Consider the following 117,959-nt stretch of genomic DNA (forward strand, 5'->3'; position numbering starts at 1 on the left):
CACACACACACACTGCAAATGTGAACAAAATTAGCAAATCCCTCCAAACAGTCTCTGAACAGACTATGACCTTGGCAGATATTTGCTAATAAATTAGTATGGCTTATGAAAATATTTCTGTACTGCTGCTGGCGCATGTTGATAATCCTAGCACTTATAGGCAGCAGAGGCAGAAGAAAGAGAAGTCCAAGGTCACCCTTGGCCATCAGCCTGAGCTATGTGAAACCCTATCTCAAACAAAACAAAATGAAAGCGCCAACCAAAGATTTTTTCATACAGGTCTTTTTGGGCTGAGAATTTAGTTCAGTGATCCGGTGAGTGCCTACCATGCTCAAGAATGTGGGTTTGATCCCCAACACTAGACAACAAAAATCCCGGGTTTCTCATCATGTCGTCAGTATTTCCATAGGCTGACTTTAGAAGCTTACATGTCTTGCTCATAACTAAATGTTTTCATCGATCCCATCACTTAATAATAAAAGTTTATAAGTGCCCAGAGCATAGATTCCCAACCACATATCAGTGAATAAAATACACAGACAAAACCTTACCCTCATAAAGTTTACATTTTTGAGCAGCAGGAGACATGGACAAAAACCAAACACTAAATAATATATCAGGTGACAATTGGTGACATACACACACACACACACACACACACACACACACACACACACACACTCAAATACCATAAGAAGGGCACCATGGGGTGCTGGCAGTATGGGGGTGCTGTGATTTAAGTTGGCATTTGAGCCTAGACTTTCCGACAAGAGACATTGATCATGAAGATGTATGTTCTGGGCCATTTTAACCTTGTGATCATGCACAGTTTTAAAAAACAAGTCCTCCCAAAGAACTGCTGTGCACTGGGCTGTTTCGAAGATGGATATATGGTGGAAAGTAAACATTTTCTGAAGTCTGGGGACATTTTTGCATACCCGTGCTGGACCACAATGGAGCAATGTCTTCAGGAGTTGAGATGGGGGTAGCTCAGAGGACTGTGGCCTCTTCACTCAATGTTCTCCTGGAAGCATTTTGGTTTGCTTGTTTGTTTGTTTGTTTGCTTGCTTGTTTGTTTGTTTTTGCTTTGGTTCGGCCTCCTGTGGCCTCTGGTGGTTGCCCTGCTCATGACTCCATACTTCCTATGGCTCTTTGTGATGTATAACTGGTTTCTGAGAAAGTGGGTTCAAAAGAAAAATGCCTGAGCAAAACCCCGAAGGCTTTTCTCCTGCAGGGTTTCTTGGTGCTCTGGGACACAAGCCGGGACTGGGACAGGAGTTGCTTTCTCCAGAGTTCAAGTGGCCATACTTGTGTTCAAAGAGGAGCTCAGAGTTTGAGTGTCTCTCAGAACAGCATTTCTGAGGGACAGGATGTGGTGTACAGTAGCGTTTCAGGGCTGGAGGACAGGTCCACTCCCTCCCTCAGGTCCTGTCCGTCAGAGTGACAATTCAAGGCTGGCACGGGCTTAAACGACCTCTAACCAGGAGGCCTGCCATAGTACAGCTTACAGCGGGCACTGGGTCTTTCATCTCAGGCCAAAGCCAGTCAAAGTGCCAGCTTGGAGCAGTTGCCTCAGTTTCCCAGCCTCTCTGTACTCCCAGAAGCCTGACTGGGGGACAGAGATCAAAGGAGCCAAACCCAAGGAGGTCAAGTTCCCCGTGGCCTCTCAGGAATGTTGTTCTCAACAAGGGTGAAGAGCTGTGAAATAGGAGCCGTTGTCCTGGAAGGCCACTGACTGGACTGACTCCATGGTTTGACACACGAGGAAACTGAGGCCTAAGAAGGGTCACGGCTAAGCTCACATTATGAGCTACATCTCTGTGGATCTCACAGTGGTTTGCATTGCTAGTCTTTTTTTTTCCCCTCTAATGATTTTATTTTTATTATTTTATGTGTTTTGTGTGCAAGTGTGTCTGTGTGAGGGTGTCAGAGGTTGCTGAAAGTTATCCTGTGTCCCTGTCTGGCCCACAATCAGGATGAATATTCTCACCCACCAGTCCCACGGCTGCTTGGACCCAGGTAAACACACAGAGGTTTATATTAATTAAAACTGTTCAGCCATTAGCTCAGGCCTACCACTGACTAGCTCTTACATTTAAACTCAGCCCATTTTTGTTAATCTATATGTCGTCCTGTATTCTGTGGCTTTACCTGTGTGCCATTACATGCTGCTCCCTGGATGGCAAGCTGGCGACTCCTGACTCAGCCTTCCTTTTCCCAGAATTCTCCTTGTTTGCTTATCCTGCCTATGCTTCCTGCCTGGCTACTGGCCAATCAGCGTTTTAGTAAACCAGTGTATAAAAGCATTATTCCACAGTGGTCAGATCCCCTGGAACTGGAGTTACAGACCGTTGTGAGCCACCATGTGGATGCTGAGAATTGAACCCGGGTCTTCCAGAAGAGCAGCCACCTCTGAACCACTGAGCCATCTCTCCAGCCCTGCTTTGCTATTCTTACCGTTAATGTTTTACCTCTTTTATCTCTGTGCTTCTGACTTCCCGCCTGAGACTCACAATGATTGTTCTTGTTCAAGGCCAATTAACACATTTTCTGGTGAGATGGTTCAGTGGAGAAGAGCACTTGCCAAATCTAATGACCTGAGTTCAATCTCCAGGTCCCACATGGCTGAAGGAGAGAACTGACTCCTCCAAGTTGTCACGTGACCTCTTCATGTGCACTGTGGCATGCATCACGCCTCCTCCCCCAGTCTACACATGCATACTATGTCTTAGTTAGGGTTTCTATTGCTGTGATAAACGCCATGACCTAAAGCAACTTGGGGAGGAAAGGGTGTGTTTCAGCTTACAACTCTCAGGTCACACTCTCTCACCCAGGGAAGTCAGGGCAGGAGCTCAAGGGAGGAACCTGGGGGGCTGCTTGCTGGCTTGCTCCCCATGACTTGCTCAGTATGCCTTCTTATAAACCTCATGACCTTGCGGGGCAGTGGTGGCGCACGCCTTTAATCCCAGCACTCGGGAGGCAGAGGCAGGCAGATCTCTGTGAGTTCGAGGTCAACCTGGGCTACCAAGTGAGTTCCAGGAAAGGCGCAAAGCTACACAGAGAAACCCTGTCTCGAAAAACAAAAAAAAAAAAAAAAAAAAAAACCAACCAACCAAACAAACAAACAAAAAAACCTCATAACCACCTGACCAGAAATGGCACTAACGTGTAGGTTAGGGCCAACCATATCACTCAGCCATCCAAAAAGTGCACTACTGCCAGGCGGGGTGGCTCATGCCTTTGATCCTAGTACTTGAGAGGCAGAGGCAGGGGATCTCTCTGAGTTCGAGGCCAGCCTGGTCTACAGAGCGAGATCCAGGACAGGCACCAAAACTACACAGAGAAACCCTGTCTTGAAAAACCAAACAAAAAAATGCACTACAGACTTGCTGACAATCTGGCAGAAGGGTGTTTTCTCCTTCTTTCTCTCTCTCTCTTTCTTTCTTTCTTTCTTTCTTTCTTTCTTTCTTTCTTTCTTTCTTTCTTTCTTTCTTTCTTTCTTTCTTCATCCTTTTTTTTGAGACAGAATCTCACTATGTAGCTATGTAGCCCTGGCTGTCCTGGAACTCACTATGTAGACCAGGCTGGCCTCAAACTCACAAATATCCACCTATCTCTGCCCCTCAAGTACTAAGATTAAAGGCATGTGCCACCATGCCAGGCATGGAAGCATTTTCTCAATTGCGGTTCTTCCTCACAGATAACTCTAGCTTGTGTCAAATTGGGGGAAAAAAAATCCAGAACACTAAAAATGAAATAACAACTAAATTTTTTCGGACTTATATTTTTGCAATAATTTAAAACGCGACTCTCCTTTTATTTTCTTCCCTTTGACATTGCTGCAAATGAACAGACTTCACGAGGCTAAGAGAATAGTGATAGGAACAAGTACTTTGCCAAGATTCAGATAGTGCCCAAAATACTCCTTACCAAATGGCTGCCTCGCCCAGTAAATCTTTGCCTGTTCCTAATCGGAGAAGAGAAACTGGCAAAGAACAAAATCACGCATCGAGAAGGCAGCTGCCATGGGGATGTGAAAAGTGAGCCCCATGCATGTCAATGGGGGAGCAGAGGAAACAGAGCCCTCCTGCTCCTCTGGGAGCCCCCTGCTCCTCTGGGAGACCCTGCTCCTCTGGGAGCCCCCTGCTCCTCTGGGAGCCCCCTGCTCCTCTGGGAGCCCCCTGCTCCTCTGGGAGCCCCCTGCTCCTCTGCCTTCTGGGCCTTGAAGGAGGCGGGCTCTTCCCTCTGTGGCATTGGGTTCATCTGCCTGATGGTTAAGATCCTTCAGATGTGTCTTCTTCCTAGAATCCCACCTGCTTCCCTTCCGGGCAACTTTGGCTCCAGCCACATTTCTTCCTGCTCACCAGTTTCCTGTCTTCTTCTCTCTGGTCTTGCTCCTTCCAAATGGCTTCTACTGGCCCAGTTTTTGGTCTATTCTGTATGACACCTTCCCAGTTATCCTCAGCCTCTCTGATTGGAATTGTCACATGGTTCTCTTGAATGCTTAGTGTTATCTCCATACGTCCTTGGTGGGTGGCCCTTACAGGTGATTAGTACCAGTTTCCTAGGCAACAAAGAGAAGCCCAGAACAGGAAGCAAATTTTCTCAAGGTCAAGAGAGACACAGAATGGGGAAATAACTTCCCCATGGCCACGGTGGCTTATACTTGTAATCCCAGCACTGGGAAGGTTGAGGTAGGAAATTAAGAATTCAAGGCCTTGAGCTGAGTGTGGTGCATGTCTTTAATCCCAGCACTCGGGAAGCAGAGGCAGGCGGATCTCTGTGAGTTCGAGGCCAGCCTGGTCTCCAGAGTGAGTTCTAGGAGAGCCAGGGCTACACAGAGAAACCCGATCTCAAAAAACAAAACAAAATAAAGCAGGAATTCAAAGCCAGCCCGGGCTGTATACCGAGTTCCAGCAAGCCTTACCTACACAAGGACCCTGTCTGAACAAAACAAGCAAGCGGCAAAGATGTCAGGTGGTGCTATTATTTCCGTTTCCTCACAGTCCAGGAACTGACATCTGTGAGCTGGGTTCCAAGAGAGGGTAGAATCGACTGACAGGGTGGAAGTGACTTCCATGGTGGCCTATCCAGTGACATGGATGAGATTAAAGGGAGGGAGGGAGTGTGGAGACCCTCGGATGTCAGAGACAACCACAAGTCTGTTCGGGAGGGAGGATGCAGGGCGTGACCCAGGGAGAAAGGAGTGAGCCGGTGGGGAGGGCAGACTCGCTGTAGAAGACAGACCAGAGTGGAGAGGGCAAAACGTGCCCCTCAGCTCCTTCCCCAGGAATCCCCTCAGCGGGCCCAACCAGAAGACAGGTCACTGGGAGCTCAGGAAGACAGGCCATGGAAGCCATCCTGGTCACAGAACAGGTGAACAGCTGCCGTCGAAGCAAATAGAACACCGGGCAACGTTCCCAGCTAGAAAGCAGGGGGGCTGGGATGCCCGCTCTACCCTGCAGATCCCTATCCAGGGCCTTTCTAGTGTACCGTGGGGCTTGGATGGGTTCGAGTCCTTATGCTCACTGCCTAGTCAGCCCTTTTTCAGGAAACAGATAGTCTCAGCTTGCACTCACTCCCCGCCACATCTGTGTATCTCACTGCCCATCCCAAATCACAAAGCCTTGACTTTCTTATCTTTAAGGTTCCTCTAATGCCGGGCATGATCTTCTATGCTCAGAAGCACTGGATCCATCTTGGCAATTAATCAGTAGCTCCATGGAGGACCACAATGACCTGTGCTAAAACGGGGCTGCTGCCGCGGTCACCCCCAGGAAGGAGGCCAGGAGGGAGTGCTGGTGGGCTCACCACTGAACCACTTTCATGTCATCTTTGCGTGTACGTGCGTGGGGTCATCAGGAGGGCTGGGGTTGCTGAAAGTCACGGGTTTGGCATCATGTCCAGGGGCGTAATGGCCCTCAACCGGTGTCTCTGGCTGGCCGCTCTCAGCTCTGGCCTGCCAGGTCCCCCTGCTGCCTTGAGCTCTGTGTGTCAAAGCTGATGAAAACAATGAACTCTCTCCTTCATACGCACGTCTCTCCCCTGCCATGCAGGGAGAGAAGCGCTGAGATGTGAAGCGTCTTTCCTAGCAGGGTCTGCTGGCGACGGTAAGCGACAATGAGGGTCTCACGGCTGTGTGGCCCACAGCAGTCTAACTCTGCAGTGGGAGTCCTGGCAAGAAATCTGGGTGTTCAGAGGCCATGGCCACTGGCTCTCGGCTTTGGAGTAGTTGCCACAATGTACGTAAAGAAAGGGGCAAGAGAGTGACCAGGGACCACTTTACTTCATCAATAAGTAAAGGTTGCTCTCCTTCACTGCCGGAGACTGGGGAAGTCTCAGGCCATCCTGATGTCTTTCTCCTCTCCCTGCCAGGTTCGGGACACGACCAGAACTGAAACCAGACAGAACTGTCACGGGCTGTGAGAAGACAGACTTGCTATTCTGTGTGTGTGCGCGTGCGTGTGTGTCTTTTCTCTGTGTGTGCATCTCTCTCTCTCCTGTGTGTCTGTGGGTCTTTCTCTCTGTGTGTCTATGTCTCTGTGCATGTGACACACACACACACACACACACACACACACACACACACATGCACACAACATGACACTTGGATATTTTGCACGGCCCCTTCTCCTGTCTTTGCTGATTGGAATTCTAACATTACTGCTGCGGACCAGGAAGCAAAGCTCAACAAGGTGACGGGATCCGACCAAGGTTGCTCGGCTGAGAGGTCATCAGCAATGAATACCTGTCTCTCTCTTGGATCCAGAGCCTAACAAAGACCCAGAGAGAATTTGCTCAGTTGCCATCACTACACAATCAGCCTCCGGGTCCAAGTGAAAGGGTGAATGTCATATGAACTTTCTCCTGTGTGTCCTCCATGAACATCCTGGGGGTGGGGTGGGGGAAAGAGAGAGAGAGAAAGAGAGAGAGAGAGAGAGAGAGAGAGAGAGAGAGAGAGAGAGAGAGAGAGAGAGAGAGAGATCACAGAAGTGGGTTAGTTGATACAGGCAGCAAGGGCCCCAGCGGAGTCTGAAAGGAAGTTTCTGTGATTCTCCCAAAAGGACCTTCACCCCTACTGCTAGAGAAGTGGCCCTGGCCATGCCCTCACCAGCAGGGCTGGGTTACCAGCAGCCTGGCTTCTTCTATGCTCACTCCTCAGAGGCCAGAGCAGTCGATGGACTATCACAAGGGCAGCCTCGGCCATCCAAGTGTCGCTCTGAAGATCAGAAGTATGAAGTGGCTCCTTGTTGCCTAACAGGACAGGCGTTCCTGGCATCTGAGTACATCCCTGTGTAGTCAGTCAGGAGCCTCCGCTTCACCTACGGGGGTGGGGGGAGGCTTCCCCCCTTTGCATGCTTTGAAGGCTTTTAATTGATCACGCTCCAAACCACTTCATTGTGAACGGTAGTCTGTGTACTAGTAAACTCTTTGTTAACTGACTCCTTCCGCCTTGCCCTGATGCCCTACTTCTGAGGATCCATTCCCACGTTGTATATCCACTCATGTCCAGGACTCTTCCTGCATACAGTGGCAGGGTTCAGTGGGAAGTGTAGCCGGAGAGACCTGCATAGCGTCAGTAGGTCTTCTCTGACCCCAAGACAGCTCCAAGATGTTTTTAGTCTCCTTTCTGTTTACCCTCTAACCAACAGCAAACTGCTCTCACTAGTCATTACCTTTATTTTATATATATATATAGGTTTTCGAGACAGGGTTTCTCTGTGTAGCTTTGCGCCTTTCCTGGAACTCACTCTGTAGCCCAGGCTGGCCTCGAACCCACAGAGATCCGCCTGCCTCTGCCTCCTGAGTGCTGGGATTAAAGGCGTGCGCCACCACCGTCCAGCTGATTTTTTTTTTTTAAATAAAAGTTATGTTTCCTTTTATTCACTTCCTACTTTCCCATCTCTGTCCTGAAGCCTGGGAAGGATCTGGCTGGAGAGGGGACCCAGGAAGAACAGCATCAGCAAAGCCGCAAACTGGTGAGACAAGAGAACGGGGTAGAAGGTCAGGTCAAAGTGAGCACACGAAGGCTGGAGCAATGGGTTCCACAGGTAAGAGCACGCACACACGGGCTGCCCTTCTAGAGAACCAGGGTTCCATTCCCATCCCCTACATGGTGGCTCACAACTGTCTGTGGCACCAGGTTCAGGGGCCTCTAAGAGCACTGCACACACGCAGCACACAGATGTACACTTAGGCAAACCACTCAGACACACAGAAATAATGCTTTTTTTTAATTAGTATACGAAAGACCCAGTTTGAAGAGATAACGGTTAGAGCACACCCCAAGTCTCCCCCTCATACCCTGATCTCCTCCCCACGACCGTCATATAACAACACAAGCAGAAAACATACATGCTGTACAAGTGACCTGAGTGTCCCATGCCCCCGGGCCTGCACAGGTGTCATTGATCATCTTTCCCCTTGGCAGTGCACTCCTTAAGAAACTGTCCCTGAAGCCAGGCAGTGGTGGCGCACACCTTTAATCCCGGCATTCTTGGGAGGCAGAGACAGGTGGGTCTCTGTGAGTTCGAGGCCAGCCTGGTCCACAGAGGTAGTTCCAGGACAGCCAAGGCTACACAGAGAAACTCTGTCTCAAAAAACTAAAACCAAACCAAACAAACAAAAAACGTCCCTGCTTCTTTTACTATTCAGGTTTCCCAGTCTAATTTCTTGTTCTGGGGCACAAGACCCTGGAAATCCCGGTAGATCCCCAGGAAACTCTGGCATCTGCTTAGAAGAAAGGGCACTCCGTGGTCTCACTCGTGAGCCCGAGCACCTGCTTGAGTATCCTCTTAAAAGCTACAGGGGGATGAGAACTTGAGGACCCAGTAAAGCCAAGGCCTTCATCTGAAGAGCAGGAGGTGCTAGTGGAGGAGGAGCAGGGGCCCGGTGGGGACGGGGGTGGGGGGTGGGGGGTGGGGGGGGAGTTTGGCGTGTGTGGGGAGGGGCTAAGGGCTTGACAGGTGAAGCGAGAACGGAAGGAGCTGCCCTCTGTTGTCTATGGGAATCAGCTTCACCAGAGAAGGAAGAAGCAAATCTGTTCCATTTTGAGGAAAAACTAAGGAGACTAGGGGAAATGTGAAAGGTCGTGACTCCTGGCAGGAAGCCCCAAGTCCAGGCTGAAGATTTCCTCCGTGATCCCGGCCAACCCAACATTAGGTTGGGGGGCAGTGAACTCACGCGAAACATCCTGGACCCCTGGCTATCTCACTAATGGGGACAAAGGGATTGTCAGCAATGACATCAAGATCTGCTACCAACAGGCAGGGCTGGACTCTTCCGCAAGCTGAGCCTCCCAGGACCCCAGCCACTCCTTGACACCATGATTAATTCTCAAACACTACAGGTCTGTGTTTTCAGAGTGACCTGCCATTTCCCTTGAAGGACAGATGTGAGCCCCGAGCAGACCCTTCTCCCCTGGGAGTGATTTCACAGTCCACTGGGGAAGAAGCTGTCTTGGATGAGCACTGTGTCTTTCATCTAGAGATCTTAAGGAGCCTTAATAACAGCCACGCTTCATTATCCCGGCTTCGTGGATGAGGACACTGACTCACACAGGGCTCTGGCGATTTTCTCATTCATGATGGGAGTTATTACCAGAACCATGAATGAGACTCAGGGTGAAACTCTGTTTCATAAACCTTTAAACCTGTACCCTTTATAGTAGTGGAGTTTACAAAAATAATGACCCCTTTGCACTGAGAGCTCACACCTTTGTTCTGTTATTAAGTCTGGCTTAGGTGGGGCATAAGCATCCCCACCTCAGTACAACCGTCCAGCTTGAAGCCTTCCGGATGAAGCAAGGTGGGAAAAGTTGTGTGTTTTATGGGCAATGCCTGGACTACTCATAGTTCATTGTTTTCATCTACCTACCCATCCATCCATCACTCGGTGGCTCATTCCAGTAACACACATCTCAGTCTCTATGACATCACCTGTAAAACAGGCAGAGTGATATTACCATTGGCAAAGGCTGTTTTGGAAATTAAGATAATTTCTATGAAGCACACTGTCTAACACATGGTAAACCCTTTAGGTAATTATTATCATTAAACAAGTAATTACAAGAGACATATCAACACACACGCACACAAATGAGTCCTTGAACAGCCCTTTGTAGGATGGACAGGGCAAAGTTGCAGTTGAAAGGGAGTTAATTTCTGGGGCATAGACAGATCTTTCAAATTAAAAAACAAGAAACGAGGACATGGCCCTTCAGTAAACAAGAGAAGGAGAGTCCTAGATGCTCACTTTAGAGCATAAAATGTCAGAAAGATTGGCAGGATAATTAAATTGGCACAGACCACTTAAAGTGGGCAGAAATGGGGGAGACAGAGGAGAGAATTGGGGTGGGGCTTTAATGTCCTGGAGGACTGAATTATAAAGCTCTAGCCACTCCAGGCCTGTCTTTATTTCCCCATTGTTCTTCCTGAGAACAAATATCTTTGTCAGGACACCTGAAACTCGGTCTTAAAAGGGGGTCAGGGTGGAACAGTCGGGGTACAACAGGAAGCAGAGTCCCCTAGAGAGGAGCAGGTGCAAAGGAGAGCATGTCGTAGTGGCAGGTAGCGTGTCCCCCCCCCCCCCCCCCCCCCCCCCGTCTGTCGTCCTCCACTGTCGTGTTACTGAACACAGTAAATCTAGTATAGTATCCTCATATCGTAGGCTAGAGTACAGCCGTTAGAAAATGAAGATTTCTCTGTCCATACGCGTGGGCATATTCCAGGACACAATAATGGGGGAGGGATTATAAAGTTGCAGAATTCTATGATATGGTACCAGTCTATGTATATGAAGGATATACATGCAGATAATTATCTATGAGAATGTCTGACAACCTTGAGTGATAAAATAGTGCATGTGAAAGAAGAGCCAGCACCAGACAATGGTGGTTCACATCTGTAAAACCAGCATTTGAGAGGCCGAGGCAGGAGGATTTATTCCTGGGAGAGAGACATCCTTCAGGTTAAAAACTAGAAACGAGAGGAAAGGAAAAACAGAATCAAAATATATTGTATCAATTTTTAAAATAAAAAATAAAACAACTGGAAATGAGGGCATGTTCTCCAATAGATTAAAAAAAGGGGACCCCTGGGCCCTTAATTTGTACCACAAAGTGTCAGAAGGTCTAGAAGGCACTCCTGGGTGGTAGATGTTAGGTAGGGAATGGCCATGAGTTAGAAGCTATCCTGGACTACATAGTAAGTTCCTCGACAGCCTGGATTTCTAAGTGACATCCTGTCTAAAAAAAATTAATAAATAAAATAAAAATGTAAAGGAATGTGAGGGTAAACACTAAAAGACAATTTCAGGTTTTATTCTATATACTTCTGGCTTGTTTGAACTTTCAACTAGAATTCATGTGTGCATCCCTTTTGTCAATAGGAATGATCCTGCTGACCAAAAATGAACTGGAAGAGAAACAGACAGAGGAGGGTGTTTTAATACTTAATCATGAGACAAGTGTTTTCTTCCAGGCAGGCAACGGTGTGGGTCTTGTGTAAATATCTTTAAATAAATTACTTATTATTGTGTGTGTGTGTGTGTGTGTGTGTGTGTGTGTGTGTTGGTATGTGTGGAGGTCAGAGATTGACATTGTGTGTCTTTCTTAATTGCTTTACACCTTATTTATTCATTTATTTGAGACAGGGTCTCTTACTTGGCTGGGCTGGCTGGCCAGCAAGCCTTAGGGATCTTGCTGTGTCTACCTTCCCGGAACTGAGACTACAGGTATGCAGCAGACTTCTTACATGGGTGCAGGGCTTGAACTCAGGTCCTCACGCTTGCAAGATCAGCCCTTTACTCATCCAGCCATTGCCTCAGCTTCCTATTTTAGGTCTATTTTGTTTTGTTTGAGATAGGATCTCCTGTACTCCTAGATGACCTCACACTTGATATGGAGCTAAAGATAGCCTTTACCTCCAGATCCTCTTGCCTTTACCTCCTGAGTGCTGGGATTACAGATGCGCACCACCACGCCTGGGTACTACCGTTCTCTTAAAACAAGGTTCCCAAGGCTGACGCGACCATGGCCACTCCACCCAAGTCCATAAAAACATACAGCCGGACATTTCAAAAATTAATTTGTAACCTAAAGATCACAGTGTTCCTTTGGGAAGCCTATGATACTATCACCAGGAAAAGGACCTATAAGATCTGTAATCATGAATATCTAATTATTTTGCTCCGGTGCATTAGTGGGAGGGAGTGGTCAGCCGACTCTACCCTCCCTGCTTTGGGTCTGTGGAGGTACAAAGGAGCAAATTCACCTACAGGCTTGAAGTTCTACTTTTTTTTTTTTTGACCAGAGGGCAGTTCTATTATCTGCAACAGAAAGGGCTCTCTTGAGTCATCCAGGGCCGCTTCCTGCCTTAGTCCAAGTCAGAGTGACTTTACAAAGAGTGGAGAGATGTTCCTAGAAGGCATGCTGGGTGAGGGGCGGTTTTGACAAGGCCAGGGCTGGAGCCTGTCTGCAAACAGAGCACTGCCACCCACTAGAGCCCGACAGTCTCACTATTTAGGGGTATTATTACACTTGGAGCTTCTCTTAGAGTGACCCATCAATAAGTATAGTTTTTCAAGTTCTGAAATTCAATAGGCTTCTTAACATCTTTTTGGTTTTTTTTTTTTTTTTTTTTTTTTTTTTTCCCCCGAGACAGGGTTTCTCTATGCAGCCCTGGCTGTCCTGGAACTTGTTCTGTAGACCAGGCTGGCCTCGAACTCAAGAGATCCACCTGCCTCTGCCTCCTGAGTGCTGGGATTAAAGGCGTGTGCCACCACCGCCCTCCTTAGCATCTTTAGAAGGGGGGAAAAAAAATCCCACTGAAGAACAAGTGCATTTTCATTTGCTTAGCTGCTCATTTCAGAGTATTCACGATCCCCTTTGCATTTTCCCGTCTTAACCGGCCTGCAATACCTTCCGGAGTCTTCCCTGAATGTGACAGAGCTTGTTTGGATTATTCAGTTGCAGGACGACTGAGTCCACTCCCGGGACTTTGGTCATGACGAACATTCTGAATAGCCCAGTTGTAAACATCTTCACACAAAGTCCTCCCCTCTTTGGATCATTTCCTTACACTTGGACTTCCTTAAATGGGCTTACTGGGTCAAAGGGGCTCGGTGAACAGTTTTATGGCTCTTGGCACATAGTTTTCACATTGCGCCCTGAGAGGATCTGACCAATGGCTCGGGGGCAGCGAGAAGGCAGGAATGCGGAGAAGCAGCCCCCTCTTTCACTCCCAAAGCAAGGCCCCCATGAATGCAGAAGCGCTTCCCCATGGCCCTCCCGTCCCCTCCGCCCGGCCAGTGTCTAAGGTCTAAGGCCAGGCGGACACCGCGGTCAGGGAAGGGCTCAAAGGTTTCGGAGAGCCCAGGATTAGTGCCCCGGAGGCGGGAGCAACTCCTCCAGGTCTCCCTGCCCGGGGGGGACTCAGACTCGAGCGAGACCCGGACACTAAACTCAGGCTAGGGGCGCGGCCTCCCCGCCCCCCTGAAGCCCCAGGCCACGGCCCCGGGGCGCTGGAGTTCGGCGCGGCTTGCATAGCTGCGCGCTGAGTCAGCGGGACCCGGCGGGCGGGCGGGCGAGCGGGCGGGGGGCGAGGACGTCAGCTAGGCCGCGGGGTCCGGCCGGAGGACGCGGGAGACGCAGCGGGGACTACGGGGAGGGAGGCGCTGCGACCCGTCCCGCCTCACTGCCCGGGGAAACGGGGCAGACGAGGAAGCGAGACCGGCCAGGGCGAGGGGGAGCGGAAAGGAAGCTCTGCACCGCAGCGCAGCGCAGCTCCGCTCGGGGGAGGGAAGGAGGGAGGGAGGGGCGGGGCCGGAGCCCAGGGTGGGCGGGGCGAGCCGCGGGGACGCGCCGGGGTGGGCGGGGCGGAGAGGGGTGGGCGGGTGGACGGACACACACACATGCGAGCGCGCGCGGGCGCGGGCGCGCGGCCGGCCGCGGGCGGAGGGGCTTGTGGGTAGCGGCGGCGCGCGGCCGAGCAGGGCCGCGGCGCGGACCGTGTGTGTGCGAGTGTGCGTGTGCGTGCGTGTGTGTGGAGGGGAGCGGGCTTGTGGGCGCGCGAGAGGCGGCCGGCGGCGACATGCGGGCGGCCGGGCGGCGGCCCTAGCGGCCCGAGCCCCGAGGGCGGGGCGGCGCGGCGCGGCGCTGGGCGCCCCTTCCCCGCTCCCGCCCGCCGGCTCCTGGCGAGCTCGCGACGGGCCGGGCGGCGCGCGTGCGGCGGAGGGGCGGGGACGCCGTGTGCCTCTGGCTGCTCCCCGCCGGCCGGGCCGGGGCGGCTCCTCCATACAGGCGGCAGGCGGCAGGCGGCGGCGGCGGCGGCGCGCGCGCGCGCGGCGGGCCCCCCGGGGCGGAAGGTTTCCGCGGGCGGCGCTAGGCCCGGCGAAGCGGCATGAGCCGGCCCCCGCCGACGGGGAAAATGCCCGGCGCCCCTGAGGCCGCGCCGGGGGACGGGGCGGGCGCGAGCCGCCAGAGGAAGCTGGAGGCGCTCATCCGAGACCCTCGCTCGCCCATCAACGTGGAGAGCTTGCTGGTAGGTGCCGGCTAAGGACGGGGCTCCCCGCCCTGCCTGCTCCCCCGTCGTCCTCCGTCCCCCGTCCCCGTCCCCCCCTCCCTTGGCCCACCCGCCCAGCTTCCGGCTGCTCGGGGGGCTGGAGAGTCAGGTTCCGGAGTGGAGACCCCCACCTGGGATGCCTCCGGTCCACCTCCCACGGGAGCGGGTGTCATCCCGGCCGCCCCCTTTCTTGGAGCGCGCCGGGAGGAAACACCCCTGGGCTCCTTCCCGCCTACCCAGTCGGCTTAGGGCGGAAAGGTGGAGGATTGGCTGTGCTTCCTACCCCCGGACTAGCCCATTGGGAAGTGTCACGCGGCGTGGGAGCTAGGGTGAAATCGAGGGAGAAAGAAACCCGATGCTCTCCCTGTTGGGAGTTGCCACCTGGGGTACATGACAAAGAGCTGCCCGCCCTCGGTCCTCCTCGGCAGGGATCTGGGAAGGCGCAGCTCAAGTTTGCTGGTTCCAGTTGCTCTTGGACATTCCATAGTAGCTATTTAGTGCATTTGAATTTATGTAAATTAAATTTCCGGAGATTGTTGCTCCGAAGCCAAGAAACGAGTCTGAATTGTAGAATGGAATAAATCTCTCCCCTTCATCTTGTCTTTCCCATAGCATTCCAAAATCTAAATTGGGAAGGCTGCTCGATTGATTTAAGACTGGAGCTTGATTAAGAAAAGAACATGTTTTACAATAAACGCCTCATAGAACGCTGGCATATTTCTGGTCTTGGGGGAAGCAATTATGTTTGGCAAACACATTTAGTTACTGTGCAGCGAGAGATGCATTTATGGGGAAAAAAAAAAGTGGTGTGGACATGTATCCTGAGGAGGAGAAGTCGAAGAAGATACTCTGGCTATTAGCTCTGGAGGGCTAGATTTAGGGTGGGTGATCAGGCATTCTCTGCCAAAAAGCATGCCAGTTCTGGGCCCTGCTAGGAGAAGCCTATTGAGTCTGTGATGAGAAAAACTGTCTCCTCCCTTTCCACTGACTAACTTTTCTTCTGCGGCCGTTGGTTGTCCTTTGAGGTTTCTGGAATCACTTGCAATGACTCAGTCCTGTTTGGCCACAGTGCAGAAACCTACTAGAGAGTGGATGGATATCTTTCTATCAGATATGTAGAATGCAGAGATTTTGGCTCTAGGGGGTATTTTTTTTTTTTCTTGGTAGTGGGTTCGTGTGTTCTTGTGGGACAGTTTTTGGAATTCCTTAGTTCAGAGTAGGATTGGGGTCATAGCCTTTCCGTAGATAAAGCAAAGCTTCTCGGGCATCACTGCCAGAATTTTCACTTGGGTATTTTGCTAGCAAAACTTTGATCCTAGGCCAGAAAATTCGATTAAAAATAGTATCTGTAAGTCTCAAGGATTCACCAGGTTCATCCTCAATCCCACATAGAAATGTTTTACATTTCACATTCGTTTCTTGTTAGTGATGTTACTCATTATTATTAGGGTTATTCTGAGCTTGGAACTAAGCTGTTTATACCTGTTGACATGACCATTTTGTTGTATTAAAATATTTCCTGAATTGTGGCACGTGGTCAGGAACAGTTTAGTTCCTTCCTTGAGTGTTTAATACAGTCAAGACCACATTTGTTAAGGTGACATATCACTGTTAGGAGGGTTGACACCAGGTGCTGATGTGACAGCAAGCTGCTTCTGGTTGATGACATGTCATTGAGAATCAGTACAGGTATGAGTCTGGAGTGCAGCAAATGTTACTAAGTCAAAATGTGCCCTTTATACCTTAGGAGTGAGGTTCCTGGTGCCTCTCTTGTACACTGATAGAAGTCAGAAACATCATTAAAGTTACAGTAATTGTATCTGTTACATATATTTTATCATGAAATACCAGAATGAGTATGTGCTGCCTAGTTTTATGTCAGCTTGGCACAAGCTAGTCATCTGAAAGGAGGGAACCTCAACTGAGAAAAATGTCACCATAAGATCCAGCTGTAGGGCATTTTCTTAGTTAGTGATTGATGGGGGAGGGCCCAGCCCATTGTAGGTGGGGCCATCCCTGGGCTGGTGGCCCTGGGTTCTATAAGAAAGCAGGCTGAGCAAGCCATGGGGAGCAAGCCAGTAAGCAGCGCCCCTCCATGGCCTCTGCATCAGCTCCTGCCCTGTGTGAGTTCCTGTCCTGACTTCCTTTGATGATGAATAGTGTATGGAAGTGTGAGCCACATAAACCCTTTCCTTCCCAAGTTGCTATCATCATGGTGTTTCATCACAGCAGTGGTAACTCTGACTAAGACAAAGTAACGTTTTAATTGTGGTAGTAGTATACATAAAATTTGCTATTTAAACCATGTTTAAGTACACAGTTGGGTGATGTTAAGTACATTCACATTGTGCCAACCATCACACTTTCATTCATCCTCACAGCCTTTTCATCTCTCCACATTGTAACTCTGTAAATTAGTCTTTAAGCCAATATTATAAAAAATGCTCATGAAATAATAGCTGTTATCGCTTTGGAGATTTGAAATAGTACTATGAGCTTTATTTCACAATTAATCATTGCTTTTCTTTTGGTTTTATTCTAGAAAATATCTCTCTCTCTCTGTGTGTGTGTGTGTGTGTGTGTGTGTGTGTGTGTGTTGAGACAGGCTTTTGTTGTGTAGCTTTGGTGTCCTGGAACTTGCTCAGTACACCAGGCTGGTTTTGAACTCACAGAGATAGGCCTGACTCTGCCTCCTATGTGCTGGGGTTAAAGGCAGGTGCCACTACTGCCCAGCCTGGAAAAAATATTTTTAATAGTCTGATACAAACACAGTATGGAATTTGGTTACTATATTCAGAACCCTAGAAAGTACCATTGAAAGCTTTATATTGCTAAAAATGGCAAGAGATGATAAAGTATACTAGAATTTTCTGTAATGTTCCAGTTGCCTGCCATTATCATTTTGAGTTTGACATCATGGAGTACTAATCACTGCTGTGCATCTATAGGGCTGGATTCCAGGACACTATCAGGGTACAGACTAAATTATCTTGTTTCTTTCAGAGGCTAGTTGCTTTATTTGGCTCTGAAATCAGCAGCTCTTTTGAAGCTGCAGATTGTGAGCTGCTTGGTATTATATAAAAATAGTTTTCAGAGAGATTTGCTTCTGTAATTTAAAAAACAAAACATTTATTTTGTGTGTGTGAGGGTGTGTGCCCTGCCATGGCACCGTGTGGAGGTCAGAGGACAGCTTGTTTGGAGTCAGTTCTCACCTCCTATCATGTGGGTTCTAGGGACCCAACTCAGGTCATGGGATTGGCAGGCTTAATGGGAAGTACCTTTATTCATGGAGCCTCTTTTAAAGGTCAGTGTTGCAATATTTTTAAGGGAGGACCTTAGGTAATAACTCTTGTAGTGTTTGAAACCTTTGGGAAAATCTGTGTGTTGTGCTGTTGGGGATCCTCACTTGCCAGCTGTGTTTTAGTTAACTAACAAATGTACTGGAGAACGGTCTTAAGGTTTGTGCTTTGGGATTTTATTTTGTTCTTCCAGAGAGTATGAAGTCATAGTAACCTGTGGTACCTAGGTTTTTGTGAATGGGTAAAGGTGATCAGATATTTACAATTTCAGTGGGTTGAAAAACAAAATACCCATCGAAACTGTTTAACTTTACATTTTATTTATTGATTGTGTTTTGGGGCGGGGTGTTGTGTGTCATGGCACAGGTGTGGAGGTCAGAGGACAGTTTGTAGGAGTCATTTCTCTCCTTCCACCATGGGGATTCCAGTGATCAAACTGAAGCTGTCCAGCTTGGCAGCAAGTGCCTGTAACTGCTGAGCCACCTGGCTGGCCCCCAAACACCTAATTAGCACTGGTACCTGCCAACGATATGAAAATATACTGTACCGAAATTTTATTTTTGGTAGTTCTGAGTATTGACCTCAAAGCCTTACACATGCTAGGTGAGTGTCTGCCTCTGGACTATGGCTCCAGCTCCATGAAAATACGTATCACAGTTCTTAGGATCATTCCATTTAGTGCTGGCCCTTCACACAATTAAAATACAATTACGTGTGTTCACCCCTCCCTACAAGTAATGACAAACTATTTTAAAGATGTGATTAAAAATTAAATAGAATAAAAGATGAAAAATTATTTTGTACATGTTCATTTATGAAGTAGAGGTGGACATTTAGAATATACAGATTAATTTAAAACTTACATTTTTGTTGTTTTTAACATTTAATTTTTGGTGAGCAGTGTGTGGAGAGCTGAGGGAAGCTCTTGAGGAGTTGATTCTCTCCTACTATTTGGGTGTTGAGGTCTAACTCAGGTTGTTCGTTCGGCTAGGCAGTGTGCTTTTTCCTGCTTACCCAGCCATTTCACTGTCCCTAAAACTTGCAAACCGTAGAGAAAATGAATTGGCTTTTAGTGGTATGTGAAATTTACTGTTTAGACCAAGTTGAACCTCTTTTTAGGTTTAGGTCCATAATCCTTTAACTATAATTTTGGTACATAAACAGCTCTGAAAATAAATTCTTACTAAAACTTATTTATTTAATGGCAGCTTCTGAACTGATCCTTTTTTAGAGTGTTTGCAGTCTGTGCACTGCTCTTTTTGTAAATAATGATGGATTTCACTGGAGAAATATTAGTACCTTGGTTTCAGGATGCTGTCATATCCCCAAGAAGGTTCTAGGGAATTTACAGCATGTGTACTGTATTACCATTTAAAGTTTAAAAAAAAAAAAAATCTGTAGTTTGAAGAATCTTGGCCCCAGAGTAAGGCTGGTAGTGCACACAAACTAAGGAAACGTAACTGCATGTGTATGCCCTTGAATAGTTCCAAAGAATAGTGCAAACCTGGATGAGATGGTGCATGCTTGAAATCCCAGCAGTCTGGTGGCTGAGGGCAGGAGGATTGTAGTGAGTTTGAGGCCAGCCTGGGTTATATAACAAGTGCCAGGTCAGCTAGGTATACATGTTATGACCCTGCCACAAACAAATACAAAAGAACAATCATTGTTAAAGCCTGAATATCTTATTTTTGCTGAATGTTACTTTCCCTATTGAATTTGTCAATATTAAAAGATATAGCATGAAAATGTGAATTTTGAAGCATCTTACATCATAGTCACTTCCAGCAGGGTTGTTGGTGGATTCAGCCCTTTTTTTTTCTTTTCCACAGTTCTTGAGCTTGATTGTTCCATGCTCCCCCTTTTTAGATTACTACTTTATGGCTATCTCTAAATAATACTGCTTAGTTTTGCTTGTCTTCTAAACTTATGTTATCATTTCTATATTTTCATTTTTGCTTTATGGTGAGTGTTGGGGGTTGAAGCTAGGACATCACACATGCTGGGCAGGTGTCTACACTGAGCTATCCTCAGCCTGTATGTTCTCATTCTGACTCTGGGTTTCAGTTGTGTGATTCTGAGAGCTGTCTCACCTGTGGTTTAATTCATTTTCATTGCCATAATAAGTTAAAGTGTAGCTCCACTCTGTAGATGGAGTTTTTCCTTTGGGACTGCAAGTCACTCCCAAATAACCACACAGATACTTAATATTAATTATAAATGCTCAGCCAATAGCTTAGTCTTGTTACTAACCAGATCTTATAACTTAAATTAATCCTTATTTTTAATCTGTGTTCTACCATATGGCCTGGTACCTTATCCTAGTACAGCATGTGCATCTCTTGCTTCCTCTGCCTCTTGCTCTAGACTCTGGAGACTCTGCCCTTCTTCCTAGCATCCACCTAGTCTGGCTTTCCTGCTTAATCTCTATCTGCCCAGCTATAGGCCAGTCAGCTCTTTTATTAACCAATGAGAGTAATACATATTTACAGTGTACAAAGATTGTTCCACAGCACCACCCTATTTGAAGAATATTTAGGTAGTTTTGTATGTTTCGCTGTTATGGGTTCCTGGAACTCATTCGAAGAGTTTCCACAAACTTGTATTGGGAATGGAGTTGTAAACATTGACATTGGACAGCCTTGTACCACTTTACGGAATCTTCTCAATTCCTCCTTTACCAAATCTTTTCAATTATCTCTTTACCAATTTACCACTACAGCTTTTGGTTTTGGTCCACTTTAAGTTAGAGGCTTAATGTAGGTCCTTATATTTCAGCATGTATTTCATTAGGTCAGAATTCAGCTGGTGCATGATTGTAACCCAGCTCCAGAGGATGAAGCAGGAGGACTGTTATGAGTTCAAGGCTGACAACAGCTACATGGTGAGAAGGGCCAGCCTGAGCTACCTACAAAACCAAAATAAGGAGGAAAAAAAAGATTAAATTTGCACAAAGTGAAATGCACAAGTCTTATATATACATATATGATTTTGAAAAAAATGTACTGTGATTCAAATCTTTAAAAATACAGAGCATTATTACCAACCCAAGTACCTTTTCAACCAACTTCACATCCATCCCCTCCCTCTGTTTGTGTGATATTTTTTGTTTTTGAACGTGATATATTTTGTTTTTGAACTAAATGTTACTTTTATCTTTTCTAGTACTTGATACAAATGAGATTGTATAGTACATGCTTTCCTGGCTTTGTCTGGCTTCTTTACCTTAGCAGATGTTTTGAGATTAATGCATGGTATTTTGTGTACTAGCACGATATCTCTTTATTGCAGATTAAAATTTGTTGTATATATAAATCACAATCATTCAGCTATTTTTTGTTAACTAACAGGGCTGTTAGTTTTGTTGAGAAAGAGTCTAGCTAATTAGCCTAGGCAGGGCTCAAATTTGTGATTCTCCTGCCTCGGCTACCTGAATGCTAGGGTTACAGGTATGGTCTACCACGTCTACTTCTGGTTTTGTTTTTAATAAATATTATAAATTTATATATATGACATAAACATAATATTATAAATTTATATTTATAAGATTTATATAACATTAAAATTTATTAATATAATAGTCAATATAAACATTAAAACACAGATTTTAAATTTAATAATATTGTGATATAAATATTATGAATTTATAATATACTCTAAAATAATTTAATAAACATTATAAGCTGGGGCATGGTGGTGCATGCCTTTAATCCCAGCACTCGGGAGGTGGAGGCTGGCAGAACGCTATGACTTTGAGGTCAGCCTGGTCTAAACATTGAATTCCAGGCCAACCACAGCTACATAGCGAGATCCTGCCTTTTAAAAAAAGTTGTGAGGCCGGGTGGTAGTGGCACACACCTTTAATCCCAGCACTTGGGGGAGGGGGGAGAAAGACAGGTGGATCTCTGTGAGTTCAAGGCCAGCCTGGTCTACAGAGTGAGTCACAGGACAGCCAGGACTGTTACACAGAGAAACCCTGTCTTGAAAAACAAAACAAAACAAAATAGTAATAATAAAATAAAATAAAAATTTCGATTAGTGCTAAGCCTTTGTAAGGTTTATTTTTTATTTCTCTTGTGTTGATATTGAGGTAGAATTGCTGTGTCACAGGGTATATGTATATTTGCTCTTTAGGAAATGGCCAGATCGTTTTTAAATGGTTACATTATTTTACACTTGTGCCAACAACACACGAGGGAGGATTCCAGTTGTTCTGCATGTTCCCTAACATTAAAAACAAAAAATCCTTTGGTGGGTAGTGGTAGCTCATTGTATCGTAATGTACATATCCCTGATGACTACCATACATACTGGGGTGTGTGTGTGTGTGTGTGTGTGTGAATCATCTGCCCTTTTGGAAAGTTGGGCTGTCATCATACACGTTTTTATGTGCTAGACATAGAAATGATTTTGTGTATAAAGGGAATGCTGTGAAATTTGTTTTGTGAATATTTTTTTCTCAGTCTGCAGTATGTATGTTTTTAACCAGTTCAAAAAAAAAAAAAAGTTACTGCTTTTTCTGTCCAAGTAATTGTTACCTCGCCTTATGGCATGGAAATACTCTTTTGCCTTTATTCTAGAAGCTGTATGATTGAACATTTATATATAGGTCTGTGGTACACTTCACCATGTTTAGTGTGTGGTGCACGTTAGGAATTGAAGCTGATTTTCTTTTCTTTCACATAACTATCTAGTTACCTCAGACTACTCAGCATTTTTTTTTTGAGAAAATTGTTTTTCCTTTTTTGCTGAGTTGCTTTAGCATCTTTGCTAAAAATTAGTTTACTAATAGACTTTTGTGTTTTCTTAATAATCATCTTCAAGTCCTTAGTCATGGTTATGTTGTCTAACCAAGCTTTGTTTAAAACCCATTTCTTTTTAGTTTTTCTCTGGAAATGGCTGGTAAGACAGGAAGCATCTTATACTTAAAATTATTCTGTACTTGCTGTTTGTGATGAGGTTTATTGGGGAAGATCAAATTGATGGCCCAGGATGACATGTCATGGAAAATCCAGAGGGTTGGTGGGGTGCCTCAGTTGGTCCTTGCTGCCAAGCCTGGTGACCTTGAGTTTGATCACTGGAACCCACATGGTAGACAAAAAGGAATTGACTCCCACAAGTTGTCTTCTGATCTCTATGTGTGCACTGTGGCACATACACAGTAAGTGTAAAAAAACAAAACTCACAATCCACAAAAGGACACTTAACCATTAGTGAGCTTGTTTATTACATGGAGCTTAATATGCAAGTTGGACTCGAGGCTTGGTGGCTGCCCATCTTTATCCTGTACCCTTGCTGGGAGCTGCTCTCCTTGCATCTGCTTTCCAGCTTCTTCAAGGTGTGATCACATTATGTAGATGATCTTGGGCAGGTCTGCAGTCGGCTTGTTATAAATGACCTTCATTTACCTCTTTGGAAAATGTTCTGTTCTCCCCATTCTCATGTTTATTCTCTCTTTCTTTCTCTGGGATGTTAGGATTACCTTTTGGTTCCTTGGTGTTAACTCTTGAAGAATATTTCTAAGTTCAAGGGGACTTTATGGCTTGTTTTCCAGGTACCAGAAGTGCTTTACAATTGATCATTTTATATTTAATACCTTAGTTTACTTCATTCTGCAAAAGATTTTTGAGCAATTTTAGTTACAATATAAGTGATAGAAAATTTAAGGGATTATAAATTGGGAACTAGTTTCTAATACTTCATTCATTATTGAGGTTAGTTACCTTCTTTTGTAGAAGCAAGCGTACTTGAATGCTTCGGTCATTTTGCTGAGGAATTCTTACAGTATTAAAGTATTTTTTTATGTACATCCTGGCCTTTGTGGTTACTTATTATTGTTGTTGTTGAACACAAGAGCTCACCATGTAGCTGACTCCCTTTCTAGCCCAGGCTGTCCCTGAACTCATGAACCTCCTGCCTCAGCCTCTTGAGTGCTTGAGGCTATGGGCATAGGGGACGACACTTTGCTTGTGAGTTTATTTTTATTTAATGCATAGAATGTAAACTATTAGGGTATATAGATGCTTTTGTCTTCCTGTTATGTTCTTTAGCTATTTGTTGAATTAAACAGTAATTCAGTTTTAAGTAATAGAAGCGATATCTTTAGAGGTGTATTCCCTCTAGAAGTGACCCCAAGTAAACATTTTGATATGTTCCTGTCATTTGGCTCTGGTCTATCCATAAGAAGGAAGGTAGGCAAACATCTGTATGCTGAGAGGATCCAGGTTTGGTCAGGTGGAACTGTTGGTCTTGTAGAAAAAGTATGTAGGCATTTTCTAGGTTGCTCTGAAACTGTGTCTAGAGAAATAAAAACTAATCCATTCTGTGTTCTACGTGAAGTAAAGACACCATGTGGTCTGAACAGCCTTTAATCATTTGTCATCTGTTCCCTGCACTAGCTTCTAGTTAATCACATCTAGTTCCCTGTGGAGTCAGGTGATTCCTGGGTTAAGTCAGCGTTCATGTTCAAGAACAGGTGAGATGCTGGTGGTGTCTTTCAGGTTAACCCTTTAAAGAGCATATTGGCTCTTAGTAATAAAGTGATATTTGCTTATTAACAAAATTGAAAAAAAAAAGTCTCAAAGGGCATGAAAGATTTTGATCAAGAAACCAGATGTCTCCCAGCACTCGGGAGGTAGAGACAGACAGATCTCTGTAGCTAGGGCTACACAGAGAGAACTTATCTTGGAAAAAAAATGGGGAAAAAAAATTCAGATGTCCTTACAATAAAAACTTTAAGACAGCAATCTGTTTACTATTATTTTAGAACAACTTTTATTACATGTTACATTTATTTGTGTGTATGTGTGTGTGTTTGTGGGTATGTACATGCCATTAGGAAGTCAGAGGACAATTTGTGGGAGTCTCTCTTAAGAGATTCAACTCAGGTTATCAGACATGGCAGCAGTACTTTCACATGCTGAACCACTTGGCCAACTCCATGATTACTAACGTTTTTATTTGGCTTTTAACTAATGTTTATAATATTTCTTTTTCTAATAAATGTAAATGCGTATGCTGTATTTACAGTAGTTACAGAAGTAAATTTTGAGTTAGAGTTATTATATATCTACTGGTGGTGTGCAGTTAGAGAAAGGGAGTAATATATAATACTGTATTTGCTTATAAATCCTTCCTAATAATTGGTTAGATATATAAATATAATTTGCAGGTATAGACAGTGTGCATGCTTCTATCTCTTATTGTTCTTAGACTAGGTCTGAAACCAAACTCTGGCTGATTGTTTACTAGCTTTTTATTTTCATCAAGCTTGTTTGTTTTGTTTGGGACAGGGTCTCTATTATGTAACTCTGGCTCTCCTGGCACTTGCTATATAGACCAGGCTGGCCTTGAACTCAACCCACCTGCCTGTGCCTCCTGAGTGCTGGGAATAAAAGTGTGTGTTACTACACCTGGCTCATCAGCTTCATTGAGGTATACTTTATATCCTATAAATTAATACATTTTAAGTTTGTAATTTAATTAAACTGTCACCACAGCATGTTCTCATTACAGTAAAATTGTATTGTGTAGGTTCTCAGTCACTCCTGACTCCAGTCCCATCTCCAGATCTGCTTCTATAAGTATCTTTTTTGTAAGTTCTACATAAATGGTATCATAGTCTAGTAGTTACTTTTCTGTTGCTGTGATAAAACACCATGGCCAAGGCACCTTGTAGAAGAAAGTTTCTGTTGGCTTACAGTCCCAGGGAATAAGAGCCCATCATGACGAGGTGGTGTAGCAGTAGGCGGCAGGCATGGAAGCAGAGACAGGAAGGCGAGAGCTGACCTCCCCAACCACAAGCAGGTAGTAACAGCAAACTGGAAGTGAGGGAGGCTTTTTACTCTGCAAGCCTACTCCAGTAACAGACTTCCTCCAGCAAGGCTGCACCTCCTCAAGGTTTGCAGCTTCCCCAGACAGCACCACCCCCTGGGGTTGTTCACATGCCCACACTTGTGCGGGACCCTTCTTTTTTAAACACTGCACACATATGCTGTCATTGCATCTGGCTTCTTTCCCCAGCATAATGTTTTGAGGTTCATTTGTATTGTAGCATGTGTTAGTATTTTGTTCTTTATTATTGCTGAATGTTATTGCATGAACTATATATTACATTTTGTTTATGGATTTATAATATGTGAGGACATGTTTTTATTTCTCTTGGATAGATTCCAAAGAGTGAGATTGTAGAGTCATGTGGTAGCTTATGCTTAATTTTGAGAAACTGCCAGTATTTTCTAGAATGGCTATGCAATTTTACATTCTTTCCATCAGTATATGATAGTTCTTGCAGTACACTTTACTAGTAACAAGTGAATTTCAGTTGTGTTCTTTAAAAAGGAAAAAGTTTCTTACTCTGTTGCCTATGAACTCCTGGGCTCAAGTTATCCTCTGCCTCAGCCCCGGTACAGCCAGGACAACAGGCATGCTCTACCATGTTTTGCTTGCTTTTTCTTCTGAATTTTACTAGTGTGCTGTGAATGTGGTCTAGTTTGAATCAATATATTTGAGTTGTTTTTATGGAAGGAGATGCTAGTCAAATAATGAAGAAAGTTTGTTTTGTTTTGTTTTTCTTTTTTTTATTGGGGTCCTCTAAAACTGAAGTTACAGACAAGTGTGAGCTGCCATGTGGGTGCTGGGAATTGAACTCGGGTCCTCTGGAAGACCAGTCAGTGCTCTTAACCCCTGAGCCACCTTTCCAGTCCGTTGTTTTGTTTTTAATCAACTTTTTGTTTTAGAACCTTTTACGTCTGAGTAATGAACAAGTCTTGTTGAACTGTGTAAATTTAAGTACTCAAAAGGTAGACCCAACTGGTTGGGCTCTTTCCCATTCTCTTCTCTCTTTCTCTCTCTCTTTTTTTGAGACAGGGTTTCATGTTGTAGGGGCCCAGGCTGGCCCCAAATTGTCTTTTCTTGTGCCTTAGCCTCCCCAGGGCTAGGATTACAGGCCCGTACCAACATAGTTTATTTAGTTATTTTTAAACAACACATGTTGAGGACTTGGGATAAGCATGACCTTTCCACTCATTTGATTGTTTTGGGTTCACTTTTTAATTTTATTTAAACTGTGTTAGGAATAAGACAATACACATTCTGTTGTCTTGACCCAGGTAGAGTGCTGTACCTTTGTTTTCTACGTAAAGATCAAAACACTTCTTCTGTTACTTTAGTAACTAGTCTCCTGTAGAATGGCACCTACCAGGATATAACTGTTCATTGTCTTTGTCTTTATCATTGAAGACTGTGCAAATTAGTCTACAGATTACACAGCTCTTCTTGTTTGCAGGTGGCATTGTATGCTGATTTGTGGGGTTATAGTAGCTGTACATTTTGGGGTCTTTTCAGGATAGAGGGTTTTTCTCAGATACTGCCTTATTTGAGGATTCTCTGTCTGCATAGGACATTAGTATTTTGCATTAGTATTAAGCATTTCTTATCTAGAAGCCACACTTATATTTATTGAAATTCCAGTTTACCCTTTTAGCTTTAGCTTATAGATGATTATAATTGTTTCAAGTTTTCATTAAATATAACCCTTGCCTTTATTAAGAACCAGAGGGAAATTTTAGCAAAGAATTCTTTATTTAGATTTTTCTTTCATGTTAAATTTATGTTAAAGATAAATTAAAATTATTTTTGATTGTAGTTTTTTCTTTTATTTGAGACTACTATCTGCCTCCCAAGTGCTGTATTTAAAGGACTGTGCCATTACACTACCTTGGTTAGTGTGTGTGCGTGTGGGAGGTATAATATCTTAAATATATAAAATACAGTAGCATATGTGGTGATATATTGTGTCCCCAATATATTATACATCCTAATAAAGTTATCTGAAGATCAGAGGAAAAAGCCAGCCACTATATTAATCATAGAAGTCAGGCAATGGTAGCACATGCCTTTAATCCTAGCATTCAGGAGGTAGAGATCCATCTAGATTTCTGTGAGTTCAAGGCCACACCAGGAACAGAGCCAGGCATGGTGAATCATTCCTTTAATCCCATCACTAACCATAGAGATCTGGAGGTCTGTACAGACAGACAGGAAGTGATATGCAGAACAGAAAGGTATATGGGCATGGATATACAGGAAGTAGCTTTCTTTGGCTGAGGATTTCCAAGTGAAAAGAACATGGCTGGCTTCTTTCTGCTTTTCTGATCTCTCAGTTTTTATCCCAATATTTGGCTCCAGGTTTTTTTTTTTTTTTTTTTTTTTTTTTTTTTTTAAATTAATAAGACCGTTTAGTGATTCATCTTATAAGCATAGTTGACTTGAACTAATTCTTTTTTTTGTTTGTTTTTTTCGAGACAGGGTTTCTCTGTGTAGCTTTGCGCCTTTCCTGGAGCTCACTCTGTAGCCCAGGCTGGCCTCAAACTCACAGAGATCCTCCTGCCTCTGCCTTCCAAGGGCTGGGATTAAAGGCGTGCGCCACCACCGCCCGGTGAACTAATTCTTTCAAGAGCTTCTGAAAATGAATTTTGGTATGTTGAAATTCTTACAAAAGCTCTTCAAGTATTAATTGAGGTGATACTCCTGTAGGAATCGTTGTGTGAATACCCCCTGTTGGGGATCCTTCTATGGCGATCCTCCTGTAGAGATCCCCTGTCAGGTCTCCTCAAGTAGGAGGACTGAGGTAGCCAGGGCTTTGCATTATCGGAGCATTTCTGGAATAGTGATGCAGGTAGTCTTCAGGAAGAAGATGAGAGGCCAGAAAAAATCAGACCCAGATGCTTAAGATCTTTTCAGAAAACAGAATTGTGTATATAGAAAAGGCTGACACATCTAAGGATGCCAGGACCATCACATTTTCTCTTTCGGACTCCATACAAATTGGATTAATTAAGGCTAGCCAGCTTCTCTGCCTTCTCTCTATGTCTCCTTCTCTCCCTTAATTTGCTGCACTCCTAAAGGGAGAATACATGTAAAAAGAAAAAGAAATATATTGTGATAAAGTGTACATGAAAAAAATTAACATTGCACCTTACCCTAGGTTAAAAATAGCATGTATAACAACTTATTTGTAGTAAGGTAGGAACTTACATTAGTGTGTGTGTGTGTGTGTGTGTGTGTGTGTGTACCCATGTAGGTACATACATGCCACAGTGCATTTGTGGAAGTCAGAGAACAACTTTTGGGAGTTGCTTGTCTTCTTTCCACTGTGTGAGTCCCAGGGAAGGAGCTCAGGTCTTCAGGTTGGTGACCAGTGCCTTCACTGGATAAACCAGTGCACTGGCCTCAAATGTATAATTTGGCTTTGTGATAGAGAATGGCCTTGAAGGTTTTTTTTTTTTAAACATTATATTTTTTCCTTTTGAGACAGAATTTCATGTATCCCAGGCTGGCCTAAACTTGCAGTGTAGCAAAGGGTGACCTTGAACTTTTGTTCTTCTCACCTCTCCCTTCCTCAGGCCTTGGGATTACAGAGCTGTGCCATCGTGCCCCATATGTGCAGTGCTAGAGGGTGAAGCTAGGGCTTTGTGTTTGTGAAGCGAGTGTTCTAGTGACTGGACCACACAGCCTCAGCCCCAGATACGTAGTTTTGACAGCTTACATCTAATGATAGGAAAGTGAAAAATAGCGGTAGTCACAGTTCTGGAGTCAGCTCAATTCATGAGGGAAAACTTAACTGGAAAATTAAAGTTGAATGTACGTTCCTTCAGATTATAGCTCCTGATGCAAGGTGTTCTGTGTCTATCCTGTGATCATGCCTGTGTTTAAAAAGCAGAAGCATTCATTCTTTTGTGGTGGCACAGAGGCAGGCAGATCTCTGAATTCAGGCCAGCCTGATCTACAGAGCATGTTCCAGGAGAGCCAGGACTACACAAAGAAAACCTGTCTCAAAAAAACCCCAAAAAACAAAAAACAACAACTAAAAGAAAAATAAAGTGTAACTACAATCCTTACTTTTAAAACAATTTTGAAATTTTACGTACAAAGCAGCTTTCAAGTTATTGGTTATGACAAGCAATAAATGAGAGTACTGTTTAGAATTTTAAATGTATGTTTGAAATTATTTTCTCAGCCAGGCATAGTGGCTCATGTCTTTAATACCAGCACTTGGGAGGCAGAGGCAAGCAGCTCTCTATGAATTGGAGGCTATCTCCATCTACAAAGCAAGTTCTAGGACAGCCAGGGCTGTACAGAGAAACCCTATCCCCCAAACCAAAACCCTAAATAAATAAATAAATAAATAAATAAATAAATAAATAAATAAATAAGATGATTTTCTCCATAGAAAATTAGAGAATAAAGAATTCATCAGTAGCTGAATTGAAGCCCATGTTTTCTATTCTTTCAAGTACTTTTTGTATGTGTGTAGTTTTTTGAGACAGAGGTTCTCTGTAACAGTCATGGCTATCCTGGAACTCACTCTATAGACCAAGCTGGCCTTGAACTCCCAGAGATCTGCTTGCCTCTGCTTCCCAAGTGCTGGGATTAAAAGCATGCACCACCACCTAGCTCTTCGAAGTGCTTTTAATATCAGGTTTTTTGCTGGGTGACTCTATAGTTTTTGGTTATTAAGGAATATGTATATATTGTCTTGTAGAAATTTGAAAAATTATAGAAATTTGTAAAATTGTGTTTATTGATTTTTTTCACATGTGTATGAGTGTTTTGTATGCAAATATGTCTGTGTATCATATGTGCCTGCTGCCCTTGGAGTTCAGTAGAGGATATTGCATCCCCTAGAACAAGAGTTATAGGTGGCTCTGAGCTACCATGTAGGTTCTGGACGTCAAACCTGGGTCCTATGAAAGAATAGATAGTACTCTTAATAGTTGAGCCATCTCCAGCCTGTGTTTATTGATTTTTGAGATACTAATTATATAACTTGTAGAATTGCAGCATGATTTTTTCTTTAATATTTGAGTGATCATGGCAAATAAAACTGCAAACACTCCTGGCCAGTGTGTAATTAGTATTTATGAAATGCTGAGGTGGCATAGTAAAAAAATCTTTAGAGTCCTAATGGTTGGTGCAGAGGATGCAGCTGACTTGGTAGAGTGTTTGTCTAGCATGCCCTGGGCTTAAACACCACATAAAATGAGCAGAGGGTGGTAAACCTCAGCAGAGGTAGGAAGATGAGAAGTTCAAAGTTATTCTTGGCTCTGTAGCAAGTTTGAGGTCAGATTGGATTGTATGAGATGCTGTCTCAAAAGACAAAACAGGTAATAAAGCCCTAAATATTTAACTATTTCTTTTATTTTTATAGCCTGGTCTATAGAGTTTTAGGTTAGCTAGGACTACGAAGTAAGACCTGTCTCAAAAGTAAATTAATAAAATAAAATAGAATAAAGAAAAATATGATTTTGAAAAAAAAAGACTAAAGCCATGAAGTTTGAAGACTTCTGGAAAACAAGTTGTTTTCCATATTTAAGACATTTCCATAATAGGAGAGTAGATAATAAAAATAATGCCAAATTTAGAGCTAAGAAAAACCAACTCAAAATTGATTTATGATAGTCTTTTTTCTGAGAAAAGTTATAGAATATTATAATTTTAAGAAATTACCCCTTTTTTGAGTGAGGGGGGCGAGGGGAGGAGTTGGAAGTTTTGTCTCTCAGGATGCTGAGATGCTGTGAATATGCCAGCCTCTTGGCACAGTGTTCTAATGTTCTTAGGGACAGACTTATTTAGTGTGATTCAGCAAAACCTCAAAAGCAATATAAATAAAAGTTTTAAAAAAATCACCAAAGTAATACATGCCAGTCTTAATTAGGGTTTCTGTTGCTGTGGAGACACACCACCATGACCATGGCAGCTCTTATGAAGGAAAACATTTAATTGAGGTGGAGGTTGACAGTTCAGAGATTTGACTATTGTCATCATGGCGGGAGCATGGTGGCATGGAGGCAGACATAGGACTGGTTACATCTTGATCAGAAGGCAACAGGAAGTGGCCTGTAACACCAGGCAGTATCTTGAGCATATATAAGACCTCAAAACCCGCCTCCACAGTGACACGCTTCCTCCAACAAGACCACACCTATTCCTCAGGGCCACACCTTCTAATAGTGCCACTACCTTTGGGATTATGGGGGCCAATTACTTTCAAACTCCCACAATGCGTATTTTAAAAATTATAAGAGATGTAATATATAAGCCCCAGCCTTTTCTCTTTGGCCTGTGTTAATGAGGCAACAACCTGTGATGCCAGCCCATCCCTCTTGCTGTTTGCATTTAATAGCATAAGGCATTATTTTCCTTTTCATCTCATGCATATAAAATGATGATTGCTTTCCCAGATAGTCTCAGCATGTAGGTTTTTTTTTTTAAAGAGCGTTTATTAACTTGGTGTGTTTGTGTGTGTGTGCACGTGTATGCTTGAAGGTTCACATGAGCTATAGCATGTGTTTGAAGTCCAGAGAACAACTTGTGAGAGTCAGTTTTTCTTTCCACCCTGTGGGTTGAACTAGGGTTGTCCGGCTTTGTGTGGCACAAGGACTGTTACTTTCTGAGCCATCCCACCAGCCTCAGAGCAGTCTTCTAAAATCTCCATTTACTGTGTACATTTATTAATATTTGAAACACTCTAATTTACAGTTAAAGTCTGGGGCCCTCTGGATAGGAAGGAATTGTGGGAATTGACTCTGAACTTGTTGGCCTCTGTTTATTTCTACCTTTATTTTATATGTGTAGATGTTTTGCTTTTATGTATGTCTGAATCTTGTGCCTGCCTGGTGCCCATGAAGGCCAGAAGAAAGCATTGGGTCCTTTGGTACTGGAGTTACAGGTGGTTGTGAGCCACTGTGTGGGTTCTGGGAATCTAATCCTGATCCTCTGGAAGAGCAACCATTGAGCCATCTCTCCATCCCCTCCAGCATATTCATTAGCCAACGGAATTCATCCAAATTTAATTTGGCTCTTTACAGAGAGGCCTGATTTTTTTTTTTCCTTTTCTTTTCACACTAGAAACAGACAGACTCTTTCCTAATTGCAATTGTTCCAGGCACTGGCTGATTGCTGAGATGCCTGGTGTCTTCTCTTCCAGAAAGCTCTTGGGACCTGTTGTCTGGCACCAGCCTCATCCCCTAGCTGCCTCTTTCTGTCTGACAGGAGGACACCTCTGTGGGCAGGCTTTTTTCCCCTTGCTGTTCTTCTTTCTACTTCCCTTCTTTTTCGCCTTTTCTCTGGGGTTGACATACTTGCTTGCATCTTCAAATTCTTTCCCAAATATTACCTTTCCCATTGCTGTAAGCACCTTTGTTTCTCTTAGGGGAGAGCCCTCTTGCAGAACTTGCAGCTTCTGTCCCCAGTGTGTGTATAGGGTCCTTCTTTCCATGTTTCATTGCAGTAGCCATGATACCTTTCTCTTAGAATTCCTACTTGATCTCATGTACCTGGGTCATACATGTGGTACATCTCCTCATGTTTATCACTTGTTGGTGACCTTCTTGTCTGTATTTTATTTGTGGAAGGTTTAGGCATCTGGCCCACAGGCTTTTCCACAAGAGTTTGGCACTGCTCTTTAGTGTTTATGTGGACAGAGTACTTAGTTTTGTCTCCTAATTTCCATCACCACTCACTGAATCCCATGGAACTTTCTGGATCTCACCATTACCTGAGATCCACTTTGCTCTTTAGATCACGCTCCTGGTCCTGCTCTAAGCTTCTTCTTTGACTTCTGAGATGTAAGGCGCTGAGCATCCCTAATGCTTCCTTCACTAGAAGGCAAGAGTGCAATGTCCATCAATTCAAATCTCTTGCTACAGCTCTTGTTTCCTTGCACCATTGAATCTCTACTAGATGCATCTGGCACAGTCTAGGCTCCAGCTTGGTTTGTCTCTCAGGTCTACATAAAAGGTATTTGTTGAGTAGTGATGGAGGACAGCGAGGCAACTAACTGGATTAGCAACACCGAGACAGACTCCTGGACTCCGGTCCCTGAGACTGTCAAGGCTGTAGGGTAAGTCTTTCCTTCTCCTTAGGGCTTTCATTTCTTTCAACTTAGAAACAAAGTCTCCTCCACAGGTAGTGTTCCTGTTTCCTGGAAAATAGAAGTCATGGAAAAGGAGAGCCCTTAAATCTCCTGTCACTTGACACACCGGTTTATCTTAGTGCTGTTTGTTCTTCCTTTCCTTCTGTTTTGCCCGATGCTCTGCTTATCAGAAAGATTCCTCAGCTCTGCTCTGGATTTCTCTTTCTGTCTAGCTGATAAACTCATTGACTTTAATTTCTCTTAATTCTTATTTCTGATTTCGCTAATGATGTCCAAATGTCTCACAAACAAAATAAGTAACCAAATGCCCTTAGAAAGAAACCTCAATTACTGCTATAGCTTGTCTCTCAGATCTGTGTATTTCCAGGAGCTTGATTGTCTATGTGTTGATGACTTCTGTTTTTTTTTTTTTTTTTTTTTGGGTTTTCGAGACAGGGTTTCTCTGCGTAGTTTTGCGCCTTTCCTGGAGCTCACTTGGTAGCCCAGGCTGGCCTCGAACTCATAGCGATCCGCCTGGCTCTGCCTCCCGAGTGCTGGGATTAAAGGCGTGCGCCACCACCGCCCGGCGATGACTTCTGTTTTATCCACCTGCACGTTTGTGTTGGTGCTTTAGACTGAGATGCATTTATCTGCCAGCATCTCTACTTGGTCCACTAGAGTCTCCCAGAGATGAAATCACAGAAGTATTCCTTCCCCTCCGCTTGCAAATCTGCTTAGCTTTAGTCTTAGACTCAGTGATGATCTCCTCTCTCATTTCACCTGGGCCAGTCCTGCCAGTGCACCTCCTAAGCCTAGTTCGTGTCTGTCTGTCTGTCTGTCTGTCTCTCTCCTGCTGCCCTGCTTGCTCCTCTCCTACTCAAATGACCATCCTCTTATTTCTGTGTCAGCACAGCATTTCCTTCTCCAGTGGTCTTTTCTCCAATGTTTATAGTCCTACAGTTTTCTATTCACCAGATAAAGTACTTGTTCTAAAATGCAAGTCTTAACCTCAAATACTTAAATGATGAGTTTCCTACCCACTCATTTAGGGAAAGTTAAGTGTGTTTTTTTGGCCAGAGCAGGCTGGCACTTCAAGTAGATCCAGGTTCTTGTATTTTGTTTGTTTGTTTGTTTGTGACAGGGTTAATCCTGGAGTGCTGGGATTAAAGGCAGGTGCCACCACTGCCCAGCGTGGTTCCTGTATCTTGCTTCTCTTTTCTTTTCTTTTTTTTTTTTTTTTGGTTTTTCGAGACAGGGTTTCTCTGTGTAGCTTTGCACCTTTCCTGGAACTCACTTGGTAGCCCAGGCTGGCCTTGAACTCACAGAGATCCGCCTGCCTCTGCCTCCCGAGTGCTGGGATTAAAGGCGTGCGCCACCACCGCCCGGCTATTGCTTCTCTTTTCTAATCATTTTCCTTCATACTTAGCTGTCAGCTCTTGGAGGGCTTACTATGCTTGATGTGAACATTACTTTTCTTGGAAAGGGTGTTCCCTTAGCTTGTTAGGTTCGCACAAGCATGCAAGTAATTTCTGGTTTTGCCATACCATTTTTCAGCATTCTTTTTTGAACAATGCCTATTCTTGGGTCTCCAGTGCGCCCCCCCCCCTTTTTGTAGATTTGTATGAGTGTACCAAAAGAAAATTACCTTTTCTAAAAGGTGTGGAGAACAAGCAGCAGATGCCACTCTTTTCCTTTGTGGTGATCAGATTGGCATATTCCTGAAAGATGGTGCTTCCGCTCTGTTTCATGGTGTTTGTTGCTCTGTGTCAGGTTCCCTTGTTGTCTTCTCCAGTCTCTAGTCTTCTATTAGTCACCTTTAGTGTACTGTGTGTCTCACACATGGTGTTTTTCTCTAAAATTTTCATCTGTGCCCTGTACCCTGTATTACATGTTTCTTTTTTTTTTTTTTTTGGTTTTTCGAGACAGGGTTTCTTTGTGTAGCTTTGCGCCTTTCCTGGAACTCACTTGGTAGACCAGGCGTATTACATGTTTCTATTGAACATTCTAAGTGTTTCTTGAACTTAAAAAAAAGTATTGTGGTCGATGCACATAACATAGAATTTTCCATTTCTGTCATTTTAAATGTGCAATTCAGTGGCACAACACACATTCATCGTATTGTGCAGCCGTCAGCATGATCTATTTTTAAAACTTCATTACCTAAAATAGAAATAGATACCTATTGAGCAACAACCCCTGTCTGCACTCTAACCTTTGCTACACTTCTCTGCAAATTGTTCCCATGGAATCATTCAGTGTTTGCCTTTGTGTCTAGTTTATTTCGAGTATTATATCCATTTATATTATTCCTTTTGTTTGTTTCTTGAGACAGGGTTTCTCTGTATAACAGCCCTGGCTGTCCTGGAACTCTCTGTAGAACAGACTGGCCTCGAACTCAGACTGTCGCCTGCTTCTGTCTCCCGAATGCTGGGTTAAGGGTGTGCACCACCACTTGGCTTCTCTTCTTGTTCCATATCCCCTGTGTGTAAGGAATATAGCTGTACCTTTACTGTCCTTAATCATTGTTTGTGCTATCTTATTTCCCACCACTTTCATTCCGTACCACTGTTCAGTGTGTGTTAATTTCCCACTCCTTGTCTCACAGTGATGTTTATCGGTTGACTGAATTCTGCTTATTTCAGCAGTGATTTGTTATTAGGAGCCTTGGAAGGAAAAATGAATGATATTTACAGCTTGAATTTTTTTCTAAACTTACTAAATTTGATGGTATGTAAAGCATGGCAGATATTAGACTTCACTTACACATTTAAGTATGGTATGTGGTATGTTAGAAATTATAATGTGTTGGTTCCCACAAGTGTACTTTCCAGTATATGAAAATTTAAACCATTCATGATGGTATTTTCAGTGCATTTAATAAGTGTTATGTTTGAGTGAATAATAAAAATGAGTGAATAATCCCAATGGGAAAGGTAGTACATGCCAAGTTGGAATCACCTTCTTTATAGGACTTGTAGACAGTGCACAGGTTATCCACAGTTACTGTAAAGAGGAGATATCAAATGAGAGACATTCACTGTTGTGAAATGCAAAGGCTTTTATGGCCATTTTTGTTGTGTATGTGTCATAATGCTTTATTCATTCAACAATCTACCATTTTTCTATTAGTTAATGTATCAGTTAACCATCACAACCACGATAAGCAATGCTTGTCTCACTCTGAAGTTTTCCTGGTTTTCCTTTACTATCAGTCCAGCCTCCCATGTCCTCTAACAGATTAGTCTTTTCTGTCGTAGTGAAGTGTTTTCTTCTAGAACTTCTTAGGATTAAAACCTGTACTACAAAAGCTAATATTTTTGTGTATCTTATTTTGCATATTTTTTTTTACAATTGATTCACATTGTTGAATTTGTTTGTCAGACTTGTGCAGGGGATAAGAAGTAAGTGAAGCATTTTATCAATTCTGCAGAAGACATGGCGTTATTAACCTTGGGGACAGTAGCAGCCAAAGCTGCCTGTCGTTGGTTCCCAGTGTGTTAAAAGAATAATGCAGATGAATGCATTGTGTTACAGAGCACTGAACTTGGGGTTGTGCTGTTTGTAAAAGTACATGGAATAGGTAAGAAAGTCAGCTCTTCACCACTGTTTTTGCTCCATTTTGCTTTTATAAGGAATCTCATGTGTCTAGTCCTTTAAAATTTGAAACTTATGGCTCTGTATATGATCATTTTCTGTACATGTTCTTTCTTTTAAAAAAAAGATCATCTCTATGTGTGTTTGTGTGTGTGTGTGTGTGTGTGTGTGTGTGTGTGTGTGTATACACATACGCATACCCTCTGAGACTAGAGGAGGATGTGGGATCCCTTGGAGCTGGAGTTACAGGAGGTTATGAAGCTGCCAGACATGGATGCTGAGAACCGAACTCAGGTCCTCTGCAAGAGCAGCAAGTTCTCTTAACCACTGAGCTATTTCTCCAGTCACTTTTGTACATGGTCTGTGAAATCTTAAAAAAAAAAAAAAAAAAAAATGCCTGGAAGGCTAGGTACGGTGGCTGTTGCTCAGTAATCTCAGTACTTTTACTCGCTGTACAGAGGTAGAGACAGGCAGATCTGAGGATAAGGCCAGTCTGGTCTACAGGCCAACTTCCAGGCCAGCCATGGCTAAATAGTGAGACTGTCTCAAAAAACAAAACAACAACGAAAACCAATACGGTTTGTCTGGAGAGATGGTTCAGTGGTTAAGAGCACTTTTCAGATCCTAGCACCAATGTCAGGCGGCTCACAACCACCGTAACCTGCTTCAGGGGCTCCCATGCTGCCCTCTGGCCTTCTTGTAGGCACCCCCACACAGGTGCCATGTACCCAACATACACTAGCATACACACTCGTAAATAAGAAAATAAAAATAAATCTTAAAATATGTCTAACAGTTTTTGAAGCACTGTGGTCTCAGTCAGATCAAGTCTCATCAGATTGTTGATGAATTTTTGTTTTGTTTTGTTTTTCCAGACGGTTTCTCTGTGTAGCTTTGCACCTTTCCTGGAACTTACTCTGTAGCCCAGGTGGGCCTCGAAATCACAGAGATCCGCCTGCCTCTGCCTCCTGAATGCTGGGATTAAAGGCGTGCGCCACCACCGCCTGGTCTTGTTGATGATTTTTACTTGTCTTTCTTTGCTCCTTTTGTCTGCTGTTTCTTTGGCCAGGAAAGGCTTGTTAGTTTTGTCTGTCATTCTTTAGGTGGGTTTTTTTTGTTTGTTTGTTTGTTTCTCTTTGCTTCTGTCAGTTCTGCTTGTGTGTATTAAGGAGATGTATTTAGCATCTTCAAATGTAGAGTCATTGTGTTGTGACATTTTCTTTTATTCATTTCCTTAAAGTTTGCTTTGTTTGATGTTTGCTCTTATTTTAATTGGTTACTTTTTCTATTCATAACAAATCTAATTATTGGGGTTTTAACTTAACATTTTAGAATTTACTTTTTAAAAGTTGGTTCTGTGTGGTGTGTGTGGTGTGTGTTGTGTGTGTGTGTGTGTGTGTGCATGTGTGAATTTCTTTTGTTATTGTGCTTGGGAGTATTTATTTATGATTTATTTATTTATTTATTTATTTATTTATTTATTATGTATACAGAGAACAGTGCCAGATCTCATTACAGATGGTTGTGAGCCACCATGTGGGTGCTGGGAATTGAACTCAGGACCTCTGGAAGAGCAGTGGGTGCTCTTAACCTCTGAGCCATCTCTCCAGCCCCCTATTTATGATTATTTTTATCCCCCTTTGGTTTTGCTTATTATGCATCTTTTTTATTTTACTGACTTCTCTAGACGTGTTATTTGGTTTTCAGATTCTTAGACTTGTAAAAGTGCAGAGCTTTTGTATTTTAAAAAGTTGTTTTGCTTTAGTGTTGTTATCCCTGCATCCCCATTTCATTGTGCTGCTGCCCAAGCTGGCCTTGAACTCATGTGCTAAATGGATTCTCCTGTCTCAGAGTTTTGGGTGACTAGGTCTACAGGTGTGCACCCCCTTGCCTGGCTTATATTTTTTTTTTCTATTGTGATTCTGACAGTTGTGCAAATGAAGGCACACATTATTACCTGGCAGATCATGAGAAATGAGCATTTGTGAAATGAAATGCTACTGATTTGAACACTTTGTGTTTAGAAGCCATAACATTTTCCCATTTTTGGACCCCCCCCCCCCGTTAAATGCAGATTATTATTTAGTTATAATACTAAAACTAATGGAAACCATTGTGGTTATTTAAATTAACCTTTGTAGTTTTTCCAGGTAATATGATAGTGAAATGTAAAAATCTTATTTATAAGTATTTCTTGGTTCATACCACTTTGATTTCATAGCAGATTTCATGTCATCCTGTTCTCTGTCGAGGAATTTCTACCTACATGTACTTGTATTTTCTAATCAAGTCTGATGTAATTAATTCTTGTTTATTTTATTTTTTTAGTGCTGGGAATTGAACCTGGGGATTCATACATGCCAGCCAAGCCATAGAGCTACATTCTCTGCGCTCCTCATTTGTGTTTGGACAGGCTTTCATGTAGCCCAGTCCAGCCTTGAAACTCCCTATGTAGCCTAGGCTGGCCTTGAGTACTCTCGCCTCTACTTCCAGTATTACAGGGTGTACTACCATACCCTGTTTCCTTCTTAAAACTTTGTTTGATTCAAGAGCTCATTAATATGTCTGTCTGTCTGTCTGACCGACCGACTGACCGAACTACCTACCTACCTACCTACCTACCTACCTATTCCAGTTTTACTCACCCCATGTAGGAGGCTCCTTTGGTGACTTTAAAACTTTAAACAGGTCAAGTGTGGCTGCAGCAGAATGAGTCAAAGTAATAGGAGATGAAGTTAATTCATAACTGGGAGTTTGTGTTTTACTGTCAGTGAAATAGGAAGCTATTGGATATTCTGAGTAGCAGAGTGACAGAAGCATCCTTGGCATTCTGTTAAGTAATCTGCAAGGAAGGGGAGGGTAAGACCACAAACAAGAAAACCTGGTAGTAGGCATTTACAAAAACTCAAGCTTGCAAAGTGATGGTGACTTGTAGGGGTGGGGAAACTCAAGGACTCTGGATTCACTTTGAAAGCCTTGCAAACAGTATTTGTGTGTGTTGAATTTGAGCTTAAGAGAGAGGTCCAGCTGGATACCCAAGTGATTGGTCTGAGTATTGGGAAGGGTAGGATTGCTATTAACTGAGATGTGGAAGACTGAAGTAGATGTGGTTGTAGTGAGAAGGGATAGGGCACAGCTTTGGATGTTGTTTGAGAGACTTGTCTTGGATTTGAGGCTTGTTTTTTGTTGTTGCTGTTGTTGGGAAAGACATAGTGAATATAGAACCCATCAGCACACAGATGGCATTTACAGACATGAAACAGAATGAATGCTATAGAGGAAGTGAGTTTAAAATGCAAGAGGCCAGCACAGGAAATAGTCAGTGAAGGAGACAGATGGGACACTCAGGAAGATACTGGAACACCATATATATTCACCAAAGCCAACTGAAGAAAGATTCTCAAGAAGTGCACAGAGACTGCCCACAGATGGGAGCTGTAGTTGGAGTTTTCTCCAGTCCCGCTCCGTTCCGCTGCCACTCTGACCCAAGTAAACACACAGAGACTTAATATTACTTATAAACTGTATGGCCGTGGCAGGCTTCTTGCTATCTAGTTTTTATATCTTAAATTAACCCATATTTATAAATCTATACCTTGCCAGGTGGCTCATGGCTTACCGGTATCGGTACATTTTGCTTCTCATGGCGGTGCCTGGCAGCGTCTCTTGACTCAGCCTTCCACTTCCCAGCATTCTTCTCTCTGATTATCCCGCCTATACTATACTTCCTGCCTGGCTACTGGCCAATCAGTGTTTTATCTATCAATCAATCAATCAATCAATCAGAGCAACACATTCACAGCATACAGAAAAACATCCCCAGTGGGAACATTTGGTCATTGGATGATGTGTAGGTCATTGATGAGCTTGAACTACTTTGTTATTGTAGTAGGTGGTGGTAGAACTCACTGGATTGAGGTCTAACATTAATGGGGGCACCAAAGCTATTAGACAGGTATTGTAAATATTTTTTCAAAGAATTTTCTTATAAAAGGGAATGATGACTGTGTGGAAAGTGGTTTCAAGAGCCTTTGTTTACCTACTGAACAGGAATAATATATTTTAATAATAGAGAGGGGCAAAAGAGAGAGAATAAGTCTATGAATGAATGGGAGTGGGAGTTGAGTAGAGAAAGAATAGGGCTGTCAAGGTTGTCAGTCAGAACAGTAGGATTGGGGACCAGCTGGACATAAGTGGAAGGGTGTGATTGTGGTGATTGACTGTGGAATTTAAGTTCTAGGTAGAGTATGGGAAGGAAGAGGATGAAGAAGAGTGGGAAAAGACAGAATCTGGATTGAAGGTTGCTGTTGGATCAAAGGAATATTGGAATTGTGACCTTGTTGAAGTTGATGCGGCCTTGCTGAAGGAAGTGTGTCACTGTGGGGACAGGCTTTGAGGTCTCTTTTGCTTAAGCTTCACTCAGTGTCACAGTCATTTTCTGTGGCCTGATCAAGATGTAGCCAGCACCATGTCTGCCTGCACACCGCCATGCTTCCCACCATTATGATAATGGACTGAACTTCTGAAACTGTAAGCGAGCCAGCCACCCCAGTGTTTTCCTTATAAGAGTTGCCGTGATCATGGTATCTCTTCACAACAATAGAAACCCTAACTAAGTCAGAGGCATTAGAGCAGTTGTTCTCAACCTAAGGCTGTGACCCTTTAATACGGTTCCTCATGTGTGGTGACCCCAAACTATAAATTTTTTTATTGCTGCTTCATAACTGTAATTTTACTACTGTTATGAATCATAATGTAAATATCTGATATGTGACCCCTGCGAAAGGGTCATTCAACCCTGAAAGGGGTTGTGACCCACTGTTGAGAACTATTGCATTAGAGTAAGCTGGAAAGATAAGATGGTGCTTAAAGTACAAAGTATTTAAAATTGAAATTGTGGAGGTGTTGCAGTTATTGGTGATGTTACCACAGGCATGAGTGTTTAATTCTGATGAGATTCGTCTTGGAGAGTGTAACAGTGTACAATGAGCCAAGGCATTATCGAGACTGAAATTAGTGAGCCTAGGGCGTAGCAGGTGACTTAAGAAGTGGTAGTGAGTCACAGGTGATCTGGTGCAAAGCTGAGTTCTCAGGAAGGGAGGAGGAAGAATGGTTAGTTATGGAGAGCTGGGGAACAAGGAGAAACACCTACCCATACATGATACAGAACAATTGTAGAAAAAGGTAAGTCATGGATGGCATCAAGGGAGAGCAGGGTTCCAGCTAGAGCATGGATGTGAAAGAAAGGTCATTTTAAAGGTTCAGGAGTAAATGAATTGTTGATTTGTATAAAAATGTTTAATATGCTAAATGTAACATTTAGTCTTTAACGATTGTGTTGCTGGTTCTCTTGTTAATATTTGAGGGAAAACTAAGATATTAGGACAGAAGCATTAGAGGAGATAAATTGAATTTGGAGGATTTTGTACTTGAAGAACTTATGGCTAATAGACTTGGAAAACTATGTGCAATAATAACTTGTAAACATAGAATGACATCCTCCTTGAAGAACATGTAATGTGTAGAAGCTTACAGTAAGACAGGTTTTAATGCCTGAGGGCTCATGAAAGAAGATGTCATGGAAATATTTCCTTTGAGCTCTGTTTGGAAGAAAGTAGGTAAGATGTGGGCCAGTAGAGCAGACCAAAGAACACTTTCTTACACTCATGGAAGGAACATGGCTTTCCTCAGAGAGGTGTTGGCTGTTGAAGCAGTCAGAGACTAGTTTGAGCAGTTACAGAGTACACAGATCACTGTGAAGGATCATTGTCTAGGCAGTCCTGTGCAGTAGGTAATATTGTGAGTCACATATATAGTTTACATTTTTCTAGTAGTCTCATTTTAAGAAGTAGAAACGGGGGCTCAGAAGTTAAGAGCAATTAAGGCTGTTCTTCCAGAGGACCCATGTTTGATTTTTGGCACCCACATGTTGGCTCACAACCATCTGTCTGTAACTCCAGTTCCAGGGGATCTGATGCACTCTTCTGGTCTCCATGACCACCAGGCACAGATATATATATATATATATGGCTCAAACTCGAATTGGTCATAATAACCTGGAGCCAGATATCTGGGTAAATGCTGAAAGATCAGAGAAGTAAAGCAGCTAGCCAAACTCACCTCTTTCCTCCATGACTTCTCAAACTGAAAAAGGGTTGAGCTCCTATCTATGCGCCGCCTTATCACTTCCTCTCTCTTGCCCAGCCATATCCCTTCCTGTTCGTTGTCTATACAGACCTCCAGATCTCTATGGTTAGCTAATGGCCAGCCCCACCCTCTGATCTTCAGGCAAGCTTTATTTGTTAGAGCACAAACAAAATAATCACCACAGATTTATGTAGAAAACATCTTTACACATATTTGAAGGTAGAAATAAATGAATAAATTTCAATAATAGTTTCATTTAACCTCATAATCAAAATGTGATCATTTCAACATATGATTGATATTTTAAAATATGAATGGTATGGTTTACACTTTTGTTTTTGTCCTAAATCTTTGAAGTCTGACATGTATTTTATATTTAGAAAGCTTCTCAATTCAGGCCATCCATGATTCAAGTGCTCAGTGGTTTCCCAAGCTTCTGACTTCTGTAATGGACAGTAGGAATCTACACCAAGTGTGAATGAAGGGCAGTAAAACCATAGGAAGTGACAGGTCAGAGGGCTCCTTGTCATCTTGGTGTTTGATTGTCTAGACATAGTCTAGACGGTATAGAATAATTTTGATGAGGGACCAAAATCAGAACTGATTATTCCTCAGCATTAGAACAGGAGTAGCCTGGAGCAGAAGGGGAGAGGACACATAGAGGTCATGAGAACTGAGAAACAATAGGGAATGGTACAGAGGGAATGACCTCAGGGGGCAGAGGGAAGGCATTTTCAATCTGATGGTGATGGAATGGCACTGCTGGGTCTAGATGGAGTAGTCGGCTCCATGCAGGGTGGTGACTCATGTACTGACATCAATGTATTGGGTAAGCACTTACTTACTCAATAGTTTGGCGTGTGTGTGTGTGTGTGTGTGTGTGTGTGTGTGTGTGTGTGTGTGTGTGTGTGTTGAGTATAGAAATAAAAGTGTAATGAGAGCCTCAATGGTGTGTATATATATCAATTTATTAAGGGTTTCTATGGGGAAAAAAGACTCCCTGATAGAAAATGAAGTGATGCTATTGCCTCCTTGTCTCCCAGGGAAAGATGGGGAAAGTTCCAGACCAGGTCTACAAACCATGCACCAGGAAGGAAGCCTTCCATGTCCAAGAGAGAGCTCGTGACCCCCTCCCCCTTCCCTTTTAAGAGATCACTTAGGTAGGCAAGAAGCACCACCTCTATCAGGCCAGATAGCCTAAGGTCATGAGCGGAGCTAATTCCCACTACACTTCCCCTTTTTGTCTGAATAAGAAGGTTCTAATCCTAATACAAAACTATATACAATAAGAACGATTACCAAGTATTGTCCAGGAGAAAGAAAGGGTAATAACATAAATAAAAGTGGAACTACAACCAACAAGAACACCGTCAAGTAAGAAACATACTAAGTGTCCAGATCATAGGTAAATGGCAAATTACAGAGATTACTCCAATAGTTGTCCTATCCTGAAGAATCTAGTACCTAATATGCTCTTGGCTAAGATATGAAATGGTTGTAACTATAACTATCTAGTCTGTAAGGAAGATAATGAAACATTTCTTGCCTTTAAGGAATTTGTGGTTGTTAAATTTCTAATCTTGTGACCCTGTTAGGAAGAAATTTTTGAAAATATTTGCAAATAGATGTTTGGTTATTTATATAATGTGTTATACTTAAAAATAGGAGCTTTAAAATGAAAGGTAAATCTACAAATAGACACTTAAAATAACACTTGATTTTACTAATGTATCAGTCTTTTTCACTAAATGAAATATGCTTTACTGTTTTTACATTTTGGCTTAATGTCAGTGCAGTGATTTTTGAAGATCAGGCTCTCAACTTGAATTTACTTTGTTCCTTCCTCTGAGGACTGTCATAGTTTTTGTTCTTTTGTTGTTTTGTTTTGTTTTGTTTTCCTTTTCTCTTTGCTCTTTTGGAGCCCGCTACCAAGCTCCCAAATAAATACACAGAGACTTATTCTTACTTATGAATGCCCAGCCTTAGCTTGACTTGTTTCTAGCCAGCTTTTCTAACTTAAATTACCCCATTTCTCTTTAACTAGGTTTTGCTTCTGGGCTTTTTACCTTTCTTTAGTCTGTATATCTTTCTTTCCTTCATACTCCATGGCTGGCTGGGTGGCCAGCCACTGTCACCACCCCTCCCCCCCAATTTCTCCTCGGTATTCATTTTCTTTGCCTGCCAGCCCTGCCTATTTCTCCTGCCTTGCTCTTGGCTCTTCAGCTCTTATTAGACCAATCAGGTATTTTAGACAGGCAGAGTAACACAGCTTCACAGATTTAAACAAGTGCAACATAAAAGACTATGACACATTTTTGCATCATTGAACAAATACTCCACAGCATAAACGAATATAACACATCTTAAACTAATATTCCACATTTCCCCCTTTTTGTCTAAATAAAAATGAAAGATTTTAACTTCAACATAGTAAAACTATATACAACAAAAACAGTTATCAAGTAAGAATTACATTTACAGTATTCAGTCCATTTGTATTTAGCAAATTCAGAGAGAACATTCCATTATCTATCTTAGTGATTCCAAAGTTTTATACCTAATTTACTTTCTGTCATAACTAAGGAAAACTATAACTCTGTTTAGTCTTTAACTCCATCAAAGACCCCAGAAGAATATAATATTACCTAACAACAGAGACATAAAGCCACTAAAGGAAACTTTATCTAAATCTCTATCCTTCTATAGAAGTCAGGATTCAAAGGTTGAGGTGAAATCCTGGTAGCTCAGAGAAGCTGAATAGCAAGTAGCTAACCATAACTTTTTTGTGGTTGTTGAGACTTAGTAAACTTCTGCTTTCTCTGGTGGTAGAGGGTAGATCTTAAAAATGATCTAGGTTAGCTGTATTTTTGTATTTTAATAATAAAATTTTGTGTCTTAATCCACTCAACTGCATGGGCTCTGTCACCACAGGGAGCTAGCTGGTACCCTTTGACCTCAAGGTGAGGTGTCTTTGTGTATATGTATGTTCTGTAAAAGACTAGAGGGGCTTTATTAACATTAGGCACAGTGCACAGTAGAACATTCCCATCAGAGATAAAGAGAGACATTACTACATAAAAGTGCCACTTAGAGCTCTGAAACGGTTTAACAGTAGTTCATGTGCATGGACCTAACAGTAAGCAGCAACAGTGATTTGGCAGAGTAGAGTAGAAATACGTGCAACTACTTTTAGTTTTAGCTGGCTTAGCATATAGTTTGAAGTTTTTTTTTTATTTTAATTTTTATTTCATATGCATTGGTGGTTTGCCTCCATGTATGTCTGTGTTAGATCATCAGATCCCCTGGAACAGGAGCTACAGACAGCTGTGTGCTGCTGTGTGGGAATCAAACCCAGGTCCTCTGGAAGATTAGCCAGTGCTTTCAGCTGCTGAGCCATCTCTCAGCCTCAGAATATAGTTCAAAGGTTTTAAGCATGCAAGTTAACATAGTTTATTCATCCCAAGATGCAAAGCATGTTACTCAGTAGTACTCACATATGCCTGGTGACATTCCCAGACATCTCTTTTCAAAATATTTCTTCTACAGCAATAATATCTTTCAAAACATTAAACATAGTTTTTTGTCATTTACTATTGTCCTTACTTAGGCTTTTCCCTAAAGTATTCACCAGGATACTGTTGTTAATAACTTGCTCTAGTGAGGCAAAAACAGTAAGTTTAGAACAATTTAGATTTTTATAGATGAATATATAATTCATCTGTAAGCTCAGCGACTTTTTGAAATGTATGTTGTGAAAAATTACCCAGAAAACTTTTGTATAAAACTAGAAGCTTTCATGGTAGTTTTTCATCTCACCACAAAGGACTGAAATTATTTTCTTAAACTTTCACACTCTTATTTTTACAAATTTTAATGTTGGTGAGATGATGTCTTACAGTGCTCTGTGCCCTTAGTTGTAAAAGCTTGCTCTTTGAATGTGTGTAACGCCGTCTGTAAGTTTCTGTGTTCTCTGATAGAGGACAGATCTTAAAAGTATGTGGAGTTCAAGAGTTTTGTGTTTCGGCCACAGTATCACCTCTGCCCCTGGTGACCGTCAGAAAAGCTTTCTTTAGCATTAGTGTTGAAGCAATTTAATCCTGAGGATACATTGGTCTTCTTAGGTTGTTTCTGTTACAGCAGTGTCCAGCATGTATTTAGCAGATGAATTAGAACATGGGAATACGTCTTTCCAGGGGTCCAGTAAGTCTCTCAAGGCACAATTTCCTTACACTTCTCTGATTTGTTTCTTATTCTTCAGTGCCTTCCAAGGCACATGCTGTCAAGAAAACTGCATTTTTCACCAATTGTTTCTGGTATATGTCAGTCAAAACAAAGCAAAATACAGGGAGAACTAATGTTTCCTGATAGTGTCAGGATTTTTAGAGTAGACCTTTTGATGTTAAAGAAATGGAACAAAAGACAGAGAGAGAGAGAGAGAGAGAGAGAGAGAGAGAGAGAGAGAGAGAAGAAAGAAAGGAAAGAAAGAAAGAAAGAAAGAAAGAAAGAAAGAAAGAAAGAAAGAAAGAGAGAGAAAACTGGAACAAAACAGAAAAACTAAAGAGATTTTCCAAATTATTATAATTATATTTAATTAGTTCAATGCTTGATTCAATTCAGGACAGTAATATCGTTGTCTAGGTCTTAAATGGCTTCTTGGAGGATGATTTGTTTTTAATGTGTGGGTATTTGTGTGTGTGCACAAGAGGAAAGAGGAAGTCAGAGAACAACTTGGAAATTCTCCTACCATGTGAGGCTTAGAGATTGAGCCAGGTTGTCAGGCTTGCTGGTAGATATCTTTACCCGTCTGGCTATCCTGCCCGCCCCCAAATATGTGTTCTTGAATATTGGAGAAATTAGAATAGGATCAGACTTTTAACCAAAAGAGTAAGAAAATTTGTAGTGATTAAAATAAAATTGTGATCATTGTAAGTCTCTTGGTAGTTGTGCCCGACTCACAGACTCGTCTGCACCTGTAGCCTTGGTTAAATCTCTAAGGCTTGAGTTTTTTTCTTGGAGACAGTGTGATGTCTTGAACCGGAACAGTAGTAGAGGGCCTAGGAGTCTCTGTGCTTTAGGAAGGTATTTCTGCCTGGCTTCTGGCTTTTTCCTTAATGCTCTGTATAATACCAATAAAACTTTCTCTTTGAGAAAACTTGCTCATCATCATTTAAAAACATCAACATACTAGAGGAAATTATGTTCACTTAATTGTTAGTTCCTTCCTTTATTGAAGGTTTCATCGTTAGAAATTGTGAACTCAGTCTGTTTCAGATAGGCCGTTGGTGATTTTGAGCGTTATTGAGGGTCAATGTTACTACAGCCTCATTCTTTTTTGCCTCTTATTTTTTGGTGTAAGAGCTGAATATGTGGAAGAGGTGAAGGGCCAACTGTACCATTTCCCTTTTTGCTGTTACTACTTGCATTTTGTTTTAATTTGCACCTGTGATGTGTACATCAATTTTTAAATAGTTTCAGTATAAAGGCCGCTATGCATATTTAAATTTTCTATTTTGCTACATTTTGACATGTCTGTTCTCTAAAATGACACAATTGTAATTTGAGGGTAGGTAAGGAGTTTAAAAATTAGTAGACAAAATGCAAGAATAAACATGATAAAAACATGTATATTGCATTATATCGCAGTTAGTTAAATGTTGCCAAGAATGAAACATTCCTGAAAACTATTGTGTTAAACTTTACCTTGTGTGGCTGGAGCTCTGTGACAGAGCACTTACCTGAGCTTGCGGTGGCCCTAGGCTTGATGGCTGGCAGCTACAGCAGTAACGCTGTAACAGCCAAACCTCTCATTCCTGTGGCTCAGCAGATCATTGTGTACATCCTATGGAGTGCACGTTTCCAATTTAGGAGATTGGCGGAGCTGTTGGCCATCTGGTGAATGCCTGGAAATAAATCTGGGCTGCAGTGTGACTTACAGAAATCATTTTTCAAGGCTAGAAGATAGTTCAGAGACAAAGTTCATTCACGCATGTATTTTGTTGAAAGATTTAAATGAAATGAAATGAATGGTTGTGAAATGAAAGAAAGATTGTGGCTATTTGTGGGTTAAGATTAAAGGAAAATTGAGGTTCAATGTCTTTTGAATATTTGTTTTTTATTTGTTTTTATTTTAGTCTTGGTTTTGGTTTTTTGAGACAGGATTTCTCTGTGGAGCTCTGGCTGTCCTGAAACTCACTCTGTAGAGAAGACTGGCCTGGAAGTCACAGAGATTGTTCTGCCTCTGCCTCCCAAATGCTGGGATTAAAGGTGTACTCCACCACTGCCTGGCCTCTGTGGTTGACTAGTGGCTGGCTCCGCCCTCTGATCTCCAGGCCAGCTTTATTTGTTATATCAAACAGAATATACAGCAGCAGTCAGTCTCTGAGGGCCAGAGCTGGGGTAGAGCCAGAGAGGCACTTGGCACTGGGCACAAAATTTAAGAAGGTATCCACACCCCACAGTAATTAAAGTATTTTTAATGTAATATTAAAAATGGATATAAAACTATACAGAATCCAGGCATGGTGGCTCATGCCTTTAGTCCCAGGACTCCAGAGGCAGGTGGAACTCTGAGTTCGAGGCCTGCCTTTTCTACAGAGCAAGTTCCAGAACAGCCAGAGCTACACAGAGAAACCCTATGTAGGGGAAAAAAATAATTTTTTTATGGCTACTGTGAGCTTAATATTTCAGTGCAAAATGAAAATACTTTTCTGGGGGTAGTTCAGAAAAGAGACTTTTAGTCCAAGAACTGAGAAAGGTCTCTAAAGCCTGTGTGGAAACTAAATAAGGTCCTGGCAGATGAGAGGAAGAGTGCCTCCTTCCAGAGAAGAGCAGATGAAGGGCACAACATTGAGACCAGCTGGATGTGTGTTCCTCACTCAGGAGCCTATACCTCCCCACAGTTCAGAGTGCATACGATCGATCACTCTTTCAGTGCCCTAAGTGTGGAAGATACCTACTATTTCCTCAGTGGACTCCCTGCATTCTAAGGCGTCAGGGAATCTCTCTCCCTTCTTCCCCCCACCCCCATACAGAGTCTCTATACAGCTCTAGTTTATCTGGAACTCACTATGTAGACTAGGGTGGCCTTGAACTCTTAAAGATCCACCTGCCTGTACGTCCTGAGTTCCGGGATTAAAGGCATCTTTGGGGGATCTCGAGATGGTTTTTCTGTAGTTGTAGGTAAGAGTTCATAAGAGGAAATAGGAAGGCTGTTTTTATGCTCTGTTGAGCCAGTGCCTCAGGCTTTTACAATCCCGTTAATCCACGTGGCAAAATATATGATTTGTTTTCACCTTAAAGTTGTTTATTTTATTTACCTATTATTATTAATAGGTTTAGATGATGTATATGTGTGAGTGCAGGCATGTGTACCATGGTGTTTGTGTAGAGGTCATACAACTTTCAGGAGTTGGTTCTCCCCTTCCACCTTGTTGAGGCAAGATCTCTTATTTCCTCTGTTTTAAGTACTCAGGCTAGGGATTCCAGGAAATTTCTTCTCTAACAGGCTTTTTACCCTGGGTAGGTTCTGGGGTCAAATTGAGGTCATGAGGCTGGGGAGTGCTTTACCTGCTGAACCATTCCAGCAGCCTCAGCTGGTAAACTTTTAATTCATTCTTATTTCTTATAGTCCTTGGTTAATCTTGTCTTCTTCAGGCAAACATCTCTTTTATTAGGTAATAAAACTCTTGTTGTTGAAGAGGGAATAAAGTTAGTCTGTCATATAATTGGGTTTAAAAATCTTCCAGTACCTACAAACCATACAGTATTATAAATCGCTTATGTTCGGCTCTTAGAAGGTCAGTTAACATGATTCGAATTTTCCCGGGTGAAATAGAAGACATTTTTTGTGAGGCAATATAAGCCTAGGCTGGCCTCTTAAATCATCTGTATTTGTTCCAGGATATGTGCTCACATCTGAAGATTTGGGGCTAACAGCTGCCAGTGAGAGAACATGTAGTGTTTGTCAGCCTGGGTCTGAGTTACCTTACTCAGTATGATTCTTTTTGGTTCTATCCCTTTACCTGGAGAAGAATGTCATGTAACTTACGTTTGGTACTTCCCTCCCTTCTTCAATATGCATAGACACAAAATTAATGATTTTTAAATGAGCGAAAACTTGTAAGCAGCATTTGTCTTTTTTTGTTTTCCTGGGTACCAGACTCTGGCCTTGTGTATACTCTCAGCTTCTCAGCTAACATTCTCAGGTTAGGAAACTTGTTCAAGCTCTTGGGCCTGGAGAGTCTCCACAATATATCAAATGTGGGTTCGCATTTACTCAGTGGGAACAGCATATATAATATTTAAAGATTTTTGAAGGCTTCAGAATTTTACAAACTTGTTTTTTATTCTTTATTTTTTTTTAACAGGATGGCTTAAATTCCTTGGTCCTTGACTTGGATTTTCCTGCTTTGAGGAAAAATAAAAATATAGATAATTTCTTAAATAGATGTAAGTATATTTATTTTTACTATTCATGTTTGGACACATAGCTGTGCTTTAAATGAGATGTGTTTGGTTAACTTTTTGGTACTTAAATCTGTTAGCTTTGTTAACCTATGACCTAGCCACTGTTCTACTGCTGTGAAGAGACACTATGACCAAGAGGACTCTTGATTACAGTTTCAGAGATTTTTTAGTCCATTGTCATCATGGCAGGAGGCAAGGTGACACACCTGATGCTGGAGTAGTGGCTGAGAGCTACATCCTGATCTGGGTCAAAAGAGGGATGCTGGGCTTGGCATGGGCTTTTGAAACCCAAAGCCCACTTCCCAAAGTGATGTACTTCCTCCAGCAAGGCCACACCTCCCAGCCCCTCTAATCCTTCCAAATAACGTCACCCCCTGGTGACTAAGCATTCAAATATATGAGCCTATGGGGCCGTTCTTACTTAGACCACCACGACCTGTTAACTTTATTAAACTTGCTTTTAGTGTGTGCTATTTGTTTCATTTAAAAATAGCTTGTATTTTCAAAATAACTTTGCTGAACTAAGTTAGACTATGTAAAGTAGATTAAAATGTATATGAGTTAAGACCATATAACTCTTGTTATGGCTGATCTAAGCAAAATTTTGAGTTAATATTGTAACTCTATGACTTTGCTTTTATTTACCCAGTAGACTTTAATAAGCTTTGTTTCAGTAATTTATGTACATTGTCTTGTTAAGGAAAAATGATCTGATGGCAGTTAGTACCGTGTATATGATTATCCTTAATGTTTGTCAGCATTATGTTGGAATAAGTGGATTCTGAATATATATTCTCAAAGTGAGTTGGGCATGGTGAATTGTGCTTGTGTGTAGCAATCCAGGAGGCTGAGACAGGAGGACTATCACAGGTTTAAGGCTAGCCTGGGCTACAAAGCAAGACAATGTCCAAAAATAGAAAAAGAAAAGTTAATCCCAGGGACCTAGAGGTGACTGAGCTGTTAAGAACACACACTGTTCTTGCAGAGGACCTGAGTTTAGTTCCCAGCACCCAAGTGAGGCAGCTCACAGTACCTGTTACTACCTCCTGGGAAATCTGATGCCCTCATCTGGTTTCTGAGGGCACCACACTCACACAAACCCACACTCTTAAACACATAATGCAGAAAACTTAAAATTCTAAAAATGACTTACAAAAGGGGGACAGGAAGTTTCAGAATGATTAATGCATCCCTCTTTATCCCCACAGCCAAATCCTTTATTTTGGAATTGTCAGTGCTAGGGTATTTTTCCTATAATAATTACTATAGTAGTTGATATATTTAAAACGTGATTGCTGCCTTTAAAGAAGTAGATTAAGCTTTGTTACTAAATTTGGAATTGCAAGTAATTTCATCTCTTCCTCTTCTCTTTTGATATAACATCAGCAATATGGCCTAATTATTTAATGCTGGCTTAAAATGTATAGTCCTTGTGTTTAGCCTACTGGTCCTGGTTACACACCTAGCTTTGTGACTGCTTTCTGCCATGATTGATAAAGCATCAAGGTTGCCTGGGTCATTGAGGTCACTTGCACAGAGAGGGGTGAGAATGCCCTGACACTGCTTTGGCAGTTAGTGATCCTTGGGGACCTGTGCCAACGAATGACAGCTTTGGTTCCTTGGTGCAAAGATAACCTGTATCTTAGAGTGTTTGTTTATTTCGGTGCTGGCGCTGGAATCTAGGACCTCACCTGTTAAGTAAACAGTCTGTCACTCTACTATATCCATTCCCACATTTTAAAGTTTAAAAATAAGATCCTTTAAAGATTAAGAGGAATTAAAAAATTTTTACAAATATGGTGACTATTTTTTAATATTTCTAATATATGATTGCTTTTAAAAGTATGGTAATCTTTTTATTATAGATGAGAAAATTGTGAAAAAAATTAGAGGTTTACAGATGAAAGCAGAAGACTACGATGTTGTAAAAGTTATTGGAAGAGGTGCTTTTGGTGAAGTTCAGTTGGTAAGAAAGGATTTGTTTGGTTCTTACTACCTTTTTTTTTCTTCATAGCAGATGAATAGTTCTAAATTCTGTTCTCAGCCATTCGACGAATTGGCTTTATGTCTTTGATGAAGTCATTCTATCTCTGAGAGCCTCAGTGTTCCCATCTTTAAAAAGGGGTAACCTGGCCGGGCGGTGATGGCGCACGCCTTTAATCCCAGGACTCGGGAGGCAGAGGCAGGCGGATCTCTGTGAGTTCGAGGCCAGCCTGGGCTACCAAGTGAGTTCCAGGAAAGGCGCAAAGCTACACAGAGAAACCCTGTCTCGAAAAACCAAAAAAAAAAAAAAAGGGGTAACCTGTTACTAACAGTATTCCAGCTTTAAAACAGTGATTTAGAATAATGCCATTTTGGTTTTACATGTGATCTGGCTAGAAGTTAATACAATACTATATTATACTCTGGCATTACACTGTATGAGAGCTGTATTTTCATTAAGAAAGATCAGACTGAAGCTGGACATGATGTCAAATGCCTTTAATTCCAGCATTCAGGATATTAAGGCAGGCCAGTCTCTGATTTGTGAGTATGGTGTGTGTGTGTGTGTGTGTGTGTGTGTGTGTGTGTGTGTGTGTGTGTAGATGTAACCAACCACCTTATTAAAATAAGAAACACAGAACCAATGTAAAAGAGAAAGCCGAGAGGTCAGAGCGCAGAGCTAAAATCTTACCCCTGCAGTGCTCCTAGCTTCCCCGAGAGAGAGCTACTTCCTGTGTGTCTGTCTTTAAATAGTCTTTCTGTTCTGCCTTCTCATTGGTTGTAAACTCAACCACATGACTGCCTTGTCACTGCCTGTAAGTACCGCCCTCCAAGTCTTAAAGGCGTATGTCTCCAATGCTGGCTGTATCCCTGAACACACAGAAATCTACCTAACTCTTCTAACCACCACGTTCTTGCTATGGCTCTAATAGCTCTGACCCCAGGGCAACTTTATTTATTAACATACAATTAAAATCACATTTCAGTACAAATAAAATACCACCATATGTGTGTCTTTGTGTATGGACACACACTTGTATATCATATATATATATATATATATATATATATATATATACACACACACACACACACACATATATCACAATGAAGAAACTTTATCTTTGCAGGTGAAAGTGTAAATATTATAACTGTTAACATTAAATTGTATATTTATATTTTAAATGAGGCATTATAATGGTTTTCCTGTTTTCAATATCTAAGCATGAGGCACCAATATTTGTTCTTAGGGTCCAGTTCTGTTCTTTGAGCCTACAGTGATTTATCCTCTTGATGACAGTGAGAAACAGTGATCACTTTAAGTGTAAATTCTTCTCAAGGTTCTGACCTGAAGACTAGAGACAGTAGTACCTGCTTTGTGAGGGTCACTGTGGAGGATGATTTGTAAGTGGATTAATAAGATAAGTCATGCTAGTTAAAGTACTCCCTAAGGGTTGTTAACTGGTTCATTATTTTTACTGCTTACTTGATATGTAGAGCCAAATCACATATTTCATACAAATATATTGTTCTCTGCATACTTATGATTTATTCTAATTATTGAAGAGATACTAGAATTTGGAGTTGGATTTTGAATAGATCTTGACTTATCTTTGTTTTTCTTTTAGTTATTTGCTTTTTGGTTTCTTTCTTTCTTTTTTTTTTTTTTTTTTTTAAGACAGGAACTCCTACATTCTAGGCTGGCCTGGAATTCAGTATGTAGTTGAGGATGACCTTGAATTTATGATCCTCTTGCTTCCACTTCCCAAGTGCTGGAATTACAGGCATGCATCCTCATGATCTGTTGGGGACCTAGCCCAGGGCTTCTTCACATATGCTAGGCGAGCACACTTAACCAGCTGAGCCACAGCCCAGTCAAACTGGTTGTGTTTTGTTTTGTTTTGCGACAGGGTGTCCCTGCGTAGACTAGGCTAGCCTCCCAACTCACAGAGATCTGCCTGCCTCTGACTCGTAAGTAATGGGATTAAAGGGTCCGTAGCACCATGCCTTAACCCAGCTTTCCAGGTTTTAATGTCAGAGTAGTTATTATTCCCTGCTAATGTGGTCATTATAGTAAAGTATGTCAGAGGAATGGAAGAAAGTATGTAGGTATAAAATTTTATTTTTGTTGTTGCTGTTAACCAAAATTATGTATTTTAAAAAATGAAAAACACCTTAACATTCTTTGAATCTGGTGCCTGACACAAGAGTGTATGTCTTACTTGTTTTGGCTTTTCCTCTATTACCTTAGACAGGGGTTCTTTAAAAGGAAAGAATTCTAAAGGAAACATCCATGTGTTTCTTCCATCTGTTTTGAAGATTGATTTGTAGATACTAAAGTAGTATGGTAGGTATGGGGGAGAATATTCCAATTTAACACATCTTTATGATATTTTGTTTTTCCAAGTTAATTGGAGGAAGTTTAATAATAGCACAATATTTTCTTTCCATCTGAAATCTTTTTCTCGTTAAGTTGAAAGTAGAGGTTAGGTTACCACAAAGGACAATGTTAACCAATTTCTACAAATAAAGTTTCATTCTAAGGGTAACTTTGGTATATCACTGATATGCCGTAGCATATAAGAGCATCGGTTCTGGAGTCAGCAGCAGTGTGGGGCTGGAGAGATGGCTCAGTAGTTAGGATCACTTGCTGCTCTTCCAGGGCTCTCAGGTTCAGTTTCCAGCATTGCATGGGGCGGGGTGGGGTGGGGTGTGTGTGCCAGGTAGGGGTGTGTGTGTGTGTGTGTGTGTGTGTGTGTCTCATGACTGTCTGTAACTTCAGTTCCAAGGGATCCAGTGCCCTCTTCTGCCCTCCACAGGCATTGCATATACATGGTTCACATTACATACATGCAGGCAAAACATTCATATATGTAAAATAGAGATAAGTCAATTTTAAAAAGCATTGGGGGAGGGGAGGGGAGGCTGGAGAAATAGCTAAGTGAATAAGAGCATTGGCTGCTCTTCCAGAGGACACAGGTTTGATTCCCAACATTTAAGGTGGCTCATGCTGTCCGTAACTCTAGTTTCTAGGGATCTGACACTCTTTTTCTGGCTTCTGTGGGCACTGAATGCGTGTGATACACAGACATACATGCAGGCAAAACACTCATACACATAAAAATTTAATCATTATAGTTAAAAAAGAATAAACAGCAAAAAGCAGTAGCTTCTGCACTAAGTCCTTTGACCTCAGTAATAAAACTTTAATAGACATTTTTTGTGTATAATTTCTGGTAGTGTAGAAGAAGAATCAGTGTTGACTGCTTCTGTGTCTAGCCTACAAAGCCATTGGTTTCCTGTCACCCAGGCTAAAGCTCACTTGTCGTGGAGTAGCATTAGTAACAACTTAACTTTAGAACATTTTTGTGAGTACTAACTTGGATGGCACATACCTGTCTCTTAGTGTGGTTCTGGGTCAGAGTAGTGGGATGATTGCCAGGTTTCTTGTCAGGTATTTAAGCGGGTTTTACTTTGGAATAATCAGGTCTTATCTGATTTTTAGATGTGTGTAGATGTAATTCTAAACAGTCTTATTAAATAAGAAACACAGAGCCAAATAAAGAGTTAAAAGCCCCAGAGGTCAGAGCACAAGCAACAAGCCTTTAGCTTACCAGCCACTGCCGTCTTTCCCCTGAGAAAGAGACCTACTTCCTGTGTGTCTGTATTTTAACTTCTTTGTCACTGCCTGTCTATACAGACCTCCAGGTCTCTATGATTGGTACTTGGATTAAAGGCGTGTGTCACCAAACTGGCTATGTCCTTGAACACACAGACTCTGCCTGCCACGTGATTGGATTAAGGGCGTGTGCTACCACCTCCGCCAGACTTCTACTAAATGGCTTGCTATTAGCTCTGATCCCCAGGCAACTCTACAAATAAAATCACATTTCAGCACAAAGAAAATATCACCGTGCATAGGTATATTACTTGTATGGGGCCACCGTGGCAATATCAGGCTTCATGAAAAAACAAAAAACAAAAAACAAAAAACAAAAAAAACAGAAATTTCTTGCCATACCAATCAGTTCTTGTGAAGTTTGGGAACCAGTTTATTGGTTTCCTTTTTATTTTGATGATTAAAAACATTTGAGACTATTGCAAAAGTGTCGGTTAAAAATCTTCCTGGCAGCCCGGTGGCAGTTGTGGTGCACACCTTTAATCTCATCTCTTGGGAGGCAGAGGCAGGCAGATCTCTTGAGTTCCAGGCCAGTCTTGTTCATAAAGTATGTCCAGGACAGTCAAGGCTACACAGAGAAACTCTCGAAAAAGCAGAACAGAACTCCCCTGGCTTGCAAGATGGCTCAGCAGGTAAGGCTGGTAGCCTGAATCCAGTCCTTTGCACTTGCAGAGAGGTGGAAGCAGAGAGGCTCTTCCATAAGGTTGTCGCCTTATCTCTCTGCGTGTGTACTCTGGCACACTCCCCATACACATCATGTGTGCGTGCACACACAGAGTAATAATACTTAAAATAGGGACTGGAGAGATGGCTCAGCGGTTAAAAGGGCACTTGTTTCCCTTCGTCCCAGGTTTCTCAAGACACAGAGTCATAATTAACGTCTCTTTTCGTTCATCCTTTATGTTTAATTTCTTGAGAAGTTCGTACAGTTTATGCCTTCATATCACTTTAGTCTACACTTTTCTTTTTCCAGTGTTCATTGCCTTTACTTTCATTGAACTTGCTTTTCCACGATTTAGTCATATATGAATAACTGCTGTCTATTCCACTTCTGCTCAGTGTTTCACTGAAGTAATGGTCTCAAGTTGTGAAGTACTCGTGGAGAGACTATCAAGACCATGCTCAGTAAACGGTCTGTTTATTCCTTCTGTGCATGCTCAACTGGATTGATGTTACTATTTGGCAGACATCCTCATACTTTTGTATCCTTATATTCTCAAGTACCACGTCTACTCCCACTCCTGATGTGGGCACATTGAGTAAGCTTAGGGGCTTTTATATCTTACAAGTTTGGTTTGCATTATTTCTGCCTCTCCCTGTGTTGAGGAAAGACAGTTTTAGATCTGATATAACTAATACAGATGCTTCTAAATGGGCCCCTCACTGCTTAGTTGACTAAATTAGTATGACTCCTTTATTGTGGCCTGCTGGGATCTCTTGAAATGTCGGCTTTCATGGGGCTGGAGGGATGGCTTAGAGGTAAGAGTGTGTCAAGTGTGAAGTTGAGGATGCCCGCTGACTCACAAGCACCTGTCACTCCAGCTCCAAGATGCTCTCTTCTGGCCTCTGGAGGCACTGCAGTCACATCCACCCCTCTTTATACACAGACATCCGGAAAAAGAAGCTCCTTTAAATGCCTCCTTTCTTAGCTGTTCATTCTAGGCCAGCTGCTCAGAGCATGCTCTATTTTCCTGTATGCCTTTTAGTCCTGCAGTTTGACTCTGCAGTTTGAGTGTCTCAGTGCTCACTTTTTTAAAAGAGAACTTAGGTAGTTACCATTTCTTTTGTTTTAACCTTCTATCAGGGTGAAATTTCTTCTCTGTCCCTTTAATTGATGTTGCTTTATTTATCATATTATATCTTAGGTTGTAGTTGGTATGCTGATATTTTGATTCCTTATACTATATCCTTTATTTATTTTTTAAAGAACTATTTTGACCTTCTAGCCAGTAATTGATAGCTCTTCATCTCAAAATACTCGTCCACACCTGGGGATATTGCTGTCTTTAGTAAAGTACACAGCCTAGGAAGACAGAAGAGAAGCAGAGAGAACAGAACAACCCTTACCATATAGCCATTGTCAGTTCATTCTTGCATTGTGTGTGGGTTTGTGTTCTTGGTTGTTTCACTCTTGGTTCTTTGAGGGCCCGCCACCCGGCTCCCAAATAAATGTTCGTGGAGGCTTATTCTTTCTTATGAGTGCCCAGCCTTAACTTGCCTAATTTCTAACCAGTTTAACTTATCCTGTCTCTCTTTTGCCTCTGGCCTTTTACCTTTCTCTACTTCTATATCTTTTCTTTGCTTCTTATTCATACCGTGTCTGGTTGTGTGGCTGGGTGGTTGGCCCCTTCTTTTCTTGCTCCTTGATCTTCTCTTGCTTCCCGATCCCTCTTTTTCTCCTTCTATTTATTCTCTCTGCCTACCAGCCCTGCCTATCCTTTCCCCTGCCTTGTTATGGGCCATTCAGTTCTTCAGATCATCAGGTGTTTTAGACAGGCAAAGTAACACAGCTTCACAGAGGTAAACTAATGCAACATAAAAGAATGCAACACATCTTTGCATCATTAAAGAAATGTTCCACAGCATAAAATGTAGCACACCTTAAAATATTCCACAAGTATGTGTGTGTGTCTGATTTTCTAATACTGTTTATGTAAACTCAGATTCTTAATTTTCTTTTAATGTAAATCAGATCTTTACTGTTTATAAGGTTATTTCTGAGCTGCAAAAATTATGTCTCTCCCTCTGATGTTTTCATAATTCTTGTCTGCTATTCAGTCTTGGCTGCCATAACAAAAAGCATGAGGACATTGTTTTACTTGGACCTTAGTGGAGGCTTCATTAATACCAGACATTACTCCAGATTAGTCTAATATATGATTTTATTTGTTAAAAAATAAATTTGAAATGAGGTTCCTCTTTGGATTCCTGAGCACCGAACGCACCCTGTGGCTGCTGCTGAAGCCCAACATGACAGAGACCTAATGGGTCTTCATGAAAAAAAATCTACCCTTCTGATGCCAATGGAGATTGAGAGCCCAATATAGCCAGCTTTGGCAAGCATTAATGTAAGCCTAGGAACTGTAGCCATGAGATTGGATTCTCCAGAAGAGCTGCCAGCTAAAGTCGTGCTGGGATCAAGAAAAACGGGCGTTGGCAGTTTGTGTTCCTGGAGTTGTATCCATGCCAGTGGATGTCCACACAATCCAGAAGAGAATTTGACATTGCTGCTGCCGCTGTTGCTGTTATAACAATGGCGCACACCGCTGCTACTGTTTCTGGGATTACCATTTCATAATGGCTTACTACAGCTAGCACAGTGGAGACCCTGGCAACAAAAGTAGCTACCACAGTTAGTTAATATTTCATTCTATTGGGCATGATAAATTTAATTCAGTAGTTATATACATCTTGATTAGCTTTGAAAATTATAAATTTATAAACTCAAGCTCCAGTTGCTTTTGGGATACTATCTTACAAGGACTCCAACATACAGTATGGCTCGTTAAGGAAGGGAATGGCTCAGTTGCCTTTAGCCTACTGGCTATGGGTGAGATAGGACCTCTGTGGGTCGTTTCTGTGTTGAACACACAGATTGCAAGCCCAGTGCCACTTTGAGATCTATGGCAGCAGTTAACACTGCAGCTCACACACGATTGAGCCTGTATGATGAGTATTCAGAGACAAGTAATTCCTGGGGGGCACTCACCAACCTAAGACAGAGCACCTGTGTGGCCTGGGCAGGCGTCTCCGTGACGGGTAAGGTGACCTGCTGACGTCCCACGCATCTCAAGTCAGAAACTCATTTTTTAATAAAAGGGGGACCTGCAGGTCCCTGGCCCCCATTTTGGGTAACTGTTGCCTTGCTTGCGGACCTTGACCTTGATATCCTCCCTATGCTAATTCCCTGCCAGGTTCCATTCCACCCTCCTGAATGCTGAAGGGAAGTTCTTTTTCTGTGTATCCTGAATAATGGACATTAACAGCTTAGATGCAAGATTGTTAAACATCAGTAGCAAACTTCTGCCCTCCAGGGTTCTCCCATTGTGCTGTAAGCCTGTATTTAAGACCTCCTCCCTCCTTTAAGAAATGACATTCGGCATTTAAAATAAAATAAAAAAAAATATAATATATATATATTACATATATATATTACATATATACATACTGCGAATGTAATCTATGAATACCACAAATGTGATTAATATCATGAGTGTAATTAATGAATATCATGAATGTAATTTAAAAAATAAAAATAAGAATAAAATAAATAAATTTGAAAGCCTCAAACGATATGTCCTAGGTAGAATGATTTTCAAAGTTGTTCACAGGGTTCCAAGAATATCCTAAGCATGCTCTCAAGCATTGTTTAGAAATGTCTCAAGCATTTAAGTCTGTCTGTCTGTCTGTCTTTCTTACTTAAAAAGAAATATATCTTAACTATAGAAAGTATAAGATGGGAGGAAAGAGGGGTCTCTGAAATTCCATCAGCTAGGGGATAACCATGGTTAGTGTTTTGGCCCTCCCTCCCTTTCTTGTTTTGGAGTGTGTGTGTCTTTGTTCCTCCTGCATACATATGCACTCAGTTGGATGGTGTTTTGTACTCATGTATTTTTAAAATTAAAAATGAGGAATTTGACAGTCTTTTCTGTAACAAATAGAACTGTTAGACGTGATTTTTGTCCTTTAAATACTAAGACTAGTAATGGAACAAATGGATCACTTCATGGTAGGATGAGCTTTATTCCATTTGTCTGGTAGAGTTAACTAATACAGACTGTATTCTGTATGTTAAATTCATAGTCATTATCTTTCATTTTGTATTTGCTTTGAAATTGAGAGGAAATGAGTAAATTGGCCATTTGTTCATAAATATCTCTGCCTCTGCCCAGGTTTGTTTAATCTATGTTTTTAAACATTCCTCTGTTCACTGTGTCTGACTGTTCATGTATCTGTCCATCTGTATTGACTAGAGGAGAAGGAGCTGGAGAATAAGGGAACCTACAGAGATGCTGAGGGAGATTATGATAGAATAACTCAGAGGCATCCTCAGAGGAAGATGAGTGGAACCAGCTTTCTTAAAGTAGCCGCACTTTATTGTGCGACTTGGTCACATGACTGCTAATGAATTTTAAAGGTATGCTGTAGACATTTGGCATGAATAAGACTAATGTCTGTGAGTTATATCAGAAATGAGAAGCTAATGGTTCCCATCTTGTGCTGTGAGCCAGCAACTGTCCTAGTCAAGAGTTTGAATGAAATTCAGCTTTATCGTCAAAATATTCCTAATGTGTTCATTCAACGTCTTGTAGATACTGCGTGGATAGAGATAGCAATGTGTTGAATTGGACAGTTTAGCATTGTGCCAAGCATTGGGCAGCTCACAGTGTAATCATGATTCTGTTGAAAGGAGCAAGCAGCACATCTGTGAGAGCATCAGAACACATGGGATATGGACTGGAGAGCAGCTGTACCCCACAGGTGAAGTCAGTAAACAGTTTCCCGTTCAGAAGTCATCTTAGGGCTACAGTGTATACTTGTTATTCAGATGAATGATTATCTCTTTCCACCAGTCGATACATACCTTTTAACCTCCGTTCTTAGCTCCACTATACAGTGAACTGTCTGTGTCTCATGGTCTTAAGTATAAATAATAGAAATAATAGCAAATTAATTGACTCTTAATGCTCTGTGTGCTGCTTTCTCTAATGAAGTTAGAGAACATTCAAAAATTCAGTTTGTTTTTAGAGGAAGTGAAAGCTTGAAGAATGGTGTAAGTATGCATGGCAGAGAGTGTCTTAGCAACTTGTAAACACCTGTTCCTAGCTTTTATGGGAATTTACTTGAGATAATCTGGTTAGTGAACACAGGCCAGTTAACAAGCTATGTCTGCTGTGGTAGAGTTTTCTAGCTTTACAGCTGTCATTCGTTATTCCTGACTTCTGCCCTGTGTTTTCATAGTTCTTTCTGGTGCATTTATTTTCAGTGTTCTATAAATTTTATAAGACTATGCAGATTTACTAAGGAATTATTATTACAGTCTAGAAATGTGATACGGAAGATGGATATAAGTTACAGTTCTTGTTATCACATGCTTGGCTCTTTGCAGTTACCATTTTTTATTTAATATTACAACATTTCAAAATACTTCAAATTTCAAAACATTATAAAAGGAGAAATGATATAGTAATATTTTATGTATTCTATCAAATTACTGACATGGAGTATTATTAAAATTTTCAGCTGAAAATAGAGATTTGTAGTTTTCTTTCTCTAATTCTGTTAGTTTTTACTTCATGAATTTTCAAATTCATTTATTTAAGATGAACATATTTAGAATTAAGTCCCTCTCCTTCCAATAGTGTAGGACTCAATACGTATGTAGGGCAGGTCGACCTGCAACTCATAAAGATCACTCTGCCTCCAGAGTGCTGGGGCTTAAGGTGCGTACTGCTGCTACTCCTGGTTCTCTCGTGTCCTGGTGTGTTGTCGGTTTTATTCAGGTAAAAGACTGTCTTTGCTCTAGGTCTGTTTACTATTTACATTCCTATTAGAACCTCACCCTTGTGTTTGCCTTTCCTTTACTCTTCAGCCTGTCTGATTTATAGCTAAACTACATCAGTGTGTGTCTTGCTTTTTAGTTGTTTGGTAATTCATTAATGGGTATATTTAGTCCTTTATATTTATACATATTTTAGACAGCTTGAAATTACCTTGGAGGCCACTAAGTCTGATGTCTTTTATTTTGTCTTTATTTTTCAAATTCATTTGTGTTCAGAAACACTGAATTTCTCCCTCTCTCCCTTTCTCCCTCCCTCCCTCTCCCTCTCTTCCCTTTTCTCCTTTCTCTCTCTTTCTAATTTTTTGAGACAGGGTTTCTCTGTGAAGCCCTGACTATCCTGAATCTCACTCACAGCTATACCAGGCTGGGCTTAAACTCACAAAGATCTGCCTGCCTCTGCTTCTCAAGTGTTGGGATTAAAGGCGTGTGCCACCACTGCCTGGCTTGAATTTCTCATTTTTAAATCAGTGTTCTGTTAAACTCTTCTGAATTTTCATTTGTTACTGTATTTATTTTTCAGTTAAAGAATTTCTAATTGATTTTTACTTCCTTTACATGTGTTCTTTTATTTAAACATACTTCTAAGAGCTATTTTTACTTACTTTATTTCTTTTTACTTATTTGTCAGAAAAACTTAAAGCTAAACCTATCACCTTTGGGAGTTATTTCTTTTGGCTACTTTTTCCTTAATGATAAGTCCTGGTTTCCTTTTTACTTCTTCAGTAAGTTTTAAGTTATTGCCCAGATCTTATGGATATGGAGTTGAGTTTCTCTTTGAAGAATGTTGGTCTTCATTCTGATGGTCTGTTGAGTTACTTACTGGTTGGTAATCCTTAATTTGTGCAGGCTGTTACACTTTGTCAGAGTAGTGTGTGCAAAGAGCAAGTATTGCCATCAAGTCCTTTACCTTCGGAGAGCTCAGCCTCTTGCCAAACTGCTCCCTTTTGACAGTTAGTTTGCTCTTAGGTTTTGGTAAGTAGTAGTAGAGCAGGCCTTACTTTAGACTAGTAGTTCTCAACCTGTAGGTTGCGACCCTTTGGGAGTTGGACAACCCTCTCACAGGGATCACATAGCAGATATTTCCATTGTGACTCCTAACAGTAGCAGAAATTATAGTTATATAGTTACGAAGTAGAAGGACAAGAACGTTACAGTTGGGGGTCACCACAATGTGGGGAGCTATACTAAAGGTCACAGCATTAGGAAGGTTGAGAACCAGTGTGTTGTATTTTGTCCTCTAAGATGTGTCAGCTGCGTGCCCTGGAAATCGGCAAGGTGTCTGTCCTTCAGGCTGCTTCAGTGCTTCTGTCCTGCTGCCCACCCTGGCATAGCTGCTCTAGTAAACCTGGAGTATTTTCTCTCAGGTGGTTTCTGTAGTTTACCTGTGCAGCAGAACCCAGCACCTCATTTCTTTTGAATTCTAATCTTGGTGCGCTGCCCCCCAACTCCCCCCATGTCAGCAGTATCACTGTGCCCTGCTTAGGAAAGTCCTGCTGGGCACCACTTGAGATGTTTGTAGACTGTTTTAGGCTGCTATGGAGTCAGCTGATGAGTTAGTCATGTGCTCCGCACTCTCCAGAGCTTCTGTGGGAATGGTGGCTTTATACTGTTTGATGGTGTTTACAGTGGGAGGACCAGCCGGTTCCTGTTGTGCCATCAGAACTAGACGGATAGCATTCTAAGTGATGATTGTTTATGTTGATTGTGCTAGGAATTGTCTGTTTTTTATAAGAGATTTGTTAAAATCACTCAAAATTACTTGGTTTTGTTAGGAGAAAAACCTGCTGTATTAAATAGAACATTTTTATGATTTCTAAATTTTTAATATATTTATATAGTATTTATTACAAATTATTCTCTTTTCTTCCCAGTTTCTTCTGGGAAAGATGTGAGCATTTTTTGGATTTACTTTATTTTTAATCAATAAAAGTATGATTTTAGATGTAGATAATATTTGGTAAGACTTAACTAGAATATTGATATTGAATCTTTCTTAAAACTGGAAATTCAGCTGGCAAATGTGGTGGCCCCACCTTTAATCCCAGCACTCCATGAGGCAGAGGCAGGCGGATCTCCAAGTTCAAGATTAGCCTGGTCTACATAGCAAGTACCAGGCCAGCCAGGGCTATATAGTGAGACTTTGTCTCAAAAAAATCCTGAAAATTCAGTCAGTCAGTCCTGAAGTCAAAGAGTTAGTTTTTATATATCCACTCCTCAGGTATCTGATGAGTATCTGTTTTATTTTTGCCCACACTGGCATTGAACTAGTCCCCGGGGACTAGAAGGGGACAAAAAGGCACAAGAATCTCTATCCTACTGAGCTTCCATAGTCCTCTGGGAGCTGGCAATAAGGACAAACATCCACAATCCCAGACTGTAGGAAGAGAGCACATGGAGGTGTGAGGAAGCACGCAGATCCTTTACAGTTTTTAAGAGAATACTTATTACCGACCTTCATCAAGGATCTTAATTTGATTGGGGCGTCAGAGAGAGCCTCTTTGAGGAGTTTGCTATTTCAGCTGAGTGGAAAAGAAGAGAGTGACCTTGGGTGAGTGGTGGAGTCAGGGACTGTGATGGGTTTTCTAATGAAAATATAAAGAAGAAAGGTTGATTGTTCTATTAGAGGAACTAAAAGACGATAATTGTGCTTAAAGTATGCACAAGAACAAAGGACAAGGTTTAAATTGTAAAGATGCCCTAGGCTCGTCAGCACCATGGTCAAGAGCTTCATCTCTGCTTAGCGTCTTCCTCCAGCCCTAAGACGGAAGCTGGTGAGCTTTAGAGGGAAAGAACTGCAGGCGGACTGGGGTATGGGGTGTGAAGTCTTGAAGCTACCTCTTTGAAGTGGGTGATGCCGACCGCAGGTTTGCAGGTGGAAACCCTGTAGACGCTGGGTGCAGAGTGCATTCAGCCTCCACTTGCCATCTCTGTAGTCCGCAGACAGGTTGAATCCTCTGCCTTAGAGTTGTCATTCCGACATAGAAAGGATGTCCCACTGGGACCTTAGCAAAGATTAGGGTAATGTATCAAAATACAGACTGCATGGCACATACTCTGTAATAGTATCTTTATTGGATTAAACTCTGGTGCTGAGAGATAGAGGACAAATAAGGTTTTTTGCTTTTCTTCTTTGAGACATAGTTTCTCTGTGTTAACAGCCCTGGCTGTTGGCGAACTCGCTGTAGACCAGAGTGGCCTTGAACTCACAGAAATCTGCCTGCCTCTGCCTCCCAAGTTCTGGGATTAAAGGTGTGTGTCACTACCTTCTGGCAAGTTATGTTTTTTGAAAGATGTAAGATTAGTAAGTGAAATGGAGCAAAAGCGAGGAAGAGAGAATGAATTAGGGGCATCCTAGCAGGAGAGGGAGACAGAATTAAAGTATGTTGGTCAGAGTAGGTGTTGCTGAGAAGGTGGTATTTGAACTGGGGTCTGAAGGAAGTCAGGAACTGAACTCGGGAAAGGCCTTTGCAGAGAGTAACACATACAGAAGAGACAAGCTGAGGAGTGACCAGAGTTGGTTTATGTGACTTGTTAGGCTGAGTGAATGGAGGAGAGAAAAGCTTACTGAGATTTTGCTGGCAATTGGAGTAAAAGACGCTGGACTTGGTAGCCATTAAGGGAGTAAGGAGACGTGGCTGGATGAAGAGACAGGTTAGAGAGGGGCAGGCAGCACTCTGTGATTATGACAAGGGACTGTTAGCCGCAGCAGCTTCAGTGATGGAACAGCCGCTTACCAACTTGAGAGCTGCTGTAGGAAAGACGTAGATCGAAGAATAAACCTTGGGCATTTCAGCTTTATTGACGTTATCTTCTAGTATGTGTTGTTAGCTGTTACATTTTGAACTGTGTATTGCTTGGCTTTGTGGTACTTTATATGGTCTGAGAATTAGTAGTGGTTATAAATAAATGCCATTCTTACTCTGAAGAAATTTATTAAGCAAAATGGGAATTGATCAAATAACTATATTGTTGGTTGCTTTTTTTCTTGGAAATTAATCTTAAATAGGATACTTAGAAAAAAATGAGAATGAGATCTTAAAATCAGGTTACAAACTAATCTAATAGATTATTAATGTTCAGTTAATCAGTGATGTGTATGTGCACGACACACACACACACACACACACACACACACACACACACAAACTCTGATGTTTCAGACTAAAAGAAATATTTTTCTCTTTAGTAATTATTTCTTGGAAACTACCTGTTAAATAGTATCTTTTTTTTAAATGGTTAAGTTAATTAATCTGAGGGAATGGAGCTTTATGGATTAAGCTTTACTTAGCTGAAATTAAATCGTTGCTTAATTGGACTAGATTTAAAAAAGTATATTTCCCGAAATATTTGGCTCTTATGAATGTTCTTGCTCATAAGTGTTACTCTTCTGCTCTCGGGGCTGGTTTTGGGACGGTTTACATGCATTTGCTTGGCTATGGGTTAGTTTGTTCTGCAGCTAGTCAATGTTAACATTATCAGTTAAAATATTGCTCATTTTTGGCTTTATAAAATCCACAGGTTCGTCATAAGGCATCACAGAAGGTTTATGCAATGAAGCTTCTTAGTAAGTTTGAAATGATAAAACGATCAGACTCTGCTTTTTTCTGGGAAGAAAGAGATATTATGGCTTTTGCGAATAGTCCCTGGGTGGTTCAGGTAAGCATGCTAACTTTTTCTTTTTACTCTCTATTCAGAAGAGTGTTTTGTGTGTTAAACATCCCGTGCTTTGTTCACATAGTAAAAATGCAATAATTTTTTTTATTAGATCTTGTTGAGTATGCTTGTTGAATGTTCATTGGTGGTGTATCTGCAGAGTAGTGGCATGCAGTGATTACTTAAGTTGGTTATCAAAACTATTACTGGAAACTATTTCCTTCTTAATTGCTTGATATGAAGATTTGACTTGATCAGCCAATATGGTGGTCTCTACTACCCTTTCCTTGAGATTCACACAGTAGGAGCATAATGAATTCATCCTGCCATTGGATGGATTTGTACATACTGAATTTAGTTAGACCTCACATGACATTCACAGCCTATCTTAAATGGGAGAAAAGCTTTCTACAGTAAACATCTTAAACATTTGACAGTCCTTTATCTATTTTTCTGTAATATACAATGGTATTAGTGCTTCTGATTCCACCTCATAACTATGGATTAGAGAATTGACTTGATATTTGCTTCCTTTTTTGTTATGTTTAGCTCCAGCGTTCAAATCTGCAAATGATATTGAGCAAGGATGATGAATAAGATTACCCACATACCAGTGTGTGCTCTAAAGAGCTTAAATGAGCTGCAGTTTCATACCTTGCTTGATAGAGGCAGTGTGGAGATTTTTTTGTTTATTTTCGAGCCTTGATAATTTGCTTGAGTAAAGAATGATAGTAATGCTGTTGTGGTGGACTCAGCTGTTACCCCAGCACTTGGGAGGCTGCACAAAAAGATTCTTTCTAAGTTTGAGTTCTATTTAATCTACATAAGGAAACCTTGTCTCAAACAGAAGGGAAAAGAGGAGAGCACTGAAGTGTCCCATTGTCAGCTTTAAATCTAAATTGCTTCCCTGTTAGTGTGTTCATTGGCATTTTCTAGTTAACCATTCCGTCTGTTGGTATCTTTTGATCTTTAATTCTGCCGAGCAAATTCTTCCTGAGGAAGAAAGGAGCTCTTGATTATTGAAATAATCTCTGGATGCTGCTTTTTCTATTTGCTTGCTTCCGGGGAGGTGCTGCTGTGCAGACACCCTTTCTTGGTAGTTGTGGTTACGCTATCTTTCTGGGGTCTAGAACCAACACACTGTATGTAGCCTGGGAGTAGATGACAGTGCAATTTGCTGCTTATCGTGAACAAGAGGATGGAGACTAGAAAAGAGGACTTAGTTCTCTTCCAAGTGTAGCTACTGATTATTCATCTTTTCATTGAAATGGACCTTATTTCTTCTCTGTCTATTAAATTGGTATCTGTTAGATGTTTCTAAGCTGCCCCTACTTCCAGCTCTCTTCTGTGTCAGGGATGAGAAATAGTTTGTTTAGTTTTCAGGGAGCTATTATCTTCTTTGTTGTTATTATTTATGTTTTTTAAAAATGGTTTTTTTTAGTTTCTTACATTCTGTTTTCTATGAGAGGAAAACATTCATTTATGCATATTTTAATAGTATGCCTAGAAAAGTACCCATGTCAAATTGGTCTGTGGTTGTTTTCTCATTAAATGGGCCTGACCCAGAAGTAAAAGATGTCATAAATTTTAACTCTGTTTTAGTTATAAAGTAGTCATAATAATTTGGGGGTTTTGTTTTGTTCGTGGCTTTGTTTGTAGTGTAATTTTATTCCTTCCCCTTTCCAGCTCTTTTGTGCCTTTCAAGATGACAGGTACCTGTACATGGTGATGGAGTACATGCCAGGTGGAGACCTTGTGAACCTTATGAGTAATTACGATGTGCCTGAAAAATGGGCCAAGTTTTATACTGCTGAAGTAGTGCTTGCACTGGATGCAATACACTCCATGGGCTTAATACACAGAGACGTGAAGCCTGATAATATGCTCTTGGATAAACATGGACATCTAAAATTAGCAGATTTTGGCACATGTATGAAAATGGATGAAGTAAGTAAGCCAGTCAACAAAATGCCAGTTTTGACATTTTTTTCATAGTTATTGTATTTGTGTATATGAAAGAGAGAGAATGTGCATGCACATACAGTGGTGCACGTGTGGAGTCAGAAGACAACTCTGTGGAGTCAGTTCTCTCCTTCCACCATGACATGGCTTCTGAGATGAGCTCAGATCACCACCAGGCTTGTGCAGCAAGCACCTTTACCTGCCGAGCCTTCCTGTGTTCTGCTCTCTCTCTTGTCTCTCTGTCTGTCTCTGTCTGTCCACACCCCCCCCCCACCCGTGTGTTTAAGAAACAAATAAATGCAAATCAGGATTTTGGGGTTTTGAGTAAAAGTAAATTTAGTTTTGATATGGTGTAACAACTTCAAGACAAAATCATCCTTTAGGTGTAAAATACTTTATTAGTGGCTTGCTGAATGCTAGAGAAAATCATTCCTCAGTTCATTTATCTTCTTCATAGAATGTTGACAAGAGTCTATTATGAATCAAAGCTAATTAGTAATGGTCTAAGTATGTAGAATTGGGTCACAAAATTCAGGGGTATTTCTCCCATCATTACTTCTGTATTTCTCCTTTTGAGAAAGGAGGTGATATAAAATAAGGGAAAATGAGTCACTGCTTCCCCTGCCTCTTCTCTAGAGGGTAAATATGGAGTCATCATTTAATGTGGTATTTTGCTGTTAGATAGTTTATAATTAATTGGCTTAGTAACATTAACTTCATAGTTCATTATGATACCAGTTTGTTTTGATTATGTTATTTTACATTTTGTCCTTCCCTGTCTGTACTGTTAATTCCTGATGGAGCAGGTTGTCTAGAAGATGGCTTGTATTTACAAGCTATTTATACAATCTGTTCCTCTAGGAGAATGACTCACACCTTTGATAAGGTTTTCATGACCTTCCAGAATGCCTACCATCACCACCTCCATGCACAAATGCAGACACTCGTGTGTCCTCGGGCACCACCACCATGCGTGCATGCAGACACTCGTGTGTCCTCAGGCACCACCACCATGCGTGCATGCAGACACTCGTGTGTCCTCGGGCACCACCACCATGCGTGCATGCAGACACTCGTGTGTCCTCAGGCACACATTTTTTTTAATTACACAGAACTTTTAATGTCTTCGTCATTGTTAGATAAATAATGGGCTGCAGGTTTGAGTCTCATCACCATTGGCCTTTCCTTTGTTATTGTTCCTCCATTGGAGACAGACTAGAGCTCAGTGGCCAGATCTAGCTTCTGGCTTGGTGGTGTGCATCTGAAAGAGTGGCTTTTGTTTCAGAGATTGTTTAAGACTGTGTACCCCTTCATGTTCTTATAGTCTGTCAGCAGAATAGACAGAAATGCTAAAATCATTGACATTTTGTCAGAGAAAGTCAGGTGCCTGCAGAGGCCAGAAGAAGGCATTGGACCCTCTCAAGGATGGTTGTGAGCCATCATGTGGGTCCTGGAAATTGAACCCTCTGGAAGAGCCGGCTTCCGTTGTTAATATCTGATGTTTCTTCGTGTGTGTGTGTGTGTGTGTGTGTGTGTGTGTGTGTGTGTGTGTGTGTGTGTGTTTAATATTTATTTATTGTGTATACAGTATTCTGTCTGCATGTATGCTTACAGGCCAGAAGAGGGCACCGGATTGAATGGATGGTTGTGAGCCACCATGTGGTTGCTGGGAACTGAACTCAAGACCTGAGGAAGAGCAGACAGTGCTCTTAAGCTCTGAGCCATCTCTCCAGCCGTGTGTGTTTTTTAAAAGATCTCTTTTTCTCAAAATTGTACATTTAAAAATGAAAATGGTGTTACTTGCTGCATTCTAGGAGCAGTGCTAGTGTGTCGTTAAGAAACTGCGTAGCTTGGGCCAGTGGGATGGCTCGGTGCGGGAAGGTGCCACCACGCCCAAGAACCTGAGGTCATTCCTTGAGACTCACATGGTGAAAGGAGAGAACCAACTCCTGCAAGTTGTCTGCTTGGGTGTGGACCTCCACCCCCTCATCAGTCAGTCAGTAATGAAGGTGACAGAAAGAAAGAACCTACGTAACTATTAGAAAATAGGTAGTACCTAAGGGATAACTAAGGGAATCCAGCCAGCCAGGTTTGTGCAGTTAGGGGCAGACGAAGGCTTGAGTCTGAACATGACTGTGTAGTGGGAACACAGGGATGGGGTAACACCTGTGCAGTGCTGGCCAAGAGCCCCAGGAAAGGTAGGTGCTCCTTTGCAGGGGCACAGTGCTCAGTGAAATTCTCAAAAGGGACTGGAAGGCCTGCTGCCTATTTAAGTCAGACTAGGGCCTTTAGTACTGTTAAAATTGAAGAGTTTTATTTAAATGTTTTCTACCCTCATAAGAGGCATTCTGAATAAAAGACCAACCCCAAGACTGTTGATTGATCAATTTTAAGTTTTCAGTAAACTCTCTTGATCTTTATTTTGTCAATGGCAAAATATCAAATATATTTAGAAAATATTTAATTTAATACATTTAAGTAACTTTTGGGTGTATGTGTGGCATATGCATGTGTGTGCAAGTATACTTGCCCATGAGGACATGTGGAAGCTGGAGGTGGATGTCAGGAGTCTTCCTCTATCTCTCTGCACTATTTTATTTTATTTAGATGTATGTGTGTGTGTATGCATATATCTATGCGTGTGCACACCTGTGCACTCCCGTGAGGAGCCCAGTGGTGGAGGTCAGGTGTCTTCTCTCACTCACTACTTTATTATCTTGAGGCAGGGTCTCACTAAACTGCAAGTTTACCACTTCAGCTAGGCTGGTTGGCCAGTGAGCTCCCAGGATCTGCCCTCACCCCCAGTTGCTGAGATTGTAAGCATATATAGCCATGCCTAGCCTTTTTTTTTTTTCTATGTTGAAGATTTGAACTCAGGTCATTATACTTGCTCAACAAGTACTCCTACCCACGGAGCTGTCTCCCTAGCCTTCCATGTTGTTTCAATTTTTGGAAGAGGGTCTCTCACTATACTTGGTGCTCACTGTTTTGGCGAGACTGGCTGGCCAGTAAGTGCCCGGGGTCTTCCTGTCTCCACCACTCTACTTCCCTCCTTCAGTTTGGCCCTTCAGGCTTGTACTGCTATGCCTGGCTTTTGACTTGTTTGCTAGGAATCCAAATCCAGGTCCTCACTTGTGCACACCATTCACTTTTACCCTCCTCCCCAGCCCCCAGTCAGTACTTTCGAGTGACCTTTTGAAAATGAATGCCTAGGAACCTTGTTCTCCAGCCCAGACCTCTTCAGTAGATGCAGCAGATTGACTGAAGGTCAAGCTCCTTAGCTTGTGACACGAAACCTCTTAAGACACTCTTCTTGTGTCACCTGCCAGTACTTTGGAACTGCAAAGTTGTGTGGTTTTTACGTTATTTAATGATTCATGTGCTTTATATATGCTGGACCCAGGCCATTTTCTGTTTACACATGGAAACTTGGCTCCAAGATGGCTACTTTGTGAAGGCTCCTGAGGTTGGCTCCATATCCTTTCAGCAGCCCCCTTTTGGTTTACTTGCTTTGATTTTGACATACAGACTATTAAAAACTTGCCTGGTTTTTGTTTCTTGGTTTGGGGTTTGTTTTGTTTAGATTTTTTTTTTTCCCCTTAGCCCCAGAGCCACTCCAAGAAGCTCTGATTTTTTTATTAGAGAGTGGTACTTACTGTGGGTGCTAGATGGGCTCAATGCTCCTGAAGTGTCATGGCTTTCAGGCTTAGTCAGTGGGGAGAGCCGGGAGGGTTAGGGTCATAGACACCCAGTGTTAAGTGTCAGGCTTAGTCAGTGGGGAGAGCGGGAGGGTTAGGGTCACAGACACGCAGCATTAAGCCACATGTTTACAATTGAGTCTCTGTCTCTGTAGATAGTATATCAAGTGCCACATTGATATCTGCTTGAAGTCTAACACCACATCGATAGTCTCCCTCTTCCCTTGTAAGACTCTGGCTCTTACAGTAGTTAGAGGCCTTTTGTTTTGTTTTTTACTTGTTTAACCCTAGCGTACATTTAAAATGGTTTTGCTAGACCCCACTGAATAGATTTGCTAACATTGCTTTTTGACTTGAAGATTCCTGCTAAGGTAACTAGTTTTCCAAAGCTCCTTGGACTAATTTCACTGTGGTTGTAGAGTGGGGGAGTCCATTTGTCACTTTTTTGTATGTGAAGTTTCCTCTGGTTTTAAGAGCTCTAACTGTGTGAAGTGCATGGTCAAGGCAGGGTAGCTCGCTTCCTGTCCCTATCACCTCTTCCCATTTCTCCCTAAAGGTAAGGGAGTCAATTTTTTGATTTCTAATTTACCTTTTAGTAGTTCTTTAAACAAAGACAGAGACTTCTTATAAATGTTGGTTCTATATCCACTTAATTGAATACTTCTCCATCAGACAGTTTAAAAATACTAAGTACCCTTTCAAATGTTTATTTTTAAAGAAAACAGTATGCCAGCCAAAAATTGTGGATAAGAGCCATGATTTTCAAAGGGAGAATGCCATTCATCATAGTCCCACAAAAGTATTTATTTTGTAAGGAGTCGCTGAGATTCAAACTCAGCTCTCCCTTATGATTCTTTTTTTTTTGAATAAATCTTTTTTTAATTAATTAGTTTATTTATTATGTATACAGCATGTGTCCCTGCAGGCCAGAAGAGGGCATCAGATCTCATTACAGATGGTTGTGAGCCACCATGTGGTTGCTGGGAATTGAACTCAGGACCTCTGGAAGAGCAGTCAGTGCTCTTAACCTCTGAGCCATCTCTCCAGCCCCCCCTTATGATTCTTATCTTTGTCAAAAAATGCCTGAGCAACTAGGGAGATGGCTCAGTGGATAAGACACTCACTTCTCAAGCGTGAGGATCTGAGTTCAGATCCCGAGCTCCCACAAAAGGCCAAACGCAGTGGCACATACCTATAACACCAGTGCTGGAGACCCAGAGGTAGAAGGATCCCTGACTGCCAGTGACTAAGGTCAAGGTTCAGTGGGAGACTCTCAATAAAGATGATGGAGGAAGGTGCCCAGCATTGGCCTCTGGCTTACACACACACACACACACACACACACACACACACACACACACACACACACACACACGACCATGTACACATTATATACATGCACAATCTTAAAAAGAAGGCACTCAACAAAAAGTGTCACTGCCAACAAAACAAACACAGGTAAAGGTGTTGAATCACTTTGCCAGATATGTTGATGACACAGCTACGTAGTTAGAAATAAAGCTCAGAAGTTTAAATGTTTAATACGCTTCTTCAGTCTGCTCTTGATAGCTGTGAACCACTTCTTAACCCCATGTCCAACCTGAGAGGCGCTTTGCCATCGTAAGGGCTTAGCTGCTTTTTTCCTAATGATTCTTTGTTTTCCCCAGGTTGTGTCATAAAGATCACATGTTGTACCCCCTACTTTAATAAATAACCAAAATTGTCGGTTTCCATCGTCTTGAGAGCCCACTGCCTTTCCCTTTTCCTAAGTATGAAAACTTATCTCTGGTCTCCCTCATCAGACATTTCTATGTATTTGGTGGTGTATGTATCTCCTGAGGCCTGAAGCCAGGTCCACAGTGATGTTCTGTTGAAGTGATAAGTGTCACTGTCTGATAATAAATCAGTTGTCTGTGTGTATTCATCTTTAGCTGGTTGTTTAGCTTTCTGTTTTAATTGTGCTGTTTACCCAGACAGGCATGGTGCATTGCGATACAGCAGTTGGAACTCCTGATTACATATCACCTGAGGTTCTGAAATCACAAGGTGGTGATGGATACTATGGGCGAGAGTGTGATTGGTGGTCTGTAGGAGTTTTCCTTTTTGAGATGCTAGTGGGTAAGTCAATATCAACACCTTATAGTTCAGTCAGGACTTGGAGAATGTAAAGCAAGAGTGTTGCTCGAGGGAGGGATTAGAATTTCTGAAACCTGAATGCCAACCTGATGTGGAGCAGGTGGGATGGCTAAGGGGTAAAATCACTGGCTGCTGAGCCCGACGATCTGTGTGTGATCTCTAGGACTCAGGTGGGGTGGAAGAGAACCAGTACCTGTGCATGTGATGTGTTCATATATGCACATGCTTACATGTGCACATGCCAGTAAATAAGTCAAGGAAGTAGACTCTGATACAGGATTGGCAGAGTGATTGAAAAAAAAGCCCACTGTGGAAAGGCATTAGAAATATGCTGTATGATGGTAGGAATGTTTCTCCAGTAGATCCTTTTTGTATTTTTGTAAAGTCTTTTTGCGTAACTGATGCTGACCTCAAACTCAAAATCTGCTGCCTCAGCCTCTTGTATGCTGGAATTAAAGATGAGCCACAACACATTACTAGATCTTATTTAAATTAAAGCAGTATTAGAGCAAGAACAAATTTACAGCTTTTGTAGGCCTGCCTCCACTAGTCTTTTAATCACATCCCCTGGAGCTGGGGTTCTGGGCAACTGTGGTGTGGGTGCTGGGAACCAAACTCGGGAAGGCGTTAGCAGCAAGTAAATGCTCTTAACTGCCACGCCATGGCTCCAACCCCAGTAGTTTACAAGGATGTTGTTTGTAAAGATTTATTTACTGTGTGTGTGTGTGTGTGTGTGTGTGTGTGTGTGTGTGTGTGTGTGTGTGAGAGAGAGAGAGAGAGAGAGACAGACAGACAGACAGACAGACAGACAGACAGACAAATGGTTAAAGAGAACACAAAAGGGCATCGAATCCCCTGGAGCTGGCTGGGAACTGACTTTGGGCCTTTTGCAAGAGCATTCCATGCTCTTGACCACTTAAGCCATCTTGCTAGCCCTAAGATGCCTTACTAATCCTTTTATTGTAAGTATTTTAAATGGTTGAGTAAATGTTTAAGTAAGTTTTAGTATTTGTTCCAATAGTTACAGAGAACTAAAAGCATTCTTTAGTTCATGTAATCTTGTTATGACATTGAATGGCAAAATGTATTTTATTTACTATTTGTGTAAGTTTTCAGGTTTTTGTTTGTTAGAGAAACCATCTCTCTGTGTAGCTTTGGCTGCCCTGGAACTCAGTACATAAACAAATACATATTCTTCTTCTTTCTCTTCTCCCTCCTCCTCTTCTTCCTCCTCTTCCTCCTTTTCCTTCTTCTTTTGAGACACACTTTCATGTAGACCAGGCTGGCCTGGAATTCATAAAAGATCCATCCATCTGCCTCTTTCTCTGGAGTGCTGGGATTAAAGGTGTCTGTAATCACTATGTGATTAATTTATCACAGTGTGATGAATTACAAAATTATTTTCACTTAGGTTGTTAATATATAATTTTTTTTGTTTTGGTTTTGTTTGTTTGTTTTTTTGAGAGAGGGTCTACTATGTAGCCCTGGCTGTCCTGAAACTCACAGAGATCTGCCTGCTTCTGCCTCCTAAGTGCCAGGAATAAAGGTGTGTGCCACTATGCCTGATCCCAAGATATAATATTTCAATTAGAGGAAACTCAGGGGCATATTTATTTTTTCAAGGGTAGAAGGTCATTGGTATGGTTACATTTTAAATGTATTTGTATATGTCTGTTCATTTCCATTGTGATTCTTGGCATATAGGCCATTTGTTCTTCCATACAAGAAGATGGACTTAAACTTAAGCTCCTTACATATTAAATGAAAAGTATTTACCCTGAATTCTTTATTCCACTCATTGCTGTCTTTCTTTAAAATTTAGGGGACACTCCATTTTACGCAGATTCACTTGTAGGAACCTACAGCAAAATTATGGATCATAAAAATTCACTGTGTTTCCCTGAAGATACAGAAATTTCTAAACATGCAAAGAATCTCATCTGTGCCTTCTTAACAGACAGGTAATATATGCAGTATTTCTTTGTATAGAAACCATTTTACTTCTACAATTTGCAGAAGTGAAAGTATGCTTGCTTTCTATACATTTGAAGTCAGCTTCTGTTGTTACCCTGGTTGCATTTCATTCTAGTTTAGCACCCCCCCCCCCCACCTTAAGCCTGGTGTTGGGTTACCTTCATCATTTTGTTAATACAACCTAGTTATTGTCTAATTTATATCTTAATCCTTGTGTCTATAAAGATGCATAAATCATTTAGTAAATGAATACAATTTGTCATTCACATTTTACCCTCTTATGTAGTAATCCATATTACTCTTGATTGTATAACTTTGAGAGGATAGCCATTTCTATAGATAAATATTTGGTAGTTTATAATCTTAAGAACTGTTTGTTTAAAGGTAGTTGTGGTTGTGCATGCCTTTAATCCCAGCATTCAGAGACAGGCAGATCTCTGAGTTCAAGGCCATCCTGGTCTACATAGTGAGTTCCAGAACAGCCAGGGCTACATAGTGAGACCCTGTATCTCTCTCACCCACAAAATGAACTGTTTGTTTAGTATGGAAGTGCTTCCATCCGACTCTTTAGTTTGCATTTGTATATGATCAAATCTGTGCTGGAAATTCTATGATTAAAAAAACAAACAGGCAAAAATAAACAAACAAACAAACAAAGCCAGATGAACAAAGATGTGAAAGCTTCCTTAGAAAGAGTGAGGAAGCTATTTGATTTTCTCTTGGTCTCTCTAATCATTTGTTGAAAAGAACTATAGGTTTTGTTAGTTATATGATTGATGAACAACCAATGTTGATAAAATAAAATATAACCTGGATAATGTTTGCTGGGGTTGGGAAGGATTTCATTATGACATGTGGTGCAAACTGGACATTCACTAGAAACACACTCACATTTGATGATTTCTCTTTCCATCCAGTTTTAAGGAATGCTTCAGGGGAGTTAAAGAAATTCTTAACAACCTCTTCGATTTCATTCAGAATGATGATTTTAATACTGATGGAGAGGGGGTGCTTCTAGTAGTAAATATGGATAGTTCTTTTTAAGAGGAAAGATTGCTGCTTCTCTGAGAGCAGCCTGGAGTAATGCTGTGCCCAAAGTCGTCATGAGCTGTTCGGCATGTGCAGAGGGAATTTTTAACTGTTTTATGTACTTTTGACTTTCAGCAGACTGCCAGCGGAGTTGGAGTTGATTTCCCATAGAGTTGACTGTACACTGTTCATCATTATGCCTCTTTAACTGTCCAGAGAGCAGACACATAGCTTATTTTTGAGAAGCATTTAAGTTCAAACTTAGTAAAAAATATTTCAATTTATGACCCTTTGGTGAAAATGTAAAAAATTAATATTCTTATTTTTCATAATATAATCTTTAACTGCATTGTTTAGGGAGGTACGACTTGGAAGAAATGGGGTAGAAGAAATCAAACAGCATCCTTTCTTTAAGAATGATCAGTGGAATTGGGAAAATATAAGAGAGAGTAAGTCAGTCAATCCATGTGTTCCATTTTATCACAGTTTGAATCTTATGAATTGATTTCCTCGTCTGAAATAGCACATGTTTGATAGAGTGTGTGATAACTCAGTTTTAAATTGAGAGATCATCTTTTTCTGTGGCAAAATTTGTAACTAAATAGTTCCTCACTCTTCTAGTAAACTAGTGTGCATTTTTTTAAAGTGATATTTCCCAATTCTTTTTGTAATAAACATTATAACATTTCTTAATTTGGCAGTTTTGTGGATCTCAGTCATGGAGTGTAGTCCTTTAACTTGAGTGCTTATGTTGGTAAATTCATAGTTGTTTGTTAAGACCATACTCTGATAAGACATAGTAATTTACTTGTATTTTATGCATATAATATTGATTCATTTTAAGAGTAAGAAATATTTCTGCTTAAAAAAATGGAGAAAATGAGAATCCTCTACAGTATGTGTATATTATTGCTACTTGTAATTTTTAGCTCCTAGAATAATATAATAGACTTTCCTTGTTTGATGTATTAGACTATATACATCTGATCTAATAGAGTAATAAATTACTTACAGTGTGTTACTTCTATGAAATGTCAGATGGAAGATATATTGCTAGATTTTTGTATAAAATATCTATTATAAAAAATTAGTTGATCTTCTATTTTGGCTGTGAGTGAAATAATATTTCCTTTCCCCCCAGCGGCAGCTCCAGTGGTGCCTGAGCTCAGCAGTGACATAGACAGCAGCAACTTTGATGACATTGAGGACGACAAAGGAGATGTAGAGACCTTCCCAATCCCTAAAGCTTTTGTGGGAAATCAGCTGCCTTTTATAGGATTTACCTACTTTAGAGAAAATTTGTATGTGATTTATTTATTGAAATTTATTATCATAGCCTAACTGTTAGGCTTTTGCCTAATGGACTGTCTAAACTATTTTCAACTTTATTTCGTCATTTGATGTTTGAATGTTACATTTTATTCATTTATAAATGATTGAAAGGCACTATCCTATATTCTTTTGAAGATATGCAGTAAGAGTAAATACTTGATTTTGATGGAGTTTATTATCTCATGAAGGATATAAGAGAATCACAGAATTGTAAAGAAAGGTAGAATGTGATATTTACCTTTAAAAAGATTATCCCAGTGGATGTTCTGCTGAGGAATTTTTGACTGGTAAGCAAGGAGGAGTCATTGAAAACTGTTAAAGATTGGAATCAAATGTTAAAAGTGTTTGAAAGACTTCTTGATACCCCACATGTAATGAGGAGAGTGACAGCTGTCACAGTTTGCTGAAGTTCGAGGTGTTTCCTAGGATGGAATAACAAAGGCAGGAAAAGCTCAGGCAAGGGAAGATGGGTCAGTCACCTTCCTGGTAATGTTTTAAAACTTTTTAAAGTTCTGAACAAAATAAGGGTGTTGGTCTGGAGGGATGGCTCAGTAGTTAAGAGCACTGACTGCTCTTCCAGAGGACCTGGGTTTGATTCTGAGTATCCACAGGGTAGCTCACCACCATCTGTAATTCCAGTTCCAGGGGATCCAATGCCCTCCTCTGGCCTCTGTGGGCACCAGGCACACGTGTGGTGCACAGACAAACAAACATTCATGCAAAACACTTACACACAAAATTAAAGAAGACCTGTTTTTAAAAAAAGAGTGTCCGGGATACCAGAGACTTAGCCATGTTTAGAGGTGGTGGGAAGGACACAACTGAAAGATGAGGGCTCAGTAGGCGAGACGTGCTTCCAAGCCTGATGACACCCCGGGGGGCGGGGGAGAACTGACTCCCATAAACTGTCCTCTGACCTCCCAATGCGTCTCCTGGCATGTGTGTACATGAACACACACAATAAATGAGTGTGACAAGTTGTTTTTTAAAGATGATGTATAAGTTACAACATGAAGCACTTATGTTATCTTTGCAAAAAAGAAGAGATGTTCCTTTCTAAAAGAAGAGATAGAATATAATCACTGTAGAAATGCAAGTGGGATAAAGAGGTCCATGTTGTGCCTCTAGTCCTAACAAAGTCATGCAGAGTAGAGAGGCGTGAGTGCCCAGCAGTGGAATACGTGCTTCACCTAGAATGTTCAAGTGAGTCTGAGAACAGCTTGACTGTAGAAGACAAAATGGATTCAGGTGGAATGCAAAAAAACCTTGTCTTCTGTCTTTCCAGGTTATTAAGTGACTCTCCATCTTGTAGAGAAAATGATGCAATACAAACAAGGAAAAGTGAAGTATGTGTTCATTTTTACTGTCCTACTTACTTTAGTTAGGTTCAAATACTCATACCACTGATTTTTAAAAACATTTATTTCTATTTTTTGTATATGAGTGTTTTGCCTGTTTATGTCTGTTCACTACGTGTATACAATGTAAGTGGAGGCCAGAAGAGGGGGTTGGAGCCCCTGAGATTGGAGTTAGAGTTCTAACAAGTGGGTTCTGAATTCAGATCCTCTGCAGAGTAGCTAGTGCTCTAGTAGACCATCTCTCTAGCCCCATCGTACCACTGATTTTTTAAAGTTCGCTTGCTATTCTGTCATGTATCATGAGATACCATTCTTCATAAAGTGCTGTGTGCAGCACGACTTTGAAGTAATTCATTCATGTGACTCTGCTTTCAGCTTCATTCAGTAGCAAGAGTGATAGGTTTATAAATAGCTCCAATACAGTTAGAGGATGTTATGCTCTTAGTACTGTGAAAGAGTATACATACATACAGTGGGGTGTAGAGGTAAGGGAGTGATTCACATTCTGACTTCCTGTTTATTAATGTGTAACTGCATACAGAGCTAAATCATACAAATACAAGTTACAATGCTATTTTTTCTTCAAACTTAGCGATAGGTGGAAAAGACTGCTGGATAATTTTGGAATGATATACATTGTAGGACTTTTATAAAATATAACAAGCACTGAATGTTTTCTTTTTCTTTCTTTTTCTTTTTTTCTGAATAGGAAAGTCAGGAGGTACGTTGTCCAATACTCTGAAAAGGAGAAAAATACATGTTTTACTCTAGTCATAGTCTCTTCCCATTTGGAGTACTGCGTCTACCCAAGAGGCTTCCCATCCTTTTTTCTACCAAGTACCCTTTTATTATTTTTCTTACAAATCTTTGTTTAAAATGAGTTATGTAATTTTTTGTTTTTATTTATCAAGGACATGTAATAGTATGTTTAGAGTATTACAGCAGCCAAAAGTACTTATCTTGACTCAGTCATTAGCTGTATTTTCTTTAAAAAAAAAAAAAAGTTGTTTGGAAAGTGGTTTGGTTTATATGTACTGAAGAGTATAAAGACAGTTGACTTTACTTACATGGTTAGTGTGTGTGAACATGATTGGATGTGTTTATATGTATACACTTGTGTGGAGGCTAGTATCTTCCTCAATACTCTCCACACTTTTTTATTTCTTTTTATTTCTTTTTTATTTGTTTGTTTGTTTATAAGAGGGTCTCAGTGTACCTGGAGCTCCGAGATTAAGCCAGACTGGCCAGCAAACCCCAGAGACCTGCCTGTCCCTTCACAGTTTCCCATACTCCCCCTCCTTCAGTACTGGAGTTAGAGACTCAAGCCTCCTGGACTTGATTTTGTTATTGTTTTGGTTGGAAATGAGTCTCACTTTGTAGCCTTGGCTTACCTGGAGCTCACCCTCTAGCCCAGGTTGGCCTCTGCCTGCCTCCTCCTCTCCAGTGCTGGGACTAGCACGCCTTGACTTTGTAGACAGTAGAGATCCAGACTCAGACCCTCATGCTTATGCAGGAAGCAGCTCACTGGCTGAGCCAGCTCCCCGGCTCTTAGTCTGCACTTGTTGTGGGGCAGTAGAGGAGTTGCTTGACGGTTTGTTGTTGTTGTTGTTGTTGTTCAGATGAATGGGATATCGGAGAAACCTCCAGGGAGCATACTCATTAGAACCTTGGCTTAGGCCTGTCATTTCTGCCTTGGCCTGAGTAGTCACCTTTTTTGAATTTCAGTTAATCAAGTGGCTACAACACCACTACCGTTGTTGTTGTTATTTTGAGGCCTGGAACTCAGTATGTAGAGTAGGCTAGCCTTGAACTCTCAGAAGTGCTCCTTCCTTTGCCTCCTAAGTAGTTTAAAGACATGTGCCACCACACTTGGGAGACATTGTCTTATGTATTTTGTTCCTGTTAATGAGACAACACTTATAAAGTGCCTGATATTACACCCAAGGCACCCTAGGATCTCAAAAAGTTAAGTCCTGTAAACAAAACAAAAAACGGAAGGAAGGCATGGATGGACATACCTTTAGTTCTATCACTCAGAAGCAGAAGCAGGTGGGTCTGTGGGTTGAAGGCCAGCTTGGCTGTATAGCAGTTCCAGGCTACTCAGGGCTACACAGTGAGATCGTGTCTCACAAAAATGAAGGAAAAAAAACTCTTTGGAGCTAGAAGATGACTCGTTAGTTAAGAGTGCTTATTGCTTTTATAGAGGACCTTTGTTCCATTCCCAGCACCCACGTGGTGGCTTCAGTTGGAAGGGATCCGATGCCCTCTTCTGGCCTCCAAGAGCTCTTGCACAGATGTGGTACACTTAAATTCATGTAGGCGCACGCCTATATGTAAAAAGATAATAATAGTAAATATATTAAAGGATTATTTCAAATGTGTTATTTAGTATTTTTTTTATCATTTTAACTTGCTTTAAAACAACTAATAAAAACAAGAGGATTTGAATTAAAATTAGCTATCATTTACTCAAGATTCATTAAATCCTCTTCATCGTGGTGTTCCTATCACTGTAGGATGACAGAAGAGTTTATTCTTGTAAATGTGTTCACGCCTGTGTGTGTGCTGTAGGAGAGAGCAGGAGGCGAGGGTCCTTTCCTTCTAAGTCAGCCCCATGAGCAGTGCCAATCCTGTTCTCCAGCAGAGGGTCTGTAAGGGAAAGCCAAATAGGGGTCATTGTTGTCTTATGCTGCTCGTTCATCTTTGTGACCCAAACTTATAATTTCCTATAATTTTTTGACAGATTCAGAAAAAAATATCTGCACTAGAAGAACACCTTAGCAGTGAGCTGCAAGCCAAGGAGGAGCTGGAGCAGAAGTGCAAGTATGCGCCAAGGAGTGCATTTAAATTGGAGCTTTATATACGTGCTTTCTCAGTGAACAGACTGTACTTGTACTGTAAACTAGAATTATTTCATGTACTGTGTCTTTCTACAATTCTTTAGATCTATCAATACTCGCCTAGAGAAAACAGCAAAGGAGCTAGAAGAAGAGGTAAACGTTTCCTATGCTTTATTAATATTTCTGTTACTAGAAATATTTGATACCCTCTTAGCTACAGAGTTCTTAGAGTGCCATGCAATACAGATTAGTAAAGCCTACCTGTGTCATAATGAATAAGATGGAAATCACTTCAGGGTGACTTCTATTACCTAGGCTTGCCTTGCCAATTTGAGTTAATTCTGTGTAGGCATTTCAAATTTTTTTTTTTAAAAAGTATGATAGTATATATGTATGTAAATGCCATAATGAAACTATTACTTTGTATACAAAATCAATTTAAGAAACTTGCTTTTATATGATTATTAAAATGGCTGGTATGCTTTAAAAACAGGATGTAATTCATTTTTAAAAAGTGTTGATATTAGTAACATTTTAGGTCCATGGGATTAAATAGTGATGGTTCATTAGTTGTAGAAATTTTCAGAGAGTTTGACTGCTAATAGTATAATAAATTAAATATTCAGGGTTATATTAGGGTTTCTATTGCTGTGACGAAAACATCACTACCAGAAAGAAAGTTGAGGAGGAGGAAAGGGTCACACTTCAGCATTGCTGCTCATCACTGAAGGAAGTCAGGACAGGACCTCAGAGTAGTTCCGGAAGCAGGAGCTGATGCAGAGGCCATGGAGGGGTGCTGCTTACTGGCTTGTTCCTCATGGCTTGCTCAGCCCGCTTTCTTACAGAACCCAGAACCAGCAGCCTAGGATGGCTCCACCCACAGTGGACTAAGCCCTCCCCCATTGATCAGTACTTGAGAAAACGCCTTACAGCTGGAGCATACTGAGGTGTTTCCTCAACTCAGGCTCCTTCCTCTGATGACTCTAGCTTGTGTCGAGTTGACACAAAACCAGCCAGGACACAGGTCTTGATTATTTCATTGTAGTATGCTGCTTTGCAGACATGGGAGCATTATCATTTTAACAAAACAATGATAGCTTTTTAGGTCTCTTTTTATGTGTTTGAGATTACTGATGGGTTTGGATCTGATTTCTCTGCCGATTTCCTTTTGATAATGTTAATTGTTATTTCAGATTACTTTTAGGAAAAATGTGGAATCAGCACTGAGACAGTTGGAAAGAGAAAAGGCCCTTCTTCAGCACAAAAATGCAGAGTATCAACGGAAGGCTGATCATGAAGCTGACAAGAAACGGAATCTAGAAAATGATGGTTTGTTATAGAAAACAATACACGTTTAAGAAAAACATTGAATGTGTGTGTTGTATTGAAGCCTGCTGCTAAAATGCTTTGTTTCATAGTTAACAGCTTAAAAGATCAACTTGAAGATTTGAAGAAAAGGAACCAGAGCTCTCAGATATCCACTGAGAAGGTCAATCAGCTCCAGAAACAAGTAGGTTGGTCTGTGTGTAACGTGCTGAGTCTATCCACGCCTGTTCATGCTGATTGCAGTGTTGCTAAGCCCTTGGTTCTGATACTCAAGGGGATGATACCTTGAGTTTTTTATTTAAGTACTTTGTAACAAGATAATAGATTGATGTACTGTGTTAGTCATCCTGTTACATCTGTGGTTATCTGCTTGCTTTCTCATTGGGTATCAGCTGGATGAAGCTAATGCTTTGCTGCGAACAGAGTCTGATACTGCAGCACGATTAAGAAAAACACAGGCAGAAAGTTCCAAACAGATTCAGCAGCTGGAATCTAACAATAGAGATCTACAAGATAAGAACTGCCTACTTGAGACTGCCAAGTTAAAGCTTGAAAAGGAATTTATCAATCTTCAATCAGCTCTAGAATCTGAAAGGAGGGACCGGACTCATGGATCAGAGATAATTCATGATTTACAAGGTATAAAAGTGGTTTATTTGATTGATTTTTGATAATTCATGATTTTGAAATAACAATAATGCTTTACAGTAACCTGGGTTTTTTTAATTTGTCTGTCCTATTGTTTGTTTTTCAAGACAGAATTTCTCTGTGTAGACCCAGATGTCCTAGAACTTGCTGTGTAGACCAGGCTGCCCTTGAACTCAGAGATCTGCCTGCCTCTGCCTGGGGTTAAAGACGTGGGCCATCACTCCCAGTTTGTTTCATTTTTTAACATAGTATTCTGTTAGTAAAGTTAGAGCCTGGGCCTAGAGAGACAGCTTAGCAGTTTGAGAGCACACACTGCTAGAAGTTCAGTTCTCAGCACTTCTACCAGGAGGCTCACAACCAGCTCCAACTCCAGCTTCAGGGGTTCCAGTGTCCTCTTCTGGCCTCTTTGGATACTGCACTCATAGGCACAAACCCGTCCTCAGACACAAACACATATACACATGATTAACATTACAAGTACACTGACAAAGAATTTGTGAACAAAAGATAGACTTTCAAAAAGTATTTATTTATTAGGTTTAGGTGGTCAATTGAGTTCTAGCTAAATTAACTTTTAAAGTACTCTTCTGACAAGTTATAAAACTCTTGCTCACAAATAACAACTCCAAAATTTGAGGTAGATAATTCTTAATTGAATGCATGCAGAGTATGTTGTTTTAAACAGTGTTTCACTTCTCAGGTAGAATCTCTGGCCTGGAAGAAGACTTGAAGACCGGAAAAGTCTTACTAGCAAAAGTAGAGCTGGAGAAGAGACAGCTGCAAGAGAGGCTCACTGGCTTGGAGAAGGTAACCATGGCACCCGGCCCTTTGTGTGAGACAGGGACAGTGTGATCTTAGATAGGAAAATGACCAAAAGGAGGAGTTGTGAGCAGTTAGTCCTGGGTGGTAGGTAGAGCACTGTCACACATGCATGCATGTTTCTCTTTGTCCGTGACTGTGTGAACAAGGACTACAGCTTTAATACCAGACAGGCAGCCCTTGGAATGCCAGATTATATGAAGGAAGGGATTCAGTGTATATAGTGATGATTCTTTTAGAGACCCACAGGAAATTCAGACTTTAAAATCTTTTTATCTATTTATATTTTATGCATAAGTGTTCTGCCTATATACCTACATGCCAGAAGAGGGCATCAGATCCTGTTATACGTGGTTGTGAGCTACTATGTGGGTGCTGGGAATTGAACTCAGGTCCTCTAAAGAGCAGCCAATGCTCTTAACTCCTGAGCTATCTCCCCAGCCCCAGAAATTCAGACTTTTTTTTTTGGTTTTTTTTTTTTGGTTTTTTTCGAGACAGGGTTTCTCTGCGTAGCTTTGCGCCTTTCCTGGAACTCACTTGGTAGCCCAGGCTGGCCTCGAACTCACAGAGATCCGCCTGGCTCTGCCTCCCGAGTGCTGGGATTAAAGGCGTGCGCCACCACCGCCCGGCTGAAATTCAGACTTTTTAAGATAAATATTTTAATCTTTGAGAATCTCATACAATGTAGGAAAATTCAAATTGTGACTGGGATATATTGAAATTAATATAATAACAAAATTAAAATATGACTTGTGCTGGACAGTGGTGGCACACGCCTTTAATCCCAGCACATGGGAGGCAGGGGCAGGTGGATCTCTTGAGTTAAGGCCCACCTGGTCTACAAAGCGAGTTTCAGGTCAGCCAGGACTGTTAACAGAGAAACCCTGTTCTGAAAAGCCCAAGGGGAAATATATGACTTCTGACTTCAGAGATTCTTTAAAAAAAAAATACTATGGAACCAGAGATTATTTCTAGTTAATATTTTATTTTCATTTGCTTATTCATTGATCTGAGTATTTAATGTTTTCTTTAGGAAAGATTAAGATTCAGTGTTGCTTTTAATAATATCACAGTCTGATAGATAATTTTAAAAGTGATAATAAGCTGGTCATGATGATACAAACCTTTGATACCAGCCCTGGGGAAACAGAGGCAGGTGGATCTCTTTGAGCTCAAGGCTACCTGGTGAGTCCCAGGCTCTAAATAAATAAATAAATAAATAAATAAAAGTAATAATAAAGCCCCTAGGTCAGTGGTTCTCAATCTGTGGGTTGCAACCCATTTGGGAGGTCAGATGACATTTTCACATACCTAAGACCATCTGAAACACAGATAGTTACATTATGATTCATAAGAGTGGCAAAATTACAGTTAGGAAGTAGCAGTGAAAATAATTGTATGGTTGGGGGTCACCATAACATGAGGAACTGTACTAAAGGGTCACAGCATTAGGAAGGTTGAGAACCACTGCCCTAGATAATTCTAATGCTTTGTATGCAAACAAAATGCTAGCTGTTTGGACGTAGTATGCCTCTCGTGTGTAGAGCCCCGATATGCTGTGTCGAGCTGGGCAGGTAAAGAGGCAGGCTCTAGCGGAGGATAGGATGGGGTAAAGTTACTTACGGTATGGTTTGCTTGGTTAGTCGGTATTTTTGGAGTCATGTCATCATGACTGTCAGGCATCAGACTAGTCCTTTAAGCGTGAGATAGGATAGACTTCAGGTTTTGTTGACCATATACCCTGTTGCAAGTCCTGGGGCATATGTAGAAAAGAGACTGACTTCTATTATTCAAGACTTTCAAACTTAGAACATGTCTGTGCTTTGTTTTTGTTATTCTGAGACAGGGTTTCTCTGTGTAACAGCCCTAGCTGTCCTGGGACTTACTCTGTAGACCAGGCTGGTCTCAAACTCAGAGATCCGCCTGCCTCTCCCTCCTGAGTGCTGAGATCAAAGGTGTGTGCCACCACCCGCAACCAGCAAACATGGTTTCTTTTGTTTGTTTGAGACAGAGTCTCACTATGTAGACCAGGCTGGCTTCAAACTTGAGAGATCTGCCTGCCTTTGTCTCCCGAGTGCTGGGATTAAAGGTCTGACCACCATGCACGGCTGCTAGATAACATCTTTAAAGTTTGAAAAATAGTGCTTTAGGAAGAGAGACCTTGTATCTAAAGAATACCAGAGTCCTGCAGCTGGAGAGATGGCTCAGCAGTTAGGAGCACTTGTTCTTTTTGCAGAGAACAAGTTTGGTTCCCAGCACTCACAGGGTGGCTCATAACCATCTGTAATTCCAGTTCTAAGGGATCTGTCACCTTCTTCTGACTTACATGGGCACCAGGCACACGTGTGGTAAACATACATATACAGAAGCAAAGCACGCACACACACATTTAAAATAAAATAGATAATTGTAAAAAAGTAAAACCAGCATTTGAGAGGCAGCTGGGGAACCTTCATAGTAGCAGGAAATGTGAGAGCTGGTCAGGGAGAGCCAGGGGATGCACTGTCAACAGCATCGGTGGGCAGTGTCAGGGCTGCAGGTAGAGAGACATACTAGGAGAGTCCATAGTAGTGTAGGGTGAGAACGGTGCTCTGGGCACTTCAGACAGGCTCAGTTCCAGTCCACGACCGTGGATGAGCGCAGAGGCCAGTCATTATGTCACAGGAAACGTAGATGAAGAAGGGAAGGGAGATACTGAGCATTCTTACTGAGACTGTTTAAAAGTCATTTTAAGTTTTTGCAATTCTGTTAATAATCACCATTGATGATGTTTCATAGGAAAAGAGCAACATGGAAATAGATATGACATATCAACTGAAAGTGATACAGCAGAGTTTAGAGCAAGAAGAAGCTGAACACAAGACCACAAAAGCACGTCTAGCGGATAAAAACAAGATCTATGAATCCATTGAAGAAGCTAAATCAGAAGCCATGAAAGGTATGCACTGTGAGGTGTGATCCCAGTAACACTGTCCATGAAAGGTATGCACTGTGAGGTGTGATCCCAGTAACACTGTCCATGAAAGGTATGCACTGTGAGGTGTGATCCCAGTAACACTGTCCATGAAAGGTATGCACTGTGAGGTGTGATCCCAGTAACACTGTCCATGAAAGGTATGCACTGTGAGGTGTGCTCCCAGTAACACTGTCCATGAAAGGTATGCACTGTGAGGTGTGATCCCAGTAACACTGTCCATGAAAGGTATGCACTGTGAGGTGTGCTCCCAGTAACACTGTCCATGAAAGGTATGCACTGTGAGGTGTGCTCCCAGTAACACTGTCCATGAAAGGTATGCACTGTGAGGTGTGCTCCCAGTAACACTGTCCATGAAAGGTATGCACTGTGAGGTGTGCTCCCAGCAACATTGTCCAAGAGTTGATTCTAGAGTCAGTCTTCGCTTTTACAAAATAAAATATGTATTTATATTGCCAAGTATTGGGAGCTAAAAGGAAGAAAAGTACCAGGGAAACTTGATATATTTTAAAAACCTTTGTATCATTACAACAGTTTCTAAGAAACTAAAGCCCAAATACAAAATTATCTCCCATCCATCAGTGGCATCAGTGGCATAAGGTGTATAATGTGGTGCTTTGTACTGATATTTGGGAAATATGTCCTTTGACATAATATTTACTGTACTTTGAGATTTCCCTAGCTGTATTACAAAAGTATTAATAGTTATGTAAGACCAAAACTTGCATAATAGTCCAACGAGAGCAGTCTCAACCTTCCTGATGCTGCGACTCTTTAATACAGTCCCCCAGGTTGTGGTGACCCCAACCATAACATTATTTTCATTGCTACTTCATAACTGTAATTTTGCTACTATGGTGAATCATAATGTAAATATCTGTGTTTTCCTATGGTCTTAGGTGACCCATGTGAAAGGGTTATTTGATCCCAAAGGGTCATGACCTTCAGATTGAGAACCACTGAGCTCAACTATTCAGCTCACTGAGTATTTTGGACTCTGACATACTAAAGATGCCAGTCAGATTTTATTAAAGCCATATCATACTAATATATCCCAAAGTTAGCTTCCACAGACCACTAATCTTTGCATTAGAGTTATCTTAGGATAGTTTGTTTCCGATTTCTTATTAAAATAGACTTGAAATTCCAGAAATAATCAGTACTTTTAAAAATATTTTTGTCCAAGTCTTAAAACTCTGGATCAGAAATTTCACTACTTATTGAGGCAGACTATTATGAATAGCTTAGAAGAAGTAGCCTTTCACTCTTTAAATATAATTAACATTTAGATTTTCTTATCACAGCCAACTTAGTTTAAAGCAGTAATTCAGGGTGATAAGAAATGAAACAAGTCATGAATGATGGCACATGCCTTTAATCCCAGCACAGAGGAGGACGAAGCAGGTAGGTCTCACCTGAGGCTACACAGTGAGACCCTGTCTCAGAGAGAGAGAGAGAGACAGAGAGAGAGAGAGACAGAGAGAGAGAGAGAGAGACAGAGAGACAGAGAGAGAGAGAGAGAGAGAGAGAGAGAGAGAGAGAGAGAGAGAGAGAGAGAGAGAGAGAGACACAGAGAGACAGAGAGAGAGAACTGAAGCAGGTACTTTAGTTAGGAAGGTCTAATCGGAAGAGATGAAGTTAATGGACTGTGTATTTCCTTGTCTATGGCCTAGAAGAGAATTAAGTTGTTTTGAGGTATAATTTATATGCAGTAAAGTTGAATAGTTTTGATGTTTGTGTTTCACTCATATATCCACCACCAAAGCAAGTTTGTAAAATATGTCTACCACCTCAGGAAGTTTTCTTGTGGTTCTTTCTGTTCTCTACACCAATATGATGTGGTTTTTAAATAAATATTTTAATTTATTTATTGAGTAAACAAATGCATTTATTTTTTGATTATTTTCCAAACTGACAAAAGTGAAATAATTCAATATAACTTTTAATTGTTTCCAGTGGTTACTTGGAACACTATTACATGACATGTGATGGCTTCCTTATATTCCACGCATAGGCAGACAGTAAATACTATAGATATCCTTCAAGCCTAGATCTAAATTCTTGCTCTTTGTTCTACACGTTATCCCCTCCATAGATGAAGAATATGGCTTGAACAAGTAACTATTGCCAGTGTGACCGTGTCTAGTTCTCAGTAAAAGGGATAATGATGGTGTTGTTAGGTTGTGAAAATCAAGTGCAGTTGTACATATAAAATAATTAGAAATACTTTCTACTTGGTAGCATGTAGAGAATGTTTCATCTATCTGCACAGTTTTGAAGACCCTTCATTAAATATTTTCAGTTCTGGTCAGGGAGGGAGATGGTTTGATGGATAAAGTACTTGTTGTACATGGATGGGCCCTTAATAAAATCCAGGCAGGCATAGCAGCCACCTGGAATCCTAGCACTCAGGAAATGGGGGGTTGGGGGGGAGGAGGAGGAGGATATTCCTGGGGCAAGCTCACTAGCTAGAGAAGCCAGAATTAGTAGCTTCCACGTTCACCCACCAAGAGGCCCTGCCACAGCATATAGTGGAATGCAAACAAGGAAAATACAGACATCAGCTTTAAGCCTCTATGTACATGTACACTTAAAAAAGACCTGAAAATTAATGTAGTTCATTATTACCTAATGAAACTTTGTAAATGATGGTTGGATATTAAACATTAGGTGTGAGAGGGCAGAGGAATCCTCCTTGGAAATGAACTGAAATACTAATCAAAAGATTAACTAAAACTTAGGTTTAAAATTGAACTTACTTGGTTAGGGATACACTTCGTTGATCACCTTAAGATGAAAAAAAAATGCTTTTAAAGGATTGTTTTTCTGATTGATGTTAGGTTTATTGCAAATCATTTAGAAAAATGAAGGAAAGTATAGCTTAAAAAAGCAGACATTGCCTGCGTTCCTACTAAGTAAGCATAATACTTTGTAGATTTACCCCATTTTCTACCATTTTACTAATTAAAAAAAACACATTATAAGTGTTTATGAGCATTTACTTGCTAATGCCTGTCACATGCCTGACAGTGTTTTAAGTCACATATATGTATTAACTTAAAAACTTCCTTGCCATATGCTGGAGATTAAATACCATTACCCTCCTAGATGGAAGGAAGTTAAGGCCAAAGAAGTTAATTTACCTACTCAAATAATTAGTAAGCAGCAGAGCCAAGATTTAAGGTCAGAAAGTTTGGTTCCTGAGTCTGTCTCCCCAAACATAATTTCAGCCCCTATGTAATAATATATTACTATGGAAAAGAAGTGATGGAATCTGCCTGGAATGCTTTTGGGTAAAAATAGTCACACTGTTTTATTGAAAGATGCCAGTGTCTTACAGAAGCACAAAGACAGGATTATCTTTTTTCTACTAGAATAGATGTAGTATCACAAGTAGCCTAAAATTCTTAATTTTTCAAATATATTTGAAGTGATAAAAAATGTTCAATTAGAGACAAATAACAATGTAAGACAGTACCACTTGCTCTTAATTAAAATACTTACATTTCAGACTCATAGTTGTGTCCACTTTCATTGTACTAGAAATGGAGAAGAAGCTGTTGGAAGAAAGGTCTTTAAAGCAGAAGGTGGAGAACCTGCTCCTGGAAGCTGAGAAAAGATGCTCTCTATTGGACTGTGATCTCAAACAGTCACAGCAGAAACTCAGCGAACTGCTGGAGCAGAAAGATGTGCTAAGTGAGGATGTGAGTGTGAATTATACATACTAAGTGAAAGTTAATGAGCCAATAAGAAACTGGCTTTATTGGGGACATCAAATGGTAACAGCATTATTAAACTTCTTGTAATAGTCTGTAGAATCTGTTGGGTTGAATGGATTTTGGTGATAGAGTAAGTCAGTCATAACTGAATAATTTTAAGTTACTTATACCTTAAAGATTATATTTTCTTTAAAAATATTAGAAATATTATCTATATTTTAATGTGATATGAGTAAGAAAAGCATTATTCTTGAGAAAAATCAAAATAATTTACTTAAATACAGAGTATACAATTTACCTTTTTAGGTTAGAAATTTGACATTAAAAATAGAGCAGGAAACTCAGAAGCGTTGCCTTATGCAAAATGACCTGAAGATGCAGACCCAGCAAGTCAACACCCTAAAAATGTCAGAAAAGCAGATAAAGCAGGAAAATAATCATCTCATGGAAATGAAAATGAACTTGGAAAAGCAAAATGCTGAACTTCGAAAGTAAGTTAACTGGTTCAGACAGTTTGATGACTTCTGAGAGGTTTTGTGTGTTACATATATAATGGTATTTATTTAAAATGAAAGCCAGAGGTGATAATTCTTATAATCCCAACACTTGCGAGTATGAAACAGATTGGAATTCCAGAGCCACCTTATATAGAAATATGAAAGTAAAATAAAACTTAAAATGCAGGCATTAACTGTGGGATTAATGACATCATGATATGACATATAGCCTCAGGAAAAGCCTGTGCACAGTACTGAAGGAATTGGTTTTCTTTGTGTGTGTGTATGGTTTCTTGGGTTGTTTTTGGTGTTTTGTTCTTTTTATAGTTTCACTGTGTAGCCCTGGCTGGCCACAGCCTCCCAGGTATTTTCCTTCCTCGGCCTCCAGAGTGCTAGGACTCCACATACCAGTCACCACATCTAGCTTTCAGTTGTTTGGATTCTTGTTTTGTTTTTTGATACATGGTCTCATGAAATTCTCCAGGCTGGCTTTGAACTCACAGTCCTTCCTGCTGCAGCCTCCCAGTTGCTGGGATTACAGACCCTGCCACCAGGCCTGCAGGGACGAGAGTTTGGAAGGCAGTGGTGAAGTTGGGGCTGGCATAAAAGTGACTTGATTGCAGGGATTCTTTGCAGAATAGCCGAGTTTAAATGTGTATACCTTACTAAAGACTTGGTCTCTTCATGTTCACAGAGAGCGGCAGGATGCAGACGGGCAGATGAAGGAATTGCAAGACCAGCTTGAAGCGGAGCAGTATTTCTCAGTAAGGCACCTCCTGCAGAACCAGAGAATGATTGTCTCTTGATTGAAACACATATTTGTTTCACTTGATGTGTTTTCATATTTTGGGTGTAGGCATGCATGTGTGCCGTGTGTATGCCTGGTACCCTGGGAGGTCAGAAGAGGGTAGAAACACAACGTTGGTTTGTTTGCCTCGGCTTACTTTGGTTTTAGGTTTTTTTAAACAGTTCCGCTGTATATCCCAGGCTAGGCTCCAATTTACAGACTTTCACCTCCTGAGTACTGGGATTATAGTAGTTTACCATCATTACCAGACAGCGATTTGGGTGGAGTCTTACACAACTCATAAAAAACAGACAGGGATTGGGGATGTAGCACAGTGGTAAAATACTTGCCTAGCATGGAGGAGGTCCTGAGTTCAATACCCACTATATCACAAAAAAGAAAGGAATCCTTTATCAGACTGCCTTGGTGGTATGTGACTACAGTTGCAACTACCAGGCAGGCTGAGGTGTGAAGATCACTTGATCCCACAACGTTGAAGCCAGTCTGGGCAACCCAAGGGAAGACAACTGTCTTAAAACAACAGATCAGCTGTTGTTACTAGAACATAATCCTAGGCATAAACTATTACCAATCTGTGAAGCTGCTTAAAAGCATCACCTTTTGGGAATTGTGCTTTTGTAATGAAAGGAATAAAATTGTCATTTTGATATTTGTGGGGGTTTTTGAGACCACTTTAAAAATATGAAGTAATTCCCCTCCCTCCCTTTCTTCCTTTTTGGTTTTTCGAGACAGGATTTCTCTGTGTAGCCCTGGCTGTCCTGGAACTCCTTCTGTAGATCAGGCCGGCCTTGAACTCAGAGATCCACCTGCCTCTTGAGTGCCAGAATTAAAGGTGTCCGCCACCACTGCCTAGCATTATGGTTTTCATTACCTCTTCATTTATACTGCCAGCCTGTACATTTAATTGGAATTATTGCTGTAATAATTCAGTTGAAAGTCATACTATATACATTGTTAACTGGCTTTTTAGGGGTTGAGTATGCTAGGAACTGAATATAGGATACATAATCTACAGTGCACTTTGGCTACTAGCCAAATATTTGTTTATTAGTTGGTGACTGGAAAATGGGAAAACCCACAAAACTATTGATTTCTCAGGAGCCCCAAATTACTCAACCTTAAGTAAATATTTGTATATATTGAGGTTCTTGTCTGGCTACGTTTTGAATGTGAGTCATATTCTTGGTGATAATGGACACATTTCTGTTTTGTAAATATTCGGATATATTGAGGTTCTTGTCTGGCTAGGTTTTGAATGTAAGTCATATTCTTGGTGGTAATGGACACATTTCTGTTTTGTAAATATTCGTATATACTGAGGTTCTTGTCTGGCTAGGTTTTGAATGTGAGTCCTATTCTTGGTGGTAATGGACACATTTCTGTTTTGCTGCTTAGACCCTCTATAAGACACAAGTTAGAGAACTTAAGGAAGAAAGTGAAGAGAAGACTAAGCTTTGTAAAGAATTACAGCAGAAGAAGCAGGATTTACAGGATGAAAGGTAAGGCAGGACCCGGTCCCTTGTCCATGGACACGTGCCACGTGCACTGTTCTCAGCCTCCTTTCCACCAAGTGAAGAATCTGATGGGGAATCAAGTAGAGAAAGACTTTTGACTTCCTAATGAAAATTGATCATTAAAAAGCCATCTCCACGGGTGGTGGTGGCTCAGGCCTTTAATCCCAGCACCAAAGCTACACAGAGAAACCTTATCTTGAAAAACAAAAAACAAAAACAAAAAAGGTCTGGAGAGACGACTCAGAGGTTAAGAGCACCGACTGCTCTTCCAGAGGTCCTGATTTCAATTCCCAGCAACCACATGGTGGCTCACAACCATCTGTAATGAGATCTGATGCCCTCTTCTGTATACATAATAAATAAATAAATCTTTAAAAAAAAAAAAAGCCATCTCCAAAGGATCTGGGACTCAGCTTAGGTAAACTGTGTGCTTAGAATACATGAGGCCTTGGGTTCAATCCCATTACCATATGCTTCCATTTTTATGATATATCTCTCAAATACAGAGACTCTTTGGCTGCCCAGCTGGAGATCACCCTGACCAAAGCAGATTCTGAGCAGCTGGCTCGTTCCATTGCTGAGGAACAGTATTCTGATTTGGAAAAAGAGAAGATCATGAAAGAGCTGGAGATAAAAGAAATGATGGCTAGACACAAACAAGAACTCACTGAGAAGGATGCCACAATTGCGTCTGTAAGTAAAAGTCGTGTGCTCTGGGTTTGTAGTTCCATTGTTGTGTCAGCAAGTCTCAGAAACATCTGGGGCTGTGTCAGGTGTGACTGAGTCTAACTAAAGGAACACTTGAGAGTGTTTGGACCGACTGAATGCCACAGGAAGGGGAGTGGATAGTAGGCAGAGGGAGGTACATACACGAGACCTTGATGTTTGTGCAAGTAGTAATAAAGCCAGCAGGAGGGACTCGGTCAATCAGTGGTTTTGGAATGATGGGATTTTTGTACAAAAGGAATAAAGTTAGATCCTTACTAAGTAAATTGTACCTAGCTTAAGGACCAAATGTGAAAAATAAAAATTTTAAGCAATTAGAACCTAAAACATATATGTGACAGAAGACAGCCTAAATAACAAAGAAAAGATGCTTGTGTATATTAAACAGAGGATTACTCTTTAGAATACGTATGTAACTCCTATAATTTAATAAAGTAGATGAAACAATTTAGAAGAAAATTGGCCAAAAGAGACAGCTCAAATACATCAGTGGATACTATTCTCCAGCAGGTCAGATGAATGTGGTAGGTTGAAACCATTGCACACCCTTTACAGGACTGAGATAAGAAGTTGACAGCTTCAAGGGTCTGGAAAATGGCATTTTACTTTACACTACATGGAGAGTTCAACTCAATATATTACCTGTAATTTAGTCAATATAATATGACATTTTCTAGTAAATTTTAGGTGTATGGTAACACCCAAAAAAAGTCCACACTAAGATATCTATGCTAAAATATGTGCTAAAAAAAACTAGCACAGTTGCTTAGAGCCACATAAATGCTTATAATAGCAAACCCTCATGTCTCCATTGGTAAACAGGTAAGGAGAGTGGAGGTGTGGAGGCCAGAGAGAGGACTCAGTGCTTAAGAGCACTGGCTGCTTTTCCAGAGGACCCACCAGGATTGGATTCCCATCACCCACAAGCAGCTCACACTTGTCTTATAACAGCTCTCTAGTTCCAGGGTGTCTGACACCCCTTTCTGGCCTCTGAGGGCACTGCATACACATGTTACAGAAGCATACATTCAGGCAAAACACTTATATATATTAAATTAAAATTAAAAGTAACAGATGTGGTAGTACATGGCTGTAATCCCAGCATTTGGGATGTGAAGACAAGAGGGCCAGAAGTTGAAGAACACCCTTGGTCATACAGCAAGATGGAGGACTAGGGTGCATGCACCCCTGTCTTAGCAAACAAAACGGAAGGAGGTACATTAAGTGTGGTAGAAAATGGAAGTGAACAGAAGTTGGAATATATATATATATATATCAGCAGGGTAATACATTTTGTTGTTCTTTATTTTGATCTCAAGATGGCCCAGAATTCCCAATCCTCTTCCTGCCTCACCCTCCCAAGTGCTGGGATTAGAAAAGTTATCTGCCATTCCCACATAGTATTTTAATTCTCACTATCTCTGGCTGCCTGGGCCTCACTCTGTAGACCAGACTGGCCTTGAATTCATAGGCATCTTCCTGCATTTGTTCACTGAGTGCTAGGGTGAAGGGTGTGCCCTACCACAATGTATTAAGTGAGTCATAATTTTAAAAATCACATATATTATTTCATGTGTTCATAATGGAAATTTAAAGTATTTGGTGGGAAAGTTGAATGTATAAATTATAATAAAACTTGAGGAAGGAAGGATAGGAATGTAATCTCAAAGAAATAGAGAAAAAGGATGTCAGCTTTTTCAATAAAATCTAATTTTTCATTTTAAAGTAACATTGTGAGGGAAATTCGACAGTTTTTAAACTTAATCTGCATGATTGGAACACCATCCTTTGTTTTCCCTTTTCTTGATTTATTAAATAGTTTTCTCATTTAAGAAATGCTAAGGAGTTGTGAAACAGGGGCAGAGTTGTGGCTTTTTGAAATATGTAAGAAGTTTTGAGGGAGCAGCAGTTTTATCACGGGCAAGTCTTGTGGTAACACAAGGGCAAGTGAGGAGGTGAGAAGTGTTCTGGGGTCTCTATTCGGATTACTGTTGGACAACTACAGTTGTGTAATTTGATACATGGTCCCCCCCCTCCTTGTTTCTTAGCTCGAAGAAACCAATAGGACACTAACTAGTGATGTTGCGAATCTTGCAAACGAGAAGGAAGAGCTGAACAACAAGCTGAAAGACACTCAGGAGCGTACGTATGAGCAGGAGGGCTTGCTGTGAACACACCTGGAGCTGGGGCTGATGGTGTAATCGTCTCTCTCTTTTCAGAACTCTCCAAGCTGAAAGATGAAGAGATCAGCGCAGCATCGATTAAAGCTCAGTTTGAGAAGCAGCTGTTGACGGAGAGAACACTCAAGACCCAGGTGCGGCCCCAGAGTGCAAATGCGCCTTTGAACTTTGTCCTCACCGCTGTCCCCTGTCACCTCTGGCTCTCCAGGGCAGTAGCTGTGCTCATTGCACTGCCAGTGTTTAGACAGTTCCTGGTTGACTCCTCTCCAGTTAGAAGAGACTTCCTATGGCCCACACTCTCTTGCAGCTTTTTCTTATTTGCTAATAGCCTGAGAAGAGTCAGGTGCTCTGAAAGGGCACATGTGACTATTGACACCCTCGGCCAGCTCCCACAGCTGGATTTGTGCCAGAACATGTGGGTGCTAGTCCTGTTCTCTGTTGTGGGACAAAGTACATTTTAGTGCCAAGGCAAAATTTACTTCCTCCAGATAGGAAGAGGACAATTGCCTGTTAAAATCTCTCTTATAATAAAAGTTGAATTAGTAGAAAATGACGTCAGATCAAGCGTGTAATTTAGTGGGGAATACATCCAGGGCCTGGCGTGCGCTAGGCAAGCATTCTACCCAAGCTATATTCACAGCCCTTCAAACACGTTAAATTATCATTCTCAAAAATCATGAGAATAAAAAACTATTTAGAATACAGGATGAATATTAGTAAAAAGAAGTACATTATTTAAAGTAAAAGTTTTGTGTGTGTATGTGCATGTGTGTACATGTAAAGTGTGTGCATATATGTGTGTGACATGTGGAGATCAGATGCTGCTTCTGGTGTCTTCCTCTATTACTGTCTGCTTCCCCCCAAACCCCTTTTAAAAAAAGGACTTACCTTCATTGTTTGTGTGCTTGTGCCCATGGAAGCAGAAGAAGGTGTTGGGTCCAGTGGAGCTGGAGTTACAGGTGGTTGTAAGGGCCTGACATGGGTGCTGGGAACTGAACTCGGTCCCACCGGAAACTGGACAGCATTTGAACCATTGAGCCGGCTCTCCAGCCCCTTTCCACTGTATATTTTGAGACAAGATCTCTCACCAAGTCTGGAGCTTACAGATTGGGCAGGAGGAACCTGAGGGATCCTCCTGTCTCCTCCTCCCCAGCACTGTGGTTAGAGCAAGCACCACTGTACCTGGCTTTACACATGGGTGGCAGGATCTGAACTCAGGTCCCTCTGCTCATACAGTGGACGCTCTACTGACTGAGCCTCTGCCCACGCTCCAAAGGGTTCTTCTTAGCCTTGTCTGTAGGAGAGGAGTTGCTGGTGATCATGGAGCTTGTAATAGGTGAGTTTCTGAGAAGACATCAACGTAATTATTATTATATGCTTATTTTTTAAGGCTGTGAATAAGTTGGCGGAGATCATGAATCGCAAAGAACCTGTCAAGCGTGGCAGTGACACAGATGTGCGAAGGAAAGAGAAGGAGAACAGGAAACTCCATATGGAGCTCAAGTCTGAGCGCGAAAAGTTGACGCAGCAGATGATCAAGTACCAGAAAGAACTGAATGAAATGCAGGCTGTAAGAATACTCTTGTACACTGAAAACCTTTCTTAAAGACAGAATCATTTCCTTGTCTGTGTGGTTGCAGAAGATTTCTAGTCGTGATTATTACTGAACCACGACCCGCGGTTACAGAGTCCGTCTCATCTGTTAATATGTTCTCTTACAGCAAATAGCCGAAGAGAGCCAGATTCGAATTGAACTCCAGATGACCCTAGACAGTAAAGACAGTGACATTGAGCAGCTGCGGTCACAGCTCCAGGCCTTGCATATTGGTATGGACAGTTCCAGTATAGGCAGTGGACCAGGAGAGGTTGAGCCCGACGATGGTTTTCCAGGTACACGTTTTTGGTCAGCCTTGTATTTATTTGCCTGAAATGTCAGTCAGCTGCGTGCTTTCAGGTCCATGACTGACTCTGCTCTTGAGAAAAATATTGGGCATTTCTTGGAGGGAAAGCCTACTTTTTGGAGTGGGGATTCACGTGACATTTTGGACTTGTTTCATTAAAAACAGACACATAAATTCTAAATGTTTAGGTGTTTAACGCTCATGTTAGTTATATAGTGGCTGTCTGTCTTTAAGCTTTCCCTTTTCTCTCTCCACTCTGCCTTGCTCCTGACCTGTGGGCCTCTAGTCCACATCACTCAGTCACACACTCTGGAGTCCATGTCCTTCACCTTCCAGCGCTCCTCTGCTTCCCTCAGTATTGCCACTAAGCCCTCCAGTTCTCACACGCTTCTTGACTCTGATTCCGAAGACGATTCTTTGCCTTACTTACCCCTTTCGTCGGACCCTAATGGTGCAGGTGACATCCTGAAAATCTTTGTCTGTGGAGTTTTCCCAGCTACTTAATTTTACCTTTTGAAAAAAACTTTTTATAACATTAACTAACATCCACTCACTCCAACATGCTGTGTAGATGCAGTAAAAATGAATTGCTGCATGAACTGTAACTCGATTTTAAGGCGTTTTTCAAATAGCTTGTGATTGTGTTTGCTAGATCGTTTGACTTTTGCCATTTGCCAGCTTTCTGGAAACAAAACCGTATGTTCTATATCCTTGAAAGTGCATGGCTTCATCTGTTTTCAGACTTTTCTGTAGTTCCGTATCAGGAGTGACAGACAGTACAGAAAAGAACAAAATCACGAGACCTGTTTCAGAGACTGTGTTCAGGTTTGCACCGAGTACATACATGTTCATCGTGTGCTGAGCCTTGAAAGAGCACATGAAACATTCTGGCTTTGGTTTTACCCTGAAAAGCCTCCCAGGTGAAATGAAGAATCCAGGAGCATCTTTTAAACTCACAGAAGTTCTCACTGATTTCTCTAGACTCCAGTCTCCTTATCTACACGAGGGATAGAGTTCTGTTATGTGGAGTAGTGAGGAAATAGAGAGCTTATTTAAAGCATCTAGTACAGTTGGCCCGTAATTGTTAAAGTCTGTCACAACTTGTATTATTGGAACATTCCTTAGAATGCCACCCCCCTTGCTAATTTCATTTGAAAAATCTGACCAAATTTATAAGAAGAGTCCAAGGCCTTAAGATACTTTGTTTTGTTGATTGTTTCATTGATTCTACTATTTTAGAGCCTAGAAATCCTGATGATATTGCTGCATGGTAGACAGGTTTGACCTTATTGTACACAGAATAGCCGTTCTCAGAGTCCCTGTTTTCTGAACACTGAATACTCATCTAAAGTGCTTTCTGCTCAGCAGTGCACATCACACCTCTAGGCAGCTCACTCTCCACAGGAAGAAGGAAGGCTTGATGTAGACGTGCTGTGGAAAGAGCTCGGGCTCTGGTGTGGCTTTCTCCTGAATTTTGCCAGTGCATGAATTTAATCAATGGGGTATTAAAATTTGGAGTATTTATTTCTTATGTGATGTGAACTTGATTTTTATTTTGCATTGTGGAATGTGCTTCTACTGATTATGTATTATTATAGTAGCCCAGGTACTGGATGGTCTAAATTCTAAAGGGCAGATTTGATTGGTTTGTGACTTCCACATTAAATTCTCTGTTGTCAGGAGAGAATCATTGTATTTATATGCATATATTATGATTACTTACAGAATCAAGATTGGAAGGATGGTTGTCGTTGCCTGTGCGGAACAACACTAAAAAGTTTGGATGGGTTAAAAAGGTAATAAGTGCTTTTGAATGTGGTTCTTTTGACTTCTGGTTTAACTGTAGCCATTTTCATTCTGGAATTGTAGGGTGGGTATGCCTGCATGTGTGGACACATAAAACCTGCTTATGCTTTCTGGGTGGACTGATATGACTTGTTATCTGTGTGGAAGACTTTTACTCTCTGGTCGTTACTAAAACGGGTTCTGAGGTCATTAAGTAGAGGCCTGTTCCTCCGGTGTGTTTGTGTCCTGTGGGAAACTACTCCAGATGTGACAGAAGACCCTTGACACTTGTGTTATCATGGCTGTTGATTTTGATCATGGTGATGCTCATTTATTCTGTGTGTAGATCCAAAGTCTAAAATAGATCTGCTTTCAGTTTTGTTTCTTCCCCTCATTTACTTGGTTAAAATATCTACAAACAGAAAAATAAATAAAAATCTATGGGGAGCTCTGTTGTTACCTTATGGAAAACATCCTGTTTTCCAGCTGCATTCCTGCTCTTTATTTACTTTCATAGCATATGACTATCATAAATACAGAATTTCTTGTAAAAGAAAATTCACTGCATAGTAATTTGATCAGTTTCTTCCTTTCCTGTTTTTAACAGTATGTGATAGTAAGCAGTAAGAAGATCCTCTTCTACGACAGCGAACAAGATAAAGAGCAGTCTAACCCTTACATGGTTCTCGATATAGAGTAAGTGTCTGACGTGGAAGTCTGAGGAGAGCAATAGGACTTGTCCCTCACAACAGTCACAGTGCAGCGCTCTCCACAGGGTAACAGCTTCCCTCCGACTTCCTTCCTAGAAATGAAAGTTGGCAGTGTGTGCTGTGGAAGACATCTGTATTTCATGGCTCCTTAATACACTATTTTCTGAAGAAAGTTTAACTTGGGAATTTCTCTATCTTAAAAATTGTTGAAACAGTAAAACAAACTGGTCAACTAGGGGCACACCTTTACTCCTGGCACCTGAAGGGCAGAGGCAGGAGGATCTCTGAGGGCAGCGTGGTCTACAGTATTGAGTTCAGGACAGCCATGGGGAGACTGACCATGTCTCAATAAAACGAAAACAAACCACCACCATCAACAAAAACCAAGCTGTCTATGAGCTTCTAACATGAGCCAATAAAATAGCTGATTTTTAACTCCTGGTATGTATGTAATATAATCCAATGTAATATAATCCTTGGGTAATATTTTATTTATTCTTTTATTTAAAAATCTTCTATAGCAAGCTGTTCCATGTCCGACCTGTTACCCAGACAGATGTATACAGAGCAGATGCTAAAGAAATTCCAAGGATATTCCAGGTAAACATAATGTTTGTTTTCCACTCTTAGAGGTTCTTTCTGTGACATGATGTTTTAGATCCCTTTCTTCCCTGGCCTAGGACTGCTTCCCGCTCGCCTGTGTCTCGCTGCTGCGGTGGAGACAGTGGCTCTTACGGTGTGCTGGTTCTGTTTAGGGCAGCTCCCCGGGGTTGTGTGTGTTGGTGGCTGCTGTGCTGCTGTGCTTTGTTGGCCCTTTCGCAAGACAGGCTGGTGGTGGTGCTTGTCTTTTAGAGCCTGAACTTACAAAGTCACTACCAAGTTGAAAGCCGTAGCACTTTGACTTTTTATCTAAAATGAAGGCAAGCATTACTTTTACTGCTTCCATTTGAAAAGCTTTTAAACCGTAAGGGCTGGAGAAATGGCTTGGTGGTCCATCCGAGGACAGCACTCACAGCAGACAGCTCACAGACACCTGCTACCCCAGCTCCATGGGACCCACTGCCCCCTCTGATGTGCATGTGCGCGCGCGCGCACACACACACACACACACACACACACACACACCTTTTAAAAAAGTGTTAAAGCTCTCTATAAAAACCATTGTGCCTGATCCACTGTAGGGGAGTTGTTTGTTTTTTTTCCCTGAGGGCTTATGCTGTTTTATTTGGGCATTTATTTGCATATCTTCTTTTCTTTTATCCCTCAACTCTCCAAATACCTTTCAAAATGAAAATGTGCATATAGTTCACCCACTTTCTTATTATTATTGAGAAATGTAAGCAATTACTGTAGTTGTCATATTGGACTTCCGTTGTTTGGGTAGGAGGGACCCTGGAGACTGAACGCAGAGCTTTGGGCTTCCACTGAACTGTACTTCTTAGCCCTAAATGTCCCTCCCAGAAAAGGAAAGAACCCACCTAATGAAGTGTAAATTTGCCTTTTGTTGGTCTGTTCTGTTAGTTTTGCTATAGCAAAGTACGATACTAAAGCAAAAATAAGGAGGTCCTGTTTAAACAGATCAGTTCTTTTTAGTGTGAAGCAAGAGTAATTTACCAGAAATGTTTCTATATAAAAATAGCATAATGCAGGGCCTGGAGAAATGACTCAAAAGTTAAGAACAAGACCTGGGTTTAGTTCCTAGCACCCATGTGGTGCTCACAACCATCTGTATTCCAGTTCTAGGGGTTTGATGCCCTCTTCTGACCTGAAAGCACCAGGCATGCATGCAGTGAACATACATACATGTAGGCAAAATATTAATAAACTAAATCCTTAAAAAGTGTGGAGCATTCACTCCTGTCCTCTTGGTGTTTATAGATTCTCTATGCCAATGAAGGAGAAAGTAAGAAGGAACCAGAATTTCCGGTGGAGCCTGTGGGAGAAAAATCCAATTATATTTGCCACAAAGGACATGAGTTTATTCCTACTCTTTATCACTTCCCAACTAACTGTGAGGCCTGTATGAAGCCATTGTGGCACATGTTTAAACCTCCTCCTGCTCTAGAGTGCCGCCGGTGCCACATCAAGTGTCACAAAGACCACATGGACAAGAAGGAAGAGATCATAGCGCCTTGCAAAGGTGCGTGGAGAAGTGCTCATGCTTGCCGTCCTGTTGCTTGGGCTCGGGCATCTTAAGCACATTAATTCATTTCAAATCATTCTTTTTGTAGTTTATTATGATATATCATCGGCAAAGAATCTATTGTTGTTAGCAAATTCAACAGAAGAACAGCAGAAGTGGGTTAGTCGGTTGGTGAAAAAGATACCGAAGAAGCCTCCGGCTCCAGACCCTTTTGCCCGATCATCTCCTAGGACCTCAATGAAAATACAACAAAACCAGTCCATCCGGCGGCCCAGTAGACAGCTTGCTCCAAACAAACCAAGGTAATAAATAAAATATGGTAAACAAAAAAATTGAAGCTGCTTTCTTAAAAGTTGCTTTATATTCAGACTAAAACCTTGGATAATTATGATATTTTAGTGAGTCATTGGAAACCAAATGTTTTGAACTTACAGTATACAAGTCTTATTCTCTGATGTGGATAAAAATATATATTTTAGAAGGTACACATATGAAACTCAACCCAAAATGTTTTTTTTTTTTTAATTGGTTTTTGTTTTTGTTTTTGGAGACAGGGTTTCTCTGTGTAGCTTTGCGCCTTTCCTGGAGCTCACTTGGTAGCCCAGGCTGGCCTCAAACTCACAGAGATCCGCCTGCCTCTGTCTCCTGAGTGCTGGGATTAAAGGCGTGCGCCGCCGCCGCCGCCCGGCCTAATTTAAAAATGATATTTTTTTATTACTTTTGTATATAGTCATACTATTTTCATTTTTAATAAGTACATGGACTAATTAGTGATTTGGAAGATGGTGGCATTAAGATTACACACAGATGTTCATGTGTCAAGTGCACACACATGTTGCAAACTTCTTTTAGGTGATCTGAGAGGCAGAACTGAAAGCAACTTCAGTTTTAATTTACATCGATAAGTGCAAAACAATGTTTGTGATTTAAAGAGCAATACAGTTCAGCTTGCGGTGAACATGCTGAGTGATGTGAGCGTTCCTTGGAACTGAAGTGTCAGGGATGATCTTGATAGAGAGAAATGCTGAAGCCATTTCATTTGGCTTCAGTGACATCATTTCATTATATATTTGGATTCAGAACAGCCATTTCTTGGTTTAGTAGGTGCTAGACACTTACCAACATTGTTTTTCATTGAATATGAAGGTTTGGTTAGCTGATGGATAGGCCAGGACCTTTAGTAAATGAGTGATAGTATGCTTTGCCTGTGTTATCCGACAACAATCTTATCATATGAAACTTTCTGGAAGTAATATCTTCAGGAAATATTTAAAATGACAAAGGTAGACTTGGTGTTTTAGTACCAAAATAGTTGGATATTTTATGTGTGCAAAATATGATAAAAGTAGCCGGATGTGGTGGTGCACGCCTTTAATGCCAGCACTGGGGAGGCAGAGGCAGGCGGATCTCTGAGTTTGAGGCCAGCCTAATCTATATAGTGAGTTCCAGGACAGCCAGAGCTATATAGTAAGATCTTGTCTCAAAATAAAAGAAATACAGTAAAATTAATGTAAAATAGTGACTACATGTTAGTAATTGAACTAAAGGCTCTCAAAAGGTATGTACTGAGCAGGTTGGGATTAGGAATATGAATACAGACACAGAGTTGGGGAGGTTAGGTAACAACAATTAAAAGAGGCCAAAAAACGTCTCCGCAGGGGGGTAGAGAGGTTGCTCAGCCTTAAAACCAACTGCTACTCTTGGGGAGGATGAAGTCAGGCCGTAGCACCTGCTTCAGACGGCTTACAACTGCATGTAACCTTAGCCCAGGTATCCAACACCCGCTTCTGGACTTGCACAACTATACTCACATGTACACAAATACACACACACACACACACACACACACACACACACACACTTAAAAATAAAAAAAATGGATCATTTAAAAAGTCTTAATTGAGAGACAAACACCGAAGGCCATTTTGTGTGTGCCTTGTGCAAATTGTCTGAAAATTAAGTTTCTATTATCAATATTGTACAACTGTTAATGCATAAATGCTGTTTCAGTACTTGATCTCTGTCTTCTGTGGCTCATAGTCTGTACCTCAGATTAGGTATCACTAAAAAGTATAGGTTTATTTAGTTCGTGGATCTGGAAGCTAGGACATCTATGTGTTTGGAGCTTTTTTTTTTTTTTTTAATTTATTTATTGAGACAGGGTTTCTCTGTGTTACAGCCTTCACTGTCCTGGAACTCACTCTGTAGACCAGGCTGGCCTCGAACTCATAGAGATCCACCTGCCTCTGCCTCCCAAGTTCTGGCATTAAAGGCGTGCGCCACCACCGCCGCCTGACCCTTGAGGCCAGGACATCTAAACAGTGTGGCACTAGCATTTCGTGAAGGCTTCTTGCACCATACCTTGGCAGAAGGCTTTCTGTGCTCAGACACAGTAAGCTTGCCCAAGAAAGCTTGCTGTGTACAGAACTACCCCCAAGGAACTCACTCATCTCTGAAGTGACTGGAATTATCTCCTGAGGGTCAATTTCTAACAAGTAAATCTAGGGGTCAGATCCAGAGAGAGATCTGCTTGTTTCTTCCTCCTAAGTGCACAGAGGACCGGGTGTTTAGGTCCAAATAATCCAGTTCCAGAATCTGCACTCTTAGCTGTAAATTCCACTGTTTGACAATGATGTAAGCAGAAATCGACAGTTTAAAGATGGGTTAGGAAGTGCTGCTTTTAGAGTGTTTTCCTGGTCAGGAGGCACACAGTTTTAATTCCAGCACTTAGGAGGCAGAGGCAGGCAGATCTCTCAAGTTTGAGGGCTACATAGTGAGACGCTATCTTTATCAAACAAACAAACAAACAAACAGACAAAGGCTTGGCCTTACTGGGTTTAATTGAAGGTAAATTAAAGGTGCCCTTTGCATGTGTAGTGTTATGCTGTGCTGAGACTGGGAGAGGCAGAGTGACAGCCAGTAGACAGTGGCGGTGTGGCTGGACAGGAAGCCTGAAGCCAACTAAAAAGAATAGGTAGATGTGGTAAAGAACTTTGATACCAGTTTCTCAGTGACTTACCAACGTATAAACTGAGTACTGACAGTAAAAAAATGTGGAGGAGAAAAAACTGAATTCAGAAGGGTTTTTTTTTAAGTTGAAATAACTAGAATTAGGTGACTGAGTGGAAGAGAATGAGGGAGACATTTTAAGGGAAGGGAAGTCTTGAATATTTGCATTAATAACCTGGTGTCTATAGTTTTAAATCCAAGTTTGCCACACTGGGGGACTAGGGAAATGGCCCAGTGGGTAAGAGCACTTGCGTCGCATGAGTGCCAAGTAAAACTGGGTATGGTGGTGCTTGCTCGTAATCGTAGGACTTGGGAAGCAGAGGCAAGAGGATGATCTGGAGTTCAAGGCTAACCCTGGTCTGTGACAGTAAGTTTGAGGCCAGCCTAAGCCATGTAACACTTTGTCTGAAAAACAAAAACAAAATAAATAATTATTCGGGGCTGGAGAGATGGGTTAGCGGTTAAGAGCACTGACTGCTCTTCCAGAGGACCCCGGTTCAATTCCCAGCTCCCACATGGCAGCTGACAACTGTCTGTAACTCCAAGACCTGACACCCTCCCACAGACATGCAGGCAAAGGCACCAATGCAAATAAAATAAAAATAAATAAATTATTTCTAATAAATAAATATTCAGGCTACTTAAACATGCAAATAATGGGACCTTCCTACTTTGGCCAGTCATATCCAGATCTCAGAATGAAGTCTTGAGGTACTTTACTAGGTAAATTGTACACACGAAAGTTCAAGGCCACTGGTACGGTATTCACAGTTACAACCTTGGGGACCATGAAGTTTCTTGGCAGAAATTCATGAGCATCACAGTTGTGAATAATTAAAGGCTCCCTTCCCCTTCTAAAGGTGATTGCAGTGTTACAGTGTAGGTTGTTCAATAGGAAGGAACAGATGGGGTGGTGAGATAGTTTGTAAGGCACCGCCCCTCGGACCCACGTGGTAGAAGGAGAGGAATCACTGCCACGGTTGTCCCCTGACCTTCAGGCAGCTTCCATGTCATGTGTGTGTGCACACGTGTAATAAATAAATGACGGTAATTTTAAAAAAGCCAGAGGTTTATACAATCTCAAGAGACTCTAGTGTATTAATTAAAATTGTTGATGAGCAAAAGTGATTCATCCTCCAGTTTTATGTTCAGTTCATTTAGACAGTTAAATTGACAAAGCCTCTCCTATGCTTTCTCTTGTACCTAGTTTCCATGTTAGAACATAGCTGTTATTGAGCCGGTCATTCAAGAACTGAGAAATCGGGGCTGGAGAGATGACTCAGCGGTTAAGAGCACTAAACACTAGCTACTCTTCAGAGGTCCTGAGTTCAATTCCCAGCACCCACATGGCAGCCAACAGCTGTCTGTAATTCCAAGATCTGACACCCTCACACAGACATACATGCAGGCAAAACACCAATGTGTATAAAAGAATAATAAATAAATTTTTTAAAAAAAGAGTCTCATGCTAAAAAAAAAAACAAAAACCTGAGAAATCTGGGTTCCTCTTGTTGCTTCCTTCAAAGTATATCTTTTATAGTGTTATTTATTAACAACAAATGGATAATGTAGTTCTTTTTGTACTTCTCAAACTGAAAATCAGGGTAGCTAAATCTTTATCTGGACAGTAGGAGTGAGTGTGAGGAGCAAATTATGTTCTTAGCCCAGATAGCATCTGTCTTGGGTTCCCCAGAGAGCCCTTCTGCATTGTGTCCAGCCAGCGTGGTCACACCTGCACACACCCGAGAAACTTCACTGGGTGCTTCCGTTGCTGCTCCTGAAGGGAACCCCTACTCCATCCCCACCCGAGACAGGGTTTCCCTGTGTAGCCCTGGCTGTCCTGGAACTCACTCTATAGACTAAGCTGGCCTCGAACTCACAGCGATCAATCCACCTGCCTCTGCCTCTCAAGTGCTGGGATCAAGGGTGTGCACCACCACAGAAGGGAAACTTAACAGCACTGAGCACCTTCCAGCCTTAGTGCTCTCTCCATTCTGCAGTCTATAAAGAACAGAGCACATAAACTTCCAACCTCCTGTTACAGATTGCTTGATTTGGCATTTAAAGACTGGGATTGGTCATTTGATGATGGTGATGGTGAGGATGATGACGATGTTTTTGATTTCTGAAGAAATAAATGGGTAAATCAAAAAATGAATGAGTTTTAGTTCTTCCATGTAGTGCATGTGGTTTGCACTTGGACTTTCTTTTCTCTCTTTTGGACTAGTTTTGAAATTTTATAATGTTTTTAATAGGATGTGTTTAAAGAGTAGTTTTCAGAAATACTTCTAACTAGAATTTCCATGGCAAATGTAAAAGTAAAATGCTATGTTCAGATTCTTTATTGGCTGTCAATTTTAAGTGTTGTTGAAATTAAAATATTTTATCTTAGAAATTAAACATGTAGAAATAAGAAAAGGAAAAAACTCTGGTACTTTTGATTCATTCCAGAGAAGCTGTATACAGAGAATTAAAACTTGCGTGTTTTCAGTCTCAGACTAGTTTGTGAACATAGCATGGATTTCTTTCTCCCTCTATTCTTTGTCCTTCCTTCTTTCTAACTTGCAAGAATTAAAGCCATAAAAACTATAAATCCATTAAGTTCAGTGAAGTATCTTTCTGATTTGTTTCTGTGATGCAGTGAAATTTTGCAAGAATTTAATGCTACCCTTGCTAGAAAGAATGTGATATGCTGTGAACAATTCTGTGCTTTTAAGAAATGTAAAGCCAGGCTTTGTGGCATACTTGTAATCCCAGGACTTGAGAGGTGGGGGGCGTAGAGAAATGGAGAGTTCAAGGTCATCTTCCAGCTCCATAGTGAATTTGAGGCTATTCTAGGCTACATGAGACCTTGTCATTGCAGCATGCAAGGCTGCAGTTCCCACTCAACAGGCTGAGACAAGGCTTGTGAGGTCCATACCAGTGCAGACTGGGTAGTGAGACCCTGCCTCAGAGGACAGAAAAGAGTGTAGAATGGTTTGCATAATAACAAGATTGAATGGAAGTTAAGCCTCACAACTTTAAATCTTCATGTAGAGTAGACACAAATAATCTGTATCAACTGAGCATGTTGTGACATTGTGCACTTGTATCATGTGACACTGTGACCTCTATACAGGCTGTGACTGTCTTTACATATATATACTACAGCGTGTTTATTCCTCTTTAGTGTCTTTGTCTTGTTTTATGGTAAGGGAGGATGGAACATAGGAATGAAAAACGTGGCTTGAGGTCCTATGGCTATGTAAAGCCTGGCCATAAATCCTGCTGTTTGGGCTACATCAGGCAGCTAGTAGATCAGTGCTCAAACAAGAAAGACCCTGTAGCCCAGTGGTCCTCAACCTTCTCATGATGAAGCCCTTTAATACAGCTCCTCATGCTGTGGTGACCCCAGCCATAAAGTTCTTTTCCTGGCTACTTCATGACTGTAGTTTTGCTACTGTTATGAATAGTAATGTAAATATTTTTGGAGATAGAGATTTGCCAAAGGGGTCATTACCCACAGGTTGAGAACTGCTGCTTTAGCCCATCATTTAACCCTAATATAGCTGATTAACTGCATTAAATGTTTTTGGCCACTATGGGACTTAGAAAGTCCATTGTTGTATTTAGAAAGAATGTAATTGCATGTACCTAAAACTAAGAAAAGTAATACAATTGAGTATGTTAATGCATGAACTGAGTGTTAGAAATACAGAGGAAATGTCGTTTAATGATAAAAGTCAATAAAACGCCTGTTCAGGGAATGTAACAGTCTCTCACTTGACTGTATCAACTAACATCATTCTCCTTCCTTTCTAGCTAACTGCCTTCTGTGAAAGCAGTTACTCTTCAGCCACAAGACTGAAATATGATGTTTCAAAACTTAACTAAAAAGCTGTATTCTACTGAGAGACTGATACACATACACACACACGTTTCCTTTCCCCTGAAAAAATTTTAAATCATGGAGAATTTTTCTGGGCTGCTTTGAAACAAGTTGGACAGCAGTGATTGGTGAATGAAGGTGTCGTGCGACTCTTCAAGACTTCCTTCCTAGAGCCCTTGGCGGTCACACTACATTGACCAGAAGGACTAAGAAGAGATGACATTTGGGTTTCCACAGAGGGTTTCTACCTGCACATTAGCCAGAAGAACGGGGAGTGGATCCCACTGCAGTGATGCTGACTCCATCTTTAAAAGTGATCGTGATGTTGTATCCATGTATGTATGTCTGTACATAGGAGTTGAGCCTCATATATACACACACACACCACACATAAGAACACAGTGTACTGTAATACTGCAAGAAGGTATTTTTAACTTACCGTTTTATTTTTATACACATGAATCAGATATCATTACTTCAGTTGCAACTATGCACTTGTATGAAGCCATGTGTTGGCGCTTATATCCTTCATTCATGTACCTGACAGGATGCATGTTTGTGTAAACAGGAACTGTAACAAGAAGTTTGCAGTTAATTACTCCAGTTCCTAATGCTTGTGGTAGACAACTTTACCCATTTTGAATGCCTTAATTTAATTTTCTTTCCCCCCAAATCTCAACCCTTTTCTGTATTTAAGAAGAGAAAGAGCAAGTGTTTACCAGCTCTTAGGATGCAGCTCACTTTGTGGGGAAGTAGTGCGCTCTTGACCTACAGCGTGGGTCAGTGATAGCGTGTCTGGTGTAGGATGGACAGCGTAATGTATCGGGCCATAGAACAGTAACGATTGTATTGAAACCAGTGTGTGATGGACATCTGTTAGTTTTTCAGCCCTTTTTACAGCCGTCAGCTGGTCTGTAACTACAAAGTATTTCCTTTGCTTTGAACTTGCTGGTCACCCTAGATGTGTTTTTATTTATGATAAAGGCAATTTTTCACATTTTTCATTCAAGATTCAAAAATTGTCTCAAATATAAAGAAAACTAACGTACTGTAGATATATTTTAATATTTAAATGTGATCCTGAAACAAACGAACTGTATGGTGGTATATCTTTGCTATCTGGGAAGAGGCAGCCTCAAAAGCGCTTACTCTGATTCTCATTGTTATTGCTGCCGAGGCTAGAGAATGGGCGGGACCTGTCCTGTCATGCTTCGGCCTGGGTAGGTGTGTTCCACCCCACAGTGGATGGCAGCAGTGGGCAGCGTCAGGTCTGTAGATATGCAAAGTTGAAGATGATGCTGAAATGTTTGCCTCGATTTCAGTGACGCCAGGAGACATTTGCGTTGCCTCCCTCTGGGGTCAGTGTAGAGATGTTGTACAAAGTTTGATCCTCATTATAGATTCTATTGTGGAAATAGTGGCCTTTGGCCTACTGGTATACTAAATCTCACCCCTGTGACCTTCAGATGGCCTGGCTGCATCTTCCATCCGTCTGTTAAGACGAGATGTGCGTGCCATTTCCCTGGAAGCCGCTGTGCTCTGTAGCCCTGCTTCAGCACACAGCTTGCTTCCTTCCCTCCCTCCCTCCCTCCCTCCTTCCTTCCTTCAGATTTAAAAATGAAAATATATAAAATTTATATAGAAGAACTATTTCCATTCATCAGAGTTGTTTAAAAGGAGACTGAATTAATATTTTATATAAAGATTTTGTTACACTATGGGAGGTTCTATCCTATACTGAATTGGAGAGTATATATATATATATTTTTAATAAATTTTATTAAGGTGAAATAATGTCAAGTTTACACATGAATAATTGAAGTATTTGAGTAAAAAAGGCAAAAGTTTAAATTTTGGATGCTGTGCGTGTATATATGTATTAGAGTTTGGAGAATCATGGTGTGTTGCAGCTGTACGAGGCAACTAATGTGAAGGATTCAGGGGAATAAAACATTCTGAGGGGTGAAAAATCTCTCAAGGAGCTTCTTCACATATGGTTTAACAGGGATTTATAAGGTCATTTGTCCAACTAACAGAATTTCTTTGAGTAGGAAACTGTGACCTTAGGGAAGTCTTTGCTTCTCCCGCCATCCGCTTGTACGTGATGCACACACCTGCCGTCACTGCCCACCCAGCAGTCGTCACAAGAGCAGCCTGGTCTGTGCCAGCTTCCCTTTTCCTCGCCCCCAACCTTCAGATAAATGATTATCAGAGCAAATGTTGCCTCCTTGATTCAGTTTGTCCCAGAGCCACAAATACCTCCAATTGGGACCTAAAAGAAAGGAATGCCGGGTTTCCTTAGTTGGATACTTTTGCTTTGTGGAAATAAAAAAGACAGAAGTGGAAGAAAAACTAAGTTCCGGTATTCTGATGAAAATTAATGTACAATTAACTTTTAAGTGTTGCTTTTAGAAAAGCAAGATTTAAAAAAAGTTGAGTTGAAAGTTTCACATGCCCTAGCTAGCTAAAGGATAAGTGAGCAATAATCCCCAGGAAAGGCTGGTGTTTCTGGCTGGCCTTTGAGAGGCCGTGGACCCTAGTGGAGGCTTTTCATCAGCTCCTGTGTAGATCTACAGTGCTCATGTCCATGCTGCTGCCGTCAGTCTGTTAGGTTGCCAGGGTGACGTGGAGAGACCCAGACACTAATTAGCCTTGCAGAGACACTTTGAGCAGCATGCTGAAACCCCAAGTAGACCAAGTCGCTTCTGAGCTTCTCAGGCCCTTTGACTGCTACTGATTCTCCTGTCCTGCCTGAAGGTGGCTTCAGCTCCCCTGGCTGTGGAGGTGCCACAGCCACCGTTAAAGCACTTTGACAGCGCTGTGTGACAGTGCTGAGGGGTGTGCCCTGGGGCCTCGCCTTGTCCCCTCCCCTGTGGTGACTTTTGTTTGGAACTGTAATAAGTTATAAACTGCATGATTTAGAGAGTCATCCTGGATCAGCTGTCCCCCCTGAACAAAAGAAATCATACCCTCTTGATTGACTTTTTATTTTGTTGCATCTTTGTAGTAATGTAATTGTATTTTTATGCCTGCTTTTTGTTTAAGAAAAATAAATAAAAGAACCTAAGATGTCAGCATCTTTTCCTGAGAAGTAGTTGTGCAGTCCTGCAGCTTCTTAACCCGTCTCCCCAAAGGGTGCGGAGAGAAGGTGGGGTGACGGCATCCTAGAGAGACCCGTGCGCCTCGAGTTCTGGAGTCTGCCTCCAAGTCACTTACACACCTGGTTCCGGGTGGGCAGGGTAGAGGACACAGAGTGCCTTTCTGTCGGAACAATAGTGTGATGGGTATCTTCTACAAGGTGCTTTCCTGGTGAGCAGTGGCCATCCTCCGGTCCTGGGTTGGGGATTCTCTGAACACATTCATCTGTAAAGGAGACACTGTATCTGCCTTTCGGGGACTGTTGTTTTAGATAGGGTAGTGCGTGTGTAGTGTAGACACTGTATCTGCCTTTCGGGGACTGGTGTTTTAGATAGGGTAGCGCATGTGTAGTGGTGGCAGTCACCCAGATGTTCCCTCCAGAAGGGGGGATGGCCGGCTGTGGTGAGGCATGCTGGCTAGAACTGGCTGAAGAGGTGGATGTAGCAGGAATCTTAGAGAGTCTTAATAAAATCAAACCCAGGGCCAGTTATTGGGGTGAAATGCTGGAAGGTCAGAGAGACAGAACAAGCCACAGCTAACCTCACCTGGCCGACTTCTCAGCTGGTCTTCTTTCCTCAGACTGGAAGCCTCTGTGTCCTCATCCCCGAATGGCTCTCAGCTGAACTGTGCTGCTCAAAACCTAAAAGCTTAACCAGCCAAATGCTTCTAGTTTCTGGTTCTCACGCCTTATATACCTTTCTGCTTTCTACCATCACTCCCTGGGATTAAAGGCGTGAGTCACCATGCTTGGCTGTTTCCTTGAACACATGGATTTCTGCCTCTGGAATGCTAGGATTAAAGGCGTGTGCTACCACTGCCTATCTTAAGTATCTAGTGGCTTTTCTGTTCTCTGACCCCAGATAAGTTTATTAAGGTACACAATATTTTGGGGAACACAGTACCACCACTGGTGGAGGCAGAAGAGGAGTTTGAGGCCAGCTTGGGCTACAAAAGGGGAAGTTTTCTATCTCAAAGAAGTGCTCTAAGCAGTGGTAAAATAAAAGTCCT

The 117,959-nt window shown here is 41.4% G+C and overlaps 1 protein-coding gene across 1 annotated transcript; it reads left to right on the top strand.

Moving 5' to 3' along the window:
• Positions 1-14,346: 14,346 nt before the first annotated feature.
• On the top strand, positions 14,347-116,887 carry Rock2 (Rho associated coiled-coil containing protein kinase 2). Its single transcript, XM_006976604.4, has 34 exons — positions 14,347-14,540; positions 51,881-51,962; positions 53,846-53,946; positions 68,723-68,860; positions 70,544-70,804; positions 76,491-76,635; positions 78,476-78,614; positions 80,014-80,105; positions 80,798-80,957; positions 82,274-82,334; positions 83,056-83,067; positions 85,090-85,169; positions 85,291-85,339; positions 86,380-86,515; positions 86,605-86,696; positions 86,905-87,151; positions 87,861-87,967; positions 90,758-90,917; positions 94,497-94,657; positions 94,979-95,163; positions 95,864-95,933; positions 97,373-97,476; positions 97,998-98,184; positions 100,266-100,359; positions 100,437-100,531; positions 101,788-101,967; positions 102,119-102,287; positions 104,024-104,094; positions 104,691-104,779; positions 105,315-105,393; positions 106,672-106,933; positions 107,025-107,238; positions 111,990-112,086; positions 113,747-116,887. Exons 1-33 carry the CDS (start codon positions 14,400-14,402, stop codon positions 112,072-112,074), a joined length of 4,248 nt encoding a protein of 1,415 aa, XP_006976666.2. The 5' UTR covers positions 14,347-14,399; the 3' UTR covers positions 112,075-112,086; positions 113,747-116,887.
• Positions 116,888-117,959: the final 1,072 nt, after the last annotated feature.

This window comes from Peromyscus maniculatus, chromosome 22 (genome assembly GCF_049852395.1).
Source record: "Peromyscus maniculatus bairdii isolate BWxNUB_F1_BW_parent chromosome 22, HU_Pman_BW_mat_3.1, whole genome shotgun sequence".
Lineage (NCBI taxonomy): Eukaryota > Metazoa > Chordata > Mammalia > Rodentia > Cricetidae > Peromyscus > Peromyscus maniculatus.

Bases quoted from the DNA above. Each gene is read 5' to 3' on its own strand.
- Rock2 (XM_006976604.4), top strand. From the start codon at position 14,400: ATGAGCCGGCCCCCGCCGACGGGGAAAATGCCCGGCGCCCCTGAGGCC. The intron at 68,861-70,543 runs GTAAGCATGCTA...TCCCCTTTCCAG, and splicing joins ATAGTCCCTGGGTGGTTCAG to CTCTTTTGTGCCTTTCAAGA. The intron at 95,164-95,863 runs GTAAGTTAACTG...TCATGTTCACAG, and splicing joins CAAAATGCTGAACTTCGAAA to AGAGCGGCAGGATGCAGACG.